At 35.6% G+C, this 144,179-nt stretch overlaps 1 protein-coding gene across 1 annotated transcript; it reads right to left on the bottom strand.

The window, feature by feature from the left end:
• Nucleotides 1-40,374: 40,374 nt before the first annotated feature.
• Nucleotides 40,375-119,187, bottom strand: MSR1 (macrophage scavenger receptor 1; the record flags this gene model as incomplete). The annotated part of the gene is made up of 9 exons (XM_080709879.1): nucleotides 40,375-40,508; nucleotides 62,522-62,710; nucleotides 91,849-91,902; nucleotides 96,175-96,264; nucleotides 103,125-103,205; nucleotides 107,959-108,145; nucleotides 111,439-111,851; nucleotides 118,347-118,460; nucleotides 119,085-119,187. The coding sequence occupies 9 exons, from the start codon at nucleotides 119,185-119,187 to the stop codon at nucleotides 40,375-40,377; spliced, it is 1,365 nt and encodes a 454-aa protein (XP_080566005.1).
• Nucleotides 119,188-144,179: the final 24,992 nt, after the last annotated feature.

The raw sequence follows: 144,179 nt of genomic DNA, 5'->3' as shown, positions 1-144,179 counted from the left end.
TCATAGTATATTTTCATAAAAATGTTTGAGAACCTCTTTTACAAAGAGTAGAATATTAAATCTGAAGACAGTCACAGAAGCTGTATGAAGGTATTTAAGGTAATGCTTAGCTTAGTCTCTGAGAATTCGTTTGGAACTGCCATCAATGCTCTGCTATTAGTGATTCCAAAGACAGTCATAAGTGATTGCCATTTCCACAATCAGTGCTTAGCTACTGGATTCTCTAAAAGAAGGTAGCTATTTGAAAATGCTCCCTAAATATGTTTCTAAATGAAAGTTTGTATTGGCCAGGCAGAAAATTGCAGTAAGGTGTTTTGGAAGTAATTTACCAGTATAATTTAGATGCCTGTGAAGGATTTATCTCTTTTCCAGCTGGCTTAGTCTTTCCTGTTCTCAATCCAACATATTGAAAGACTGAAGAAAAAGAGGAACATGGAAATAAAATAGGCTCATTACTCCTTTTTCTTAATTTTTCCCCTCTTAAGTACAACTGCAATTGAGCAATTTATCGTAACATTTGATATAAGTGGGCAAACATGACCCACTCCAATGGGATAGACTGAGACAGCTCATTAATCACACACACAGAAAGTTAAATATAGATGCGCACATATTGCATAATCAAGCTCTGTGAAGTATGTCACCTTGATATATTAGGCAAATACTGAAAAGGAAGCTGCAGATTAAGGAAAAATTAAAAACAAAAACAAAAAAAAATACAAAAATTTAGGCCTTTTTAACACAAGCCAGAAGCATTCACATATATTTTGTAGTACTAGGGACTGAAACTGGGGCACTATAATCCAGAGCTGCATCCCCAGCCTGTTTTATTTTGAGACAGGATCTTGCTAAGTTGACCAGGCTGGCCTTGAACTTGTGACTCAGGAAGCCTCAGCCTTCAACTCACTAGGATTAAAGGTATGCACCATCATACCCAGAAGGCCTATATATTTTAATAGAAATACATTTCTTCTTTTAATCTGACATAATAAAGTACCGAGCCCAAAGCAATGATATTTAAAGTTACCCTATGCAAGAGAAATTAAGGATTTACCACAGCAACTCAGATTGTTTGCATTTCACCAAAGTTGTTCTCCTTGACATGATTTTCATTCCTGATCTGGGTCAATGCGGGTGTGAGACAAGGTGTTTTAAGTAAACTTAATGATGTGCACTCAAAGCATATTTGCCTTTCTTCTTCCCACCCTCTTTATTTAACCTTGTATTTATTTATCTTATTATTTCCATCATCATTCTTCTACTTTTGTCAGTAAAGTCTAAAGAATAACTAGCTTAAAAAGTGCTATTAGTCCTTACACCATAGTCAGAGATGCGACTCATTTTAGGATTATAAATAGATGTCTTCACCTCTAAATGATGACAACCTTTTATTCTAAGGAACATCAATGTTGACAAAAAATTAACTTGGTTAACAATGTTAAGTCCTTTGATTTCAGGACTCTGGAATGCAGTTAAACATAGTTACTGTCATATTTAGTGGCTAGGTTAACATACCCTGATATTCATTAAATGTATTTATTAATTACTTTCTGATTTCTTTACTTCATAATAAATGAATTTTAATTTTTATTGTTTATTTTTGATGAACAATGGTATTTTGATTTTATACACACTGTTGGAGACTTATTTCTAATTATGTGATCCTTTATCTCCCTTTCCTTTTCCTTTTTATCCTTTTCCTACCTCCTTTTCCTTCTCTTCTCCTTCAATTAATCATTTTTTTCCTTCATATCTTTTTTTTTTAGGTACTTGGTATGGAACCCAGGGGCATTCTACCTCAGAGTGACACTCTAGCTCTAATTTTTTATTCTATATTTTTGAATCAGGGTCTCACTGAGTTGCAAGAAGCCTCACTAAGTAGCTGAGACTGTCTGCAAACTGTGATCCTCCATTCTCTGCCTCCCAGATGTTGGGATTACAAGCCTGCACCACCATGCCTGACCTCTCATTTCTTTTTTCTATCTATCCTTTCTTCTTTCTCATTGATTGTTTTCTCTGGAAATATTTGATGCATTTCTACTATGTGTCAGTCACTATACTCTCTTCTAGTAGTATAAGTATAGTACCTGTTCTGAGGGAAACAAACTAAATCATATCAATATTTTAAGGCATCAACAGCACCTATAAGTACTGTGGGAGAATCTCAAGGAGGGAAGAGGTGGTTCTTGAAGGGGTTAAGGGTACAATTAAAGAAATAAGAACTTTTAATGCTTAATTTTTATGAAATTTCTAAGACAAAGAAAACATTCTAAAAGAGAGAAAAATAGAACACATTCCTAAAGGTAGAAAAATGCATGGAGTGGTGTGAGCAGTCAGTGAAAAGCAGGAAGAGTCAGAGAAAACATGAGGTGCAGGGAAAGATTTTGAAGGGCCTCCTACTTTGTGAAAGTGCATTTTACACTGCACTTTACCTTATAGACAGTGTCGTTCTCCTTCAAGGGCCTTCAAGATAATATACAGAGTGACTTATTCTCCTTTAAAAAGTCATTTCTAAAACAAGTTGATTAAAATATTCCAAGGAAATTCAACACACACACACACACACACACATTTATGATCCCCTCACAATTGTACAGGCAGATAGACTAACACTATTCCAGATGCACCTCCTGCCTGGAGCATGCTGGGCACATCACTGGCTACAAACTTAAATGTCAGGCTGTGTGTACCAAGCACTGTTGAAAGAGGAAGAACACAGTCTATACCGATTCACTCACAGCTGTTCCTTGGTGTTTCCCAAAGCTGAAGCCTATTCCCTTCGGCCTATATTTTGAGTGCATCCAATCTGTGCTATCAAACTCTAAAATGGCAGAGGAGAGGGAATCCAAAATAATATCAGAACAAAGGTTCCCATTCAATGCATTCTTCCTTTTACTCAAAATGCCTAATGGCAGCTCATTGCTCCTTGAGGAAAATTTCAGTTATTTGCTGTGATCATGATCTATTTTCAAGTGAGTGTGGGGCATCCCAGAATATTGCCCTTGAGTTTTAATCAATGACATGGAAAAATTGAGGAACATCTCTTCACCAAAATTGCAGTGATTGTGTTTGATAGCTTAGCAGAAAAAGTGGAAAATTGTAAGAATATAAAGTTAAAGTAGTATACAGTTACTGATGATCTCTGTCAAACCTGCCATTTAATGATGTACTTGATGCAAACTGTAACCTTAGCTATTAGTTTAAGTTTCTCTTTCAATATTGTTTCCTTATGTTAAGATTACCTGGACCCTAATCTGATATCCCAGCAGCAAACATCTCAGTTTCTGACTACCAAACACCTTGATATTTATACATAAATATCTGCAGCACCAAATGGTGATAACTTTTAGTAAATATGACCATTTTATGCAATTTATGTAATTATTGTCTTCAATTAAATTTCAAACATTAATTCTTTTGTTGTTGGTATTTGAAATTTTCTTTTAATGAACTGTAGATGATTAGTTTCTAGCAATCAATAAGCAATTAGCTTTAAAAAGACATAAAATGTATTTATCAGTGAGCATTATCATTTTGTAGAGAGGTATTTTTAAAGAGCAACACAATAATACCAAGGCAATAATCTCCAGTAATGAGGCTTCTTTCTTTTCTTTGAATTTAAAGTTGTGATGGTTTATTCCACTAATTTGCTTCAATATCAACTCAGCTTTATATTAACTCTTATTTTTTGTGGAGTTATTTGTGATATAGATTTTCTCACCAAAAGTAAACTGTAAACTCCAAAAAAGCATGAAGTACATCTCATTATTTTATAGCTCCTGAAACCCCCTGTATAATTATACATGCTGTATTTCAACAATAAGAAAGTATGTTGGGAGATAAGTTATAGTCTCAAATGCATAAAGGGTGATGATTTGGCCCAGAGAGGAGGCTACCTCTATATTTGAAATAATTACTGTGATGTAATATAGGAAACCAGGCAGAAACTGAGGAAAGTTAAAGAAGATATAAAAACTACCACTGATAACTTGATAGAAAAACTTAGAAAGAGAGAGTAGCAAAAGAGAAAGAAAAACAAGTAGTTCTGAGAAGAAATTTGAAAGATTTCAGGTTGACTTGTAGAAAAGGAATAACTTTGAAACAGAAAATATAAAAGTGAGCTGGGATCATATGGAAACTAGAACACATGAATTTATTATACTAAGAAAAATATTCTCTTTAACCTCAGAAATAAAAATAAATAAATAAAATCCCTAAAACTCATAGAATATAAATAAATCCTTATAAATAAGGCAAGAATGCTAAAAAAAAGTATGGTAAGCATATGCTCTAGAAAATAGAAAAATATAAATGCATACAAAACAAAAAGAGGCTAATATAAATTCTGAGAGAAAAAAATCTTATAAAAAGACATTTTAAGTAATGAGAGTATTTTTTAATTGTAAGAGTTAAAAAAATATTTTCCAACATATAGCAGAAGGAGGAAGTTGATTCAATACCATTTCAACCAGTCAGGAATTCATTAGTTCTTTTAAAAGATATAGAAAAGTTAAACCAGCCAATAGCAATCAAAAAGAGTAAAGCAGCAATAAAGAGCCTTCCATCAAAGAAAAGTCCAGGACCAGATAGTTTCCCAAGTGAATCTTATAAAACCTTTATAGAAGAGACGATGTTGAATGTTAATGAACAAATCAATAAATCTGTCTTTTATTTTTAATCTAGTATCAAAAACGGGTGGAAAATGGTCTTCCCCTTTACAATTTCTAGAAAGGCTTTATGATTATTTATTTTGTCATAATTTTGAATGCTTTTAAACCACAAGATCTGTTTTCTTATGACCATTACATCAAAAACTCGGGAAATTCCTTGTCAGATGTGAAAAATTAACATCATTGTGAACACTATTGTAAAAATCAGATAAGGCCAGGCGTGGTGGTGCACGCTTGTAATCCCTGTGCTTGGGAGGCAGAGACAGGAGGATTGCACTGTTTCAAAGCCAGCCCTGCTGGCTTAAGAGACCCTGTTTCCAAAAATAAAAAAAGTATAAAATAGGTCTGGGAGTGTAGCCTGGAGGTAGAAGGGCTTCCAGGAACCCCAGTACCACACACACACAAAAAATAATAATCATCAGATAAAAAGTATCCACAAGTACAAAAATGTTTTAATAAACAGTAGTTAAAGACAGAAAGATGTTGAAAGTTATATTAGCAAGAGCAAAGGTAAAATGCTTGTTGTAAGAGATATAATTTGTATGCTTAGAATATTTCAACATGTAGAAACAATATTTTGCTATGTTGTTTGCTATGTTGTAACAGAGGAGAGTTCATTAAGAGCATCAATAATTTCAAAGTTTTTAGCTATAAATTGCATCTTGGAAAGAATCGAATACAAGGTACTTTTAAATAGTACCATGTTCTCTTGCCCTAGAACAGAGATCTTGTAGCCATTTAAAAAGTAACATGATTCCCACCCTTATCATGAAGAACTAGCAAAATTTATAATTCTCATGTAAGCACTCCTGTGGAAGCCACCCCACTCAGCTTTATTCTTAATGCTTGTGAGCACCTGGAATACAATTTAGGGAGCTTCCACCTAACCATTCATTAGAATGACTACAAAGAAAACCTTTTTTTTAACCATGTTTCGCAGCTTCACATTTGTTTTGTAGTTCATAGTGTAAGCTGTGTACTGTGCCTTTTTAAAAAAACAAATTCTGAAACTCAAATATTTGACTTTTCTTTGATTGACATTTGTACTAAATTTGATTTCTTATACTTATTTAATTTTCTTTCAAAACTGGATAATTTTGTGCTCACATTTTCCTAGAAATGAAAGTAAAATGCAGAGTCATTATATAGAGCTACCATTTGCTCTATTTCCTCCTTTACATCAATTTTGATATGAAATAGAAAAAGACAATCTTTAAAGGTAGAAGAAGAAACAAATGGATTTAGATTGCTTTGGGTTGATGAAAGATATGTCCCTATATGGACTGCACACTGGATCTGAGCATTTTATTGACTCTCTGGCAGATGGGAGACTATATGAGGTTTTCTTAGGAAATACTGAGGTGGAAATGGTCAGAAACGCTGCTTTTTCTTGAGTGTCCTCATTAAAGCTTTTTTCATTCATGTTAAAACTATAACAAATGATGTGATTGTTTGCCAGATATGTGGCATGTCTGTCCCAGCCATCAAATGTGTTTGCCTCTAAATCTCTTGGAGGAGTATCCCTGCTCATCTTCTCAGCACTATGGGCCCCACACCATAACAAATGGCTCTAATACAGTATTAATATAATTTTTTTTTTTTTTTTTTGCGGGTCGGTAGATGTAACCCAGAGGCATTTGACCTCCGAGTTACACCCCCTGCCCAAGTTTTTATTCTTTTTTTTTTTTTTTTGGTGGTACTGGGGTTCCTGGAAGCCCTTCTACCTCCGGGCTACACTCCCAGACCTATTTTCACATTTTTATTTGGAAACAGGGTCTCCTAAGCCAGCACGCGCGGCTGGCTTCGAACCTGCATGATCCTCCTGTCTCCGCCTCCCAAGCGTGGGGATTACAAGCGTGCGCCACCACGCCCGGCCAGTATTAATATAATTAATACTATCATTACTTATTTATCCCTGATCTTAGCTATAACTATTTTATTTTATTCATTTTTATTACTATCATCTTCTAAGATGATATTCATTTTATAAAGATGAACTTATGCTATATATATGTATGTGTTTAACTTTTTATTTGCAAAAAAATATGCTGTACTTAAAGATTTTTATTTATTTACTATAGTTTTAGACATTCTATATAGATTAAGTTATGCTATATGCATTTAACTTTTATTATTTTAATTTACAAAATATATGCTGTACTTAAAATGCTTTTATTTTCCATCATCTTATATACATTTTGTAGAGATTAACTTATATATGTGTGTATGTATGTGTATGTTTAACTTTTACTTTATAATTTTCATTTGCAAAAAATATAGGTTGTACTTGAAAGTTTTTTATTTCCTTATTTCCCATCATCCTGGACATTTTATAGAAGTGAACTTATGTTACACACACACACACACACACACACACACACACACACACACAGATATGCATATATATATATATGCATGTTTAACTTTTATTTTATAGTTTTCATTTACAAAACTATATAATGTTTTAAAAAGCTTTATAGAACTTCTTTGCTAGAGGTAGAAACATTATGAATTCTAAAAGAAGATAGAACAAGATACAGGGACAAAATTCTATAGAGCATAATGGCCATTCTCTGTTTTTGGCAAATGGAATAGGAAAGATGTTTTTGGAAGGAGACAGATGGAAAGAATAGAATGTACTGAAACCAAGGTAAAACAATAATGGTATTTCAAACACAGGTTAAAATAGTGGAATAATTATACAGAAGAAATGTGATTCAATTCAGAGAAGTGGGACATCTGTAGACATCAAAATAATGTCAGTTGGAGTAGGAGAAGAAGACTCAAAAGACATATACAATGGGACTTTTGCTTCATATTTTAAGCTAAATAATATAATGGTGGACTTTACAGATTACTGATTTGGGAAAGTCATAAAATTAATAGAAAAACTGAGCTAATTTCTGAGAATTTCTGAAATATCTTTACCATAACCTAGTTAAGATGGGGCAACCCTATTATTAGAAACTTATTACACAATACAGGAAAACAAGACAATGGGTTAAAACAAATTAAATAGTAAGAAAATAAGATAGAAATCCTCCAAAAGCCCAAATGAGAAGTTAGGACAAAAGATACAAGATAACCATAACAAATGAGACTATTCTGCCTCTTAAACTGTCCAGTGACCCTCAAGGTGAGAGTGTGCGATCCTGAACTCGGTACCAATCCATCCACCTACTTGGTAGGCATGACTATAACCCACATCATGAACTAGGTCAGTGGAAAAATCAGGTGTGCAGACACCAGTGCTCTCCTCAAAACCTTTGAGTCCTCAGGGCGAGGTGGCGCATACATGTAATCCCTGCTCTTGGGAGGCGGGGACAGGGGGATCGTGCAGGTTTGAAGCCAGCTGCACTGGCTTAAGAGACCCTGTTTCCAAATAAAAATATAAAAAGTAGGTCTGGGAGTGTAGCCCGGAGGTAGAAGGGTTTCCAGGAACCAAAATTAATTAATTAATTAATTAAATTAAAAAAAAAACCTTAGAAGCCAAGAAAACTCTTCTGGAGCTAAGGAAGCTTGAAGTGCTTGGTATCAGAAAGATCAGAATCACAAGACCTATAAGAGTTGTAAACAATAGCTGCATGATATTCTACTTACACTTAACTTTGTGTATAAAATAAAATTCTTCATTTTGTAGTAACAGTGCTAAGTAGCTATAGAATTTGTAAAAAAAAAAAATAAAGCACCATAAAATACTGTACAGAAGGTTTTAAACTTGGATTCAGTTACCTACATTTTGTGTTTTAGTTCTTCTGTATTCTACATGACTCAAACACATACATAGTTTTAATACTTTTCACTAGAAAAAAGGGATACTAACATAGGTTTTACCAAAATGTAGGATTGAAAGCCTCAGATGAAGTTAAGGTGCTAGTTCAGTGGAAGAGCTATTTTTTAATGTGTGTGTGTGTGTGTGTGTGTGTGTGTGTGTGTGTGTGTGTGTGTGATTTTGGGGACCAAACCCAGGACCATTCTACCTCTGATCTATACCCTCAGCTCTTTTTATTTACTGTATTTGTTGTTGTTGGAAAAATGGTCTCACAGGGTTGCTGGAAGCCTAGCTATATTGCAGTGGCTGTCCTCAAACCAGTGATTCTCCTGTCTAAGTTTCCCAAAAAGTGGGATTACAGGCATGTTTGCCTGGCTTCAGTGGTAGAGCTCTTGACCAGTATGAGCAATGCCCTAGCTTCTTCAACCCAGCACTAAAATAAATAAATAAATAAATAAATAAATAAATAAATAAAGTTTCAGATGAAATGTTTTAAAGTGTCAATTAATTAGGAACTTGACATGAAAATTCGAAAATTTAATATAAACAATTGATATTTCTGTGTTGTAAAAAATAAAATACATTTCTAAAACAAAAGAACTCTTTAGGTAAACAAGAAGATTGCTTTCTTCAACAGTTTTATTATATTATATAGATGTCTTTCTCTCTTTTTATTTCCCGGTTACATTTTTTATTAACAAGTAATATGTTTCTCAAAGTTTAGTAAACATGATATCCAAAAAGTTTGTCATTTTTTGAAGTCCATATATTACTTGTTGGCATTTATATCTGTTTACTGGTCTACTACTATTCAGACTTTTGACTTTAGCTTTCAGGTAATATGCAATATGTTTTCAGATTTTAGGAATCCAGAAGATTGGGATCACATTCTTAATTTTTAGTAGTTTTGCTTTTCTGGATATTTTCCTAGGGTCCTAAAACCAATGTCAAGTTTCAGTGGGAGAGTGATACAGGAGACTTGACACAGAATGATGAGGAAGTTGTAGATGTCACATTGACTTGACCACCACTTGAAGGTTGTAGCTCCCTGAAGCTGGAAGGCTACAGATTGGCACACATTTAGTGGACCACAACAGCACAGATAGAATCAGAAGTCCAACATGGGTGTCACTCAATCCTAATCCAAGTGTCAGCAGGGATTCTTCTCTTTTAGGAATCTTTATAGACAAATCCATTTTTTATGCCTATTATAGCTTTTAGAGCAGCCTGCATTCCCTGGCTTGTACCTTCTTTCTCCATCCTCAAATCCAGCCATGGTGGATTGAGTCCTATTCACAAAGCATCCCTCTGACCTCCTCCTTTGCCTCCTATTTTTACATTTAAGAGCCCTGTAATTGCCTTGGGCCCACAAGGACAATCTGGGATTATTTTAAGATCAGTTGATTAGCAACTTAATTCCATTTGCAATGTTAATTTCTCTTTGCCATGTAACATATTCACATATTCTGGGAATAAGGACTTGGGGGTCTGTGGTCATCTTTACTTCTGTCAGAACATTTCAAAATTCTTAATTATTTTTAGCTTTATGGGGGGAGGGTGCTAGAGATGGAACCTAGGACCTCATGGGCGCTAAGTATTCGCTCTACCATTAAGCTATGTTCCTAGGACCTTAGTTTTAGGTTCTGAATCACATGAGTAGGTGTGAGATATGATCACATCCCTCAGGAATCTTTTTTCCTACTCCCTGGTTTCAGTGGGTATTTTTCATAAGTATTAATGCCCATAAGCCCTGTACATATCATACTGGGTTTAGCCAGTCCTGGGTACTTTCTAATACCTGGAAATATTTATCTTCTATAATTATTAAATATTAAACTCTTTCAGAAAACTGTTCCATAGAGATTCCATTTGCCTCTTTTTATTTCCATAAGTCCCGTGGCTGAAACACTTATTTTTACTTTTTCTCTTTAATCTCTGACACTTAGCTCTTGTATAACTGTTGGCGCAGATATATGAGTTTAATATTCTTGACCTTGGGGTTCATACATAGGTATTACTGTTTACCTTTATTACACATTATTTCTTTAAGGCATAAGGATTTCTAAGTGGTTGTTTCAGATAGGGTTGCCAGACTGCTCAGATTATAGTTGAAGGCCCCCTTCCTGGTATACAGACGGTCATCTTCTTTCTGTGTCCTCGTTTGATCAAGAGCTTTATAATATATTACTAATCCTATTCACAAGGGCTCCACCTTCATGATCTAATTATTTCCCAAAGGCATCACATCATATCTCCTAACAGTATCACATCAAGGTAAGAATTTTAACATACAGCCGGGCGTGGTGGCGCACGCTTGTAATCCCCGCTCGGGATGCTGAGAAAGGAGGATCACACGGGTTTGAAGCCAGCCTCAGCTACTTAGTGAGGTTCTCAGCAACTTAGTGAGACCCTGTTTCCAAATAAAATATAAAATGGGTCTGGGAGTGTAGCCGGAGGTAGAAAGCCCCTGGGTTCCACCCCCAGTACCACAAAAAAAATAATAATTTTAACATACAAATCATATGGTATATAAGATATTCATTCAGCCCTCAATGCTGACAGTTTCTGTTTTGTCCTGTTTCATTTCTACTACTAAGGATTGAGCCAGAAAGCTCTTGATGCTTGTTTTATGTGACATCATCTGGACTTTGAAGGATTAGGTGTTTATTTTAGTCTTCCTAATCTGGCTTTTATTTTGCCTTTTTTCCCAGAAATTCTAAGCAGACTGCTTATTACCTTTGAGTATACTGTTGGTATGTTGTCACTGTTTTAGTACTAGAGGACAATTCAAGTCCAGGCTTTCCCCAAACATATCATGGATATACTATTCATAAATAAGCAGGAGGATATATAGAAAGAGAGGTTTTTCCCCACAGTCCTCTTTTTGGGGCTAGGATAGACCCAGATGCTTCATCAGCTACCAGCCCATGGTCAGACATTGCAGAGTGCAGGATTCTGTATGACTGTGGGTAGATTTAGTGGCTCAGCCTCAGGCTCCTGTGTCACACTAGTGGCCACTCATGCTGCCAAGCTATCACAAGCCAAGGCCACAACCTAACACCAGCCCAACACTGACATAGGACCAAGGCCCACACATGTATAGATACTCTGTTGCTAAGTTGGACTCATGGTCCAAGACTACTGCAACTAGTCATCAATGGTTCTGGCTGAAAAAGAAGCCTGATAGACTGTGGCTGTGTACCTTCCCCTGTCACAATGTTCCAGAGGCTCCATTTGCAGGAAAGTCTGGGGATGCAGGCCATTAGGTTCTTCCTAGTGTTGGGTTTCAACAGCTCAGCTCCAAGAAAGTCCTAGGGAAAAGTCTTGGGCTTTCCTGCTCTTAAAAAATGGGATCTCCTGCATGTTATGCTGCCTGAATTTGGTGTAAATGTTGGTGAACACAGCATCTTAGCCACCTGGACTGATGTTAAGTTTGGTCATGTTTGAGTCTTAAAGTTATAAGGATCTGCACAGCCTTAGGGGTATGCTGGGACCCATGTAATCACTGGCAATGACGTATATTAAAACTCAGGTCCCTCCTGCTAGGTCTCACTCTGCCTGGTGCAAAGGCAATTCTAAGGCCCTCTCTGTGAGCACTTGCTTGCAAATATCTATGCTTTCCCAGGCCGGCTAATGGATAATGGAGATGGTTCCTTGACCAATGAGGCTGACTCTAAACTGAGTATCATTTGAGTCTTTCAGCTATAAGGGATTTTACAGTCTAGGGAGGAGGGTAGGTGTGCCCCTGACACACTCCAAGACTAGAATGATGTAGACATATATGTCTCCAAAGCACAAGTCTCTGCTTGATGCCAGGGCCAGTCTGGAGTGCCTGTCTATGAGCTCTGGCCTATATACAGGGACTTCAGTTTCTACTGCATACTTGACTTCACCATGATGAGTTTCTGATTCTTGTAATATGCTTCTTGGAGAATGTAAACAGAGGAAGAGGAGGAAGAAGAGCAGGAGGAGGAGAAGGAGGAGGAAGAGAAGGAGAAGGAGGAGGAGGAGGAGGAAGGAGAAAAAGAGGAAGAAGATGACAACAGAGGAAACAATTTAATGGATGAAAGCTATGATTTCTGTATATAATTTTCCCCACTTTCCATTAGTTGGTACTTGATAGCATGGCCATACCTATCTTCAACTCCATTTCTAGGGGGAAGACACAGGCATGGCAAATGCTATTTTTGTTTGCTACAAAGGAAAAGATGAGTCTAATCTTATACTCACACTTGAGTTAAGAATAATTTACTAGATAAATTCTGAGAGGTAAAATTTTCAAGAAACCACTGAAAAGAGTTTGAAGATACATATTTTCTAGAAATGAAGAGGTAATATGCTACTAATAAAAAAATTTCCCATCCTTCTCTTATTTATCATGGAAAACAGCATAAAGTTTTTGTTCAGGTGGGACAGAGGAAGAGGGTGGCAAGATAGAAAAGGAGGACTGGAAGGCTTCCTGACAACATTTTGTTCCTACTTGCAGAGTATTCTCTTTTCCAGAGGGAAGGTATAAAGAGTCTCAAATGGTTGTTTATGTCCATGTGGTAAACATCAATGTTTCATAAATGGGGCACAACCAAATTTAAGATCTCCCACTCATAAGTGTTCCTGGAAGCTCTTGGAATGAACTAGCTATTATTGTAGTGCTTTTACTTTCATTAGTGTTTTTAATTTTTACAACAACTTTATGAGGCAGCTCCAATTCTATCACTTTTACAAAACTAAACATTGAAATTTGCAGTTTAAGTGACTTATAGAATATCACATAGCAGAAACTAGTACAGCTAGGACTAAGTTTCATGTGAATTTTACTACTATTGGTAAGGTTGAAAGCATCATATTTCAATGATCAGTAACATGGATAGCCACTTCCTTTGGAAAACAATAAAATAACTTTTAAGAAAGTTATTTGATGGGAATGAGTATGTACTCCTGTAATCCCAGTACTTAGGAGGCTGAGACAGGAGGATGCCAGGTTTGAGACCAGCTTTAGTGACTTAGTGAGACTGTCAGCAACTTCATAGGACCCTGTTTCAAAATAAAAAATAAAACAAAAAAAAATCCACCAAATTTATTTACCCTAAGAAAGAAGCTTTAAAATGCCAATAGACTGTATTCAGTAAGAACTGAGGAATAAATAATTTATTTCATATGGGCAATTTCTATGAAAGTGAAGAAATTAAATGTAACACAAAAGCAAGAAAAGTTTTAGGAAAAGCTAATGTATTAAAATATTTTCTGCACATAATGTAGAAAAAGTTAACATACTTAAAATTTATTAAGAGAAGCTGGGCATGGTGGCGTACACTTGTAATCCCCATGCTTGGGAGGCTGAGACAGGAGGATCGCACGGGTTCAAAGCCAGCCTCAGCTACTTAGTGAGGCTTTCAGCAACTTAGTGAGACCCTGTTTCCAAATAAAATATAAAAAAGGTCTGTATAGCCTGGAGGTAGGAAGCCTCTGGGTTCCACCCCAAGTACCACCAAAAAAAAAAAAAATTATTAAGAGAAATATATTACTCCGAAAGAAATAATTTTTATCTGATATGTATATTCTGAGGTAATGCTAAGTGATGAAATTCATATTGTTTTTGAGGAGTTTACAAAATAACTACCTTGACTGTTTTACGCTACCTTGAATTGCAAAAATAACGAGTTGATGAAAATCAGTGCATGGTTCTCTATGAGCCACTCTTGAAAAATTAATTCATATTGACATGTCTATTCCTCAGAATAGATTGCAGGATAATTCTTTTAATTTTTCAAAATTGCTTATTCCTGTGTTGAAGAAAAATTATCTCTGACACATATTAAAAAGATAATAAAGAACACTTTATTCCAGAGAGGCTTTTATTATGGGGTTTTGTAATTGGGAGAAATCTGGCTACATTCTGAATAAAAAGAAAAGTGAAAAGTTATAGCCAAGGATCAGGGCCAGAATGGGGGTGGAGGAAGAGTGGACTGATAATTACTAGGGAGACATCAGGGGTCATGGAGGATTTTGCTAAATTTGCCTAAAAAGATTCTTACTGAATGCAAGGCAGGAGGATCATCTGATGGGATGGGGAAAGATGGAAAACCCAATTAGACAAGGAGGGGTGGGGATTTTTGCTCAACCGATTTAATAGGATTCTTGCTAAAATTGGACAATACAGACATAAATCTCAAAATCAGCTACTAGTGGAGAACCAATGTTCAGATATGCTTGAGTGATATTTGGTCAAGGAAAGAATCTTTGTAATTTATTAATATGATGGCAAGAATTATTTCTTCCATAACAAAAAGAATAGTGGTATTACTGTAGAGTATGTTTCAAGTAAATTTATTGAAAAGCCAAAACTCAGACATAAAACTCAGACCACGTCTTCTGAACAAAATTTATTTTGAGGAGAAATGGAATACTAATGAACTTTGTTGCCAGAAATACATCAACCAAAGCATGATTAGTAAATGTAGACAAGGTAAAGTTCACCCAAACACATCTATGTGAAGGATCCTGTAGACTCTTTTGACCTTGACTGATTAGAACATCCTGATTGCAGAGATGGGATGTTATAGATTAAGAGTCAAAATTATGTTGGGCTCTCATCAGTCCCTTCAATAGTCACTAACGTTCAACCTCTGTGTCTGACCTACCATTCTCATGACTGCTAGGAAAAATTCTTGGAATGTATCACTAAGCTTAGTAGACTTTTATTTTCCAGAAACCCTAAAAATAAGAATGTTATGAGACAACATCTGAAACCAATAAAATAAATTTTTCTGCTTTGCCCCTGATGGGCCCCTGCCAATGGATTTGGTAAGTGTATTGATGCATGACTTTTTTTTTTGTCCTGTTACTATAAAAGCTCCTGTAACATTCCATGCCAGAATATATTGTTCAGGGGACCTGTGTCTTTGTTCCCAGGCTTTAGTCACTTATATGTGGATCTGAATTTCTCCTTTTATTATTTTTTTTGGAGAAAGAGCTATGTTTTACATTGACAAAAACAATTAGTCTAATTAAATCTTATTCAGTTTGTTAATCCTCAGAATGATGTATATTATAGGGAAAAGAGACAGAAAAGTTAAAAATGAAATGGAGTGAGAAACAGACCATAAACATTTAATTTAGAATGAAAGACCCATGAGAGAGCCTAAGGACTAGGATTGCCAGGTAAATACAAAATGCTCAATTAAAATAAAAGTTCATGTAAATGACAATTTGAGATTTTAACATAAATGTGTCCTAAATGTTGAGTGGAATTTAATAATAATATAAAAATATTTGCCTTTTATTGTAAGTTCAAAGCTAATGGTTGTCTCACGTTATTATTGTCCCAATTTAGACAAGATTCCAGACAACTTTTTAGCCTTATTAAGAAACAATTTATTGATTATGTCTCATTTTAATTACTGCTATTAAAATCTTTTCTCTCATTTTTACATTTTAGTATGATGTTATGATTTAACCTTCGTTTGTGACAATTTATTTTCAAATTCACTTGGTATACAGATTTTTCTGAACATTGTTGCCTTGCCACAGGATTAACATTTTTGTAAGCATTTAGTTAAATACTTGAGCTTGGCTGCTTCCAGAAGAGAGCACATCCTTTTTACAATGTGTTACGCATAGATAATGCATTTTTAATTGTGAATGTATTTATTGAAAGCAAAGGAAGTATTAAATGTGTTCTCATGGGTCAGTAATTGCAAATTGAGGAATGCTTTTTCTAATCCTTACTCCTCATACTATTTTACTTCTCCTGTTTTTCTATTGTTTCTTCCTGATTTGGGGGTCTATTACTCTCCACCTTTCCTTTTTCTCTCGTTTCCTTACACTGGGCCAACAATTGCAAACTCTCTCCATTCTTCATTCTTAGGTAAATTTGCCCCAAGGTACCTGCCCTGTTGGTCTCTTTTTGCTAGTCTCATTTATGAAAAGTGACCTACAGTCAAAGCAATCAAAGGCTCTAACAATGCAAAATGCATAACTACAACTACTTGAGGTGCCATTGCTGCTTCCCAGTAGAGGAACAGATTACAGTGTTAAGGTGTCTTTTAGCTTCAAGTGTAGCCAGAGTACACCTTGAGTAAAAGAAGAGTAAAAGTGTATATGATAAACCTCTTATTGCTAGTATTTATTTATTTATTTATTTATTCATTGTGTGTGTGTATGTGTGTGTGTGTGTGTGTGTGTGTGTGTGTGTGTGTGTTACACTGGGGATAGAACCCAGGAGCCTTTTATCTCCAGGTTACACCCCCAGTCCAATTTTATTTTTTATTTGGAAAAAAAGTCTTACTAAGTTGCTGAAAGCCTTACTAAGCTGCTGAGGCTAGCTTCAAACCCGTGATCTTCCTGTCTCAGCATCCCAAGTATTGAGATTACAAGTGTGCGCCATCACAGCAGGCCTAGGTTTACTCTGAAATAGTGTGCAGACCATTTTATAAGAGAGTTTGCTCATTGTATATTTATCTTTGAGAAATGTTGTTTATACTCCTGTTTCTTCTTTACAATTCAATCCCTTTATAACTGTCATTCCTATCATTCCACTAAAGCTACTGCCACCAAGAGTACGAGCATAGGGCTGAGGGTGTAGCTCAGCAGTACTAGTCCCTGGTTTTGATCCAGCCCATGCTGCCACCAGCAACACCAACAGCTTCATACCACTGAGACTATATCAAGTTCTTGAATCCAAAGAACACTATCAACTTCTTGTGAGGGAACCCTCTTCAGAATCTGACTGTATTGACAATTCCTCTTTCTGGAAACAACCACCTTCAATTGTCATACCCTCAAATACTTATTCCTTTAAAAATTCTTTTGTTTTTTGCGGGTTTTGGGGATGGAACCCAGGGACATTTGACATCCGAGCTATACCCCCTGCCCTATTTTTTATTCTTTATTTTGAAACAGGATCTCACTAAGTTGCAGAGGGTCTCAGTAAGTAGCTGAGGCTGTCCACGAACCGAGATCCTCCGGTCTCAGCCTCCCGAGTGCTGGGATTAAAGTGTGCACCACCACACCCGGCTTCCTTTAAAACGATTTTATAAAACAGATTTGAATAATAATATGAACACACCTAGAAGGCCACCACTATCTTAAGAGTTAAAACATAGCTTTAAGGAGGACAGCCTCAGCTACTTAGTGAGTCACTCTGTAACTTAGTGAGAACCTGTTTCAAAATAAATAATAAAAAATAGGGCAGGGGTGTAGCTTGAAGGTCGAATGCCCCTGGGTTCCATCCCCAGGCCAGCAAAAAAAAAAAAAAAAAAAAAAGTTAAAACATTATAATTATAAGCCGGCGTGGTGGTGCACGCTTGTAATCCCCGCGCTTGGGAGGCGGAGACAGGAGGATCATGAGGGTTCGAAGCCAGCCTTGCTGGCTTAAGAGACCCTGTTTCCAAATAAAAATATAAAATAGGTCTGGGAGTATAGCCTGGAGGTAGAAGGGTTTCCAGAAACCCCAGTACCACCAAAAAAAAAAAAATTACAAATATAATTGAAACATCATGACATCATGTACCTCTCCTAATGGTAATCCTTTTTCTCATTTCTGACTCTTTAAATCTTTAATTTGTTGTTGAGAAAGTTCAATAGTGTATATTATCTATCTTTATCCATGTGATATAGTATTTTATTTATTTGACTATTGGTTCTAAAACCAATATTTGTGTGTGTGTGTGTGTGTGTGTGTGTGTGTGTGTGTGTGTGTGTTACTGAGGATTGAACTCAGGGTCATTCTACTTCTGAGCTACACCCCCAGCCCTATTTTTTAATTTTTATTTTGAAACAGAATCTTGCAAGTTTGATGAGAGTGTCACTACTTGCTGAGGCTGTCCTCAGACCTGAGATCCTCCTGTCTCAACCTCCCAAGTACTAAAATTATAAGCATGCACCACCATGCCTGGCTACCACCCTATTTTAATTGGCATCATATTAGGATATTTTGACACTTATAGAAACAAATTTCTTCATCCAGTTCTTTCTTCATCATGGGTGTCTTGTTTTCCATTTTTTCTTTTCTTCTTTCATATAATTTTGGAGAGTGTCAACTTTTACATAAGCAGACATAAACAAATTTAAAAATCCTTTTGACATTTTAATTAGAATTGCATTGATTCTAGACCAATCTTGGAAATATTAAGACATTTTTAGTGTAATTTAATCTTTCTTTTCACAAACATGGGACATCTTGTTACCTGTTCTTAGCTTTCTTAATGCTGTGATGATAATGAGAATGTACTTCCCTGGTCTCCTGTTGAGTACAGTTGATTGCAAGGCTCAGGTTTCTGTACCTCTTGATCTGTCACCATGTCCTGACCTTGTATTTCCCCCAGGTTTCTCCAAGACAGTGATTGGACACAGTGGGGTACTAATGTAGGCCTATTCTTGCTTAATTCAGATCTCCTCTGACAGGTAACTTTGACCCAATGATTGATTACCTATTGGCTTAGACACAACTTTCTTAGAACTGCATTGTAGGCTGAGACTATTTCTACCTAACACTCCTCCCCTCACCCTTTCTTTCTTTAGGTATCAAACTTTCAGAATAGTCTAGAGTTCTCTCATTTTCTTTTCTCCTAGTAAATCAATTGCACTTCTAATTATGCTTTGGTGTCTACCTTTTGTAGCACCTAAATATACACAAAACTTTTCAAGAATTTTATAATAGTCTTCAGAAGGTTTTTCAGATTGTTATGAGATTTAATAAATACTTATGGTTAAATTCATATATCTTGATAACTATTAGGCTAAAGAGACTGAATATGGCACCAGTGTATATATTTGAGTACTTGTTTAACTTTTGCTATTCCATACCCTAAAAGTTGTAGAAAAAAAGTAGAAGGAGGGAGAACCATAATTATGCTAGATTAGATTCTTGCAGACTTATAAAACTGTCTTGGATAACTTCTACCATCCTCATATAGCTAAGACTTAGATTGCAGAAAAACAGAGAAAAATAGCAGGATAAATGTCTTCTGACTATAGAAATTTAGACACCAAGAAGCAAGTTTAGTAGAATTACCTAGCAGGTTAGCTCAAGGTTAGCTAAAAAACTTGGTTCAAACCTGGAATTTAAAAAATGTAGACTTCCAGTGCCTATCTTTTGAATTCTCAACATATTGGCCTTTGATATTTAATTTCATTATAGTTAGAAATATCACATGGATTGTGTCTGTGACATTTTAGAGATGCCTAGCTGAGGGCCATGAAGTCTCAGAGAATCTTTAAGTAACAAAGACAATTTTTTAAGTGCTTGTCATAGTATTTGATGATTTTATTTATAAATTGATGAGATAAGAAAAATAAGTAACTTCCTTTTCTTGTTGACTAAGAGTCTCGTCTTTAGTTTGAATATCAGTCAACTTTGAAACAGGATATTCTGGAACAGCATCTAGGCAGAAGAATAGAACAACCTTTTCTACTAGTTTTAAACTGGGATGTGGCAGTAGTACCAGCTCCTTGTTTGCTGTGTGGTACCGTGCTCAACACCCTCCTCACTGCAGAGCCCAGCAACCACGTCCCAATGCTAAGTGCTAATCCTGCTCACCTGAAATATACCCCATCTTCACAGCTTCTTGGGTGGACCAGAGCTGTATTTTTGTCCAATATTTATCACCAGTATGGATTTTAACATACTCTCATACTCTATTTTTTTTTTTTTTTTTTTTTGCTAGTCCTCTCTCTGCTTTTGTTCGGGTCCAGAACTATCACACCATTATTTGTAAATGATCTTTCCTGATGCTGATCCCTACTCTGTTCTTTCCAGGTCTGTATCAGAATATAGAGTGTATAACTTTTAGTGAAACTTCCAGGGAGCCAGGGAACCAGACTGCCATGGTTCTCTATGATAATTATTATTATACTAATGTTAGAGATATGGCCAGTGAGTCTAAGGATGGTTAAATAATTTGCCTAATGTTATATAAGTAGTAAACTAGTAAAATTCAGTTTTACTGAAATTTTCAGTTATACTGAATTCTGTAATCCTTCCAGTTTTCTTTGTGCATATCATGGTAAGTACTTAAACCTCACATTTCTCTACTTAATACACAGCCTGGGAAATTTTATTGCACTAAGCCAGAGGCCTCAATACAAAGTGTGTCACTAAACTTTGACAGGTCTCTCTCACCTAGTCCTTTCCCTTATGTCCCATTCTGCCCAGGTTGGAAATGGAAGATGTTTGTCACCATCCTTTCCTACCAGCCTGTTTTATTGATAGTACAAATGTTGGGAAAAATTAACATTATTCTTTATTTTACAAACTTTTTTATTTCTAGTTTCTTTTACCTATATCTATTTTTATAAAAGCTACTGATTCTTAAATCCCATCACATTTTTTGGAGAGAATACTCAGTAGTAAAAAAAAAGCTTTATAATTAATTTATTATATTTCCAACCTATCTACTACTTAAGTTATGAATGTTTTACATTAGATTTAATTTATTAAAATATGATGTGAACAGTCAAAAGATATTCAAGAAGCCGAGTTAATATGCCCTGGCACCAATACTCAGGGAAGGTTATGCCTCTTTGGCTAAGCAGATCTTTTAGTCACTTCAAGGCTTATTTTAAAGTTCAAAAATAAAATTATTGCCACATTGAGATATCACACTGTACTTAGATAAAAGGTATGGTAAGAAAACAATGAGTGATTCTTTATATAAATAAATACCTTTTTGCAGTCTATTAAGAATTCTTTGCTTAAAGTCATGGTTAATCATATTATCTTCTAAATGGGGCATTGTTTAAAAGCATTGGACTATAAAATTTTATATTACATTACTAATAGAAAAAAGTGATAAGAGAATTGAACTGTTTTTAAATGACCCTGGAGAGATACTACAGGATTAATGAGTTTGTGTATAAGATGGAGAGAGAGTATGTAACAAGAACTCTGTCCAAATAATAAGTGACATAACCAAAAATCAGGTTAGAGGAGCTGTAGTTTTCATGGCCTTCCTTAATATGAGCAGAGGCACAGTTGGGTTTCTTGCATGAAAGATAAATGCTGTGGGCATAGACAAAATTGGACTTTAAGGACCCATAAAGCTGGACAAGAAGATCTCAAGAGGTCCTCAAGGCTGCCAGAACCCTATTTAAATAGGCACTGGGGCAGATCTCTAGTACTAAGCCAGATAATGTTGCAGAAGTACTGAACAGGCAGCTTCTTGAGCCACAAAACAAGTGTGATTCTCAGAAAATAGAATGAATACCAGGATTACAGGGCACTAGTGATTTCAGGTCACACTTGATTTGTGTCAACTGGGCTTCTAACATGTTTTCAGTCTAATTTCAAGAACTAGCAAGATTAACTCAGTAGTTAAAATTACTTAATTCACTAAATCTTTTCGCAAAATCAGAATAATAAGCTCAGTATTTTTAAAACATTGGTAATTCTTTTTCACCTCTTATTTACTAGTACATCTTATTCACTTTTGTTCCACAGATAAATGCCTGTCTGTTTTCATTTCTTAGTGCATGTGTGGTGATGTTCTGTTTTTGAGAATGACTTGCAGATGGAAGAGAATATTGCTTTAGGAGTACAAACCAATCCCATTCGAGTGCTAAGTAAGTATAGCAAGTAAGTTGTTGGCAGATTTAGAAAAGGAAAGTCAGACACATAGCTAAAAATAAAATCAGGACTTCCGGGAAAATGGCGATGGAGAAAAGCAGTGCTTACAAGTCCTGCTAACAATTGAACTCTATTACTACAAAACCAGCGCCTTTCAGAGCCAGAAAACACCATCAGCAAAGAAATAAAAACTGTAAATACAAGGGACAGAGAAAAAGAGGGCTGGAAAAATGAGACACCAGAAAGAAAGTAGCCCATAGTGCCATGGCTGGAGCCGCGGTGCGGAGCATCTGGAGCCCCATCTACCCTCGCAGCACCAGGCTCCAGAGAGGAGGGAGACTCAGAACAGAGCTCAAATCCAGAGAGGAGGTACGCTGGCCTCACGGCCTAGGATGCAGCAGCAGCGCCTTATTGCTGGTGGCAGTGGCGAGTTCACCGGACGGCTCCAGACCAATGCACTCAACCAGCCACCAGACTCCAGAGAGGAGGGGTGGACAGCGAGCCAAGGTGAGCAGTTGCTGAACAGCCGGGCAGCAGTCAGCAGTTTTTTCAGCACAAGGAGCGTCTAAAGCTCCCAAGGGCCGGGCTCAGCACACCCTGCAGGGACTCAGAGGGGAGCTCAAAACCAGAGAAGAACTATGCCACCCTCACAGCCAAGGATGTGGTAGCAGTGCCTTACGGCCGCTGGCAGCGACAAATTCACCAGACGGCTCCAGAAAAGGCACTCAACCAGCCACCAGGGTCCAGAGAGGAGGGGTGGACAGTGAGCCGGGGTGAGCAGTTGCTGAGTAGCCGGGCGGCAGTCAGCAGTTTTTTCGGCACAAGGAACGTCTAAAGCTCCCAAGGGCCGGGCTCAGCACACCCAGTAGGGACTCAGAGCGGAGCTCAAAACCAGAAAAGAAATATGCTAGCCTCATGGCCGAGGGCGTGGCAGCAGTGCTATATTGCCAGCGGCAGCAGCAGCGAATTCACCGAGTTTACTACAACTCCATCAGCGCACTCAACAACCGTGAGTCAAATTGTGGCCCCTAGAGGAGAAATCCCAGTACTGCACTCCCAGGGCCTTGCGCAGATAATATCCCTGGGTCGGAGATTTTAGCAGTCCAACCCATTGGGGGAGTGGTGGTGGCAGAGATATCACACCATAGTCACAACTCCCCACTGGAGAATGCCCAACCTGGCACCTCCTATTGGTCTAAAGCAGCCTAGATTGACTCCCTGAGTCTGAGACTTTGAGATACAACCCAGTAAAGGAGTAGTAGTGACTGAGATACCACACACTTGAGATCTAGAGCACCTTAAGTGAACTCATAGTGACCCAGGGAAGAACCCAGAGAAGGCACAAACTTCCAAAATCATGGGAAAGAGAAATAACAATGGAGCAGCGAATGCCCACAACCCCACAACATCAGAACCTGATTACCCAGAAATCCAGAGATCTCTAGAAGATCAAATCAGGAAAATAACTTAAGAAATAATAGAGGACTTTCGAAAATAATTCAGAGAGAGTCAAAAAGAGATAAAGGATGCAATCATTGAAACAAAGGCCTCAATTCAAAGTATAAACAACAGATTAGACCACATGGAGAATAGAATCTCGCTTCTTGAAGATGATCATTCCAAAAATGAATGCATAGTTTCTAATTTAGAAAAAAAAAATTCGACAGCAGGAATCTGACATTGAAGAAATAGGGGCCGTTTTAAGAGAGCTAACCTAAGAATAATTGGAATAGAGGAGGGAAAAGAAGGTGAAACCAAAGGGATCAATAATCTCTTCAAGGAAGTAATAGCAGAAAATTTTCCAACATAGAGCAAGAGGTCGATACACAGGTCCAGGAAACTTATAGAACTCCCTTTAGACAGGATCAGAGAAGTGGATCCCCACCCCACATAATTGTCAAAATGACTAATGTGGAAGCCAAGCAGAGAATCTTAAAGGCAACAAAAACAAAGGCCACGTGACATTCAGAGGCAAACCAATTAGAATCACTCCAGACTTCCCAAACCAAGTTCTGAAAGCCAGAAGGGCATGGAGTAACATATTCCAAACTCTGAAAGAAAACAACTTCCAGTCAAAAATTTCCTACCCAGAAAAACTATCCATCAAATTAGATTGGGAAATAAGAAGCTTCCATGACAAACAGGAACTGAAGGAATTTATGTCTTCAAAACCAGCGCTAGAGAAAATACTCAAGGAGATTAACTGCAAAGAGGAAATGGGTAATACACGCCAGAACCAAAGAAACAAGAATTCCCATCCAGAAGACAACTAAGCAAAGAAGAATAAACAGTATCTCAATCAGAAATAAGATTTTAACATGTTGGGAATTAAAAATTATCTCTCTGTAATCACACTGAATGTAAACGGCCTCAACTCCCCAATAAAAAGACAGAAAGTGGCAAAACGGATTAAAAGCCAGAATCCATCCATCTGCTGCTTACAAGAAACACACCTTACAAGTAAAGATAGGAACAAACTCAAGGTAAAGGGCTGGAGCAAGCTAATCCATGCTAATGGTACTCGAAGACAAGCAGGAGTAGCAATTATGATATTAGACAAGTTAGACTTCAGACCCAAACTTATTAGAAGAGACAAAGAAGGTGACATTTTACTGGTAAAAGGAATAGTCCAGCAAGAGTAAATAACAATAATCAACATCTATACCCCAAACATAGGGGCAGCTACTTTCATAAATCAAACTCTTTGTGACATGAAGTCACACATAAATCCCAACACAATAATACTGGGAAACTTCAACACACCTCTCACAATACTAAACCAATCTTCCAGACAAAGGGTCAATAAAGATTCCTCAGAACTAAAGAACACCATTAACCAAATGGACATGTTGGACACATATAGAATATTTCACCCAAATACAGCAGAGTTTACATTTTTCTCAGCTGCTCACAGAACCTTCTCCAAAATAGATCACATCCTGGGACACAAAATGAGCACTAGCAAATTTAAAAAATGTTACATACTTCCACGTGTCATTTCAGACCATAATGGAATGAAACTAGAAATCAACTATAAGAAGATACAGAGAATCAACATAAACATGTGGAGACTGAACACCACACTTCTGAATGAAGAATGGGTCATAGAAGATGTAAGAGGTGAAATCAAGAAATTTCTAGAAACAAATGAAAATAAAGATACAACATATCAAAACCTCTGGGACATTTTGAAGGCAGTTAAGAGGAAAATTTATAGCACTGAGTGGTCACATAAGAAAAACAGAAAATCTTCAAATAAATAGCCTAACGACACACCTCAAAGCCCTTGAAAAGCAGGAACAATTGAACCCCAAAGCCAGCAGAAGATGGGAAATTATTAAAATTAGAGCAGAAATTAACAAAATAGAGAATAAAAAAAACAATACAGAAAATCAACAAAACCAAAAGCTGGTTTCTTGAAAAAATTAACAAGATTGATAAACCACTAGCCAACCTAACTAAAAAAAAGAGAGAATCAACCCAAATTATGAAGATAAGAGATGAAAAAGGAAACATTACTACTGACAGTGTAGAAATCCAGAGGCTTATCATAAACTACTTTGAAAAATTATACTCCAACAAAATGGAAAATCTGGAGGAAATCGACAACTTCCTAGGTAAATACAAACTTCCTAAACTGAGTCAAGAAGATATAGAACACTTAAACCAACCAAAAACAATCAAAGGGATTGAAACAGCAATAAGGAACTTACCATCAAAGAAAAGCCTAGGACCAGATGGTTTCCCACATGAATTCTATAAAACATTTATAGAAGAGCTAACCCCAATACTACTCAAACTATTTCGGGAAATAGAAAAAACTGGGACTCTCCCAAATACGTTCTATGAAGCCAACATCACACCGAATAAAGACAGGTCAAGGAAGGAAAACTACAGGCCTATATCTCTGATGAACTTGGATGCAAAACTATTAAACAAAATACTAGCAACACGCATTCAAAACCACATCAAGAAAATCATTCATCACGACCAGGTAGGGTTCATCCCAGGGATGCGAGGCTGGTTCAATATACAAAAATCAATCCATGTAATTCATCATATAAACAGAATCAAAGACAAAAATTACATGATCATCTCAATAGCCACTGAAAAAGCATTTGATAAAATTCAACATCCATTTATGATAAAAACACTGCAGAGAATTGGAATAGAAGGAACGTATCTCAACATTATTAAGGCAATCTACAACAAGCCCACCGCCAACATCATATTAAATGGGGAAAACTTCAAGAATTCCCCCTAAAAACTGGAACGAGACAAGGATGTCCACTATCACCACTTCTCTTCAATATAGTACTAGAGACTCTAGCCAGAGCAATAAGGCAAGAAAAGGAAATCAAAGGAGTACAAATAGAAAAAGAAGAACTTAAGCTTTCACTATTTGTAGATGACATGATACTATATTTTGAAAACCCAACAAACTCAACCAAAAGGCTTATAGAACTGATCAACAAATTCAGCAAAGTATCTAAATACAAAATCAATCTTAAAAAACAGAAGCTTTCCTGTACACCAACCATAAATCCACTGAAAAAGAAATTCAGAAAACACTTCCAATCAGGATCTCCCACAAAAAAATAAAATACCTAGGAATAAACTTGACCAAGGAAGTAAAAGATCTCTACAAAGAAAATTATAAAACACTAAAAAAAGAAATCAAACAAGATCTTAGAAGATAGAAGGATCTTCCATGTTCATGGATTGGCAGAATCAATATCATTAAAATGGCCATCCTTCCAAAAGTGATCTACAGATTTAATTCAATGCCCATTAAACTACCAAGATCATTCCTCACAGACAGAAAAATCAGTCCTTAAATTTATCTGGAATAACAAAAAGCCCAGAATAGCCAAGGTAGTTCTCAGCAACAAAAACCACGCAGGAGGAATCACAATACCTGACTTTAAAATATACTACAAAGCCATTGTAATAAAAACAGCATGGTACTGGCAAAAGAACAGATATATAGACCAATGGAGCAGAATAGAAGACCCAGAAACAAGTCCACACACTTTCAGCCAATTGATTTTTGACAAAGAGGCCAAAAACATACACTGGAAAAAAGATAGCCTCTTCAACAAATGGTGTTGGCAAAACTGGTTAACCATATGCAGAAAACTGGATATTAATTCCACTTTTTCACCCTGTACAAAAGTCAACTCAAGATAGATCAAAGACTTGGAAATTAAAACAGAGACCTTGAAGCTCCTTGAAGAGGGCATAGGTCCAACACTGCAACACATAGGGACAGATAAACATTTTCTCAATAAGACCCCAAAGGCACAACAAATTTAAAGGAGAATCAATACATGGGATTGCATGAAACTCAAGAGCTTATGTTCAGCAAAGGAAACTATCAATAACCTCAATCAAGAGCCAACAGAATGGGAGAAGATTTTTGCCACCTATACCACCGATAGAGGACTAATATCTAGAATATAAATATACAGAGAACTCAAGAAACTCAATACTAAGAAAACAAAGCATCCAATAACAAAATGGGCAAATGAACTAAATAGACACTTCACAAAAGAAGAAATTCAAATGGCCAATAAATGCATGAAAAAATGCTCAACATCACTGGCAATCAGAGAGATGCAAATCAAAACTACCCTGAGATTTCACCTAACTCCAACTAGAATGGCCATCATTCAAAACACAAACAACAACAGATGCTGGCAAGGATGTGGAGAAGTGGGAACTCTAAGACATTGTTGGTGGGATTGCATATTAGTGCAACCACTTTGGAAAACAGTATGGAGAATCCTCAGAAGAATGGGAACAAATCTACCATTTGATCTAGCAATACCACTTCTGGGTTTCTACCCAAAAGATAGGAAGCCAAACTACCAAACTAATGTATGTATATCTATGTTCATAGATGCACAATTCACCATAGACAAACTATGGAACCAGCCAAGATGTCCATCAACAGATGAATGGATTACAAAACTGTAGGATATGTACACAATGGAATTTTACTCAGCCATCAAAAAAAAAAAAAAAACCTCAACTACATCATTTTCAGGGAAATGGATGGAACTGGAGGACATTATGCTAAATGATATTAGTCAGTCACAGTAAATAAGAAATAAGATGCTTCCCCTAATATGTGAGCGTTAGGGAGAAATGGGTCATAGGAGGAACTCTTGAAAAAGGAAATCCTATAGAGGAGCAAACAAGACAACCTAAAGGAGGAGAAAGGAGGGGGGGAAGAGGAAAATCTTTAAAACAGTAAGCCAGGGAAGGAGGGACAGGGAGGGAAAGGGGTGGGAATTGGGTAAGGGTTAAATCAGCGATGTGTACATGTTTGTACACAAAAGTTTTTTTTAACCCAATAAGATGTTTGCATATGATGCACCAATAAAAAAATAAATAAAATAAAATTTCTGTGCAATAAATAAATAAATAAAATGAAAAAGTTAAATCATTTCAAATACAAGAAAATGATATTTTAATTAGGTGAGACATGAACAAAGTTACCTGCAATAGCTTTTGTTGCAACATTGCTTTAAAAAAGGTATATGAATTTACAGCTAAGAGAAGAAGGAAGAATTACAAAGAGAAAATCCTAATTAAGTTTTATGAGTGGAATGAAGAGTCAGAATATCTACACAATGTTTAAGAATCAGTGAATGGGAACAAAGTTATCATATGATCCAGCAATATAACTTCTGAGTATCTACCCAAAATAATGGAAACCAAAGTATCAAACTAATGCATGCATACTTATGTTTATAGTTGCAAAATTCACAATTGCCAAACTATGGAAACAGCCAAGATGTCCATCAATAGATAAATGGATTACAAAACTATGTAATTCCAATATGAGATATGTACACAATGGAATTTTACTCAGCCATAGAGAAAAACACAATTACGTCATTTACAGGGAAATGGATGGAACTGGAGAACATTATGCTCAGTGAGATTACTCAGTCACAAAAATAAAAAATTGGATGTTGTCCCTAATATGTGAAAGCTAGGGAGAAAATTGGTCAGAGGAGGAACTCTAGATGAAGAAAGAGATACTATAGACCAACAAATAAGGCAACCTAACTGAGGGGATGGGAGGGGAGAAGAGGGAAATTCTCTAATGTTCATAATGTATTTAAACATATCAAAATCAATCACTAAGCTGATCAAGATGAGGGAGGGGAAGGGAGGGAGAGGGAATTGGATAAGGACTAACTGGATGATGTGTGCATGTAAGCCTCCAACATCTTGTACTCCATTAAAATGTATGCATCAATAAAAAGTTAAACAAAAAATAAAAATAAAAATAAAAATAAAAAAATAAAATCAACTGAAGGTTCATGATTGTATTAGTCTATTTTGTGTTTCTACAACAGAATAGGTAAGACTGGGTAGCTTATAAAGTACAGCAACATATTTCTTACAGTTCTGGGGACAGGGAAGTCCATGTCTGGTGCGAGAATTTTGGCTGCATCATAATATGGCAGAAAACATCACCTGGTGACAGAGTGTGAATGTGTAAACACAGCTCTTCCTTCATCTTTTTATAAAGCCACTCATGCCATCATGGAATCATGGAGGTATCACTCTCATGATCTCACATAACCCTGACTCATTCCAAGTGCCTACCTCCAATAGCCATCAATACTTAAATTTGGAGAATAAATTTTCAACACATGAACTTTGGGGGGACACAACAGGCATTTGGGTGCAATGTGAGAGCTATGTCAGGAAGAGAAGAATGGAGAGAAGGAGCAGATGGGAAGCAAAGGGAAGGGAAGGTAGATCATTGGCACATTGCCAAAGGTGGGGCCCTCAGTTTTGCTTTTTTACTTTATAATTCAATATGGAGCTGGCATTTAGAAAGAAATCTGGATCTAGGCTGGAAGTATAGCTCAGTGGCAAGGAGCTCTTTGCTAGCATGCCCAGCATGAACAAGGCTGTGGATTCCAACTTAAGCACCAGAATAAAATAATCTGTATAATAGAGAATTTTTAATCACTATAAAAACAAATTTATAATCATTCAAAATGATGGCTTCCTTAAATTAACACCTTACAGAATACTTCAATGTCTCAGAAGTATGTTTTTATTTATTTATTTTTATTTTTTTATTTTTTTATTGGTGCACTGTATTCATACATCATAATGGGATTAAAATAATACTTTTATAGACATACATGCACACATCACCCAGTTAGCCCCTACCCGATCCCCACCCCATTCCCTCCCCATCCCTCCTTCCCATGCTAGGCTTAGTGGTTGACATCTAGTATTATAGCAATTTATCCAATATTAACAATGATAATCTCACATAACAGTTTCATTTGTCTGATACCAAGCTTTTGATGACTTAAAGATAACATTTCAATATTTCTTTTTGCTTTCTTTCTTACCAGAGAATATTTATTTCTTTTTCTTTTTTAAGGTGAAACTATCATATATTTATTTATTTATTTTTCACAAAAAATATATCCTAATATGAAATATGGGCTCTAGATACCCAAAACGATCTCGAAAAAGAATAAAGCTAGAAGATGTATATTTTCTGATTTCAAACCATATAAAGCTACAATAATTGAAACAGTGTAGTACTGTTCTAAAGGCAGATATATAAACCATTGGAGTTAAATAAAAGCCTAGAGATAAATTCTTCCATATATTGTCAAGTTATTTTTGATAAGGTTTCCATGAATATTTGGTGGAGGAAATAATTATCTTTTAACTTAATATTGTTGAAAAATAATAATTACATAAAAAAGAATAAAATTGGACCCTTACCTAACACATATACAAATATTAACTCAAAATAGATAAAAGACCTAAATATAAATCTTAGGACTATAAACTTTTAGAAGAAAATCTGGGTCGTAAAACCTCACAACATTGAAATTGGCAGTGATTTCTTGGATATGATTTCAATGGCACAGGCAACATTAGGGTAAAGAAACTCACTAAAAAATAAAAACATATTGTATATCCAAAGACAATGTAAACAGAGTTAAAAGTTACTGATAGAATGAGATAAAATAATTCCAAATGCTATATCTGAAGGTATATTAATATTCCAACTAGAAATCCTAAAAATTAGCAACAATAAAGGCAAACAATACCCTTTAGAGATAGGTAAAAGACTAACATAAGTAATGAATCTCCACAGATAACCAATCTTAGTTGGCTGTTGGATGGAAACTTGTTTCTCTGGTTCTGGTGTGTGTTACCTATTTCTTCTTTGTAGTTAATCTCTTTGAGTATTTTCTCTAGTGCTGGTTTTGAAGACATAAATTCCTTCAGTTTCTGTTTGTCATGGAAGCTTCTTATTTCTCCATCTAATTTGATAGAAAGTTTTGCTGGGTAGGAAATTTTTGGCTGGAAGTTGTTTTCTTTCAGAGTTTGGAATATGTTACTCCAAGCCCTTCTGGCTTTCATGACTTGGTTTGGGAAGTCTGGAGTGATTCTAATTGGTTTGCCTCTGAATGTCACTTGGCCCTTTGTTTTTGTTGCCTTTAAGATTCTCTGCTTGGCTTCCACATTAGTCATTTTGACAATTATGTGGCGTGGGGATCCTCTTCTCTGATCCTGTCTAAAGGGAGTTCTATAAGTTTCCTGTACCTGTGTATCGACCTCTTGCTCTATGTTTGGAAAATTTTCTGCTATTATTTCTTTCAAGATATTACTTATCCCTTTGGTTTCACCTTCTTTTCCCTCCTCTATTCCTATTATTCTTAGGTTATCTCTCTTAAAATGGGCCCCTATTTCTTCAATGTCAGATTCCTGCTGTCGGATATTTTTTTTTCTAAATTAGAAACTATGCGTTCATTTTTTGAATGATCTTCTAAGATCAAGATTCTATTCTCCATGTGGTCTAGTTGGTTGTTTGTACTTTGAATTGAGGCCTTTACTTCATTAATTGCATCCTTTATCTCTCTTTGGCTCTCTCTGAATTCTTTTCGAAACACCTCTATTATTTCTACAGTTATTTTCCTGATTTGATCTTCTAGAAATCTCTGAATTTCTGTTTTATCAGGTTCTGATGTTGTGGGGTTGTGGGCATTCATTGCTCCATTGTTATTCCTCTTTCCCATGATTTTGGAAGTTTGTGCCTTCTCTGGGTTCTTCCCTTGGATCACTACGACTTCACTTAAGGTGCTCTGGATCTCGAGTCTGTGGTATCTCGGTCCCCACTACTCCTTTACTGGGTTGTATCACAGAGTCTCAGACCCAGGGAGTCAATCGAGGCTGCTTTAGACCATGGGGGTTGCCAGGTTGGGCATTCTCCTATGGTGTGATATCTCTGCCACTGCCACTCCCCCACTGGGTCAAGTCCCTGGGAGTACAATATTGGGATTCCTCCTCCAGGGCTCGCAATTGGACTCACTGTTGTTGAGTTCGCAGATGGAGCTGTAGTGGACTCAGTGAATTCGCTGCTGCTGCAGCCGGTGGCAATATAGCACCACTGCCATGCCCTCGGCTGTGAGGCTGGCGTATTTCTTCTCTGTTTTTGAACTCTGCTTTGAGTCCCTGCAAGGTGTGCTGAGCCCAGCCTCTGGGAGCTTTAGATGCTCCCTGCGCCGAGAAATCTGCCGAATTCCTCCTAGCTGATCTGCAGTGGCTCACCTCAGCTTGCTGTCCGTTGCTCCTCTCTGGAGCCTGGTGGGCTGTTGAGTGGGTTGGTCTGGTTCTGTCCGGTGAGCTCGCCGCTGCCATCGGCAGTATGGTGCTGCTGCCACGTCCTCGGGCGTGAGGCCAGCATATCTCCTCTGTGGCTCTGGGCTCCGTTCTGAGTCCCCCTCCTCTCTGGGGCCTGGTGCTGCAAGAAAAGATGGTGCCCACGCCATTCTGCGCCGCAGCTCTGGCTGCAGCACTGCGGTCTGGTTTCTTTCTGGTGCCTTGTTTTTCCAGCCCTCTTTTTCTCTGTCCCTTGTAATTACATTTTTTGTTTCTCTGCTGATGGTGTTTTCTGGCTATGAAAGGCACTGATTTTGTGGTAATAGAGATTGGTTGTTAGCGGGGCTCGTAAGCCCTGCTTTCCTCTGTTGCCATCTTCCCAGAAGTCACCACTGTCCCAGAAGTATGTTTTTAAAGACTTAAGGGACATGATATAAAGTATCTATAATCCAAGTACCATGTAAGGCTGAGAAAGGAGAATCAGAAGGTGTGAGGACAGCTTTAGCAGTGTAGCAAGACTCTCAACAACCTAGCAAGACCCTGTTTCAAAACAGCAACAAAAATAAAAATGAAAGGGCCAGCAGTATAGCATGGAGGTAGAATGCCCCTGGGTTTGTTTCTAGTCCAAGAGATAAAATATTCTAGGGGTTAAGAGCTAGAATTTCAACATGCAACAATGAAAATAAATGTACAGATTTTTTTCATTATCTCTGTTGTTAAAGCTTTTACAAAAATATCAGTCAGTATTGCCTTTTGTTGTTGAGATATTGTTTCCAAATGACTTCTTATAAAATATCAATATTTCAAAATTACACTGAATTGGTCTTAAATTGCTTTATTAATTCTACACATACACACACACACACACACACACACATTCGATACAACAGATACTCATGGGTTGAAGTTATGGGGTTTCAACGTATATGTGGTGAACTGAGCACATCTTCTTAACATAAGACTAAAATAACAGGTGATACTGTAAGTGAGAGATCTGTCCAATTGTTGAGACCTGTACCAATAACTCTTTCCCTAAGTTTTTTTTTTTTTTTTTTTTTTTTTTGGTGGTACTGGGGGATGGAACCCTTTGACTTCTGGGCTACACTCCCAGACCTATTTTATATTTTATTTGTAAACAGGGTCTCTTAAGCCAGCAAGGCTGGCTTTGAACCTGCGTGATCCTCCTGTGTCCACCTCCCAAGTGCGGGGATTACAAGCCTGCTCCACCATGGCTGGCACTCTTTCCTTAATTCTTTTTTACACAATGACAGTGTGCTTTTTATATACTAAGGTGGACTTTGCTTAAGCCCTTTAAAAAATATGGAAAATAAAGCAGTCTCTATTACTAACAGTGCTGGCACCTGGTAGTGTCATAACATGAATTATACAGTATAGCAAGATCATTATACCAAAATGATTAATCTGAACTACTAAGAAACTTACAGTATTTTTATATATTAAAAATTCAATCTACATACATAAAATTCTGAGGGTAGAATTATACCAAGATTCACTTTTTTACCTGAAAAATAAAGTTTTCTGCTTTTTTTCATTTTTTTCTTCCTAGATAGCAGTAACAACAACAACAACAACAACAACAACAACAACAACAACAATAATAATAGCTTGTATAACTTGTACAGATTTTCATAGTTGAATCTCATTTTATCACAACAGTGACACTGTGGGACAGAGTGTAAAAGTATTAATAATTTATTTTAAACATGAAAAAAGGTAAAGCATAGAGAATGACTTGTGTGTTTAATTTCACAGGGTCAGGGGCCCTACTGAGGCACCAATCTATATTCTGTGGCCATCTCTCAATGGCTATGAGCAACAAAGAGGAGTATAGCTTTATCTAAACCAGCCTTCAGCTTTTACAAACTGGTCTTATGTCCAACTAGTCCCTCAAGCCTGTCGACAGCCAGCTTATCCTCTAAGCATTTCACTTAAAGTACTTTCTTTTGCACCACTTTATAGTACTTTGCAGATGCCTCTTCAATTCAATGAAAAACTCCCGAGTTGAATTGTATTTTCATTCTTGGTTTGTTATCCACTCTCAGGGTTCTGTCGTTAAGTCTTATCCTGTGATGGCACAGCTTATAAAGATGTCTTCTGCCAGGCCACATTCTTCTGTAGAATATAAGACCTCTAGAGAAAAGATCAAGTTTCTTCCTTTGTTTTCTGTAATTTCCTGCATCTTGGCTGGGACCACCTTGTGCTGTGTCAGATTCTGGAGGACTGACTTAATGAGAAAGTGCTGTGGTGAAGCCCTGGCAGGCATTCTCTAGGACCGGCCAGTTTCTGTTTAACAGCCAACAGCCTTAAAACTGAACCTGTGACCTTTTTTTGGAGTGAGAAGGGAAAGAAACAGTGAAGATAGGAGACAACTAAAATGAAGAGGAATAACTAAAGGGGCCGAAGTGCTGTTAGGCAGGGAGAAGGAGAGTAACCTGGGGAACAGAGATATCTGTGTGGGCTCTATTTAGGATCAGGCTATGTGAAAATTCTCTTCTCTCCTTCTTTTTCTGAACCTTTATGGAGGCATTGAGCTGGCTGTGTACCTTGTGCAGGCCAAGAATCCCTAGGCAGCCTTGGGAATGTTTCCCTTATTGTTTTTTTATGGTGTATTTTTTTTTTTTCAGTTTACAAGGCTCCCCTTCACTCAGACTAAGCTGATTCCTCCCCCAAAGATCTGGGTTAAGTTCTTTCTACACAACCCATTTTCTATTTAAATCAGAACTATGCCACATTTTTAACCTTAATGAATCTATGACATAGGGGAGTTTTTGTGTCATGTTAAAATGAAAAGTACACAGTCTGGAAAACAAAAGAAACTTCAAAATAATTCATTTTATTCACTTGCGTTAACGCCATTCAGTGTGGGAGGACGTGCAAACACAGGGCACTTGAAAATTATTAACTTTTGTTCTGCTGGTAATTGATGTTTACTTCGGGACCTTATAATCACCCTGAGTTAGGTAGGTCACATATAATCATTCCATTTTCTATATTAGGAGGCTGATAATTATAAGCTAAAAGACTGCCCTAAAAACATGCAGTCAGCAAGAGGGACAGCCAGTACAGAGATACAGGTTGAGCTTTCCTAGTCTGAAAAGTCAAAGTCAGAATTTCTTCAATATTTAAAACTTGTGTGTCTGTGGTACTGAAGATTAAACTGAGGGGCAATCTGCCTCTGAGCTACACCCTCAACCCTGTCACTTATGTATTTATTTACTTTTTATTTTTAATTTTGAAAGAGGGTTTTGCTGAGTTACTGCATACTGCTGGCCTCATTGAAATCCTTCTGTCTTAGCCTCAAAGATACTGAGGTCACAGGCATGCATCACTACACCTAGGTAAAATTCAAAAGATTTTGAGCACTAACACAACACAAGTAGAACAAGTCACACCTGACCTCATGTGATGGTTTGTAATCAAAATGCAGGTAAACTAAGAATATAGAGTAAAATTTTCTGCAGGCTATGTAGATGAAGTGTATATAACACAGCAATAATTTCATGTGAGACTTGATTTCCATTCCCAAGATATCTCATTAAGTATGTGTATGTGTTCCAAATGCAAAAGAATCAGAAACCTTAAACACTTCTGGTCCCATGTATTTCAGATTAGTGACACACAAACTATGTTTTTTTTTTTTTTTTTTTTTTTTTTTTGGTGGTGGTACTGGGGTTCCTGGAAGCCCTTCTACCTCCGGGCTACACTCCCAGACCTATTTTTATATATTTTTTTTATTTTGGAAACAGGGTCTCTTAAGCCAGCAAGGCTGGCTTCAAACCAGCGCGATCCTCCTGTCTCTGCCTCCCAAGCGCGGGGATTACAAGCGTGTGCCACCACGCCCGGCCTCAAGCTATGTATTTTATCCCCCTCCTATCTGATACACTAACCACATTGCATGGCTTTCTGATAAATATGTCAGCCTTTTTCTGACATTTTTTTTAATCATGAACAAGGCATTTATCAAATATTAATGTGCTGTTTGTTTTTATTCTCTATTAAAATAGCATAGTTCACACATACAGAATATCATGCATTTCTGCTTTATCTCAATCTCAACGATTAAGAAATAGTTAATTTTATCATTTCATTTTAAAATGCCATAGCAAATGATATTCTAGCCTAAGAAATGCTGGTTCTTCGGTTTATCTGTGCAAACAAGTCAAGTTCTACATTGGATATTTCCCCCAAATATAATCTGAGTACACAGACATTGGAAGGAAATTTTTATATAAACATTTTCCTTAAATGCCTTTATCTCCCCACTACCCAAAAATGTGAAATGAGACTTTGTATTGAATAGGGAATAAACTTTAGAATTTAAGTATTATGGTCGGGTGTGATGGCACATGCTTGTAAACCCAGCATTCGGAGGGCAGAGACCAAAAGATCAGCGATTTGCAGACAGCCTCAGCTACTTAGGCCCTTCACAACTCAGTGGGATCTTGTTTCAAAAAATAAAAATACTAAAAAATAGGACTAGGGGTGTAGCTCAGAGGTACAATACCACTGGGTTCCATTCCTGGTACTACAAAAAAAAATTAAGTATTATAATTAAAATAATTGTTGAATGTTATGTCCAAAAGCTTTTTACATTCAATTAATCTGTACCTTATTTATTCAGCATAAGAAATTTTAAAACATTACAAAGTGATTTATCTTCTTGTTCAAAAATTTGGTATAGCCAGGCGTGGTGGTGTACGCTTGTAATCCTCGCACTTGGGAGGCGGAGACAGGAGGATCATCCAGGTTTGAAGTCAGCCTCGCTGGCTTAGAGACCCTGTTTCCAAATAAAAAAGGATAAAGTAGGTCTGAGAGTATAACCCAGAGGTAAAAGGGTTTCCAGGAACCCCAGTCCCCCCCCCACAAAATTGGGCATATAATGAAGAGATGATTAGTCAATTTTCTATTTCTTGGCCTGTCCTCCCTCCCTCCCTCCCTTTCTCTCTCCCTCCCTCCTTTTCTTCCTTCCTCCCTTCCTTCCTTCCTTCCTTCCTTCCTTCCTTCCTTCCTTCCTTCCCTCCTTTCTTCCTTCCTTCCTTCCATTCCTCTCTTCCTTCCTCCCTTTCTCTTTTCCTTCTGTCCTTAATATACATTTTGTACTTGTTTTGATAATAGATAGCTAGACAAGAAGAATGAATTCATTCTGATGAGCTGTTCCTTTTTAACAATTAAAACCAAATCCCTCCTTTTGAAGAAATTAATGCAATTCATTTTCCAATTATATATTGGAACAATATATTGGCATTATTAAGTTCTTTTATACATTGATCTGAGTTTAGTAGATTATTACAAAAAAATGAGAATACTTTTTAAAGCTACTACTACATATGTGGGAATTCAGTATTCATATACCTTTTTTTCAGTATAATATCCACAACCCATAGGCACTAATTGCAAGCATCATATGCAGCATGATAATGCAAATGATTACATTTTAAATCATCTTATTTACCTTATGAAGAAAATCTACTGATAGTAGAACTGATCAGAGAATTTAAATATAGCAGGGGGTAGCACCAGGACTTCCCATAGTCAGTCTAGATTCAGATTTATTTATTTATTTATTTAGTACTGAGGATTGATCCTGGGTAATTATACCTGTGAGCTACAACCTCAGCCCTATTTTATTATTATTATTTTTTAATTTTGAAACTGAGTATCACTAAGTTGCTAGGGTCCTAGCTAAGTTGTTAAAGGTGGCCTCGAACCTTCAATCTTCCTTTCTCAGCTTTCCAAGTACTGGATTACAGGCATGCAACTCCATGTTTGGCAGAATCCATTATCAAAATTGCAGTGACAGAGAAAACCACCTATGGTCAATGAATAGAAGATTCCAACATGCATTTTCAGTGGGCTTTTTTCATACTTGCAATTTTAAGATAACATTTTTCTTTTTTCATGTAATTGGGTATGGTCTTCTACTTGGTTACTGTCTATTGGTTGAGACCTCAGGATATGAAAACAATGCATAAGCATGTGCTTTAGCTTATCACCAATAAAAAAAGAATATGGAAATTTCACAATTGTATTTTTTTATAATCACATGTTCCTATGAGTTGGGCATAGGACACTTGAGAATTAAGTTCCTTTTAGGGATGAAATTGTATTCAGTTAGCTGGGTGTGGTGGCTCATACTTTTAATCCTAGCATTTGGGAGGCTGAGACTGAAGGATTGTGGTTCAGGACAGCCTTAGTTACTTAGTGAGCCCCTTTGCAACTCAGTAAGACCCAGTTTCAAAATAGAGAATAAAAAATACAGCTGGGGGTGTAGCACAGAGGTAGAATGTCCCTGGTCTCCATCCCCAGTACCACACACACACACACACACAAAAATCATATTCACTTGAGGTTTAATGACAACTACTGGTCGTTCTGTCTCAAATAGAGATAGCCTCTGTCCATGCACAGAACTAGGTTCTAGTTAGAGTAGCTTCTTATGCTCTAGAATATGGCTCTGGGGATAAGCTGACTATTGCTAAAGGATGTTTTATTTCAGGGTGCCATCTCTTTAGGGTTGAAGATGCCTCTCTCTCACTCTTTGTGGTTATAAGTATTGACTGAGGTTGTGTGTGTGTGTGTGTGTGTGTGTGTGTGTGTGGTACTGAGGGTGGAACCCAGGGGCTTTTCTACCTCCAGGCTGTGCTCCCAGACCTATTTTTACACTTTATTTGTAAACATGGTCTCACTAAGTTGCTGAGAGCCTCACTAAGTAGCTGAAGCTGGCTTTGAACCTGTGCGATCCTCCTGTCTTAGCCTCCCAAGCACGGGGATCACACACATGCGCCACCATGTCTGGCTTGACTGAGGTCTTGAAAGGCTCCAAAGAGGGAGAACTGAAGTTTCTTTTCCTTTTTCACTCAAGACATTTACCTATTGTGAGTTGAAATGGAGTAGTTAGATTTATTTACATTTTAAGCATGGTGCCTGGGAATGATAAGTTAATTATTCAACTTAATAAAAACACATAACAAACTGAACTCTATTTTGCCAAGTGACATTGCTGACCTACTGGGCATCTGAACATGCAGTGGTGGAGTGTTTTCTCATATGTTCTGCTCTCAAGTAAGTTCCTGGTTCAGCCAAACAACTGTGAGCACATTTCCATGAGAAGAAGCTCCTTGGGCCGCCTTGGCCAGGACAGCACTGACAATGCCACCTAATATCCAAGTCACAGACATTAATTCTCATTGTTACTATATGTTATCATGATGTATGAGAACAATAGAATAAAATATTGATTAAAATACCCAGATAAAGTTCTTGACTTAAATATATTTATGGTATGGAAATTTTGAAAGGCAGACAAAAAAGATAACTTCTCAATCCATTTTTTATTCAGAAAGTAACTAAAACCAACTAAATAAATTACAATGAAGACAAAAATAGCAAAAAAATATAATTTTGTGGTGACTACATCACAAATTAGCCTCAAACTTTAAGAGACTTATTTAAATATATAAATCATATTAGGAAATCCCATTAAAAACTGGGAGAGGTTAACAATTTTTAAATATAGATATATAGTAAGTATCGCAGTGTCCAGTATATTTACCCAGCAATTTAGAAATATTCCTCTTTTTTGAACAATATTCTTAAACCTTGAATATTCATAAAAATTGCATTTAATTGAACAAGGTAATAAAATTATTTTACTGTAATGACTTCATAAATGAAGGTATGATGCATTATAAAGTGCAGGTGACTCCAGCATCTTCAGAGTGTGTACAGGCTCTCACGCCCCATTGCTTGATTTTACACTCTTCAATAGATGATTCTCTCCCAAAGCAATATACTGCATCCAGCCATATTGGACCAGTACCTGCAAAGATCATATATAACTATATTAGTAAGTATGGCTAAGTATTTATGTTTGAGTGGAACAAAGTCATTAACTTATTCACTAAGTAAATACAAGCATAGCAGTCCTTATCTACATGTGAGTTCTTAGCTCTCTCAGAGAAAGATTCATAAATGAATCCCTAATTTAGGAAACTATATACTTAGGCCAACATACAAACTACTAAAATTTTAAAGTAATAAGAGCTATAATAAAGAAATCTACATAATTTTGTGAAATCATAGATTAAAGAATAGATATTTTTTTCCCTAAGGACATAATGAGTTTTGTTGTTAATCTAAAAATAAGGAAATAAGCTTTAATTACAATGGATATATGTAATTACCTGATCATCTAAGGGTACTTGGATTTTAAAAAGTCTTGTGGGAATATCTGAACTGTAATGACTACAGGCAAAAGGATTTTATAAGAAGCATCTTTATTCCTTTCTTATCTTCCAGTATATTTCAATGTACGTGTGCCCATTTTACCAAACATGCCATCTAATTTTAATTAAACAGACACTAACCCAATCAGTAAATGATTTATAAACTGTCCTGTAAAGAAACTATGGATTGAGAAAATTAATAACTGCATATATAAGCAAACAACAACAACAGAAAGTGGCAGAGCTAATACACACTCTCTTTGAGCTCTTTCTTGGGTACTTTATAGGAAAAATAATGGTTGTTTGCATTTAGCTATCTAATAGAAATGTAACAAAATAAATGAACAAGCTTGATTGCTACTAGGGAAGTTAAAACACCATTTTATCAATAAGAAAACAATTTTTTTTGCATAACTGGGGATTGAGCTCAGGGGTATTCTACCTCCTAGCAACACTCCCAGCCCCATTTTTATTTTTTATTTAAAACAGGATCTCACTAAATTGCAGAGGACCTCAAAAGTAGATGAGGCTGCCTGAGAAACTGTGATCCTCCTGTCTCAGCTTCCCAAGTACTGGGATTACAAGGGTGTTCCACAACACCCAGCTGACAATGTTTTATTTAAAAAAAAACAACAAACAAACAAACAAACAAAAAACACTTGTTATGGTTAGATAGAAAATGTTCCCTGAAAAGCTCATATATCAATGTCCAGAATTGATATAATGAAGTCATAAGAATTGTCATCATCTCATCAATGAATAAATCCATTATAATGGATTTACTAGGTGGTAATCTTAGGCAGGTGTAGTGAAAGATGGTCCCTAACTGTATTCTTCTCTTTGAATCCCCTTCCTTTCTTGCTGTCTTGCTTCTGGCCTCCATGATATGAGAACAGAGGTTTTCTCTCTCCCTCTCTCTGCTTCCTGCTATCAAATCCTCAGATCTGCAGATCTCAGCCTCACATGGACTAAACTCCAAATCTCCAAAATCTATGAGTAAATAATTCTTCTTTTATCTAAGTTTGTGGTTAGTTCTTTGGAATTAAAGCAGTGAGATTGTTGACCTAGACATACTAGGAAAAGATAATTTAAAAAATAAATGTTTGGAAATGTTTTTCTGATACTCTCTAGAGATGTTTTAAGCATATTATTTTCCTTTAAGCTTAAGATATTTTGAAACAACCTTTGAAAAACTTTGAAATAAATGGCTTCATTAGGTTTTGCTGTGTGTGTGTGTGTGTGTGTGTGTGTGTGTGTGTGTGTATAGCCACTCATTATATAAAAAATGAAGCTATTCATTTAAAGCTATTTAGTGCATTTATTTAAAATCACTTTATATATATAATATATACATATATACATATATATGTGTGTATATGTGGGTTTCTAAATACACTGCGTGTATTTTGCTAAGTATATAAAATTGTAAAGTTTCAAACCTCCTGATGAGTTTTCAAGAGCAGTTAATGCCACCAAAAACTGATGATCAGCTGCATCTGTGAGTGTGTGTTTGTGTGAGTGGTGTGTGTATATATTTCCATCTAAGTATATAAAATCTTATAAAAACATTTTAGAAAGTTCTAAAGGGTTCCTATAAATATAAGTGAACAATAACATTTGTATATACACAGTAAGGCTTCTTCCAAGCTGATCTAGAAGGGAGTCGGTGGAACATTTAAAAAATTGTCCAGCCATAGTGGTGCACACCTGCTATCTCAGTACTTGGGAGGCTGAGACATTAGACAGGTCACAGATTTGCAGTCAGCCTTGGCAACTTAGTGAGACCCACCCCCCAACTTATTTAGAACATGTTACAAAATAAAAATAAAATAGGGTGGAGAGTATAGCCTAGAGTGAGAATATACCTGGTTTCAATACCCAGTAACATACACAAAAACACATGTATGTGTTACATGTATAGACGATTTACTGTATAAATAAACAGAAGGGAAAATTAGTAAAAGTCATGATTCTGTCATTCCTCTGAGATTATGAGAATGAATTCGTCCCATGGCCTCTGTCCCCAGGCTAGTGTGAGGTTTTTGCTCTATATTTTGTAGATCCTAATCATTGGATTCTGATCTCAGCCATGCAGAATGTTTACAATTCGAGAAAAGGGAATTGAAAAGGAACATCTTCCCATTTGCTGAAGCATTCGTCCAGCAGTGACAACATGTGAAAGAGATTGCTAAGTCAATTCATGAACTGACACAGAACACACATGTTTAGAAACTGTAGTAAAGCAATTAATGAATGCTAAAATATCAAGAGCATTTTGTTAGCAATGAAAATTTAAGCTCAGACTTCTGGGAAGATGGCAATCAAGAAAAGCACCGTTTACAAGTCCTGCTAACACTCGTTGTCTATTGCCACAAAATCAATGTTTTACATAGCCAGAAAACACTATCAGTAGAGAAATAAACCTATAAATACAAGAGACAGAGAAAAATAAGACTAGAAGAACAACCAGAGATCAGGAAAGAAACCTGCCCGCCTTGTGGCAGGTGGGTGCTGTGCCGGTGCCATCTTGCAGTACCAGGCTCCAGAGAGGAAAAGGTAAACAAGGAGCTGAAGTGAGCACCAGTGGATCAGTTGATTGTAATTTAGCAGTTCTTTCAGCACAAAGACCATCTAAAACTTCCAGTGGCCAAGCTCATCTTGCCCTACAGGGATTCAGAACAGAGCACGAAAGCAGAAAAGAAAGAAACCAGCCTCACAGCAGAGAGCCTGGTAGTAGCACCATATTACCAGCAGCTGAGGTGAGTTCACCATGCCCTTGAGAGCTTCAGACCAGCATGCAACAAAAACATAAGTGAAATTGCAGCCCATACAGGAAAAATCCCAGCGCTGCACCCACAGGGACTAGCACAGCTTTGATAAACTCCCTGGGTCTGAGAACTTGCAGTTCAACTTAATGAAGAAGTAGGGGTGGCAGGGATACCATGCCCTGGACATAGCTCCCCGTGGGAAAATGCCCAGCCCGGTGCCCCCAGTGTCTCGTGCAGACTCGGCTAACTCCCTAGGTCTGAGACTTAACGATACAAGCCAGTAAAGGCCCTGGAGATTACCACAAACTCCAGGGATCCAGAGCACCGTAAGTGAAGTCCTGGTGACCTGGAGAAGAATCCATAAAAGGCACAAATTTCTGAAATCATGGGAAGGAGGAACAACAATGGAGCAATGAGCTCCCACAACCCCACAATATCAAAACCTGATAACACAGAAATGCAGAGATCTCCAGAAGATCAAATCAGGAATGTAATTGTAGAAATAATACAGGACTTTTGAAAGAAATTTAGAGAGAGTCTGAAAGAAATAAAGGATATAATCATTGAAGTAAAAGCATTAATACAATCTATAAACAATTGATTAGACCACATGGAGAATAGAATCTTGCTCTTAGAAGATGATTACCCAAAAAATAAACATATAGTTTATAACTTAGAAAAAAAATCAACAGCAGGAATTGGACATTGAAGAAATATGGGCCCATTTTAAGAGAGCTAACCTAAGAATAATCGAAATAGAGGAGGGAAAAGAAGGTGAAACCAAAGGAATCAATAATCTCTTCAAAGAAGTAATAGCGGAAAAAATTCCAAACAGAGCAAAAGGTCAATACACAGGTTCAGGAAACTTATAGAACTCCCTTTTGACAAGATCAGAGAAAAGGTTCCCATGCCACATAATAGTAAAAATGACTAAGGTAGAAGCCAAGGAGAGAATCGTAAAGACAACAAAAATAAAAGGTCAAGTGACATTCAGAGGGAGACCAATTAGAATCAGTCCAGACTTCCCAAACCAAGTCATGAAAGCCAGAGGGCTTGGAGTAACATATTCCAAACTCTGAACAAAAACAACTTCCAGCCAAAAATTTCCTACCCAGCAAAGCCCTTGAAAAACAGGAACAATCTAACCCCAAAGACAATAGAAGACAGAAAATTATTAAAAATAAGAGCAGAAATTAACAAAGTAGAATTAAAGTATTTTTAATTAAAAAAAATAGAGAAAATCAACAAAACCAAATCCAGTTTCTTGAAAAAATTAACAAAATAGATAAAGCACTAGCCAACCTAACTAAACAAAAGAGAATCAAACCAAATTTTGAAGTTAAGAGATGAAAAAGGAGACATTACTACCGACAGTGTAGAAATCAAAGGATTATCAGAAACTACTTCGAAAAACTATACTCCAACAAAATGGAAAATCTGGAGGAAACTGACAACTTTCTGGATAAATACAACCTTCCCAAACTGAGTCAAGAAGATATAGAATATTTAAGCCAACCAATAGCAATCAAAGAGATTGAAACAGCAAGTAAGAGTTTACCATCAAAGAAAAGCCCAAGATAAGATGTTTTTCTAACTGAATTCTATAAATCCTTTATAGGAAAGCTAACCCCAATACTCCTCAAACTATTTCATGAGATAAAAAAGTAGGACTCTCCCAAATATATTCTATGAAGCTAACATCACACTAATACCAATACTGGATTAAGACAGTTCAAGGAAGGAAAACTACAGGCCTATACCTCTGATGAACTTGGATGCAAAACTACTAAACAAAATATGAGCAACACATGTTCAAAACCACATAAAGAAAATCATACACCATTACCAGGTAGGGTTCATCCCAGGGATGCAAGGTTGGCTCAACATATGAAAATCAATCCATGTAATTTATCATATAAACAGAATAAAACACAAAAACAACATGATCATTTCAATAGATGCTGAAAAAGAATTTGATAAAATCTAACACCCATTTATGACAAAAGCACTACAGAGAATTGGAATAGAAGGAACATATCTCAACATCATAAAGGCAATCTACAAAAAGCCCAGAGCCAACATCATATTAAATGCGGAAAATCTTCGAGAATTCCCCCTAAAAACAGAAACAAGACAAAAATGACCATTATCACTTCTCTTCGATATAGTAAAAGAGACACTAGTGAGCAATAAGGCTAGAAAAGGAAATCAAAGGAGTACAAATAGGGAAAAAAAGAACTCAAACTTTCACTATTTTCAGAAGACATGAATCTATATTTAGAAAACCCAACAAACTCTACCAAAATGCTTATAGAACTGATCAACAAATTCAGCAAAGTGTCTGGATACAAAATCAATCTCAAAAAATCAGAAGCTTTTCTGTAAAACAACCATAAATACACTGAAAAATAAATCCATAAAATACTTCCACTCAGGATTTCCCACAAAAAATAAAATACTTAAGAATAAACTTAACCAAGGAGGTAAAGGACCTCTACAAAGAAAATTTGTAACATTTCTGAAAAAAGAAATAGAAGATCTTAGAAGATGGAAAGATATTCCATGTTGATAGGCAGAATAGATATCATTAAAATGTCCATACTTCCAAAAGTGTTCTACAGGTTTAACACAGTGCCCATCAAATTACCAAGATTATTCCTCACAGACAGAAAAATCAGTTCTTAAATTCATTTGGAACAACAAAAAACCCAGAATAGCCAAAGTATTTCTCAGTAACAAAAACCATGCAGGAGGAATCACAATACCCAACTTTAAGCTATACTACAAATCTATTTTAAGAAAAACAGCATGGTACTGGCACAAAAACATATACATAGACCAATGGAGCAGAATAGAAGACCCAGAAACAAGTCCACACACTTACAGCCAATTGATTTATAACAAAGGGGCCAAAAACATACACTGCTAAAAAGATAGCCTGTTCAACAAATGGTGTTGGCAAAACTGGTTAACCACATGCAGAAAATTGGAAATTAATCCCACTTTCTCACCCTGCACAAGAGTCAACTCAAGATGGATCAAAGACATTGGAAATTAGGCCTGAGACGTTGAGGTTCCTTGAAGAAGGCATAGGTCCAACACTGCAACACATAGGCACAGATTAAAAACTTTCTCAACAAGACTCCAAAGGCACAACAAACTAAAAGGTGAGTCAATACATGGAATTGCATGAAATTGAAGAGCTTCTGCACAGCAAAGGAAATTTTCAAGAACATAAATCAAGAGCCAACATAATAGGAGAAGATTTTTGCCACCTACACCTCCGATAGAGGAATAATATCTAGAATATACAGAGAACTTAAGAAATTCAACACAAAAACAAAGTAATTCAATAAAAAATGGGAAAGCAAACTGAGCAGACACTTCACAAAAGAAGAAATCCAAATGGCCAATAAATGCATGAAAAAAAGCTCAACATCATTGGCAATCAGAGAGATGCAAATAAAACTACCCTGAAATTTCACCTAACCCCAAATAGAATGGCAATCATTCAAAACACAAACAACAAGATATGCTGGTGAGGATGCAGAGAAATGGGAACTCTAAAACATTGTTGGTGGGATTGCAAATTAGTCCAACCACTGTGGAAAACAGTATGGAGAATCCTCAGAAAAATGGGAATAAATCTACCATTTGATCCAGCAATGCCTCTTCTGGGTATATACCCAAAAGTAAGGATACCAAACTACCAAACTAATGCATGTCTATCTATGTTCATAGCTGCACAATTCACAATAGCCAAACTATAGAACCAGCCAAGATGTCCATCAACAGATGAATGGATTAAAAAACTATGGGATATGTACACAATGGAATTACTCAGCCATAAAAAACACACAATTACATCATTTTCAGGGAAATGGATGGAACTGGAGGACATTATGTTAAGCGAGAAAAGTCAGTTAAAAATAATCAGATGCTTTCCCTATTATGTGAAAGCTAAGAAGAAATGGGTCACAGAAGGAACTCTAGATGAAAAGGTAATTCTATAGAGGAGCAAACAAGACAACCTAAATGAGAAGATGGTGGAGGGGAAAAGGAAATTCTCTAAAGCACAAGATTTACTTAAACATATTGAAGTCAACCACTAAGCCAAGCATGGGAAGGAGTGATGGGGAGGGAATGGGGTGGGAATTGGGTAGGATCTAATGTCCACACAAGTCTTTTACCCTATTATGTTGTAGAAATACAATGTACCAATGGAAAAAAATAAAAAGTTAAAAATTAAGCTTTCTCTAAAGGATTTACCTCATGGCAGGAAGCAGTCAGTGTACATTTGACCTATTATCTCAATAAATCCTCAAATAATCTTTAAAAATTAAGTGCTATTATTGTACTGATTTGTTCTTACAGTAACTGAAAATCAAATAGAATGAGCAACTTTGCCCAAGGTTACAAAGCATTCCTGCCCTATTCTGTTCAGAGCCAGTGTCCTAAATCAGTGATTTACTGCAACCACCTCCCCTGACTTTTTAGATTCAGTCACAACACAAATCTGCTTTCAGTGCCTAAATGAATGAACTAAACAAAGATCTATTCTCCTTCCTGGGGACTAATGTTCTGGCAGATGAGGTACTAAAAGGCACATGTGGTAAAATTGATATTTGCATCTAGAATCTCGTATTCCTATTCTGCTACTTTTTTCACTGTAGACATATAAATGTAATGTATATTCAGTACTTTGGGTAACTCTATCTCCTGCTACATGGAAAAAATTCAGACATGGAGAATGTGTTTTGAGTGTTTTGTATATGATAACATGCTAGGGATTTTAAAATATAATACTAGCTGGGTGTGGTGGCACACATTTGTAATCCCAGCATTTGAGAGGCGGAGACATGTCATAGGATCAAGGTTTGCAGTTAGCCTCAGCTGCTTAGTGAAGTCCTTTGCAACTTAGTGAGACCCTGTTTCAAAATAAAGAATAAAAAATAGGGCTGGGGGCATACCTTGGAGGTAGAATGCTACTTGGTTCCATACCCAGTACCACAAAATACACACACACACACACACACACACACACACACACACACACGTATCTCTACATTTACATTTTATAATAACCTTGCAAAGTAATGCCAGTTATCTCTATTTCATACATAAATAAACTAAGACTCCGAAAGGGTGTAAGATTTTCTCAAAATACCAGAGAATAGAGCCAAGCATAGTACTACTTAAAACTTAGTGATATTTATTGGCTACACAGATGCCCAAACTGAGTTATAGAAATAATTTCCCAAGATTTGTTTTATTTTTATATTAATATATTCAGGACTATGGAGCCTAAGGGAAATTTTTATTTAATACATGTTTTCCATTGCATTCCAAATTGCTTTTTGCATTAAAAAAATAATGCAAAGGTAACATAAAATTCATAAAATTTTATCCTTGCATAAACCTAAAAATAAAGAAAATTTTGTTATAACAGTTTTCAAGGATTTTTAAATTATTGCTGCTGTCATTGTTGTATTTTTGCCTCATAACTTTTTCAACTCAATAGAAACTTATGTAAAATTGACATGTGTATTTTAGATATTTTTTCCTCTAATATCTATACTTGTCTATTGATCTTATTATCTCATCTATTCCTATGTATGTAGCATTTATCTATGCCATCTATCATCTATCTACTTATGCACCTCTATAATGCTTTACATTTTGGGGCAAGTGGGCTGATTTTGTGTTTCTAAAGAAATATTCAAAGTGCTGTCCATGGCCTCTGGAGTACCATGAACTTGGTATATTTCTCAGATACCACATTTTGAAGATCTTCTCTGAGAAAACACATTCTGTATCGAATCAGAGTTGGAAATGCCATTGAATTCTGAATAAAGATACATGGGTGGACTGAACAATGACTTGGACCCTAGTTTTGTAGAAGCCATTTATTTTCTCTCTATTTTATCATATGCAAAATAAAAGGAATACAATAGTTCTGAGATTTCATTTGCCTTTAGTATTCTAGAACTTCAAGATTCCAAAGAAACAAGCTCTGTAAAAAAAATAAGTGATCAATAGTTTATAAGAATGTTTTGTCTAGTGAAAAAGAATGTGGAATGAGAGACAGGTTAAGACAAAAACTGACACACACTCCCCTTGTCATCCAAATGGTTATGCAAATTTGGGAAGTTTTGTGATCTCTACTAGTCACACTTTATGAAAAATTATAGTGGTGTTGCATTGGGAGTGTATTGGGAGTGGTGGTGTACACCTGTAATTTCAGTACCTGGGAGACTGAGACAGGAAGATCTTGAAGGTTTGAGAACAGCCTTAGCAATTTAGCAAGACTCTGAGAACCTAGCAAGTCCTTATTTCAAAACAAAAGTTTAAAAAGGCTAGGGCTATAGCTTGGTGATATAATGCCCATGGGTTCAACCCCTAGTACTAATGTAAAAAAAAAAAAAAATAGGTGCTACAATATCTCTTTCTCACAAATGCTGTGAACCCTAAAGGAGAACATATAGTAAGCACTTGATAAGTAATGTGATTCCATACTTAGAACTATCTTTATTATCATAATGTGATATTTTGTGGTGTTAAGATAAGACACATGGTCAAAACTTGGTCTACAAGGCAATTTTGCATTTTTTCAAAAGAGGGCACCCATGAATATGGGAGAGAGCTCACCTCATAAAAATCCAGGTGAGTCTTTTATATCCCTGATGCAATGCTCCTCCTGTGCTAAACTCCTATTGGTGGAAGTCACAGCTTCACATTCTTTTTGGTCAGCTACAGAGGAGGTTGGGAGGGGGTCAGCACCTGCATTCTCTTAAGAGATGCTAACTTTACAAAAAAATGTAAATCCCTACCAGATTACAAAATGGTGGTTTAAGTTTAAACAAGTCCTTTAACAAAAAAGACACAAAGACATTCTCATAATAACAAAATAGATATATTACAAATTCTATAGGATAAACATTTTCTTCTATAATAGCCAATATGCAAAGATTTATACTTTAAAACATTTAATGTTGATAAAGCTGTTTGCAAGTTTTGAGTTCTGATCCACTGCTATATTTTATTTATTAATGGGATTATTTTTTACTCCCTTTCACTAAAGAATAGTTCAGAGATCCTCTGTTTATCCTTGCATTTTTTGAAAATTCCACTAGAAAATTGATTATAGAACCTGAAGGTGGTCATATAAAAGCAAAGAATAGTCAATTAGGGTTGAATAAAAGGGGGCACTTAATGTTTAGAATTTTCTTTTGTTTCTATTATTGGGTTTGGAATTCAGCTCTCTAAAATTTAGGAGAAGATGAAAAGCTACTCCTAGCCCAGCTCGTCTCTCCCTCACCAGAATTGAGACAGGCCCGGATATATATCTCAACAAAGTCCTAGAGATAGGAGCTTGTCTGATAGAGCTCAACCAAGTTTGCTACAGAGATACCAGGGAGCAAGACGTGGGGAAAGCCTGCATAGAAAAGAGAAATGACTCCTCTTCCTTCCCTGCTTGCACAAGATAAATACCAGATCCTGCTCAGGGCTTCCTTAATTTAACTGGTTTTTGTCTTCTCAAGAAAAAGAAAGAACATTCTACCTTATGCAAAAGGTGCATCCAAATGAAAGAACCTATTTAAAGGAGCGTGCTTTAAGCTTTATTCCAATAAATCATTTTGCTTGCAGCTGCAAAACTAATTGTTCCTAAAGCTAACAAGGATTATCTCCTGTAAGCCAGGTTTGCTATTTTAAAACAAGAAAAAAAAAGCATGTGTGTATGTGTGGTGGGTGGAGAGGAGAACACTGTGTCCAGAAAAGTGTGTTCTTTATGTAATGGAATAATTCTACAAGTGGGATAATTTAAAATTTTCTCTTTCTGTTGCAATTTTGGAAATTATGTATAGTATAATATTAATCTGATTCTTTTTATTTTATGAGAATAATAAATAATTAAAACTCAAATACGAGTTTTTCTGTTACTCTCCTACCCATTCACTTATATTTCTAAGTATCTTTTTCTGTCTTTATTCTGTATTCAAAATTATTTTTTCCAACTCTCAGGTAAAACCATAAAATGGAAAAATAAGAAATAGTCTAAATAGTTTTCCACAAAAAGGTTGTTCACCATGTCTAATCCCAAAGCAGCTTATGATGTAAGCTTGTCTCTTAAAATATAATATCCAATGAAGCAGATCACAAAATTTATTTTTCAAAAAATATTTTTCTTCACAGTCTTTGGTCTAATTTCTAAGTCTTTGTTCCATCTCTAGTTGATTCCTGTGCATGGTGAGTGGTAAGTATTTAGTTCTATCTTTCTACAAATGGGTAGACAGTTATCCCAGCAGCATTTGTTGAAAAGGCTGTTTTTTGGGTTTTTTTTTTTTGTTTTTTTTTTCTTCCAGTGTATGAGTTTGGCCCCTTTGTCAAAGATCAATTGACTACAGGTGTGTGGGTTTGTTTCTCTATCTTCTATTCTATTTCATTGGTCTGTATGCCTGTTGTTGTGCTAATATCATGTTGTTTTTACTACTATTGCTCTATAGTATAATTTGAAGTCAGCAATTGTCATACCTCCTACATTGTTCTTATTGCTGAAAATTGGTTTGGCTATTCTGAATCTTTTCTTTCTCCATATAAAATTCATGACTGATTTTTCTAGGTCTATGAAGAATGTTGTTGGTATGTTGACAGGAATCGCATTGCATCTGTAGATCACTTTTGGCACAATGGCCATTTTGATGATATTTATCTGCCTATCCATGAGCAAGGGAGATCTTTCTATCATCCAAGGTCTTCAATTTCTTTTATTAAAAAATTTTATGTGAATCATGTGAATCATATTGAAAATGGCATACATTCAGAATGTGCTTGGTGCCCTCTCGTTCTCCCCCTTCCTCTTGCCCTCTCCCAACAATGAGTGTCCAGGTTGACCATGCTACTACATTCATACTTTTACACATATTTGGATGTAGCTCTTCCACTAATCAACCTCAGCCTTCTTCATATCCTACCCTTTCATTTCAGCTTCACTGAAGTTTCCCCTCCATTATCTGGAGTCCCTCTGTTAATTGTAATAGTCCCTAATTTAGGCATATTAGAGAAAACACATGTCATTTCTCTTTCAGTGTTTGGCTGAACTCACTTAACATAATGTTCTCCAAGTCTTTCCATTTTTAATGTTTTATATTTTTCACTGTAGAAGTCTTTTACATCTTTGGTTAGGTTTATTCCTAGATATTTTATTGGTTTTTAGGTTATTGTGAATGGAATTCTTTATTTCTTTCATTGTAGTTCATTGTTGGTATCTGGAAAAGCAACTGATTTCTTTGGATTAATTTTGTATCCTGCAACTAGAGGAGGGCATAGGCTCAACACTCTTTAGGTTCTTGATGGTTTCCTTTGAAACCATCAAGAACCTAAAGAGAAAGCTTACAGAATGAGAGAAGATTTTTACCACCTCCATTCTGATAGAGGGCTAATATCCAGAATATACAAAGAGCTCAAAAGACTCTACACTAGCAAAAGAAATAACCCAATCAAGAAATAGGCAACTGAAGTGAATATACACTTCACAAAAGAAGAGATACAAATGGCCAATAGGTACATGAAAGTATGTTCAACATCATTAGCCATAGGGAGATGCAAATCAAAACTACGCTGAGATTCCATCTAACCCTAATCAGAGTGGCAAGCATAATGAAATCAACAACAAATGCTAATGAGGATGTGGGGAAAGAGGAACTCACTTACACTGTTGGTGGGAGTGTAAACTAGTTCAGCAGCTATGGAGATCAGTGTGAAGATTCCTTAGAAAACTGGGACTGGATCCACATATGATCCAGCTGTACCACTCCTGAGTATCTTTCCAAAGGAGTTGAAATCACAGAAATACAGCAACATAAAAAACCCATGTTCATGGCAACACAACTTATAATAGCCAAAATATGGAACCAACCTAAATCTCCATTAACAGATGCATGGATTGTAAAATTATGGGAAATACACACAATAGAATTCTACTCAGCAATAAAGAAAAAGAAAATCATGCCATTTGCAAGAAGATGGAAAGACCTGGAGAACATTATGTTAAGTGAGATCAGCCAAGCACAGAAAAAGAAGTGACATATGCTTTCTCTAATATGCCCAAACTAGGGAGTATTAGGGACGGATACCAGAGGGACTCCAGATAATATAGGGGAAACCTCAGCAAAGCTAAAATGGAAGGGTAGGAGAGGAAGAAGGCTAAGGTTGATTAATGGAGGAGCTATATCTAAATATGTGTAAAAGTATGAATGTAGCATGGTCAACCTGGACACTCATTGTTAGGAGAGGGGAAGAGAAAGTGGGGGGTAGGCACAAGCACAGTCTGAATGTATGCCATTTTCAATATAATCCACATAAAAATAAAAAATAAAAAGAAGAAAATATATTTTATTTTAGACAAAATAACCTTGGTTCTATTATTTCTTTGTCCCAGAACATCTTGATTTATTATTTAAAATTCTCCCAATGACTCTTTAGTTGTTTTGTATTGATCTCCAGGCAGAGAACTAAAACAAGACCTAGGTCATTATAAATTAGAAGATTATGAGAATTCTGTTCACACCTCTGTACAACAAAGAATCACATTTACCTCTGTGACCCTTGGAACATCATTGATGTTGTCATTATACCATATAATACCTATCTGACTTATCTTCCAAAGAGAATGCCAAATATACTCGTGATTTTACACTGTGCTAGCTGTTATCTGTGATCTCTTGCAGGACTGAGCAATACTGTGAGTTAGGCTTTGTAGTGGGCTCTTTCCATATGCTAGTGCATTTAAGATTCAAAACAAATCTTCCAGGTTGGTATTATTCTCATTCCATTTGAAATGAAATTGAAACTGTGAGACATAAGTGCCAGAGCTGTTTTCAGTTTTTGTATTCTCAGTTAAAAGACCTTTTGAATTTACTTATCTAGGTGCTTGAAAATGTGAAAGGTGAGCCAACATCCTAATAGTCTTTGTTTTTATCAGAAAACTGGGACAATGTATGGAATCACCAAACACCATTAAAACACACAGTTTCATTAAAAATTATATGTACTAGACAAGTAATCAGTTATGTGGAGAAAACCTGAAAGACTTGTCTCTGCATTGCCAAGTAAATGATTTCACATGAGACTCAACCTTATCATTTCATTGTTTGTTGAAATAGAAGATATTTTCTTGCCAGTATTTCAGGAAATATATTTCTATTTTTTTCTTACAAGTGCTTTAAACCAGAAATCCCTACAGATGAAGAAAAGCTTTGAGAGAAAGAGTATTTTGCTTAAAAGTGGACCTTAAACTTGTCTTAAAATGATAGCCTCTAACTTTGTGTTTCCCACCTAGATTGGAACTCCAATGAAAAAACAAGAAATCAAGATTTCATGCTTAGAGAAGAAATAAAGCTAAGGTACCATACGTATTTTGTAAAAGCTCAAGAATTTCCCCTGAATTAAAGCATATTCACTATTATTGCTCAGAATTTGGCTTCCTCTGTAACGTATGAAAAGTTCACTTGAAGATAGAAGAGGTTAATAAATGTAGTATTGAACTTGTTTCTTACAGAAGCAAAGCTAAATGCAGAACTGTCAACTTTGGATGATGTAAACAGGAAAATAATGCACTTGAATTAAGTGTATTTTAGGATCTTTTTATTTGGGGGGTTAAGCTGGACCATATTGGTTAATTTTTAGGTAATTGATGAACTCTATTTAACTTAGCAAGAAAGTACATCCCAAGAATCCAAATCATTTACACATTGTTATTTCTAAAACTGAACAAGTTTTAGCTATTTTTCAGATGAGTAAGACACTGTGGATGACTGCATATCAAGTCAGAACTACAAATGCCTACTCCATAGATACTGAGAGATATTTAAAATTTAAACAATGATGTATTTATGATAAGCAGCTTTTCACTCCATGCACCTTGGTTATCATACAAATAAATTCTCTCCCCATACCACATTGAGGAAATTTGGATTGGCAGCTTAGTATTAGTAAAGTGATTGACTGCATTATTGGATGCTTTAGTGACCAGGAGTTGGGGGATGTGTTTTTCTCCTCTTAAAAAAAATTAACATAAAACATTTCAGTTTGGCAGGTAAATGTCATAGGTACAAAAATTATTTGGGGGTCTACAGTTCTAAACCTGAGAAAAAAGTTCTGCAAATATGTTAGGATTCTGAAAATCTGGAAACTCCAAAGATCAATCTGGTTGTGGCAACCAGATTGTTTATAGTTCCTTTGTTTCTTCTTTTCAGATTAAGTCATAATTTAAAATCTGGTGGCCAAAGGCTGAGTCTCTTTTAGAAATTAAATTATCCTCCTGGCCCCTGAACACTTTAGAACCTAGGATCCTTGCTGACATCTATATCTTAGATTTGATAAGAGAATTCATTCACGTAAAGAGTTAAAGGATGTAACTGTGTGATATTATCAACATTATTGAGGCACTTAGCACAATTCCTGGCCTATAGTTATTACTAAAGAAATGGTAACATAATATCACTTAATAGCTTTAAGCATTTAAAAATTCTATCTTATCTTGTTCTAGTCTTCTAAAAGGATGATTTGACATACTCTCCTATTTTATCACTATAGATAAGATTATCTGGAAATGCTGCTATTTTACTTATAATTTTGAATAAAATTTCCTCTCTATTTTACCAGATTGCCTACATATATCTAGAATAATAACACATATGAAATTAAGAAAGTTAAATCTTATCTTTAAGTCAACATTAATTTCAGAGAAACTATCAGTTTGAAGTACAAAAATTTGATTAAAATGCTCTTATGTGTTGGGCATGGTGGCACATGCTTGTTATCCCAGTATTCAGGAGGTGGAGACTGGAGGATAATGGTTTGCAGACAGCCTCAGCTACTTAGTGAGACCCTGTTTCAAAATAAAGAATAAGAAAATAGGTACCGCCAAAAAAATAATAATAATAATTTTTTAAAAGACTAAAAAATAGGGCTGGAGGTGTAGCTCAGAGATACAATGCTCCTGAGTTCCATCTCCAGTACTGCAAAAAGAAAAAAAGAAAATAAAGCTCATTTGTATGTGTTTATCTTTTCCTAAATCTTGGTGTCATTCAAAATTGAAACAATTGTGTATGCTTAATAATATATAAAATCTAAAAGCCGGGCATGGTGGCGCACGCTTGTAATCCCAGCATTCGGGAGGCTGAGACCGGAGGATTGTGGTACGTGGACAGCCTCAGCTACTTAGTGAGGCCCTTTGCAACTCAGTGAGACCTGGTTTTAACATAAAAAATTTTTTTAAAAATAGGGCAGGGGGTGTAGCTCAGAGGTAGAATGCCCCTGAGCTACATCCCGTGAGTTCCATCCCCAGACCTGCAAAAAAATAATAATACATAAAATCTATTATAAAATGCCAATGTGAAAAAAAAACTGAGAATAAAACTTTTCTAGGCTTCATTTAAATATTTTGTTTCCTGTAAATTCTCCCCCTAGACATTTTAAGACACTCATGGAAAAGTTCATTGAGTCATTTGGTGAAATAGATAAATGTATATGCAACTAAAACATTATTTAATGTCTTATTAACCTCAAAAAGAGGAAAAATTAATACTTTTCTTCCTTTATTTCTTGTTCTCCTTAAAGGAGGATAAACCCAAAGTGGTAGGAATGGAAAGCCTTCACAGTTGCTTCTTTCTCTTTCAGGTTTTTCACTGTTCTTGGTGAATAGGTACTGCACCCGGGTTTAATAATTTATCTCATTTCATATGCTGCCCATACAACTCTCTATATTTATTATTTATTTATTTATTTATTTATTCATTTATTTTTTTTATGTAGATCATATTGAAAATGTCATACATTCATACTGTGATTGGGCCCTTTCCTCCCCCCCACTTCCCCTTCCCTCATCCCAAGAATGAGTATCCAGTTGTTTTCTTTTTTGACTGCTTTAGTAGGTCTGCTTGCATTTAATATAAATGCTCATACCTTTGGGCTTTAACTTTATTTTCCTTCCAAAACAACTGAAAGCATACTGAAAAATTATTTTCTGTGAAAAATAACCAAATAACTATCCAAAAGAAATAAATGTTTAGGACAAGATCCCAAGGAATATAGAAATCTAGAAAGATGAGCTTGGATTTCTGACTATTTTATCCCCAAATTATTTAACCACTCTCCAGTCTCCCTCTTCTAAGAAAATTATGGTTCTCAAATAACATGAGTATCATTAGAATCCTGTTTTTTTTTATTTTTTAATTTTATTTTCGGTGGTACTGGGAATGTAACCCAGGGACCTTCTACCTACAGGCTATACTCCCAGACCTATTTTATATTTCATTTGGAAACAGGGTCTCTTAAGCCAGCAAGGCTGGCATCGAACCTGTGCTATCCTCCTGTCTTAGCCTCGCAAGCACTGGGATTACAAGGGTGCACTACCACTCCCGGCAATCCTGTTTTTTTTTGTTTTTTTTTGTTTTTTTTTTTTAATTGGTGCACTGTATTCATACATCATAGTGGGATACAAACTTTTGTAGACATACATGCACACATCGCCCAGTCAGCCCCCACCCGATCCCCACCCCATTCTCTCCCCATCCCTCCCTCCCATGCTTGGCTTAGTGGTTGACATCTAGTATTATAGCAATTTATCCAGAATTAAAAATGATAATCTCACATAACAGTTTCATTTGTCTGATACCAAGCTTTTTATGACTTAAAGATAACATTTCAATATTTCTTTTTACTTTCTTTCTTACCAGAGAATATTTTTTTTTCTATATTTTTTTAGGTGAAACTATCATATATTTATATATTTATTTTTCAGAAAAAAAATCTATCCTAATATGGAATATGGACTCTAGATACCCAAAACGATCTTGAAAAAGAACAAAGCTAGAAGATATATATTTTCTGATTTCAAACCGTATAAAGCTACAATAATTGAAACAGTGTAGTACTATTCTAAAGGCAGATATATAAACCATTGGAGTTAAATAAAAGCCTAGAGCTAAATTCTTCCCTATATTGTCAAGTTATTTTTGACAAGGTTTCCGCGAACATTTGATGGTGGAAATAATAATCTTTTAACTAAATATTGTTGAAACATAATAATTACATGGAAAAGAATAAAGTTGGATCCTTACCTAATTCCATATACAAATATTAACTCAAAATAGATAAAAGACCTAAATATAAATCTTAAGACTATAAACTTTTAGGAGAAAATCTGGGTCATAAAACCTCACAACATTGAAATTGGCAGTGATTTCTTGGATATGATTTCAATGGCACAGGCAACAGAAGAGTATACAAACTCCCTAAAAAATAAAAAAAAATATTGTATATCCAAAGACAATGTAAACAGAGTTAAAAGTTACTGATAGAATGAGATAAAATATTTCCAAATGCTATATCTGAAGGTATATTAATATTCCAACTAGAAATCCTAAAAATTAACAACAATAAAGGCAAACAATACCATTTAGAGATAGGTGAAAGACTAACATAAATAATGAATCTCCACAGATAACCAATCTTAGTTGACTGTTGGATGGAAACTCTTGTTTCTCTGGTTCTGGTGTGTGTTACCTATTTCTTCTTTGTAGTTAATCTCTTTGAGTATTTTCTGTAGCGCTGGTTCTGAAGACATAAATTCCTTCAGTTTCTGTTTGTCATGGAAGCTTCTTATTTCTCCATCTAATTTGATAGAAAGTTTTGCTGGTAGGAAATTTTTGGCTGGAAGTTGTTTTCTTTCAGAGTTTGGAATATGTTACTCCAAGCCCTTCTGGCTCTCATGACTTGGTTTGGGAAGTCTGGAGTGATTCTAATTGGTTTGCCTCTGAATGTCACTTGGCCCTTTGTTTTGGTTGCCTTTAAGATTCTCTGCTTGGCTTCCACATTGGCCATTTTGACAATTATGTGGCGTGGGGATCCTCTTCTCCTATCCTGTCTAAAGGGAGTTCTATAAGTTTCCTGGACCTGTGTATCAACCTCTTGCTCTATGTTTGGAAAATTTTCTGCTATTACTTCCTTGAAGAGATTGTTGATCCCTTTGGTTTCACTTTCTTTTCCCTCCTCTATTCCAATTATTTTTAGGTTAGCTCTCCTCAAATGGGCCCATATTTCTTCAATATCAGATTCCTGCTGTTGGATATTTTTTCCTAGATTAGAAACTATGCGTTCATTTTTGGAATGATCATCTTCTAAGAGCGAGATTCTGTTTTCCATGTGGTCTAATTGGTTGTTTGTGCTTTGAATTGAGGCCTTTACTTCATTAATTGCATCCTTTATCTCTTTTTGGCTCTCTCTGAGTTCTTTTCTAAGCACCTCTATTATTTCTACAGTTATTTTCCTGATTTGATCTTCTAGAAATATCTGATTTTCTGTTTTATCAAGTTCTGATGTTGTGGGGTTGTAGGCATTAATTGCTCCAGTATTATTCCTCTTTCCCATGATTTAGGAAGTTTGTGCCTTCTCTGCTTTTTTCTCTTGGGTCACTATGACTTCACTTAAGGTGTTCTGGATCTCGAGTCAGTAGTATCTCAGACCCCACTACTCCTTTACTGGGTTGTATCACAGAGTCTCCGACCCAGAGAGTTGATAGAGGCTGCTTTAGACTGTGGGGGGTGCCAGGTTGCACGTTCTCCTATGGTGTAATATCTCTGCCACCGCCACTCCCCCACTGGGTCAAGTCCCAGGGAGTACAGTACTGGGATTTCTCCTCTGTGGCCTGCAATTTGACTCACTGTTCTTGAGTACGCAGATGTAGCTGTACTGGATTTAGTGAATTCTCTGCTGCTGCCGCCGGTGGCAATATGGCACCGCTGCTATGCCCTCGGCCGTGGGGCTGGCGTATTTCTTCTTGGTTTTGATTTCCACCCTGAATCCCTGCGGCGTGTGCTGAGCTCAGCCACTGGGAGCTTTAGATTTTACCTGCGGTGAGAAATCCCACCTGGCTGTTCCGCAGCGGCTCACCTTGGCTTGCTGTAGCCGTCCGGTGAATTTGCCGCTGCTGCCGGCAGTATGGCGCTGCTGCCGCATCCTCAGGCGTGAGGCGGGTGTATCTCCTCTGTGGCTCTGAGCTCTGTTCTCAGTCAGCTTTCTCTCTGGAGCCTGGTGATTTTTTTGTTTCTCTGGTGATGGTGTTTTCTGGCTATGAAAGGCGCTGATTTTGTGGTAATGGAGATTGGTTGTTAGCGGGGCTCTTAAGCCCCGCTTTTCTCAGTCGCCATCTTCCCGGAAGTCCCGAGAAGCCTGTTTTTGTTTTTGAACATCAAAAGATTTATTAAATAGTTAAAGACCTGAGTTTCTAGATTTACTGTTTCCAAAAATTAAACACTGTTCAGAGTCTTAAATATAAATCAAAATTAAGTTATTGTAGAGAAGCCAATTAGTGAATTCTGTAATAAAAGAAACCATAATTTTTTCCTGCCACAGTATAACACCTGATGGTAAAAGGCTCTTAAGGCAATGGTTGGCTTTGAAACAATAAAAAGTCTTATTTTAAAAAGACAAAAATAAGCCAGGCGTGGTGGCGCACGCTTGTAATCCTAGCATTCAGGAGGCTGAGACTGGAGGATCGTGGTTCGTGGACAGCCTCAGCTACTTAGTCACCCTCTGCAACTCAGTGAGATCCTGTTTCAAAATAAAGAATAAAAAATAGGGCAGGGGGTATAGCTCTGAGGTCAAATGCCTCTGGGTTCCATCTCCAGACCCGCTAAATAAATAAATAAATAAATAAATAAATAAATAAATAAATAAATAGACAAAAATAGCTGGGCATAGTAGCGCACGCTTGTAATCCCTGCTCGGGAGGCTGAGACAAGAGAATCATGCAGGTTCAAAGTCAACCTCAGCTGGCTTAAGAGCCCCTGTTTCCAAATAAAATATAAAATAGGTCTGTGAGTATAGGCCAGAGGTAGAAGACCCCTGGGTTCCATCCCCAGCACCACCACCAAAAATAAAGACAAAACTATATTGTATGATATTATAATTACTTTGTTTTTTATATTCCAAAGACTGATGTATGAAAGGACAGATATTTTTTTAGAAACACAAAACTTTACAAATGTAACTATAGAATCTTTTCTAGACTGGAAGACTTTAGAGTTTATCTTTGTATTTATCCAATAAAACACGAAACAAAAAATAAAATTTATCTCATTTCTCTGGGACCTCCTGGGGGGATAAAAGAAGAAGCTGGCACTGTCCAGTTCCACAAGAGTGAGGATATTAGTCAGCACATATGTTGTCCAGGAGTCTCTCAGCCTCAGCTGTGTAAACTGAGGTGCCCTGAATGCACCATGCCTTGCTAATAATTTATTCACACCTATTGCTCTTCATCTGCTCTACCAATCACTCTATTTTTCGCTAGAGCAATATTCTCCAACTAACCAACTAAATATAAATGAAATTTCAACATTACAGTTTGTGAACAAGCATATGCCATTTATTTGTAACATCTTTCTTATTTCTACTTTCTGGGAATGAACATTTTTTTAAAAATACACAGAATTATTTTTCTCATAATCTGTATTCTCCAGTTTTTGACTGGTTCCACACTGTTAGAGAATGTTTACATTTTCATTTTGCATTAAATGTTCAAGATCCTTAAATTACCTTGTACAAGATCCCAGAGTGGTGTTGCAAGCTTGTAATCTCAGCATTTCGGAGGCTGAAACCGGAGGATCACGGTTCGTGGACAGCCTCAGCTACTTCCTGAGGCCCTTTGCAACTCAGTGAGACTGTGTTTCAAAATAAAAAATACAAGATAGGGCTGGGGGATGTAGATCAGACGTGCAATGCCCCTGGGTTCCATCCCCAGTACCAAAAAAAAAAAAAAAAAAAAAAAAAAAAATTACCTTGTCCAAAATAAGCTTTCTTGTGCACAGTTTGAACTCCTTGGTATCCCAAACTCCGACAGATGACGTATCCTACACGTATTTCCCAGTGATCATCACAAACCGTCCCCCACTGGCCATCGTGGAAGATCTCCACTCTACCCTGGTGGGGCCCTCTACCATTTACCAGCCGAACTGTCTTAGACAGAGCTGTAAAATAAATAAACAAATAAATAAATAAATAAATAATAAATAAATAAATAACAAGGGTTAATTATGATCATATTGTTTTTAAAAGTTTTTTCTTTAAAAAAGGATTTTAGCACTTTTTTTTAACAGGTTGACTATTTTAATATTAAACTTTTTAGCACCACCTATCGGTAAAGAGTTTAAATGCAAGTGTTTCATTTGTAAAGTCTGAAGAGCAAAATCTATTCTAATGTGTATGTTCTAGGTGTGAGAACACTTTGAAGATTATGTCTCTATAACTTTAAAATTCAACAGCTACAATCTTATTAAAGTTATATAAATTGTTCATGCTATTAAAAATTTATAACCAAGCAAGTCATTATTTTCCTGACATAGTAATACACAAACACACAAACCAGGGGCTTTCAATGGTAGAGGATATCAAGGAACAGATTATTTTCTAATATAATAAACAACAATATTGGTGACAAAACTTCATATCTTTTTCTAAGAGAGACAGGGTAACTCTGGTGGCAACATTCCTGAAGAAATAGCAGAGCAGTTCTCGCTCTGACGCTTTCCTTGTTCTGGATTTTTCCTTAAAGATGTATGTGTACATGTATGGGTATTTGAAAAAAAAATTGATGAGATAATTAGAAAGTTTTTGTGTATTTTTGAGAAATGATTAAAGCAATATGTTTTTCAAAGAAATAAATTGTTTGTAATTATTAAAGTAATTTTATTCTGTAATATCTAACTAAGCAAAATCCCATGTAGATGATAAACATTTATAAAATTTATATGATACTACAGAGAAATTTTCATAAATGTAAATTAATTCTTTTCTACTTTTAAAAACTGTTACATATATTTCAAAAGTATGTACAGGTAATTAAAAGTGTACAATTAAGATTATAAAAGCAATTTATTTGAAGAAACAAACTTCCTTAACACATACAATCCCAGTGAGTGCTTGTTTAAAAATCATCTGGATATCCCAGTTTGGTGGCACACAGCTGTAATCACAGTTCTTGAGAGGCTGAGACAGATCACAGGTTCTTTGCCAGCCTAACAACTTACAACCTCAGCAACTTAGGGAAACCCCATTTCAAAACAAGCAAACAACAACAACAACAAAGAAATAAAAAGGTCTGGGATAGAAAGCCCCTGAGTTCAATCTCCATTACAAAAAAAAATTATATGGGTGAAGAAAGAAAGAAAGGCAGAGAAAAAGATAGTTTATAACATTTAGAAAATTGCTAAATAAAATAATTAATACAATTTTCTAATAACCTTAAAAACTAATGAATAAATATAGTTCTATTTAAATATGTTTACTTAAGTATAAGCCTAAGATATGCTATACTGTAAAAATATGAGATAATTATCTCAAGAAAATACCTGTAAAAACAGAGTTTTAGGGTATGAGTTTTTAAAGCTCAACTAATTGAATTCAATAACTTTTTTTTCCCAATTTGAATAAATTTTGATGAACCAGTGATTCAGTTATATGTAAGGAATATTCACAATTTTCTATAATAAAACTAATTGTGCCACTCAAAAATAGAAAGTGGCATATGAACTATTTTCTTCATCTAAAATGTAATTCAGTGCTAAATACCGAATTAATTTAATCATGCTGAAGTGCATAAGCTGTTCCTCACTCAATAAGCATAAGTTAAAAACATTTTTGAAATAGAAATAATTTGCTATTACAGTATTCAAACTTTCCACTACTGACTAAAATACCTGGGTGACCCAATCATTCAGTTTCATTGCCTATGAATATGAGAAATAATAACCTATGAATGAATTCTGCAGTTTTCCAAAATTAGTGTCACATTATATTAAATAGTGTCATATCCAAATGCTTATTTTTACATAAATCAAATATATCTAAGCATAATTTTATGGTGCAGTTATGAAAAAGGGCAGATGGAAACATTTAATGATGTGAATCTGATTGTCTTACTGCCCAAATAAATGCACACCCTATTCTTTATGCTTTATTTTGAAACAGAATCTAAGTTGCAGAGTCACTAAGTAGCTGAGGCTGGCCACAAACCTGCTATTCTCCTGTCTCAGTCTCCCAAGTTCCGAGATCACAAGTGTGCACCAAACCTGGATTTTCTTTGCCTTCTATTCCTCCCAAAATGTTATTAATGAGCTTTGCTTGTGCTAAAGTTGTTACTCTTAAACTATAATATGAGCAGAATCACAAATTGCTGGCTCCCCACTCAGAATTAGTGAGTCCTGAGTGGTGCCTGATAATTGTTACTTTTGACAAGCTTGGAGGTAATGCTGATGTTGTCAGTCTACACTTGAGAAACACTAACTAGAAGATCACATTATTTATTTGGGAGGGCTCATGTTATATAAGGAACAGAGAGTGATGTTTACATAATCCTTCTGGTTCACTGATTGCAAAGAGAATGGCTGCAAAAGTCTTCCAAAACCATGGGATTCTGAGAAGGAGGAAGTCCCTCTCTTCAGACTTTTTAGGGCCAACCATGTTTGAGTGAGCCTGTGCATATCTTCACCTGGGATAGTTTTCAATTACAAATCACCTGTTGACAGGCGATCATGTTTTCCTAATCTTTAATAATCTCTGAATTAATAAAGAGGAGGGAGTCAAGTCAAATGACTGAGTAGAGAACTGGCAGCACACACCACTGAACTGCTATTTTGATGTAAAAAAGTACATTTTGGGGAGATTCAAAATGGCGACTGTGGGACACAGCACTTCTCAGTAGTTGAAATAAATATAGTTCAACTACTGAGAAAGCAGCGTCTTAACCAACAAAATAAACAGATCTCAGAAGCCAAAACAGATCCAGGAACCTCAGCGGAAGGAATCCAGGAACCCTGAACTGGGGGTGGGGGGGGGGTGGGGGTCAAGTATCGGACCTGCTACAGCCACAGCAGGGCTGCCGGTGCCAGCGGGGGCTATTGGCCCAAATCGCAGTCCCTGGACCTGACTTACACCAATGTGGCAACATAACCCAAAAGGAAAAGTTTTTCGGGGACCCAGGGTGCCAGGAAGCCGAGCCACCACCGTGCCAGGCCGCCGCTGCTGGTAAGCCGCCAGGGGCCTGAGGAGGCTCGGGCTCCGCTCCGCCCAGCATCGCCTAGGCTGCTGCCACCTCTGGCCCCAGTACAGACCCAGTCCAAGCACAAACCACGCAGTACCACCTGGGCAATCCGAGGCCCAGCCACGAGAGGGCATGGCCCAGCCCAATTTACGTCCCCAAAGACTCTGGAACTACCACAAAAGTAATCCAGTAATTTTTATCTGTGAGAGTCACTGCAACACACACAAAAGGTGTCATATAAAGCCGCTGGCCCAAAAAGGATTTGGGGGAATGGCAACGCTGGCAGTGTCTGAAAGTGACCATAGAGCTCTAACATCCTAAGCTTTGAGATCACCCGGACACCTGAGCAGCACCATTGGCGCACCAGAAGAGGCACCCACAGAGACACTGGGAAACCTGCAGGGTCCCTGACACGGACCTGCCATACCCCTGGAGAACCAGATATGGAAGAGCTTCCAGCCCTTCAGAGCCCCTGACTGGGCCGCCAGGTATCAGCGTGAGCTCAGAAGAGCCACGGGAGCCAGTGGGCACACAGTGAGTGTCACTAGACACTGCGATAACTGAGGGTGCCAGTGTCCACACAAGGGAACACCTTCAACACCATTGACACAGCAAGGGCGCTTAAGGTGTGATACTTGCACTGGGCCACAAGGGGTTGCTCCAAGCAAATACAAGACATTGGCATATACATCATATATTAGTAAAATAGTAGGACTATTTCCTTTTTTCTTTTTTCTTTTTTCTTCTTTTTTTTTGCCAATTTTTGTTTTATTATGGTTTTCACAAAAGTAGTGGCTCTACCACTCCTGGGTATTTTTCCAAAGCGGTTGAAATAAGAGAACTACGTTAACATATGCATACATATGTTCATAGACGCACAATTCATAAGAGCCAAAATATAGAACCAACCCAGAACCCCAACAACAGATGAATGAATTGAAAATTCATGGGAAATACACACAATGGAATTCTATTCAGCTATAAAGAAAAACAAAATCATATCATTTGCAAGAACATGGAAAGTCCTGGAGAGTATTGTGTTAAGTGAGATCAGTCAAGCACAGAAGGAAAAAGGGCATATGTTTCCTCTAATATGCCCAAACTAGGGAACATATAGGATACCAGAGGTACTCCAGATAATGGAGGGGAAATCTCAGCAAAGTCTGAATGGAAAGACAGATTAATGAGGGTCTACATCCGAATATGTGTAAAACTATGGATATGGCATGGTTACCCCGGACAATCATTGGTGGGGGGAGGGAAAACAGGAGCCGGGGAAGAGGGCACTAAGTATAGTTTAAATGTATACCATTTATTTTCAATAAAAATGTGTATAAAAAAGTACATTTTGTCATCAGCTTCAATCATAGCATATCACACAACCACAGAACATTTCTCTGTAATACTGCAGACCAGATTTTCTTCTGAATTTAGGTAACTCAACATTATATGCAATGAAATCTACATTTCTTTGCCATCAAGCTAACATTTAGACAGATTTTTCATTTGAAAATTGTAATGTTTTAACTATAATATAATAAAAATAATATTATATATAATATGTTGCATATATGTATAAATTATATACAATATATGATATATAATATATTATGTACATAATATATCATAGAATAATATTATTTATTATATATACTACATCTATAAAATGAGTAGATAGCTATCATAATTTCTTTTTTTATTGAAACACAAACATATCTATAGGTTTATTTATTGTCTATAGATATTTTTAGGCTACAATAGCAAAGTTGAATAGTTGTGTTTAATGCTTTGTCTGGATTGTCAACCTGACTGGATCATGAAACATCTAAGATTGTGTGGTTTGGGGTATGTTGATGAGATGATTGGTTCATGTAATGACAGATTGAAGGGAAAATCTTGTCCTCAATGTCAGCAACATGGTTCTGACAGGTGCAGGACCTGGAGAAAAAGCCCCTGAAGGCCACGTGATTCTTTCTGAAGAAAGCGTATCTGCTCACATCTGAGATGTTGGCCTCCAGATCTTTGAACTGGACCTTCACCATTGTTTCTCCAGAGAGTATCCTGGCCTTCCTATCCTGGAGTGAGACTGAATTAGTGGTCACTCCAATTCTGAGACTATAGCTCCTGGACTACTCCACAAGCTGCTGGTTCTTCCAACTCTCCACATGCAGTCAGAAACTTGGGGCTGCAGAACTGTGGACTGTAGGCTGATTTGATAAATCTCATTTTGTCAAATATGTGTTCTGAGTTTTGTTACTCTAGTGAGTCCTGATCAATACATTGTGACAGAGATCATATAGCATGCCAAAGAAACATTTTCTATCTGGTCCTTTAGAAAAACAGTTTTTAAAAAAGCAGTTAAAAATGCAATAGAGGAGAGTAATAGATTTCTGTAGAGACATTTCTGCCAAGTGACTCCTAGAATAAATAAGATCGTGAATGATCTCTGCTCACTCTCAAGTCCTTTGAGGAATTCTCCACCTCTGCATTCCTTGGTCTTTGTACACCAGTTATGTGATGACTTACATTTTCTAGATAATCTTCACTCTTCTATTTCTGGGGATTTGGTCCCTGTCTGGAATACTCTTTTCTTATCTTCCTTACTCATCCCCCTGGCCCAGCCCCAGGTGTGGGTAGTTTACCTGTGGAACCATGAGCCTGTATGAAAGTACTATGGACTTGTTTACTTTCCCTACTAGACTGGGATCCTTATCATTGTTTTTATTTTTCAGCAACCAATAGACTTCATGTTGTCACTTAGTGATCACTTGATAAAGAATGAATGGATGTATGTATGGATGGGAGCTCTTGATTTGAGTATTAACCTTATCTGAGTAAATCAAACTGACAAGCATTTAAAAGATCAAACCATACAAGAAATAGAATTTGATATTTATCAAGTCTCTAGAGGAAATATGGTTTCCATATATAGAACTGGAGATAAAACATGAAAGAAATTTGGTTTAATTTGCATAGACTTGAGGCTTATTATAGAAAAAATCTACATTGCTGGCTTCTAAGAATATCCCAAGGTGGGAGGGCCTAGTGGGACTATCTAAGAATCCTGATTTTTGTCAGCTTGGAGAGAGGATTTATCTCATAGTGGCAAAGTAATGTTAAACAGAATAGTAGACCCAGACATGCTGACACATATCTGTAATCCCAGTACTTGGGGGACAGAGACAGAAGGATCACAGGTTTGAGGATAGCTTTAGCAACTTAGCAAGATCTTGTTTCAAAGTAAAATAATAATAAAAAAAAAAGAGCTCAAGGTGTATCTTGGAGGTAGAAAGCCCCTGTGTTCAATCTCTAGTTAAAAACAAACACACAAACAAACAATGACAATAAAAAGTCAGAATATTGGGACTAAATGTCAGTTCAATCTCTAAGAGAAAATGTAATTGCCTTAAAAAGTGGAATATTTGAATCTGTATTACAAGGACATTGTTTCCCCATGGGCAAACTGCATGGGAAACCAAATTATAACCAGTGGGTTATTCATTTAATTAATTTATTAATTTACAGTGAGACACACAAGTGAGATTTTTGCCTGTAGGGATGGTCAGTACTGCCTCTTCATCTGTGTTAATGCATTCCATTATGCGAAGTGATTTGACGTATTTCTGCTCTGATTCACCCTATAATCAGTCTGTAGTTCAACTTTCTAAAGGTAAACTCATCTTCACTATTCTCATTTCCTAGTTTTTGAGAGACTATAGTACTTATAAGTTGTATATTGTTTCTAAAGTTCATTTATAAAATAAAAACACATATGAAGTAATCACACAGATAACTCATTCTTATTTTTATGACCATAGACACCAAAATAAAAACAAATAAAAAGACACATGAGTTTATAAAGGAAGTGGTTTTGTGATCTAATTTGAGAAAATTACTCCAAATAAAATAAAAGTTAACAACCTCAGTGGCTATTTTTGTTTTATTTATAAAGGTTTATATTTTATTTTTGTTTATTTTGTGGTACTGGGGGTGAAATCCAGGGGCATTATAACTCTGAGCTACACTCCCAGCCTTATTTTGTATTTTATTTTATTTTTTGAAACAGTCTCATTAAGTTGGAAAGGGCCTTGCTAAGTAGCTGAGGCTGGCTGTGAACCGTTATCCTCTCATCTCAGCCTCCCAAAAGCTGAGATTACAAGTGTGTACCACCACACCCGGCCTACACATGGGTTTGATAAATAGTTTGAGGCATTAGGCATAACTATCAAAATGAGTACATAGAAAATAGGGAAGTAAGCCAGAATCATACATGTTTTTATATGATCAATTTATCTAAAATAAGTGGTAGACTGAATATGCACCAATGTCTTTAATGCTGAAAAGAGCCCATGAGGCGAGCATGGTGGTTGCACACCTGTAATCCCAGTATTTGGGAGGCTGAAACAGGAAGGTCTCAGATTTGAGATCAGCCTTAGCAGTTTAGTGAGACTCTCAGAATCCTAGAAAGACCTTCTTTCAAATCAAGAAATAAAATAGAGGTAGAATGCCACTGAATTTAGTCCCTGATTTATGATTCAAAAATGTTGAAATTCACAAAATCAAAAAGAAATAACAAGGTCAAAGTGAGGTGCAGCATACTGTTATTTATATAAAATAACACAGCCGGGTGTGGTGGCACACGCTTGTAATCCCCGTGATTGGAAGGCAGAGACAGGAGGATCGTGCAGGTTCAAAGGCAGCTGCATGCGCTGGCTTACGAGACCCTGTTTCCAAATAAAAATGTAAAAATAGGTCTGGGAGTGTAGCCCGGAGGTAGAAGGGCTTCCAGGAACCCCAGTACCACCAAAAAATAAAAAAATAAAATAAATATAATAAAATAACACAAAATACTTCTATTTATTGTTTATGAAAACATTCATAATGGAGTAAATTCATAAAAGCATGAAGGAAAGGAAATGTAAAAACCCAAAGACAATGGTTAACTTTTTTTTCCTTTTCAAAAAATTTTTTTTCTTGTTGTTGTTGTTCTTTATAATTGGAACATATTGAGAGTGGTGTACATTTACATTGTGCTTCATGCCCTTCCCTCTCCAATTCCCTTCCCCCCTCCCAATAGAGAGTGTCCAGGTTAATCATGTTGTATTTATGCTATTACACATATTTGTATGTAGCTCCTCCATTGAATAACCTCAGCTTTCTTCCTCTCCTATCTTTCTATTCAAGCTTTGCTGAGGTTTCCCCTCCATCATCTGGAGTCCCTCTGGTATTACCACTACTCCCTAGCTTGGACATATTAGAGAAAACATATGTCCCTTCTCTTTCTGTGCTTGACTAATCTCACTTAACATAATGTTCTCTAGTCCTTCCATCTTCTTCAAAATCTATTATTTTATTTTTCTTTATAGCTGAATAGAATTCCATTGTGTGTTTTTCCCATAATTTTGCAATCCATTCATCTGTTGATGGAGACCTAGGTTGGTTCCATATGTTGGCTATTACAAACTGTGATGCTATGAACATGGGTATGCATATGTTAACGTAGTTCTCTGATTTCAACCCCTTTGGAAACATACCCAGGAATGGTATAGCCGGATCAAATGGTGGATCTATTCGCAGTTTTCTAAGGAATCTCCGTACTGATCTCCATAGTGGCTGAACTAGTTTGCACTCCCACCAACAGTGTTAAAGAGTTCCTCTTTCCACACATTCTCGCCAGCAATTGTTGTTTTATTTCTTTATGTTTGCCACTCTGATTAGGGTTAGATGGAATCGCAGCGTAGTTTTGATTTGCATCTCCCTGATGGCTAGTGATGTTGAACATATTTTCATGTATCTATTGGCCATTTGTATCTCTTCTTTTGTGAAATGTCTATCCATTTCAGTTGCCCATTTCTTGATTGGGTTGTTTGTTTTGCTAGTGTAGAGTCTTTTGAGCTCTTTGTATATTCTGGATATTAGCCCCCTATCAGAGTGGTGGCTGGTAAAGATCTTCTCCCTTTCTGTAGGCTTCCTCTTTAGGTTGTTGATGGTTCCCTTTGCTGAGAAGAAGCTTCTTAGTTTGAAGAGATCCCACTTATTATTTCTTGCTTTAATTTCCTGCGGTTTGGAAGTCTTACTGAGAAAGTTACTTCCTGTTCCTATATGTTGAGTATAGATCCTATGCCTTTCTCTAATAACTTCACAGTCTCTGGTCTAATTTCGAAGTCTTTGATCCATCTTGAGTTGATTCCTGTGCATGGTGAGAAGTAAGGATTCAGATCCAACTTTCTACAAATGGATAGTCAGTTCTCCCAGCACCATTTGTTGAAAAGGCTGTCTTTTCTCCAGCATATGAGTTTGGCCCCTTTGTCAAAGATCAGTTGACTCTAGATGTGTGGATTTGTTTCTGTATCTTCTATTCTGTTCCACTGGTCAGTCTGCCTATTGTTGTGCCAATACCATGCTGTTTTTACTACTATTGCTCTATAGTATAATTTGAAGTCCAGGATTGTGATGCCTCCTGCCTGGTTCTTGTTGCTGAGAATTGCTTTGGCTATTCTGGGTCTTTTCTTTCTCCATATAAAGTTCATGATTGATTTTTCCAGGTCTATGAGAAATGTTGTTGGTATTTTAATGGGGATTGCATTGAATCTATAGATCACTTTTGGAAGAATAGCCATTCTGATGATATTAATCCTGCCTATCCATGAGCAAGGGAGATCTTTCCATCTTCCAAGGTCTTCTTCAATTTCTTTCTTTAATGTTTTGTAGTTTTCTCTGTAGAGGTCTTTTACATCTTGGGTTAGGTTTATTCCTAGGTATTTTATTGGTTTAGATAGAGGTTATGGTAAATGGAATTTTTTTCTTTGTTTCTTTCATTGTGCATTCATTGTTGCCATAAAGAAAAGCCACTGATTTCTTTAGTTTGATTTTGTGTCCTGCAACTTTGCTGCATTTGTCAATCAGCTCCAGAAATCTTTTGGTTAAGTTCATTGGATCTTCTAGATAAAGAATCATATCATCTACAAATAAGGATAGTTTTAGCTCCTCTCTTCCAATTTGAATTCCTTTGATTTTCTTCTCTTGTCTTATTGCTGTGGCAAGAGTCTCGAGGACTATATTGAACAGGAGAGGTGATAATGGGCATCCTTGTATTGTGCCTGATTTTAAAGGGAATTCTTGCAGTTTTTCTCCATTCAATATGATGTTGGCTTTGGGTTTATTGTATATAGCCTTAATGATGTTGAAATATCTGCCTTCTATTCCAGTTTTCTGCAGTGTTTTTAACATGAATGGGTGTTGGATTTTGTCAAATGCTTTTTCAGCATCTATTGATATGATCATGTGGTTTTTGTTCTTAGTTCTATTTATGTGGTGAATAACATGTATTGCTTTGCATATGTTGAACCAGCCTTGCTTTTCTGGGATGAAACCAACTTGCTTATGGTGTACAATTCTCTTGATATGGTTTTGAATGTGTATAGCTAGTATTTTGTTTAGAATTTTTGCATCTATGTTCATTAAGGATATTGGTCTTTAATTTTCCTTTCTTGAAGTATCTTTATTTGGTTTGGGGATTAATGTGATACTGGCCTCATAGAAGGAATTAGGGAGAATTCCATCTCTTTCAATTTCCTGGAACAAGTTGTGAAGTATTGGTATTAGTTCTTCACTGAAAGTTTTGTAGAATTCATCTGGGAACCCATCGGGGCCTGGGCTTTTCTTTGCTAGCAGAATTTTGATTGCTGTTTCTATTTCTTTATTTGCTATTGGTTGGTTTAGGCTTGCTATGTCCTCTTGGTTCAGTTTAGGTAGGTTATATGTGCTTAGAAATCTATCAGTTTCTTCCACGTTTTCCAGTGTGTTGGAGTATAAATTCTCAAAATAGTTTCTGATAGTCCTTTGAATTTCCCCTTTGTCTGTGGTGAAGTCTCCTTTTTCACTTCTGATTTTAATAATTTGAGTTGATTCTCTCTTTCTTTTGATTAGGTTGGCGAGGGTTTTGTCAATCCTATTAATCTTCTCAATGAACCAGCTTTTTGTTTTGTTGATTTTTTGAATTTTTTTTTGTTCTCTATTTCATTTATTTCTGCTCTGATTTTAATAATTTCTTGCCTTCTGCTGGCTTTGGTATTATACTGTTGCAGTCTTTCTAGGTCCTTGAGTTGTGTCATTAGGTTGTTTGCTTGGTGGCTTTCTGTTTTTTTATGTGGGCACTCAATGCTATGAACTTTCCTCTCAACACTGCCTTCAAAGTGTCCCATAGATTTTTGTAAGTTGTTTCTCTATTTTTATTTAATTCCATAAATTTCTTTATTTCTCCCCTAATTACCGATCTTACCCACTCATCATTCAATAGTGTATCATTCAATCTCCATGAATTTAAATAGTCTATTTTTGGGTTTCCTGTTGTTAATTTCTACTTTCATTCCATTATGATCTGAAAAGATGCAGGGAATTATATTACATCTTTTTAATTTGCTGGTGCTTTCTTTGTGCTCCAGAATGTGATCAATTTGGAGAAGGTGCCATGAGCTGCTGAGAAGAATGTGTATTCTGTTTTTCCTGGTTGAAATATTCTGTATATGTCTATTAAGTCCATTTGGTTTATAGTTTTCATCAGTTCTGAAGAGTGTTTACTCATCTTTTGCCTTGAAGGTCTATCTAGTGGCGTGGGAGCTGTATTGAAGTCTCCCACTATTATTGTATTTGGTTTTCTTGAGATCTTATGTCCAAGAGGGTTTGTTTTACAAATGTAGCTACACCGACATTCGGGGCATAAACATTTACTATCATTATATCTTCTTGGTGGATTGTTCCTTTTAATAAAAGGAAGTGCCCTTCTTTGTATCTTCTGATGTGTTTTACCTTAAAGTCTCTTTTGTTGGATATCATTGTTGCTACTCCTCCCTTTTTTGGTCCCCATTGGCATATGTCTTTTTCTATCCTTTCACTTTCAGTCTGTTAATGTCTTTTGCTGTAAGGTGTGTTTCTTGCAAACATCATGTATTTGGATTATATATTTTTTATCCACATTGCCAGTCTGTGTATTTTGATTTGAGAGTTAAGTCCTTTGACATTCAGTGTTATTATTGAAATGTGTTGTTTGTTTTCTGTCATTTTGTATTCTATCTTCTGTTGGATATAGTATTATTTCTTCATACTTAGATGCCTTGCTGACCAACTTCATCTCTTCTCTGGTTCTGGAGTCTGCTACTTTTTTATTCTTTATGATTTATTTCTTTAAGTATTTTCTCTAGTGTTTGCATAGAATTCATGAATTTTTTGAGTTCTGCTTATCTTGAAACACTTGTTTCTCCACTAATGTTAAACAATAGTTTTGCTGGATATAGCAGTTTTGGTTGCAGTTTTCTTCCAGAGTCTGGATCACATCATACCAGTCTCTCCTGGCATTCATGACTTGGGATGTGTAGTCTGAAGTGATTCTTATTGTTTTGCCTCCATATGATACTTGTCCTTTTGTTCTCATTGCTTTTAAGATTCTTTCCTTGACATCTATATTGGTCATTTTGACTATTATATGACATGGGGATGTTCTTCTTTGATCCTGTCTTAGTGGTGTTCTGTATGTCTCCTGAACGAGAAGATCCAAGTCTCTTTCCATGTTTGGAAAATTCTCTGAAATTATTTCTTTGAAGAGATTATGGATTCCCTTGGTCTGTAATTCTATCTCTTCTTCAATGCCTTTTATCCATAAGTTAGGATGCTTCATATTGTCCCATAGTTGCTGGATGCTTAGGTTTTGTTGCTGTACTGACTTCTGTATGCTGTTAAATGTGTTTTCGGTTTTGAATGAACTGTCTTCTAACAGTGATATTCTACTTTCCATTTCATCTAATCTTCCAGAATTTCTTTCTATTGTTGTCTTCATTTCATTTATTGACTCTTTCATTTCATTCCAGACCTCCTTCTGATTTTCTTAGTGATTCAATTTCCTCTTTCATTTTCTGTAGACTTGCTTTAAAGCCTTTCATTATATTGTAGATCAAGATTCTGAACTCCCCTTCTTGCATTTCTTGTAGGTAAGTATTCATGATTTCTGTTGTCTCTTCATTATTTCTGGTTCTTGTATTTTCAGCATTCTCAGTCCTGTTTTTCTGATTTCTACCCATCATTTTTGAGTATTATGTTTAATCCAATTTTAGTATTAGGAGTTTAGAGGTATCAGCAGGTCAGTAGTGCTTTTCCAATGTTGAGGGTTGAGTGATGGGGGAGGAGCTGGAGTGATGGGTATAGGAGAGTAGGGATGGGTATTAGGTAGAGGATATGTTTAGGTTGAGAAAGACTTTAAGTATGATAAGGTAATATCTTGCTGAGAATGAGAGAGAGTTAATTAGTATGACTCTTGTAGTTAGTAGAGTAAGTATGGAGATATGAAATACTTTGAGTATTAAACAAGGAGGTATATTACAGGAAAAAGTTTTTTGGGAAAAGAGTAGATGGGTTAGTGTGGGGAAGTTTGTAAGAGGGGTAGGGGGAAGAGCAAACAAACATAAATAAAGTATCAACACAAGATACCAAGACTAACTATTATGTAATCAAAGAAAAAAACAACCAAAAGAGGAAAAAGAAAAAAGAAAAGAAAGAGGAAGAAAGAGAAAAAAAGGACAAGAATAAAATAAAAAAGAACTAGCAACTGTGTGAAATCAGAAAACAAAGCAAACTCAAATATATATAAAAAAACAAGTAAAAGTAAAAGAAAGTTGGGGGAAAAAAACAAAACAGCAACAACAATAACCAAACAAAAGCAATAAATAACCAAACAAAACAAAACATCAACAGCAAAAAAAAAAACCAGTCCTACTTATTTATGAATATGGGGTCAGGTCCATATAATATTTCAATATCTCATTGCTGTGGTAGCTTTCAGAATATAATCCAATGTCTCTTAATTTCCTCTGTACTCTATTTTCAGCTTCTTAAGTTACTCTCTGGGTGTTTGGACACCTTTCTTTTCTTTGTCAGCTTTGGGTTTAGGTGTCAGGATGTCTGGTGTCACTGTTAATAAATTCTGTACTATTCCCAGGTTCTGTGTATTTCCAACCTATAGTCAGCGCCTCTGCCCTCACCACCCTAGACTCAGGCCTGTGCTTCCCTACAGCAGGGTTGGAGGATGTCCAAAGTAGACTTGCAACCTCCCCCTGAGGCCCTGTGCAGGTATTGTGTCTTGATGACTTTTCCTGTGTCTCTGGAAATTCTAACTGGGCTAGCCTGTGTGGTCCCAAGATGCACCCTGGGCAAAGGGTTGCTGTAGGGTCCCTGGACACACACAATTACTGCCAGAGTGCTGCCAGTTCCCAGGGTGCAGGCTGGGTTCACGGCTATTACTGGACCCTGGCATGAGGGGGCAGAGACACCTAGTGCCTAGTCCTGGGCTTGGCCAGTGTGCACAGGGCTGCACTCTAGACTAGAACTGAGTCTCCAGCTGTGGGGCAGGCACAGCCAGCCAGCGGTGGGTCAGGGGTACGGGGCAGGCGCACATGGGTCTGGGGGCGCAGGTATAGCGCAGAGTCCAGCACTGTTCCCTGGCTCCAGCAGGGCACATGACAGGAGCTCTAGGGTCCAGGGCGTGCACAATGGTTAACTTTGAAAAGCAAGGGAGGTGGGCATAATTGGGTCTCAGTATTACTAATTGCATTATGTTTCTTAGAAAACAAATATTTGTAACCAATGTGGTAAATGTCAACATCTTTAAAATCCAGATAGTGTGTACATGACTATTTGAGCTTTTTTCTATGTTTTCTTTTCTTTATGTATGAAACATACTTTATTTACATAATTAAATAACACATTCACAACAATGTTGATGGAGTCATACCTGAGCCCTTACTAAATCATAAGCAAGGTTATATACAAGTGTTTCCTTAAAAGGTATTATGTGTCTACTAACCTCAAATACACATTTTAACATCCTAATGTGTGTGTGTGTGTGTGTGTGTGTGTGTGTGTGTGTGTGTATGTGTGATGTAGTGCTGGGGATTAGACTCAGGGGCATTGTACCTCCAAGCTACACCCTTGGACAGATTTTATTTTTTATTTGGAGACTGATCTCATTAAGTTGCTGAGAACCTGGCTAAGGTACTGGGGCTGGCTGGTTGGCTTTCAGCCTTTGATCCTCCTGTGTCAGCATCCCATGTACTGGGATTACAGGCATGAGCCACCACGCGTGATCACGGCATTATAACTTAAGAGAGAAGCAAAAGAGGATGTGAACCCTAGGAATTTCTTTGCCTGTGACCATCACTGTTTCCTAATAGAAGCAAAGAGCTGAAGTTACAAATGACTTTTGAAGAGTATATCTATCTCAATTTAATTAAAGATGATCCTTAACTTATGATGCCTCAACTTGATTTTTCAACTTTACTATGGCATGAAAGACATATGCATTCAGTAGAAACTGAATTTTTTTCAGAACTGTGGATTGAACCCAGGGACATTCTACCTCCAAGCTACACTCCTAGTCCTATTTTTTATTCTTTATTTTGAAACAGGGTCTCACTAAGTTGTGGAGAGCCTCACCAAGTAGCTGAGGCTGCCCAAAAACCTATAATTCTCCTGTCTCAGCCTCCCAAGTACTGAGATTATAAGCATTGGCTCTTTTCTTGGCCAGTGGTACTCCATTAGATGCCCTCTTGAGATGCCTGTAGTAGGAGTGAGCTGCAGTTTCCCAGTTGCCCTGCCATCACCTAGGGAAACAAATGACACTATGCTGTGTGTGGTAGGTTAGGTGTGTTACATGCATTTTCTACTTAGCATATTTTTAATTTAAAATGGGTTTATCAGGACATATATTTTTTTATAAACCTGGAAGCATATAGATTGTTATATTTTTTTACCTCAGGGTTATTTTTATACCACTTATTGGAATTATGTCTTAGGGTTAAATTTATTTCAATAGCAATTATTACATTTGCATTTCAAACGTAATACAAAAATTAAATGTATATATGTATATGATTGAAGCTTGACCTGCTAATATTCACAATATTCATATTTCTCTGGAAAGGGAAATGATTCTTTAAGATAATAACCTTAGTGAGGTATGTAGCTATGGACTGCACACCCCAGATATCATTTGTCTGAAGAAACAAAGTTAGATTTCTCTGGAATAATAATAACAAATTTCACATCTTACTTCAGAAGTCAGAGAAAACAGGAATTTTGGAGCTCTCAGGAGAGATTAAAGGGAAGAAATCCACAGAAAGAGAATTTCAGTAGAGAAAAATGTGTAAGAATATTCACAACTCAGTGAGACCCTATTTCAAAAAAATAAAAAAAGACTAAAAAATAGGGTTGAGGGTGTAGCTCAGAGGTACAATGCCCCCTGGGTTTTATCCCAGTACTGCAAAAAAAAAAAAAAAATTTATGATGGCCACAGAGAGACTGAGCAGAGGGACCAGTGGGGAATTTCACAACAGTGCAGTTTAAGACCCAATGAGAAGTTGTAGACTCTTTTGCTTACACTTTCTTCTTAATGCCTACCTTACTTAGTAAAATTATCTAGCACTTCAAGTGGAGCTAAGGTAGTTCCTCAAATGAAGATAGAGAGAGAGATGTGGTGCGTATTGCTGAAATGAAGTGTGTGGAAAAGAGATAGCAACCAAGAATGTCTTTGTGTATTAGTTTCCAAGGGCTGCCACAACAAATGATCACAAACCATGCAACTTAAAAGATAAATTTATTCCCACAGGATTAGAGGCCAGAAGGCTGAAGTCAAGAAGTCAACAAGGCCATCCCTCCTCTGAAAGCTCCCAGGAGTTCTTCCTTGCCTCTTTCTGTTGCCACCCAGCATTTCTAGGCATCCTTGGCTTGTACCTGGATCACTCCAATCTCTGTCTCCATCTTGACATTTCTTCTTCCCTGTGTCTTGCTGAGCAAACTTCTTATGACGTACTTATTGAATTAAGATCCAACTTAATAAAATGGAAACACGGCTTCATTATATCTTCAAAGAGCCCACTTCCAAATATGGTCTCATTCTGAGGCTTCAGGTAGACATAGCTTTTTAGAAATAAAATTAAGTTCATGATAATAGAGGTAGAAGAGACTTAATAAAACATAAAAATCAATTTTATATATTTTCATCAAACCATTACAGACAAGAAGCTCTGGAATTGCCTCAGGACATGATTTCATGATTTAGTACTTAAACAATCTTATTTCAATATTAAAGAACATACTGATCCTCAAAATTTTTAAGGTTTTTATAATGGGGTACAGGATGGTGAAGGCATGTATGCACACATCACTCAATTAGCCCTCACCCACTTCCTACAGAAAAACTAGGTATTATATACTTCCATCATACTGAAAATTAATGAGCTAGCATGGTCAAATATTATCATTCTATACACGTGTAGTTCAACTATTTACTAACTAAAAGATTAAAAATTTGCTTTGAAATCAAATTGTACTAAACCAGATGATATTTTTCAAGTATAAATTATGAGTAATTTATGTGAATAAAAATTAAAACAAGGCTTTTGCATATAAAATTTGTCAAAATTTTAATTGAATCATCAGATAAGAATTTGTAATAATCTTTGTAAAATGGTAGATCTTTAAGAGAAAAATAACTTGGAGCTTAAAATTGCCAATTAACTAAAATATCTGTATTTCAAGAAGTATATTGTTATCTTGGAGGGATGGCATTTATTTATCAGTATATTTCCCACCATTGTAGAACAATTTTATTATTAGTGTTACATTTATAAATTAATCTTAGTTTCTAGAGTTACTTAGAGAACTTTAAAATTTTGTAAAAAAATAATTTAACTATGTGTGGGTTTCATTTATTTATTTATTTATTTATTTATTTATTTATTTATTTACTGGTCTGGGGATGGAACCCAGGGGCATTTGACCTCCTAGCTACACCTCTGCCCTATTTTTTATTCTTTATTTTGAAACCGGGTCTCACTGAGTTGCAGAGGGTCTCAGTAAATAGCTGAGGCTGTCTGCGAACCGTGATTCTCCAGGTCTCAGCCTCACGAATGCTGGGATTACAAGCGTGTGCCACCATGCCCTTAAAGCGCTGCTCTTAAAACCCTGGGATACTGCCCAGCGTGGTGGCGCACGCTTGTAATCCCTGCGCTTGGGAGGCAGAGACAGGAGGATCGCGCAGGTTCGAAGCCAGCAGATCCTGTTTCCAAATAGAAAAGTATAAAAAAATAAGTCTGGGATTATAGCCCGGAGTTAGAAGGGTTTCCAAGAACCACAGTACAACAACAACAAACACAATTAAAAAAATAAAATAAATAAAACCCCGGAGAGCAAAAATAATCAAATTATCCATTAAGATATTGAACAAGCCAGGAGTGGTGGCACATGCCTGTAATTCTTGTACTTGAGAAGCTGAGACAGGTTTGAAGGTAGCTTCAGTAACTTAGTAAAGATCTCATAAAATTAGCAAGAACTTGTTTCCAAATTAAAAAAATAAAATAAAATAGGTTTAGAGCAGCACAATTCATAATAGACAAACTATGGAACCAGCTTAGGTGTCTGTCAACAGAGAAATGTATTACAAAGTTATGGAATATTGCGGGGCGTGGTGGCGCACACTTGTAATCCCCGCGCTTGGGAGGCAGAGACAGGAGGATCGTGCTGTTTCGGAGCCAGCCTCGCTGGTTTAAGAGACCCTGTTTCCAAATAAAAAAAAATATATAAAATAGGTCTGGGAGTGTAGCCCGGAGGTAAAAGGGCTTCCAGGAACCCAGTACCACCAAAAATAAGTAAGTAAATAAATAAATAAATAAATAAATAAATAAATAAAATTATGGAATATGCACAAAATGGAATTCTATCCAGCCATAATGAAGAACAAATTTATGTCATTTGCAGGGAAATAAAGAGAACTAGAGAAAATTACGCTAAGTGAGATTAGTCAGTCTCAAAAAGTGAAAGGTCAGATGTTTTCCCTTTATGTAGAATCTACGGTGAAATTGGGATACAGGAGGGACTCCAGACAAGGGAGGAAAAAAACACTAGTGCCGTGCTGGAAGGGGCCTAAAGATGGAGGCAAGTGAGAGGAAGGAGAGAGAGACTAGACGAAGACAGTACCTCAGTGGACATGATGTACATACACAGATTTATCAAAGATGAAGGTGAAGAAGCCGGGTGGGAACTGGGGCAAGGCTCATCAAGCCTATATAGGGCATTAAATGTCGCTCTCACCCTGACATTCATCACGATGATTACAATGCAACGATAAAAAAGAAAACAAATATACTTAGGTCCTCTGCAACTTAGTGAGATTCTGTTTCAAAATAAAGAAATAAAAATAGAACTGAGGGTGTAGGTCAAAGGTACAATGCCCCTGGGGTCCATCTCCAGTACCACAAAAAAAAAACCCTAATACAATTCAAAAATATAAAAAAACAAATAATATATTACTAAATAACCTGGTTTAAAATAAAATAATAAGGGAAATTAAGAAATAGAAAAAATTCAATATAGCTGGGAAGGTAGCTCAGAGGTACAATGTTTCTGGATCATTGCCTAGTATCACCCCTTACAAAATAAATAAATAAATTAATTAATTAATTAATTGAATAAGGCTTACTTAGAAAAAGTCCCCATCATAAAATAGGATAAATTGTGTTACCATGGCTTCTGATTTCTGGAAATGGAGATTTCGGGCAGACCTTGTAAAAGTTTTCATGTCTCTCCTTTCTAAGGAATTGTGATATTGATAAGTGATCTAAGTTCTTTGATCTCTCATTTGTAATTTGAAAGATAAATACAATAACACCCATCTCCTAGGACTGAGATTTCTAATGTGATAATATGTGAAAACTGGGCTAAATAAATATATGAAAAATTGTATTTAAAACTGTAAAATACTGTCTAAAAGTAGTGGTAGATTTTTAAATTATATTTTATTCTGAAAGTTATTCTGGGAGCATATAAGGATATAGCTTGTAAGGGATTTGAGATGTGGTAGTGTGGAGAAAAATATCCTAAATTTGGCCCATTAAAGTTTAATGCATCTAGTTATTGGCAGATGTGACAATTCAGTACGTAATTTTTTAATTTTTTTATGAAGAAAAAATAACTTTCCAAAATAACTGAGTGTTTGTAGCTTGAATTAGAGTTGGAGGCAATCTATAGCCTCCTTGATGTTATGTGCTGTGTTGTGTTTATGCTCATGACTGGTCAAGTCTCTACAAATTTTAATCAACTGAGTTAATGGAACTGATAGAAAAAATAGGTAGTGGGGTGGTCTTCATTTCCCCTTGCACCTGACAGGAGCGGCCATCATTCATGCACAACAGCTGTGTCCAGAAATAGACGTCGGCAGATTACTCAAGTATCCAAGAATTCAGCAAAAGTTGTTTTCCTCCTCAAGAAAACTGTTGCTTCCATTTGCTTAACCATATAAGCATAGGTTTATATGTTTGACATGGTTATGGATTAACATACTTTGTTTGAGTAATAACAGTTAAGGACAGGAAAAAATACCTGTAGCAAAGGTGGACCTTAATATGTGGGCTCTCAGATAGGTCAAAGTACTAAATACTTTATTTCAAAAGGATCTCAGTTCTTATTCATCAGATAAGGGGCAGGTCCATTATCTTGAAATGGGTGCTCCTCTAGACTGGAAACTGGGAGTTTGGGCTGTAATACCAATTATGCTATAAACTTGGGTTATCATTGTAGACTTACACCTTGCTTGTTTGCACTTTAATTTCTGCATGTTATGATGTCTTTTGTAATGACCTTACAGGACTATTGTAAATATCAGTTGAGTTCACAAATGTATTATGAAGATTGTGAAGAGGAAAGTCAGGTTAAGGTGTATTATAATGTTGTGGTAAGATTTAGAATCATATAAATCAAGATTCAACCTGCAGACCTAGGACCCATGGACTAGTTTGTGTGGTTTTGCACAGGTTTTTAAGGGTTCTAAATCCTCATGGGAAGAGCAGTAGAGAAATATATTCCTTGCAATGACTCAGTGAAGGTGGTGCAGTGTACAGTGTGCACTGCAGAGTGTTTGACACAGGGGGTGCTACTATTATTATTTTTATAAAATAATGTATTGCTTATTTATAATAAATAATAACTTATTATTTGTTATTATAAAATATTAATTATTATAAAAATACTATTATTATTTTTTAAATAACAGATTTCTGGTTGGGTGGTTGGGTGTGGTGGCCATGCTTGTAATCCCAGCATTCGGGAGGCAGAGACTGAAGGATCATGGTTCATGGACAGCCTCAGCTACTTAGTGAGGCCCTTTGCAAATCAGTGATACCCTGTTTCAAAAATTAAAAGGAAAGACTAAAAAATAGGGCTGGGGGTGTAGCTCGGAGGTACAGTGCCCCTGGGTTCCATCCCCAGTACTGCAAAAAACAAAAAAAGATTTCTGATTTAATAATAAAACAGTTTCTTAATTACTTTGTACTTTTGAATCCCCCAAAGAGCTCTTATCAAGCATTTAAATCAATCCACAATATAAAACCCATAAAATATGAATTTCTATACGTCAATTCCTGCCATCAGTATATGACAAAAGACTTAGAGGATATTCTGATGTCCCCCATATATTACTAATGACTTCTAGAACAATATGTGGCATAACTACTTATTTAAAAGTCTTTCACATTATTGTAGAATTGAACTTGTGTTTTGCTGCTCAATAAGCAACCAAGAGGAATATTTCTAAATATTCTTGAACAATACTTTTCCACTTTTCCAGTGTCCTGTACCCTGTACTTTGTGATTCTGAAGGGACAATTCTATCTTACCAACGATTCAGTATTCAGTATTCATTTGTTGGGCAGAGGATACCCTCTCTCCAGAAAAGCTCGGTAGTCAAGGAGGGAGCTCCGGATCCAAGCAAAGACAAAAAAAACTATTTCAAAGAAGATGGCACTCTAAGAAAAAACTAGATGTAAAGCTAAGGCAACACAGTAAGAGTCTACTTGACATTACTGAGATATCTAGAGTCAGAGAGGAAAGATGGGAACTTTGGTGCATTCCATCTGCAGCCCTGCATATACTGGATGCATTTCAAATTAGCTGGTGCAAAAGACCTGGAGGGAACTGCATTGATTTTTTTCCTTCTAATTGATTCTGGTGAAACTCAGTCTGCAAGATCCATTTGGGGAAGGAAGGGACTAAACAGGACAAGTACTAATTGTTTTATCTATTGCTGCTTTAACTCTTTTTCAATTCCCAAGACATATTAATTATACACACTATAAATAAATACTTTTATTGTGTTAACAGGATGCTGTGTGTTTTTAGTAATAATTTATGGAATTACAGGAAGCTTTAAACATCACATAGCTGTTAAGAACGAGCAGCATTTTTATAATTTACCTAGAGAGATCCCTGCTCATGTATACTGTACTCTGCTAACTCAAAATCAATGCTATGGAGAAAAGTACACTATGGGGTTAAAAAAGAGACACAATAAAACAAGAGAGAGACATCATCCCAGCCAAATGATACTGAAAAAATGTTCAAACAGCCAGTTACTGAAATAGAGACAGAATATTAACAGGCAGCTCTTCCCCAGGTGCACATGAGCAGCTCTCATTAGTGAGAATGTAAGTTTTATGAGTATTCAAGGAAGTCTATGCTTCTGAGTAATGTTCTTGGGGAAGCGACTGTAGGCAATGTCTAGAGTAGTTATGAAGATGGAAACATAAACAAAGATTGATCGAGAATGCTTTCTTAAAAGTTTACCTACTGTAAGTAAGACTTTTTACTTTCTGAGAGTCTTCAAAGTTTAGGCTCATTCTAAAAACCAAACTTCTTATTACAAATTTTGTTCTCTGTTACCTTACCACACCCAACTCTACACACTTAAACTAAATATTTGTTATATATATATATATATATATATATATATATATAATATTTGTAGATATGTATAAAATATTTGTATATGTATAAAATATTTGTAATATATATAAAATATTTGTAGTATATATAAAACATAGGGTATTTAATGAAATTATAGGAATTTTGGAGAATGATAGACATAGCTTTGAGTTTATGTTCTTCCATTTATTAGCTGTAAGCCTGTTTCTGATCCATTAAGTGGGGATGCTAATAATACTTACCCCAGTGGCTCTTCTAAGATATGATATATCAAAAGCACCCATGCATGATTATTTAGTTATCTGTAAATGAAATCTTTACTTTGATCAATTGAATCCTTTGAGAAACACCAGAATTCATTTAAGATTAAGCTGAGTTTTCAGTAGAAATCAACTCAAAAGAAGATACAGTTTTCATATCATTTTGTGAGTTTTGAAATAAGATACTCAAAATTTATATCCTACTTATCTTATTGGGGCTGAGCAAGGCTCAGTAAAACTTACTAACAAACCACACATAAGTAATGTGATCATTTAGGACAGACCATCCCAAGTGTAGGAATTCTTCTCATTTAATTTGAGAATATAATGAACAATTCCTTGTGACTAACATTAAGTTTGGTGCAGACTTTTCATTATACACTATTAAAGTTAGTACATTTGTGCATTTGAACTGGTTAGTCAGCATCTCTTTTTATCTAAAGAGAGAAGCAAAGTCTTTCTCCCCTAACTTGGAAAGTTCAAGTTAATATTTCATACATAACAATCCATTTTTACTCTGAGAAGATGACTTGTGAACTGAATCCCCTGGAATTGCCTCCCAGGATCCCTGGAATCAGGGCCATTCTGTAACCAAGGCTAGCATGAGAAGAGAGCTCCCATGCATTACCTGGCCTCCAGCATAGAGTGACAATCACATCAAATTAAACCACAGAGAGAGTTCCAATTTATCTCTAGATGTTTGCACTAACTAGCTACTTACTGTCACTTGTTTGCTAATAATGAGGAATATCTGGACAACTAGCCAATCCTCCCTCCCTTTCTTTTCTGAAGATTTTGGTATCAGTCAGACAGATCCTATCCAGTACCACTGAGAACTCTAATTTGCTTCAACCTTTCTTGCCACTTTCCCACAGAAGAATCTTGGGCTTAGGCTTTGTCCTTCAGATCCTGGACCCTTGTTTTATTCTCCTGACATTTTGTTCTGACCTCTGTCGACAGCTTCTGGCCTCCAATGGACACTCTCTTTAGTCCTTTCTTTTATTTATGACTATGCTCTTCTGCTCACTTCAGACAAACTCATTGATTTGTGAGCTGGCCACACTTGCTTTGCTCTATCTAATATAAAATCTTGTCTTATTCTCTAGCATTTCTCTTTTTGCTCATGATGTTTATTGGGCTCCTAGCACTTACACTTTGCTTTCTCATCTCTTGTGACTGCAGATTTATTTGATTTGATCAGTGCACTGTAATCATACATCTTGATGAAGTTCAAGGTGATAGGGGCATACATGCACACAGCACCCACTGAGCCCTCCCCCGGGTCCCATCAGTTCCCTCCCTCTCCCCTCCTTCCATGCTCAGCACAGTGATTGACTTTGATAAGACTGCGTATGTCATGTCCACTGAGCCGTTTCTCTCTTCCCCCTTCCATCTCCCTCAGTTAGTTTACCCTCTTCACTCCTCTAAAGTTTCTTTTCCTCGTTTCCACCCTAGCTTTCACATATTAGGGCGAACATCTCATTTGCCTAAAAATTTTGTCAATAAAACTCCAAAGGAACAAAAAATTATAAAGATAATCAATATGAAGGATTGCATTAAACTGAAGAGCTTTTGTATAGCAAAGGAAAATATCAGGAAACTTAACAGAGAACCAACAGAATGTGAGAAGACTTCTCCTCTGATAGAGGAGTAATATCTAGAATATACAAAGAACTCAAGAAACTCTCCACTAAAAATATAAGCCAATTAAAAAATGGGCAAGTGAACTAAATAGACACTCCACAAAGTAAGAAGTACAAATGGTCAATAAGTACATAAAACAATGTTTAACATCATTATCAATCAGAAAGATGCAAATTAAAATTACTCTGAGATTTCACCTAACCCCAATTAGAAAGACAGTCATTAAAAACACAACAAATGATGACAAGGGTAGAGAGAAGTGGGAACTCTAATACATTGTTGGTGGAATTGCAAATTAGTGCAAACACTTTGGAGGATCCTAAAAAAAAAAAAATGGGAATGAACCTACCATATGATCCAGCTATACCACTCCAGGGTATCTACCCAAAAGAATGTATATCCGACTACCAGAATAATGCTGCATATCTATGTTTATAGCTGCACAATTCACAACTGACAAACTATGAAACCAGCCAAGATGACTATTAACAGATAAATGAATCACAAAACTATAAGCTATGTGTACAGTAGAATTTTACTCGGCTATAAAGATAACAAAATTATGTCATTTTCAGAGAAATGGATGGAACTGGAGAACATATACTAAGTGCGATTAATCAGTCACAAAAGTGACTGCAGCCAGGCTTGGTGGTGCACGCTTCTAATCCCCGTGCTTGGGAGGGGGAGACAGGAGGATCGAGCAGGTTGGAAGCCAGCCTCGCTGGCTTAAAAGACCCTGTTTTCAAATAAAAAGTATAAAATAGGTCTGGGAGTGTAGCCCAGAGGTAGAAGGGCTTCCAGAAACCCCAGTACCATCAAAACCAAAAATCCAAAAAAACACATAAACAAAACAAAACAAAACAACACCAAACAAACAAAAGTGATTGCAGATTTAAACTATGTTACAACAGCAAGAAACAGTAGCTTCAGTTCAACAAGACCACTGGAACCCATACTTTAAAACTTTAAAGCACTTTAAGATTTTACAGAGCATCTTTATACACACAGTATCTTATTTGGTCCTCACAACAACCTATGAGGTAGGTGTCAACATGTTTATTTAACAGGGCAGGGAATGGCATGTTGAGAGACATAGGTATATTATTAAGAATCATTAAAACTCCAGTGGCATGAGTCTTGGAGCTATGTGCTTGAAGGAAAGGAGAGCTGTGAAAATGTAGTCACAAACTTCTCTGTAGAGACTAACACAAAACCCTTCACTTTTCCTATTCTCTTTTTGTCTGCCTTTTCTGACCTTTCCTGAGTTTTCATTTTCTTCCCTTTTTTATCTACACAAAATATCTCCAGTTCTACTGAAATGTTCTTTTTTTTCTAGGATCTATGAACACTTAAAGCATAAATTGCAATGAGATCATTGGAATAAAAATGTCATCAGAATTATTTTTCATGCTCAAAATATTTTTGTTTGAAATGTACAGAAAATTTAAAGAAACAAGTCTTTATTTGGGGTCAAATGGGCAGAATAAATTATCCAAGCTCTCTTTTACTTCATTTTAAAACTTGAAAAAAAATGCTATAATCTGAAGGATAATAAGACTGGAAGGCAAACTAAGCAAGTCAAAATAAGAAATAATTTTTAATATCATAAGGAATTAAAATTCTTTATCTCCTCTGACAACCTATATAGCCCTATTCTTTCTCCAGTATAGCTATTGTTGGAATTGCTTGTGTATTTGTTTGTATATCTCAGGCACAATTATCGCCATAAGGCCAAAGACAATGTCTGTCTCACTAGCTCTTATGTCCAACTCCTGGAAGCATACAATAAACATGTGCTAAATGAATGAGTGGATTTTCTTCCATGTCATCCATAGCCCTAGTTCAGAATAATGCTTTGATTTAAATAATTCATACATAGTCAGCACTCATGTGATTTTTCCCAGAATCCACTGGATTAAATTGGGTTCAACAAAAATAGGTGAGTGGGCAACAGAAGATGCTTGCTCTGGTACCTGAGCATCCCATTAATCAGCACATGGGGATATCCAGGTTAGGAGGGTGGGAGTGGTGGTACACACTTGTAATCCAAGCATTTGGGAGGCTGAGAGAGTAGGACTGCAATTTTTGGAAAGCCTCAGCTACTTAGCGATGCCACCTGCAACTCAGTGAGACCCTGTTTCAAAATAAAAAATAAAAATAGGTCTAGAGGGTGTTGCTTGGAGGTATGCAATGCCTCTGGGTTCCATCTCCAGTACCACACACACAAAAAAGATGGGGAGTGGGGGAGTAGTGAGTAGTATGATCATGACATCAGAGGCCCAAACATCATGAAGGATGAGGAGAGAAAGCTATGTAGAATCCTAGCTTGACACAGGAACCAAGGCTATTTGGAGAAATCACAGAAGGATCTTGGAAATCAGGAGTAACTGATTAATCATCAAGAGGTGAAGGGCCTTTTAATGAGATGGTGCCAGAGGGTGTCCTGCCCAATTCACCTAATATTAAAAGGGCCCTACCCTAATATGATCCAGGAGTTGTATTGGTTCTTACACATATATAAAAGAGGACATCAATGATTATTTTTATTACCTTTAAATCATGTCTAAAACACACAAAAATGTACATTAAAATAACTCAAACAAGGAGCAATGGCACAAGCCTATAATCCTATAATCCCAAATATTTGGGAGATTGAGACAAAGATTGCAGGTTCAAGGTCATAAGATGGTAATTTAGTAAGGCCCTGTTTCAAAATTAAAAATAAATAAATAAATAAACAAACAAATAAAACAAGGCTAGGATTGCAGTTCAGTGGTATATTACCCCTGGGTTTATCCCCTAGTACCACGGAACACAATTCAATATAATTTTTCATAAATTATATTTATTTAAAGATGTGGGAATCAGGTATTTTCTTATAGAACATGTAAATACAGTCTTTTGGGGCCATTTTCAAGAATTAATCAAATTGTAAAATGCATATAAACTTTGAAATGTTGGTTCTACTTCTAGTAATTCATCTATTAAAATTTATTCTCACAAGATCATGTATGGCAATGTTACCATGGCTTATTAAAGCCAAACCAAAGCAAACACAAGTCATTATGTACTCAAGACTAGGGAATTGAATAACCATGTTGTGGTATATATGGCATAGCTATATATCTGAATAAAGTGTAGTCTTTGAGAGAAGAGGTAGAAACATATAATGATAGAAACAGATGACTGGCACATTAACTTCAACACAAAAATGCAGACAAATCATATTAGGTGTGCATATACATGCTTCTCTCTTTTTAAAAACATTGTGGAGTTGTTTCAGATACTTCTTGGAGAAGGCGTGGAGAGGAATTCTGAGCTATGTACATGAGTATCAGATATAAATAGCTCTCTTATTGCTTTTTCAAGGCAAGTATGCACATAAATTCCAAAACAACTCTGAAAAAATCTGTAACTGACAACATTTCTAAACATAGCTGAAAAAATGTTCTGAGCATTTGATAACCTCAGGTAACAGAAGACAGTGTGACTGCTCGGTTTTACAGATTAAAGAATAAAGAAGTTTTTTTTATTTTCAAAACTCAGCTACCGTCAATGTTTAGAAGCTTAGAGAAAGCCTCAGGGAAAGGAAATAAAGAAAAACGGATAAAATAAAGATAGAGGTAAAGCTCCACACAAGCTAGGAAAGAGACACACAAGAGCTCAATTGAGATTAAATGGAGAGAAAGGAGAAAGGAAAGAAGGGGAATAAAAAGTAGACAGCAAACAAAAGCGATCTTAAAAAACTAGATGCAAAAGAAAAGAGGAAAATCATCCTCATGTTCCTATTATCTTAATATAGTGATAATAATACTCATTAAGTAATATTAAAGTACTCTGAGAAGACACACAGCACTGTTAGATTTAAGAGCATCATGGTTACATTATACTCTATAGTCTGTGTAGGTCTGAAAGTCTACAATATAGAATACAACTTTTTCAAGGTTTTAATAAAACAAAAACCTCAAACATCAGATAATTTTCAGGGTTCTCAGGCTGTCCAAATTCCTAACTATAGGGTTTCTGTTGGCTCAGTTTGTGTATAAAGAGGTTGTAATCATTTCTATTCATAAATTTGACTTTCCTTCATTGGATAGAAATTGACTTGAGAATTGAATAACTTTCTATGTTGATTTTTTAGAAAATACTAGAAAACAGAATACAAATGGGTAACAAGGCTGGAAGTTATATAAGTTAATTTATTTGTTTTACTCTAATTAGCATGTTTTATTTGTAGAAAACTGTGGGCTGGCTTCCACAGAATCTCTATGGATTAGTGTTGAATTTCTCATTTGTTTTAATCCCAAACCACTAATATCACAATCTTATTTTTCACAAAAATGAACACAGAAAACAAAAAACTTACTTGATATGCTTCCACTCCCTTTTTCCCCCTTTTGGCCTTTTTGTCCAGTAATTCCTTGACAAAAAAAAGAAAATAAAATAGAAAAATGTAATCAAGGTAAGTCACACTGCTTTTCTTTTTAGGGAATTGAACTCAGGGGCATTCTATCTCAGAACAAAAACCTCAAACCTTGTATTTCTTATTTGGAAACAGGTTCTCACTAAGTTATTGAGGATCTTGATAAATTATTGAGGCTAGTCTTGAACCTGTGAACCTCCCATCTCAGCCTCCCAAGTACTGGGATTATAGGCATGCACCATCACACTTGGAACAATGCTTCCTTCTTTCCTTTCTTTCTTCCTTTCATTTTCTATCTTCTTTTTCTTTATTTTTGTGCCAAGCACACACTCTACCATTATCCCCACATTACTTAAAGATAGAGCATCACAGGATAGTCTAAAATATCAAAGTATAGCAAGGAATAGATATTGAGATACAGTAATAATGTGGATGATGATGATGATAATAATAATAATAATTATAATAATAATAATAATAATTATTATTATTATTATTACTATCACTTTTAAAACCTTATTAGGAACCTGGTATTATCTCAAATTATTTACAAGGATGTTACGTCTTCCCTTCTGTAAAACAGGCAGGGTTGAAGTGTAAATAGATTGTTTTGTGCTTATTCATTCTGGTTTTCTTCTCTTCACTTGACTGTGCCTCCCTCTTGCCCCAGGAAGCCCAGGATCTTCCACTTTATCCTCAACTTTGTTCAATTTATTGAACAATGTTTCAGTGTCATTTTCCATACATTTAAGGTAGAGTGACCCAAGCACTGGGTTGTGAATGAATTTCCAGGAGTGGTGAGATTCTGGTGACCTCATCCCTGGAAGAAGGTAAAAAGGTTCACAGGGCACCTACATCTCCAGACTAGCCACATTGGGCTTTAAAAAAAATCCTTGGTAAGAGAAAGTGCTCCTTGCTGATTTTATGGTTGCAGTATGGCTTAAAAGCTGTTAAGTCGGTACCCAAGAATATCTGGGTTCTAGTTCTACCTCTGCTACTGACTTGGGCCAGTGCCTTCTGCTTTCTGGGCTTGAGTTTCCATATCCAGAACTAGTGACCTATGCTTTTATTTTCTTTTAATGAACCTTGGTCAATGAAATAAAAAAAATAGTTGAATTGCAAAACAAACCAGCAAACAAATCCCCATCCATTTACACAGTGGTGTGGTACATGTACTAAATTTTATGAGGGACAGGGCTTCAAATAGATGTAAAGATATTGCTGGATCTTGATTTTTGCCAATGTTTTGCTCAGGTGACACGGTCTAATAGGCTAATAGTTTATTTTTGTCTTCATTTGTGCTTTTTTTGAATATTTGTCCTTATGTATCTCTTAGAGAACATTACTAAATTACTAAATTAAAAAAATGTAAGCCAGTCGTGGTGGTGCACACTTGTAATCCCTGCGCTTGGGAGGTAGAGACAGGAGGATCACGCAGGTTCGAAGCCAGCTGTGCTGGTTTAAGAAATCCTGTTTCCAAATAAAAAAGTATAAAAATAGGTCTTGGAGTATAGCCCAGAGGTAAAAGGGTTTCCAGGAACCCCAGTACCACCAAAAAAAAAAAAAAAAAAAAAAAAAAAATGTAATGTGGGCTAGTTTGCATGCATTCCGGAGGCGGAGACCATAGGATCTTGGTTTACAAATAGCCTCAGCTGCTTATTTAGACCCTTTGCAACTCAGTGAGACCCTGTTTCAAAAAATAAAAAGACTTAAAAATAGAGCTGAGGGTGTAGCTCGGTAGCTCGGAGGTACAATGCCCCTGGTTTCCATCTTTAGGTACCACAAAAAGAAAGAAAAAAAGTAATGTGTACTATTGTGTAGCAGGAGAATTGAAGCACTTCAAAAAATACAGATTATTCCCAATTGAAATTTTATTCTGTAGATTTAATGAAAGCCCAACCATTCTATTTCAGAGTACTATGAAGAGAATTTCTTATTCTCAAATTGCATGGCATAATGTGATTTTATTTTATACCATTAATTTCATGTCTTAATTGTGATTGAGTTATTTCAGGTACTATTGGGAAAAAATCATTAAGTAGTACAAAGTACCACAAACCCTTTTAATCCTTTTTAAAATAGTATCTATATAAATGGAATTCTTACCTAAATTTGGTATAGTAACAAATTTTCAGATTATTCAAAAGAAATAGCCTAAATAATTAAAAACAATTGGAACTGGGGGGCTAAATAAGATATAATTGATCAATCTTAACTTTTTATGGAGAGGAAATATAATATTCATCTTAACTGCTTCATTTAAGTATTTATTTTGCAATTAGAAAAGAGAAAGAACTTGCGTGATTCTTGGATGTCCTTCTATACTGCAATGTCTTGAATATTTGAGAAAAGAAATGCTTGATCCAGAGCAGTGACTCACTTGTTATCTAATGTTAACTTATAGCTTAATGCAACTAATAATAAAATCAGTCCAAAACAAAATATTTGATTTTGCCAGCAATACTAAATGGCCCTATTTGAGATAGATCACAGACTAGCACATCATTTTTACTTTAAACTTACAAGTACAGGTAAAATGCTTCTTTTATTTCACAGAATTATTTTGGCATCTATTAATTGCATTGCAATTGTGTCTAATTTAAGGTTCTACATATATATGTCTATTGAATTAAAGTTGTTCATATAGGTAATTCAGTAATCCATGAGTAATTTAGGTAATTTCAAGCAGAATAATAAACAAACAAACACTTCTCCTATTTCCAAAAGAGCTTGATTAAAGCTACATGATTTGGAGGTGGCTGGCGCATAAATACACTACTTATTTCAGGTAATCAAGTCTCCAGTGGAGACTAATTACAAGTTTCTTATTTGTGGCTATCAAATACATTGAGATTATAGTAATACTGCAATACATTTATTAGAATTGCTAAAATCCCAAACACTACAACACTAAATACTAGTGAACATGGGAAACAACAGGAATTCTTACTTGTTGCTGGTGTGAATGCAAAATAGTAGAGTCACTCTAGAAAGCAGCTTAGCAGTGTCTTACAAAGCTAAACACAAATTTGCTATGTGATCCAGCAACATATACTTAGGTAAACTCTTGTTCGCATAAATAAATGCTCAAAGAGGCTTATATTAGCTTTATTCATAATTGTGAAAACTTGAAAGTAACCAATATTTACTTCAATGCGTGAATGGGTGAACAAGTTTTGACAATCAATCAAGTGGAATATTATTGAATAATAAGGAGAAATGAAGAATCTGATAATGAAAAGATATAAAGAAACTTAAATGAAAGAAGTTAGTTTGAAAGGATTGCTTACTGTGTGGTTACAACTGTATGACATTCTGAAAAAGGCAAAGCTGTGGACATAGTAAAAGATCAATGGATACCAGGTATTTGGCAGAGGCAGAGAAACAGTGATGAGCGGGCGAAGCATTGAGTTCTTTAGGGCAGTGAAACTAGTCTATAGAATGCTCTAGTGATGGATACATGACATTAAACATTAGTCAGACCCCATACAAGGTAAAACACAAACAGTGAGCCCTAATGTAAACTATGGACTTTGATCAATAATAATGTATTGCTATTAGTTTATTAATTGTAACCAGTTTACCGTAGCAATACAAGATGTTAATAGGGGGAAATGTGTGTGAATGAGTAGAACTCTACCTTCTCTGCAAATTTTCTATAAATATCAAACTACTCTAAAAATCTATTTAAATTACCCCAACAATAGAGACCTTATTTTTTATAGTAATTTACTTTGAAATTGAGAAAATAAGGTAAAATTGCTATGCAAAGTATATAATCAGTGGAGATAGTATCATCATACATGTAAATATTAAAGTGCTGAACAATGTTGATTATTAAGCACGAATAATAGCAAGCAGTTTATTGTGCATAAAACAGGATTTCAGGGTTATCTATATTTGCCAACTATAACTTAACAAGGTTTGACCAGTTGTGAGCTAAGGGGCATTTATATTTTGCTTTTTTTTCCCTTTGCCAGTCTTCCCACTCTGTCCCAGGGTACATACCATTCTTCAAGTGAATTACAATTGTGTACCGTGTATAAATCCTATAAGTGTACATGTTTTTAAACTATTTTCTTCAGGACACAAATATTTTCAAGTGGACATAAATCAGTTTCCAAATGCTTCAGACCACAGAAAATACTTTATATGAATATTACTATTTACATTGTGATGAATAATTTTTATCTAAGAAACTGAAATGAAATATATATGACCTTGTGTTTATTTGCACATTCTGTAACAGAATACATAGTATTATAATACCTGGCCTTCCTGGCCTTCCTGGTGGTCCTGAGAACCCTCTACTTCCAGGCAATCCAGCTGCTCCCTTATCACCTTTAGGACCTGGAGGACCTAAATGGGAAATGAAGAAAAAATACTAGCAACACACATTCAAAACCACATCAAGAAAATCATGCACCATGACTAGCTAGGGTTTATCTGTGGGATGCAAGGCTGGTTTAACATACAAAAATCAATCCATGTAATTCATCATATAAACAGAACCAAAGACAAAATCACATGATCATATCAATAGATGTTGAAAAAACATTTGACAAAATCCCAATATGCAGAAGCTAGGGAGAAAATGGGTCATAGGCGAAACTCTAGGTTCTAGGTGTCAGCTGTTATATCAAGAGTAAGTTGTATTGTATTCAACAGTGAAGGTTGAGTGAGGAGGGATGTGATATAATAAATGCAAGAATAGTGTAAGGCCTCATATAGTATCGAATAGAATAAGATTATGAGTTTGGTAAAGTAGTATATATTAGAGAGTAGAGATAGTGAATATGTAGTAGTATTCTATTGACCAATTAAAGTTTCCTGTATAGTGATATAAAGTGGATTTAATACAAGACAAGGAAGATTGAAGATGAGAGAAAAAGGAAAGTAAAGGATTAGAGAGAAGAGAGTAGCTATGTACAAGGGAAGAAGCTTGTGAGAGGGCTTGGGAAGAGGGTAAAATAAAGCAGGCATACACATTAACACACAAAAAAGAACAAAAACAAACAAAAAAAAACAACACCAAAATAAATTAATGTAACCCTACAAATAAATGAATATTCAGCAGATTGGGCCTCTTCAGTCTTTCTCTGTGCAGACACCAAGTGCCACTGGCACCTTTTCTGCTGCAAGCCTGGTTCTCTGAGTCTTTCTCAGTCTAGGCAGATAACTAGTATCAGTGGGGATGGATATACTGTTAAGTGCAGGTCACCCTCCACACTTTCCACAGATGTGGAGTCTTAGTCTCTTCTTGCCTCCATAGGTGGTGTATATCTCTGAGATCAAACTCAATGTAAGAGTCTCTGTTCTCCACAGCTAATGCTGGTCTGATCTGACTTCTCCCTACTCATGATTAGGTGGTCTGTGGTGATCCTGGATATTCTACTAGTTGGATTTAGTGTTGAACATAGGTCTCACCTCACACTTTCCTCTGATGCAGAGCCTGAGTCTATCTGAGCTTCTGCTATGTCCAACAGTAGACCCCTTCCTCACCTTCTCTGGGTTGAATCACAAAGTCTCAGACCCAGGGTGTTTATCATTGCTGTGCCAATCCCTGGGGGCATTGCACTGGGCATTCTCTTGCACAGACCACAGCTTCACTTATGGTGTTGTTGAGTACTGCTCTGGATCTCTGGAGATGTGTTGAGTTTGGCCATCACTGCTGCAACTTGTAGACTCCATCCGTACCTTTGGCAGGTTGAACTGTAAAGTCTCAGACCCAGGAAGTTTATTGTGCTGTGGAAATCTCTGGCAGCCCTATGCTGGGTGTTTTCCCATGGGGACAGCGACTTCACTTGCAGTGTTGTTGAGCACTGGTCTGGATATCTGAAGGGCGTGGTGAGCTCAGCCACCACTACAATTTGTAGCTGGTGTTTACATGGGATGAACTGATGACTTACAAGTCCAATGATCTGCAGCTGCTTACTTCAGGTCTTTGGATATTCTCCTGATTGTCCCTGGAGTTAGATGCAGTGAGGCAAGATAGTGTCCTTGTGGCATCTAAAACTGCAAGGCAGGAAGGTTTCTTTTCTGCTCTCTGATTGGTCTTCTAACCTTTTTTATCCCTGCCATCTTGTAGCTATCATTTTATTCCCCTACTGATAGTATTTTTTGGTTTTTAGAATACTTTTTAATGCAATGGAGATGGAATGTCAGCAGGACTGGTTTGTGCTGATTCCCTTGGTTGCCATCTTCCTGGAAGTTGGCCATTTGTATTTCTTCTTTTGTTAAGTGTGTATTTAGCTCATTTGCCCACTTTTTGATTGGGTTGTTTTCTTAGCAGTGAGTTTTTGAGTTCTCTATATATTCTACATATTTAGTTTTCTATTGGAGGAATAGTTGGCAAAAGTGTTCTCCCATTCTGTTGGCTCTTTGTTGAGGTTCTTGATAGTTTCCTTTGCTGCACAAAAGCTCTTCATTTTAATATAATTCCACATATTGATCCACCTTTTAATTTATTGTGCCTTTGGGGTCTTGTTGAGAAAGTTTTTACCTGTGCCTATATGTTAAAGTGTTAGACCTGTGCAAGGTCTCAGTTCTAATTTTCAGGTTTTTTTTTTTTTTTTTTTTTTGCAGGTCTGGGGATCAAACTCAGGGACATTCGACCTCGGAGCTACATCCCCTGCCCTATTTTTTATTCTTTATTTTGAAACAGGGTCTCACTGAGTTGCAGAAGGCCTCACTAAGTAGTTGAGGCTGTCCGCAAACTGCAATCCTCCAGTCTCAGCCTCCCAAATGCTGGGATTACAAGCGTGTGCCACCACCCTGGCTATTTTCAGGGTTTTGATCCATTTTGAACTGACTCTTGTACAAGATGAGAAAGTGAAGTTTAATTCCATTTTTTTTCTGCATATGTTTAACCAGTTTTGCAAGCACCATTTGTTAAATAGGCAATCTTTTTTTCAATGTATGTTTTTAGCTTCTTTGTTAAAAATCAATTGGTTATGTGTTGATTTACTTCTGAGTCTTCTAATCTGCTCCATTGATTTATGTGTATGTTTTTGTGCCAATACCATACTGTTTTTATTACTGTGGTTTTGTAGTATAGTTTGAGGTCAGGTATTATGTTGCCTCCTGCATAATCTGCATGGTTCTTATTGCTGAGACCAATTTATAAGAAACTGATTTCATCGTTTTCTTCAATGTCAATTTTTTAGCATATTGTCTTTAGTTTACAAGATCCAGGAGGCAGAATATATATAATTTAAATTATATATTACATTATATTTCAGATTTCAGTCTTCTTGAGGTTCATTCTTGTAGATTCCTATGATTGAGAAGCCTGTTTTCTAAGATATGTTTAGCTTAAGTTTATTATTATAAATAATTAAGAAATATTATGTAACTCAATATGAAACTTTGATTCTAAAAGAAATTAAGCATTTATCTGAAGAAATGACAAATAAAGCAAAAAGTATGCTTAGAAACTTTAGCAAAGCCATAGAATTTTAATTAAATTACTCACTATATACTACATTATATATCTTCTATACTATATATGACATATATACTATATACTTTGTATAAAATACTGGGTAGATTTTTAATATAAAATCTATAAATGCTTAACATCTAATCTCAAGACAAGCTGATGCATATTTATACTTTTCCTTATATATTCTGACTTCTGAACTCTTATTAAAATCTACCACTCAAATTTACAAAAAAGTAACACTAAATTCTTTCATTTCAAAAAATTTAAAATATTCTCTCATTTCGTTGAGAGTGGTACTCATCAGAAACTCTCATTTCTTCTATTTTCTCCATTAAGTCACAAATATCTGTTGAGCACACATACTGTACTGTGCCAGTCTCTGTACTTTTCCAGAGTCTAAAATATTCTTATCCAAACAGATGTTTCAGTTTGGAGTCATAGTAAGAAAAAACAAAATAATTTTGAAGGTTATAACTCTGGAAAACCTAGAGAATATAACAGAGAAGGGGACCAGAAAGGGCCCCTCTGGGAATCGCTTAGTACAGAAGGCAGCTGTTAAATTATGAATTACATTCAACAGGTGAACTAATATATTAACAAATGAAGCACATGGGATACTTTCATAGAAATGATTAAATCTTTAGACTGTGATGGGAGAAGTTTAAATGGATTTAATATGGTGTATAAAGTAGAGTATGTTCCTTCTATTCCAGATCTTTCCAGTGCTTTTAGCATAAGTGACTGTTGGATTTAATGGAATGCTTTTTCAGCATCTATTGAAGTGGTCATGTGGTTTTTGTCTTTGGTTCTGTTTATGTGACAAATTACCTGAATTGTTTTAACTATGTTGAACCAGCCTCATATTCCTAGAATGAACCCTACTTGGTCATGGTGTATTATTTTCTTGATGTAGTTTCGAATGTGTATTGCTAGTATTTTGTTTAGCAGTTTTGAGTCCAAGGTTATCAGTTCTATAGGCATATAGTTTTCTTTTCTTGAGCTGTCTTTATTTGGTTTTGGTATTAATGTGATATTGGTTTTATAGAACATATTTGAGAGAGTTCTGTTTCTATTTTATGAAATAGAATGAGGAGTATTAGTATTAGCTTTTCTATAAAGGTTCTATAAACTTGTGAAACCATCTGGTCCTGAGCTTTTGTTTTATGGTAGGCTCTTTATTGCTGCTTCAATCTCTTTGATTGCTATTGATAGGTTTAGATTTTCTATATCTTCTTGACTCATTTTAGGTAGGTTATATATATTTAGAAATTTGTCAAATTTTTCTAAATTTTTCATTTTTTGGAGTATAGTTTTTCAAAGTAATTTCTCATAATCTTCTGGATTTCCACATTATCAGTAGTATCAGTGTATCAGTGGTAATATCTCCTTTTTCATCTCATACTTTAGTAATTTAGGCAGCTTCTTTCTTTTGGCTAAGATGGCTAGTGGTTTATCTATCTTGTTTTTTTTTTGTTTTTGTTTTTTTTTTTTGAGAAACCAGCTTTTAGTTTTGTTGATTTTCTGTATTTTTTATTCTCCACCTCACTGATTTCTTTTTTTTTTATAATTTCCTGTTTTATACTGGCTTTGTGGTTAGACTATAGAAAGATTTTTGTTTAATGATGTTTTTAATGTGGCTCCTAGGTATAAGGGCCACTGTAAAATTTCATTTCAGAAGACTAGCTTCTCTGAGTCTTCCAGGTGGCATTTATTTAATTTTGAAGAGTAAAATGGGCCAAGATAAAGGAATCGGCATCTTCTTATAACTCACAGGCAACTAAAGCACAGTCAAACAGAACCTCTTAGAGGTTCTCTTTGTTGAGTTCTGAGGTAGAAGACATCCTGGGCCACTGGTTGGGCAGAGTGGTAAAGGTGGAGGTAAAAAATACATTAATATAAAAATAAGTTCCTGTCTTCCAGTATCCATACTCAAGCTGTACTTTATTCTCTCCTCCAGAGGCATTATTCTTAGGGTAAAAAAAAATGTCCATCAACAGATGAACGGATTACAAAACTATGAGATATAGGCACCATGTAATTTTACTCAGCTATAAAGTAGAATAAAATTACATCATTTGCAGGAAAATGGATGAAACTGGAGAACATTATGCTAAGTAAGATTAGTCAGTTACAAAAAGTAAAAAAATTGGATGTTCCCCTAACATACAGAAGCTAGGGAGAAAAAGAATCATATAGGAGACTCTAAACAAAGAAGGAGAAACCATAGATGAGCAAATAAGGCAACCTAGCTGAGGGGGATAGGAGGGGGAGAGTAAAATTTTCTAATGTACATGATGTACATTCACAAACATTTCAAAGTCAATCAGCAAGATAAACATAAGGAGGGAGGTGTGAGGGAATGAGGTGGGAATTAGGGAAGGGCTAAATGAGTGATGTGTGCTTGTATGCCTCTACCATCGTGTGCCTCATTAAAATGTATGAATACAATGCACAAATAAAAAATTAAAAAGAAAAAATGCATAGTACTGGCTGATCATTAAAAATTTGTAAATTTGTATGATCCCCTGAGAGGTTTTAGCTCTCTCAGGGGATCGTATAGAGGTAGTTCCCTTACAGTGTCTATAGTGTCTAAAAGTCAGGCTACTTGTTTTTTATTCCACTGAGCATAAACAGCCTTTTAGAAGGCCCATGAAAATTTCTTTTAGACAAAGGAGGTGTTCTTTCCTTGAATTTCTTTGAAGTTTGCATATAAATATGAACTCTATATATTGCTTTTAAGGAAAAGTGATATAAAGGTTAGGCAAAGGTAAGCTCATTTCTAAAAATTATTTTTCTGATATAATAAGTCAAGTTAAAGGACAGAAAAGTAGGATAAATTAGAAGGTAGTTAGATATTTTTTTTGGCAGCAGAAATCATTTTGATTATAATTAGACCATGGATATGCTTTCTACTTTCAAACAGCATGCAATGTATTTTATTTCTAGCCAAGTCTGGAATAACAATCATGTTAGTGGTACTGTCTTTTTCATTTTTTAAGAGCAAATAAAATTCACGCTTTCTCCCTTTTTTCATTTCTTCTAAAATATTGTTTTCAAGCACAGATGGAAATAATTTACAACAATTTTGCTCTAAGTAAAATACAGAGTGGCTGACAGCAAAGGTAAAAGTCATCTCTATATTCCAGCCAATATTTACTTTCAGACTTTGTAGTTTAAGCAGATATTGACCAGTTAAGGACAGTATAGGAAATACATTACAGTTTCCTTGGCCAAAAATTAATATATTTTTTATCTTAAAAAACAGATCTTGCAAATTTATTCAATGCAAAGATGATTTTTCATGTTCATCATGTGTAATCTATCGTTTGGTCTACTACATACTGTTTGTAGTCTGATACAGATGACATAGAGATGACACCCCTTAGATGTATGAACAACTCCATGTGGCAACTCGAACTAAAATGCTTCATTTCTTCAAAACTCAAAAGCTAGTGCTTAACATTCAGTTTATGATGATGTGCACGCTGGTGTGTGTGTGTGTGTGTGTGTGTGTGTGTGTGTGTGTGAGAGAGAGAGAGAGAGAGAGAGAGAGAGAGAGAGAGAGAGATTTGGCTGCTATAACACTTAGCATCTCCCCCAAAACATGTCCACATATGTGAGTATGCATGTACATGCATGTGCACGCACACACACACACAGACACACACCCCATAGGAAACAAATTTTAAAATAACTATTCTCCATTGAACACATGCATAGATATATGTTAATTACAAAGTCTCAGAATATATGACTACAGTTACTATGACCATACCTATTAGACCTGGAATGCCTGGTAAACCAATTTCTCCAAAGGAACCTCTGTCTCCTTTTTCACCTGGGGGTCCAGGAGGACCTAAAAAAAATTACAATTACTGACAATAGTTGTAAAGAATAGGTAAAATAGATTTGTCATTTTTCAAGACAGTTATATAAGGAAATCAAAGTCTGTTGTAGTTGTTGTTGTTGTTGTTGTTGTTGTTGTGCAATCGTATATCCTGAATTGGGATATATTTTGCTACTATAACAACCTGTACTGATAAGGATGAATACCTTTCACATAAGGCATTTAAATATGTATTAAATATTTGTGTGTAGCTAACACTTTTCTAGGTTCTAAAAACCTGGTGACAGAGAAAAGACACCAACATTGCACAAAAAAACATAGTATTATATGCATATAAGCAGATTTTATTATATTGAGTTAAATACTGTTTTTATTTTTTTAATTGTCTTTCTGATTTAATATGGGCTAGTTAATTTGATATATTGTGAAATTAAATCTGTAAGTAAGGATTAATAAGGCATTTGTGATACTCTGAAGGGAAACAAAAATATATGCATTGCAATCAACCAAAACCCATATTGTTGCCAGGCCTGTTGGTGCAGACCTATAATCCCAGTACTAGGGAGGCTGAGACAAGAGAAATGCAGGTTCAAGGCCAGCCTGAGAAACTTAGTCAGTCACAACTAATATTTATCATCTCTGATTACAAAGCCGCTTTTAAGCTTGGCAGTACCCATTTTAATATAAAAAGTGCTGGGGGTAGGGTAACATGGAGATAGAATACCTTTGGGTTCAATCCCCAGTACAAAAACCAAACCAAAAGAAGAAGAAGAAGAAGAAGAAGAAGAAGAAGAAGAAGAAGAAGAAGAAGAAGGAGGAGGAGGAGGAGGAGGAGGAGGAGGAGGAGGAGGAGGAGGAGGAGGAGGAGGAGGAGGAGGAGGAGGAGGGATAATAAAAGAAAAGAAGAGAAAAAGAAAAGAATACTACAGAAACTGACCATAACCTTATATCTGTCAGAGAGATGGAAATCCAAATGAATGACAATGGATAGAAGAGAATTGATTAAGGGAGTGGAGTTTGAGGGTTTCTTTCAAGAAGAATTAGAATGAGAAGGGAAAGAATGCTGAAGAAGTGAGAGAGAGATAAGGGAAAAGAAGCAGGAGAAATAAGTAGAGAAATACTTCTTTGTGTAAAGTTTGTAAATTGAAGCTCTAAGTTGATCTAGATATTACAAATTAGAATGGAGAGATTGCACAGAAAAGTGTTTGGCTTCAGTTTCCCAGGTGACTCCTGAATGCTGAGGATGGATATTGACTTAGTCACTAGAATGTTCTCTATCCAGCAAAACAGCAGATGATTACCACTTTACACGAACTTCAGGGAGTATGTCTTTAGAACTCTTGATAAAGAAAACAGTAAAATAATGCTATGTTCACATATGAAGGTATCACTACCAATCTCACTAAGATGTACAGGGACAGGGAGGAAAGGGTAGGGGTCAAACAAAAAGCACACCAAGTCCTGTGCACATGTATGTTTGTATTGTGTCACACTGATCTTCACTATGATGTATACTACTTATAATGCAACAATGGAATTAGAAACCCCCCTCCCAAAGAAAACACCTTAAATTACTTTTCCAGCTGAATATATAGGACAAGTATTCCTTGCTTAATTTAAAGCAGAACACTTAATTTTCTCTACAACTCCAAAATGAAGAAACAAACATAGACATACCATACTACAATGAAACAGTAATTTTAAAGGAGGCATTTCAATTGCTGCAGTTTGGTCAAATATAAAATGCAGAGACAATACACACTATATTTAAGATTTCTGCTCAGAGAACACTTGTTAAAAATTTAATTGGATGGGGAGATGCAATACATTCGCAATGCTAAGTGGAGGACACATAAAGATGGTCTCATTAAGTATTTTCTGTCTACATTTTTGCCTTTTGACATGCTTATCCCTTGTCATTTTATTTGTTTCATTTTACAAGATACAACTAGGGCTAAGAATATTATTGATCTTCTCAATGGAATATTGTTCTTTTCTCTTGATAGTCAACATTGGACAGTAATATTTAATCATATTTTATTATAGAAGGTAACTCTCATAATTATAGGTTATAGATAGCCTAGAAAATAGTATGAAGAAAAATATAAATCATACTTATATCATTTTAAGAAAATAACTAAGATTTTTCCTATATGTGTGTGTTTGGGTTTATATTTTTTCTTCACATAGTCATGATGCAAACTACACAGCATTGGGTAGGAAGCAAGTGACTATTGTTTCTAATCTATAGCTTAGTCATTGAGAGACAAATATGTAGGAATTGCACAGAAATGTCATAATTCTATATCGATGAAAATCTTCATGAATCTTTTAGTCTATGCAGAAGAAATCAGTTATTCCCAAGAAAGGGTGCTTAATATCACAGCTCTGAGCAGACTGCAGAACAAGACTCCACAGCATCAACTGAGGCGGCAAGCATGAAAGTAAGATTGAATTTGCAGCCAGAATTTCATCGAGCAAATTAAAAGAAGATAAACCCAAAGTTTCCAAGCACAGTGTTTTGAAAAGAAGTATACAAGAAATGATTTTTACCTAGTAATTAGGAATCCCCTTTAATAGATGTTACAGAGACAACTAGAATATTCAACACAAGAGACAAGACCCATATAGACCAAATCTAAGTTCTTACCCTCTGAGAGTAAGATTTTATTTTTGTTTGTGTGATCCTGGGGATTAAACCAAGGGACTCTCTACCACTGAGCTGTGCCATGGTACTGCAGCCCTATCTACCTAGCATCTATTTATCTACGTATCATCTATCTATCCATCCATCTTTTACAAGCCTTCGCTAAATTGTCCAGGCCGGCCTTGATCTTGGATTGCTTCTGCTTCAGCCTCCAGGGTTCCTTGAACTATAAACCTGGGCTGCGTATAGGCTGAGATTAACTTTTTATGGTTTATGGTAAGAAATAATAGTCTTTCCTAATTACTATTTTTTCAATTAGGGAAATTGTGCAATAACCCTCATTTTGAAATTAGCTCAGTCATGACAAGGATATCTGAATCATTTTATAAATTTCAGAGTTAAAGATACTTCTCTGTGTGTTCATGAATAAAAATATTGATATATGGTATCTAAATTCTAAGTTAAATATACCAGGTAAAGATTTTTCTTAAATACTTTTGATTAAGTATGCTGGATGCTATTTTTCACTGCTACTCTATTTGTCATATAACCTTAATCTCACCTATGTTACATTTTTATGTATTGTCATATCTCTTCCACTGCCTCCAACAAAATGTAGGACGTATTTAAGTAAGTCTCTTTTAGACATTTGGGAGGATGGAGCTAAAATAGTCATCCGCCACTTTACTCCTAGCTTTCTGGGTGGAAATTCTGAGAATACTGTCAACATAAAATTTCCTGCAACCTTCCCATCTGCTGTCCTCTCTATCCCTGGTCCAGCTCACATCTTCATGGATGAGTGCAAGAGGCTCCTATCTGATCTGACTTTATTGTGTCTATTTTACTCTCATATTTATTTACTGTTTGTTTCTTTAAAAAAAAATAGGACTTTGTTTTACTATGTCTCCATCAGCTATAAATAAATGTAGTTTATTCTTCCATGTTATGGAGAAAAAAAAATGAAAAGCTTTAAGTCAGATGTCATTTTAAGTCAGAATCTGTTGGAGTTACCTTCTTTGTTCTTCGTTATTTAACCTTTTCAAAATTCTGTCCCATGATGGCATCAATAAATGCCTCTCTGCATCAATAAATGGACATAATGCCACATGTCAGCTCCCTTGTTTACATATGTCAAAGAAATGAGGATTAAATTATTCTAAAATGTATTATTTGCTCAAAAAGCCATAAGAATTCAAACTATTTTAATCCATTTTAACAGTTACATCTGTAAAACACACACATAAAAAAATCTTATTTACTCTCCCATGATTGTTTTTACAAAAGACAAACTAAGAATTCTATATAGCCATAAGAAATGAATCAATTTGGAATTGGCAATCATAAATATCACAGATAAAAACTATCCAAATTATTACAAAATCAAACTCAAACATATCACATAATTTTAAATTCTCAGAAGATAGCATAGCACTAATATCTGCCTAGATTTGCGGAGCAGTATTTCTCTGTGTCCTATTAATAAATATCACTAATTTTCTACTTTATCCTCAATCTTGCCTCACATTCACATCCTCATAAAATCTGCCACATGTTCTAGGCTGTCTCTGCTTGAATTTATACATCTGTCTGGCACTTTCTGGTTTTCATGCTCATGTATTCATATGTCTATCTCGTGAGGGCTGACTGGGCAATGTGTGCATGTATGTCTACAAAAGTTTTTTTTGTATCCCACTATGATGTATGAATACAGTGCACCAATAAAAAAATTAAAAAAATAAATAAAATAAAATGAAAAAAAAGAAAATACTTTAAAGATTGCTTATTAAAATATTTTAAAAGGTCAGAGAAAGAGAGTGAACTGCACAAGCTCTTAAACCTCGTTGGGTAAAAGGAGAAATAAACTATATTCATAAATGGAAAGAACCAAGAAGGGAATCATCAGAAAAAATATTTGATGTTTCTTGTAAATTTTAGGATGAAGTGTTAATGTGCTGATTGACTTTAGCAACAATCAAGAAAATAGGAATATACTATAAAATTTCCAAATTCTTTTTGGTAACTTTGACAGAAAAAAAATCAATAAAAGAAAAATCTCATTCAATTTACAAGCAGACAAGAAACTAACATTTTAAGAGAAACGGCAAGACACTCTACCTTGAATTAAAGTGATATTTCTCAGTGTCTGAGAATGTTCCCAGTCTTTCAGCCTGAGATCATTGGTGATGTTATTCAATACTTTCACTTCTCTTTTTATTTCTTGCTCCACATGAATTTGTTCTTCTTTCACAGACTTAATTTCTGCTGATGCGTTATGTACACGCTCTTCTAACTTACTGATTTCCTGTGAAACAGTGAACATTCACAACTTTGGTTACACACATAATTATCAGTACATAAGTTCAAGAAGTCTTCGAAGTTCAGATTTTTAGAATACATCATAAGACAGGATGTTACATATAAAGTATGGAAATCAGAATTTTTAAAAAATAGTACTTTGGTTGTGAAACACCTTTTCTTTGGATTAAGTGATTAAGTGGCTATATTTCCACACCTCAGCTCAAACAAACAAAAAAATCAATTGAATATATGTCAAAGGAGACATGCTTCTATTCCCAAATATGCGGATTTCGGAATGCTAAAAAAATCTTAAAGTCTTAATTTATCTAAAGTGAAATAGATAAAATGAGAGTATTATTTTTAGATTATAGTAGTTATGCCCCCAGTCTTATTTTTTTTTAAATTGGGAAACAGGGCCTCACCAGCTTGCTGAGAATGGCTTGAAACCTGTGATGCTTCTGACTCAACCTCTCAAGAACTAGGATTACAGGCATGTGCCACCATGCCTTACTAAGAGTGTTTTTAAAGTGGCAAAATATTTCAATTTTATTAATTTGCTAGATTTCTGTATAAAATTTTTACAAAAATAACCAGAGTTGTCATTTTGATAACCAGTATTGTTATTGTTAATGTCAATGAAAAGTGAGGATTGGTTTTTAATATTTAAAAAGAAGCACATTGACAGTATTTCAGTTTGCTTTTTATTGTCTTTAATATTGAGGCTCTATTCTTATTTTGTGTTATACAACACATAGATATTTTGTGTGTATTTATGTACATGCATGCATATACATATAGAGTATGATAATATGAGAAAAGAACATACAAATTCTAGAATATACATTATTCTTTCCTCAGTAATACACTAAGAATGTTTATGCATTAAATACTTACAGAAGATTTATTTTCAGTTTTTGAGTGGAACCATATTGCACATATATTTCGAATTTTAATTAAAAATTTTATTTATAGAGTTCTAAACTATGCACTCTTTACAGGTTTAAACAGTGTTTCAATGAACATATTTCAAATACTTTTCATACAAGTGCTTTTGTAGAACGGCTTCCTGGAAATAGACTTGATCAAAGGGACTAAACACTAACATTTTTTAAATGTTGTCACACTACCCTCTAAAATTATGTTGCCATTTTGGTTCTCTCACTCACTTTGTGTCAGTGTCTACTTTTTTGTACACAAATGCTAGGTATTTCCATCAATATATTTAAGTTTGAAGAGTAAAAGTTGGAAATAATTGTGACAATTTGTTTTCCAATTATGAGGCAGTTAAAGTATCCACCAGTCATCACATTTGTTTTTTGCCTTTTGTACATTTCAATTTTCATTTTTGGCATTAGGCTTTCTTTTTTTGGTGCACTAAGCCTTCTAACTTATTATGTGAACATTTTCTTTCTCTCTGATCTTCTTTTATCCTATCTCTGTCTTCATGGTATGCTTTAGACTTTTATAAGTATTTCCATGGTTGACTGCTGATAGTTTATCATATCCTCCTTTGCACATAGAAATAAGTCAGTAGTATATTATTCTTAATCCAGGTATTAGGGTAAAATTATACTTTCTTAGGTTTGTACTGCTTTGTACTGGACTGGAGAAATAGAGGCGAGAAGCAAGACAGTCTGGATGTGTGCTAGTGACTAGCTCCATGGTAGAATGCTCACTTAGCACTCACAGGCTCTGGGTTCAATCCCCAGCACTATAAAAAGGAAGGAAAGGAGAAGGAAAGGAATGGAAAGGAAAGGAAAGGAAAGGAAAGGAAAGGAAAGGAAAGGAAAGGGAAGGGAAGGAAAGGAAGGAAAAGGACATTCTTGGTTAAAACCTTTGAAAGGAATGGACATACATCCAGATCCGGCTCATCAATGACACTATACTCAAGCAGAGAGGGATATCAATTTTCAGCTCTTATGTGCCTTCTCTCATCCAGAATCTTGTTCTATATTAGAGTATCTCTGCCCTTCACCTCTTTCTTCCCTGACAATTTAGCATTTTCCATACAAAATGATATACATTGTAATGCTATAATGGTGAGATATTTGTAGGATATTGTAACATGATAACATAAACTTGACTTTATTTAAGTGGCTAAAAATTGATGTCAATAGGCTATGTCGTTTCAGATATCACAGATCAAAGGTCAGGAAACTAGCAAGTTATTGTGCTGCCTAGAAACCTGAAATGGCCTATGTTTTTTATGCCCAAAGATGAGGCTACGTTTTTATTTCTTTCTTTCGTGTTCATATTTTCATATTTCTTTCATGTTCATAAACATGTTCATATTTACCAAATTTCACTTGGAATTATTTTATTGGAAGAAGGTAAAATGAATTTGATTTTTTAAAAAATTTATACAGCATCCATGCATACTTTCTGCATCCTACCAAAAATGGTTCTACTGAAAACAAGCATTTCATTTTGCAGTCATAATCATTTCTATGAAAACTGGAGATTATCAATCCCACTACTCTCTTCCATATGGTACTAGTGTTTTCCCTTTTTCTTTCAACTTAATGTTTGGCCTATTCTTGATAGGCAGTATGCTGGTATTAGCTATAAGTCTCTTCAGCAAACAAAGGATCAATGAATGCTGTTTGATGAAGAGACCATGATGATTAAATATACATTATGTAAAATTAATTATTTATAGTTATCTGTAGAAATACAAAGTATACCTCTTTTTATTCTAAAATTATAAAAACAATTTTAAAATTTAATTTTGAAAGATATTCATGAAAATAAGGTTTCTGGCCCGGCGTGGTGGCCCTGCACTTGGGAGGCAGAGACAGGAGGATCACGCAAGTTTGAAGCCAGCTGTGCTGGCTTAAGAGACCCTGTTTCCAAAAAAAAAAAGTATAAAATAGGTCTGGGAGTGTAGTCCAGAGGTAGAAGGGTTTCCAGGAACCCCAGTACCACACACAAAAAATAGTTTCTTTTTCATTGAGAAATATTGGGGCTCTTGTGAAATTCACAAAGTATCTATCTACTTCTCAAGATCTGCTGAGATCATATGAAAATTACAATTGGTTTAGACAGTATAACGGTACACTATAATAGCATTTATAAAATTGAAATACCTTAATAGAGTCTAATCCAATGAAAATACCCCTTTTTCTGGGATTTTAGAAAAGGCATCAGGCAAATCCACTTAAAAACTTTTGGTACTACTGTCAGAGTAGGATGTAACTGAAACAGGGTTTGCAACTTTTCCTTCCTACACTGCCTGAGAAGACAGGATCTAGATACATTTAATTCTAGAAAGTGACATTCTAATACAAAAACTCTCACCTCTTGTTGTTTCCATGCAGTCTCTTGGACATTGACTTTCAATTTTTCTATACTGAGATGCAAATCAAGCAATGTGCTATTCAAATTTATTAAAGTCTTGGAGATTTTGTCTATGGCAATTCCATGTTCCTGGAGTGAGGAAACCAAGGTACTTAGCTGGAGAAGAACATCATTAAATCTTTCATCAGTTGTCACACTGAAATTTTGGAAGTGTTCTAAATCTATGAGACTGGCTTCTGAATCCGAAATAGACTGGACTCTCTTCTCCAGGATGCTCATGTGTTCCATAACACCTTCTTGAAATCTCACTTCATCTTCACTGCCATTCGTCTTTCCCAGACTGTGACATGCATCAACACTTGCACCGACTGAGCCAACTGTGCAATTCTTTGTTTCCCACTTCAGGAGTTGAGCTGCATGTTTAAACAAATAAAATCCAAGTTATAATCTGTGTCTTTAATGCATATGCCATTCCATTCTATGTTATTCCATTTCATTTGTTCCATTCCTTTCTACTACAAAGTGCTGAATGCTAGTATAAATCAAGTATTTATTTTAAATATATAACCTATTAATAACATTCAGTACATTACTGAGAAGCACACAGCCAACCTTTCCCACTTCACATAAGAATTTATCCCGGGATTATGTCATTTTTTCTGAGTTACTGCTTATCTGAATCTTCCTGGTTCTTAGATTTGGTTTCACTAGTTAGAAAAAAATTTATAAATTGTGTAGAAATGCATTGCATTCTACTCTATAGACTATTGTTGGGATAAAATGAGAAAATACTCAACACATTTTCTGAAGTAAGCACGCTGAAGATGTTAACTATGATGAAGATGATGTTAACCAAACAACGTGTAGTAAAAGTAGAAGGAGTAATGCCATCTACTGCATGAATAAATTATTTGTTATACTTTCCTGTCCTATCAAAGTGACAGCGTATTATTTTATCCAGTCCTACAACAGTTGGTAGGAAGAAAATTGGACAAATTTTCTACTTTAAATATGTATTGTTTTCATAAAACTGCCTACTATAACATGTGTGTGTATATATACTCATGGCAGAAAAACTAGAAAATTTGGATAATAGAAAAAATAATTTAGGACAAATCTTACTTATCTTGGGTTAAACTATACATTTTGTTGTATGTATATCAAATCTGGTTTTATTCTTCACTGTCATATTATTATAAAAGAAATATATTTTATATGTAATATGAAAACTACTTTTAATTTAGTGATGTATCATAAATGCTTTTAAATATTATTAATGTTATTTAAAAATAATGTAGTAATTACATTGACTTCTAAGTATGAATCTACCAGATTTAGCTAATAAAACTCCTACATTAATTTTGCTTCTGGTTTCAGTAATATGTTTGATGAGCAATCCTGTGATAAGTTATTTGCTGAGGAAAAAATTTTCTATTAAGTGGCATTTGGGGAACATACTGAGCTGCTGATACATATTTCCAAATAGACATATGTTCTCTAAACAAGCTAATTATCATTCCAAAATGATCTAGAGCAATATGCTTTATAGTTTCCAAAAAGAAAGAAAGTAAAAAAAGCACAAGCATTAACTTTGCATATAAAAATGATACATAATTATACATAATGAGGAAAATCTTAAAAACAATTCTATCACTAATGTGTAATGGTTAAGATTTTGTTATTTTTCACTATGAAGCTCTATATATGTACAAATTGTCATCTATATAAACGTTAATTACATTCTTATTAGTTTGAATATATGAGATTTTCCAAAAAATAATTATGGAATTAAAAGAGTAACTTCATATAGTTTAAAAATGTATCTATACACATATCCAGGTGTGTGACACATACCTCTAATCTTAGTGTTTGGGACCACAAGTTCTAAGCTAGCCTACGCAAGTTAGCAAGACCTTTTTTTTCAAGAATAAAAAATAAAATAGGACTGAGGTTGTAGTTTAGTGTTAGTGTGTTGGATTTAATCTCTTGTATTTCAATTCTCCCTAAAAAAACAGAAAGAAGGATGAAAGAAGGAAAGAGAGAGAGAAAGAGAGAGAGAGAGAGAGAGAGAGAGAGAGAGAGAGGGAGAGAGAGAGAGAGAGAGAGAGAGAGAGAGAGAGAGAGAGAGAGAGAGAGAGGGATGCAAGCTAAACTTGAATTGGTCAGGTTTTTGTAGGTACATAGATGATAGATTGATAGCTAAACTTGAATCTATGATGGGACGTGGTGGTATAGATTTTGTGAATTAAATGAGACAACACAAGAAAGACATTAAGTTGACATTAAGTTCTATCCCCAACTCAGGATATATGTTACATAATTGAGAGAGGGGTGTCTATGCAGAATCAAACTTTCTGATTCTGAAATCCAGCTCCATTTCTCACTTACCAGCTGGGTTATTTTGGTCAAGTTACTTAAGTTCTCCTTCCTCAGATATACTCAAAGATGCAAAATAACACCTCAAGAATGGCTTTGAGTCTAGTGAAATAAATCATGTAAATCCCCTAGCAGACAGATTGGCACATATAACAATTAGATGCAATTGCAAAGTGCCTTATACATGAAAGATACTATTATAGATTCCACTGTAGCTACTCACGTTGGTTAAAGAATTTATGATGGTGGTTGGTACTGTAGCTCTTATTAAATTGTAAATTAATGTTTTATACACACATATATGTATATATAAAGTTGTATATATACTTAAATTGCAATTTTTTAAAATGTGTTATATTTTTCTGGTTGCATCCTTTTAATATTAACTTCTTTGAATTAATAAACTACATGTGACAATATCTTAATGCTATTCACAACAGAACTTTATTAATATGTGTTATTTTTATTTCTTAATTTATCAATTAAATTTAAAAAAGTGCATTTCTCTATCACATCACGCTTATTAAGTTTGGCTGGGGAGCAAGTTTTAGATTAACAGTCTCATTCACGTGTTCATCAGTCCTAGAGTTTATTTATTAAGCACCTACTGCATGTAAAACATCATTGAAGTAACTCTGGGAATCAAAAATGACTTGGAATGAATTTTGGCTTTAGTACTAGGAAAACCAAATTAATCATTTTTATAAAATTATTTCAAATTTGTTGAAAATTTTTCTTATTGCTTTTCAGGTAGAAGTTGACTGATAATTATGAACTAGAATTGCCTGAGTTAGAAATCATGGCTCTGTCCTTTATAAGCTGGGATATTAGAGAAGCATTGAACAAGTTACTTAATCTGTCAATATTTTTATTTCACCATGTATGTAAATGGAATGCTAATAGAGTAAATGAAACATATATATAAAGTGTTTGGATCATTTCCTGGCACATAAGTATCCAATGTTTTAGGGGATTTTGTTATTATTTTTTTGGGTTAAACATTAGTAACCCAAGCATGTATATGCTCAGCACTAACTATGGGGAACTAATATTGTGTAATATAATAATTTTTCTATCTCTGGTGGTATGTTTCCACGAGCACAGTAATCCCTGTGCTTTATTTTACCAGCTGTATTGCTCTAATTGCTCAAGCATATAATTTTACTTTCACCAATAACAAGTTTTATTTCATACAGGTAAAGGAAATCTTTTTCACCATGTGGAAAGAGAAGACCTAATTTGAGAAAAGGTCATGGGAACAGTGGTTTTTAATTTGGTGACAAGTTAAGCATGGGTTTACAGTAAAAGCTACATTTTGCTTGTAGATTTAAAATCACACCATAGCTTTGTACCTTATTCCTGAGTTAAAATAACTTAAACTTTGCTTTCTTTAAAAATGTTTAACTCTTCATTATATAGTGAGGTAAAGAAAGTCAAAGCTCCTTCCTTTTGTGACTCTCCTGTTCGATATACGGAAGGAGACAAACTTCTATGGCCTCAGGAGAGGTTTATATTTTATTTTACAGAGCATGCTCACTCTTTCATGTTGGTAATACCTTATCCTAACCAAAATTTATATTGTCTTGAGTAAAGAATTTTAGTTTTTCAGTAGCAGTTCATATGCTTCAGTTCTATTACTGTATCTTACTATCCTGGAATAGAATTACACTGGTATTCTCTTACTGATTCAGCAACTTTTTGAAGAAAAAAACATATGGAGTAAACTGTATAATGAAGAAAGCATATTTAAATATATGATGAACTTTAAATTTAAATAGTTTTTATGTGCAATGTTTTATTTTGTCTATCAATTCGTATTTTCCAAAAACAGAATAATTTTTTCTTTTCTTTTTTTTTTTTTTTTTTGGTGGTACTGGCGTTCCTGGAAACCCTTCTCCAGGATACACTCACAGACCTATTTTTTTTTTTTTTAATTTGGAAATAGGGTCTCCTAGCCAGCGCGGCTGGCTTTGAACCTGCGCTATCTTCCTGTCTCCGCCTCCCAAGCTCGGGGATTACAAGCGTGCAACCAACACGCACAGCTCCAAAACCAGAATAATCTCTATCGTTTTAAGGGATATATTTTTATCTACATTTTTTTTTTTTTTTTTGGTGGTACTGGGGTCCCTGGAAGCCCTCCTTCCTCCGGGCTACACTCCCAGACCTATTTTATATTTTTGAAACAGGGTCTCTTACGCCAGCACGGCTGGCTTCGAACCTGCGCGATCCTCCTGTCTCCGCCTCCCAAGCGCGGGGATTACAAGCGTGCGCCACCACGCCCGGTGCTATCTACATTTTAATTTTTATATCTTGTAGAGATATGTACTGCATTATACTTCCTTTTTAAAAAACTATTTTGATATACAACTTATAAATTGATTGCCAATTGTTCATTATAAATGCATGACAAACAGAAATCTGTTCAGATTCTGGTGAATTTGCTTCTGACATTAATTCATAAAATTGGACATTTTTAGTTTCTACTTAATCTTAGTAGGTACTTATGGTAGTTTTAGGAAACAAACAACTTCAGGTCAACCATTATCATCTGTAAAACAAATGTTTTGACTTGATAGTGCCTACAAATAGGCCAGGGATTTTGGACTTAATTAGAACCCTGAATTCTTTTTAGACTTTTGTCTGTGCTAAACATGGACCTATAAGAAGCTGCAGTTCCTGAGTTTGAATTTTTAGGTTATGGTTTGTATGAAAAAGTTGCAACTTATCCAAAATTTTACTACTAATAATAGTGAGTAATCCCAATCAATGATTTATCTTTTAGTTATGCATTTCAAACTATAGATAAAAATCTATTGCCGGGCGTAGTGGCACACGCTTGTAGTCCCCATGCTTGGGAGGCTGAGACAGGAGGATCGCATGGGTTCGAATCCAGCCTCAGCTACTTAGTGAGGCTTTCAGCAACCTAGTGAGACCCTATTTCCAAATAAAATATAAAAAAGGTCTGGGAGTAAAGCCCGGAGGCAGAAAGCCTCTGGGTTCCACCCCCAGTACCACCAAAAAAAAAAAAAAAAAAAATCTATACATACACATACAGATAACCTCAGTGCATCAGGAATTTGTTCAATGCTAGGCATATCGGGTCCTTTAATTTAGATGGCTATAGTTTATTAACTTATTGACTGGTTGTTATATTTGGATTTTTATTTTCATTTGTTTTAGCGATTAAAATAGGAGATAGTTTTTCTACGGATAATATCTTCTTGGCTAAAATTAGGACAACCCTATTTTTGTTGTTATTGTTATTATTTTCATTTTTACAGGCCAACCATATCTTTTTATAAAAACCTACTTACACAAGGAGATATTAGACCACAGAGATTAGAATTCAGAAGTTATAGATGGGGACTTTCTTCATTACTGAGGAGTCAGGTTTTTTTTGTGTGTGTACAGATAATGACGAAACTATAGTGTCTGTTCAAATTGTAATTGTAAGGGTATACTGAGATAATCTGCCAAAAGTACCTAAACATAGTCAATGCTCAACAATGGTACTTAATATTAAGATTTTTTTTTCATCACCATTTTTTTCTGAGTGGAATTTTGGCCCTATCTTGGACACTCCATCAGATTTCTCATTAACAGAGGAAGTTTAGACTTGTATTTAGGAGTGTTCTTGTTAGGCTGATTAATATGCACATAAAATGCATTTATTCCAAGACCATCTTTTGATACAACATATGGTCAGACATTTTACCAGTCATAGAAAAGAGGAGAGTGACAAGGCATTTAAATCCAAATGCCAATCAAACTTTATCAAATCCATCAGAAATTTTACATAGAAGAATAACATTTATATCTATGCATGCGATACATGCAAGATATTCATGTGGGAATCCTCCAATCAAAGAAATATATAACAAAAGCATATGTAACTAGAGAATATATAACTAGAGAATATATTGAGCTCAAGTAACATGATTTTTTTTTTTTTTTGCTTTGCAATGATGCCATCATGTTATTATTAAGGTTGTTTTAAATAATAGCCCATAAAACATGAGCTATGTAAATGGTAAGAATTAAACCTAATGAGGTGTAGGTCATTATTTTACAATAGGAATATTTCTTCCTGTTCTCAGTACTAGGCATAGGAGATCTGAACAACAGCCTTGTTTGTAGTGTTTGCATTATTTATGTAAATGATCATATTTGTCTTCACATTGGCATCTAGAATACTTATCATGAAATTTGTGGCCTATCACCAGAAGTAAATGGGACTTTAGAGGATAATATATTTTGAAAAAGTCTAAATCTTCCCACATTACCTTTACATATTTACATTTTTACCCAACTCTTTTCTATTCTATTGTTCTAACTTAAAAAAAGCTATTTGGTTTTATTTAACATTGCAGAATCTATTTTTAATTTTAAAGATTTGAGTAAACAATTGTATATGAAGTTTTCCTTATGAATCTACCATATGAAAAGTTGAATGCTGTTTGTTTTTCTTTTTATAGTCAGCAATCAGCAATTCACAAAAAAATCGTTAAGTTTCAAAATTCTAGAATACGTACCTGCCACTATCCCAATGATAGGGATGAGAACCGCAAACACAAGAACATAAAGAGCAATTAGTGCAGCTTTGAAGGGCTTCAGTCTGTCTTGAAGGGAAGGGCCATTTTTAGGATCTACCAAAACAAAAACACAAACATACAAACACAGCCCAATCCACAGTAGAACATTTCCTCTTCTTACCTAATTAAGATGTTTATAATTTCTAGTTATATTATTACAACCAAATCTACTGGAAAAAGGGGGTAAAATAGATCCTTATTACTCATGGATTGAGTTGTGTGCTCCAAAAATATTTTTTAAAACCCCAAGCCCAGATACCTCGAGAGGTAATTTTAATTGGAAATAGGGTCTTTATAAATGTACTCCAGTTAAAATGAGGTCATACTGAATTAGCATGGCCTTTATAAGAAGAAAAAACAACACAGGTATACACAGTAGGGGTGGGAAATAACATACAAAGAAAGAGGTAGAGATTACATTGATGTAGCTACAAGCCAGGGAACCGAAAATTTTCCAGATTGCACTAGAAGCTAGGAAGAGACTCAGAAGATTCTTCTCTATAGCCTTTGAAAGGCAACATGGACCTCCAAGGACCTTGATTTCAGACTTCTGGACTTCAGATCTCTGAGAAAAAAAATCTATTGTTTTAAGCAACTGAATTTGTAGCAATTTGCTAGAATGGCTGTAGACAAGAAAGCACTTGCCACTGAAGGGTACCCCATCCCCCTTTCACTTACTGGGCTGAAGCAATGCTGTCATTGAGTGAGCATCAAATCTCACAGATTCTGAACAGCCATCAGTGTCCTCCTGAGGATCAAGAAAGCTATCCTGCTGCCCCATAATTCTGTCAAACACATGAAAGTATTAATATATTAAATTAATATTTATAAAAAGACTACATATAAAACATATTAATATATTTCACATGAAATGATGAGGGCCTTTTTGCATCAATTGAAATTTATAATTGAAATTCAATTTTTACAAAAAATGTAATTAATAAAATTTATACATATGTCATATATAGAAATATTTAAATTTATAATCTTTACATAGAACAGATTTACATGTAACCTATTAATGTAGCTTTCTATACACAAATGTATGTCTGTGCTTTTGTGTGATTTGAGGAGAGATAGTTTAACTAAAAGAAAAAAAAAAGACTTTTTTTTCTTCCAAGTGACAGATCAAAAGTTTAATTGAAAAAAATCTCCCTTAGAAGAAATAGCTCTGCATATTTGGTACAAATATTTCCTGTGTATTTTATCAGAAATTCTAAATTGAATTTATTAAACAGAGCTTTGTGAGCCAGTTTTGCCTTGCCAGTGCATCTGTTTATCACTTTACAAAGATAAAACAAAGTACAATCACTAGATTGGGAACCACAAGAACACTAGAAAAAACTCAATTTTTATTTTATTTATTTTCCTCTATGTCTCTCCATTCCTTATTCATCTTTTTCTTATATATTGGTATCTATACAAATATATTCTTATATCTTTTTAGTCCCAATTGATAGTCTATGGCACAATCTTTGCCTTGATCTACCAGAATCACTTGAAAAGCTTGATAAAAAGGGATCCATGGCTTTCAGCCCCAGAGTTTCTGATATTTTGGCTGAGGGGTTAAGAATTTGCAATTCTAGGTCAATGAGTTCTAAATTGCAGTTGGACAGGAGCAAGAAGTTTAGGTGGGCTATTGCACAGTAGGGTGATTGTAGGGAACAATACTGTACTGTACATTTCAAAAATCTAGGAAAACAAGATCTTGAAAGTTTTCATCACAAATAAATGATAACTATTTGGGGAGACATATATTTAAATTGATTTTAACATTGCAAAATATATACATATATTAAAATATCGTATGGTACCCATGAATATATACAATTTTTTTTTTTTTTTTTGGTGGTGGTACAAGGGTTCCTGGAAACCCTTTTACCTCTGGGCTACACTTCCAGACACCTATTTTTTATATTTTTCTTTGGAAACAGGGTCTCTTAAGCCAGCGAGGCTGGCTTTGAACCTGCATGATCTTCCTGTCTCTGCCTCCAAAGCATGAGGATTACAAGCGTGTGCCACCACGCCTGGTGCTACAATTTTTATTTTTGATATTCAGTTAAATATAATTTGATTAGGGCCGGATTGATAATATATGCTTTTAATCCCATCATTTGAGAGGCAGAGAGAATAAGAATGAGGTTTGCGGCCTACCTCAACTACTACTTAATGAGGCCCTTTGCAACTCACTGAGACCCTGTTTCAAAATAAAAAATAAAAAATAGAAGGTTGTAGCTTGGAGGTAGAATGCCCCTGAATTCCATCCTCAATATCACACACACACACACACACAAATACACATACACACACTATATATGTGTGCATATATATATATATACACACATATATAGCATATATATACATAAATATACACACATATGTATATTCACAAATACACATATGCATATATACATATAATTTAATTAAGGATAGGTATGTGGCTCAGTTAGAGAGTATACTAGCTTATCATGGGCAAGGCCTTGGGTTTGATTCTCTACACTGCAAAAATAAATAAAGGCACATTGATTAATTAATTTAAAATAAATAAATATGTTTATTTTAAATCAAATTTTTTTCCTTCATTTTTTTAGTGGTACTTCTTCCAATAGAGAAATTCTTTACAAATAGATTTTATCTGTAACTCAGATTTCCTGGATATTTTCTATTTTACATTCTTATTCTTTGGATAGCTTCTTTGGGCCTGAAACAAATCTACATTTGTTTGCAATTTGTCATTCCCATTTGGCCACTGACTTCAAACACATCTCATTGCAATTCTCTCAAGGAAATATTACTTGTCTTTTGGTTAGGATAATTCTTTATTTGAGACTGTCTTAGTTGTGTGGGATGTTTATTAATTTTGGTTCACCTTCTAAATGTCAGCAAAAGCTCTTAAATCATTATATCACTGATCCTCTTACAAACATTTTCCTCAAACCTCATCTGTGCATTTTTAAACTCACAGTTCTCTTTGAGAAGTGTTGTTTCACACGCATCCTGAATGAGGATGGAAAGACATGGAAGTGCCACTCTGCTAGCAGTATATGTATTACCTCTGACTGCTAAAATGCCTTTAATAAAAAGTCATAAAAAATCTTCAGCAGCAATATAGATTTACCTAATGATTTTGGGAAAGATATCTCTCAAATCATTCCCCATGTTTTTTTAACACACACACACACACACACACACACACACACACACATCCACAAACACACAACAAAACTTTATTAAGCCTGTGTGAATAGTTCTTATATAAGAAAAACCTTCTTTTATTTTTTTAAAAAAGAGAAATGGCAGTTTTCAGAATTATAATGCAGTGGTCTAATCTTGGCTTCAATACAGCAGCATAAATGTTGTTTTTATGCACATATGTACTCAGTCATTATGTCAAGTCATTTATCAGATCCTTATAACAAGCTCTGTTCAGGTGAGCAAGAGGCCAAGATAAACATGCACAGGATATTTTCAACCACCCAAAGATCTTATGCGCTAATAGGGAAGACTAAAATCTACAAATAATCACCTGGCACTGTGACATATATATATATACAGAAAGCATAGGCATAGTACAAAAGGGAGTGGTTAGCACCTGGGGTACGGGGGAATCAGAGTAGAAACAAGAAAAAGATGACATTTTATTAGGGTTTTGAAAAATAAGCAGAAATTTGCAGAGAGATAACTGCAGGATAGGAAATAACATGCTAAAATGCATGAAATCATGAAGGGCATGAGGACTTTAAGTGGACCAGCAACAGGAAACAGGAGTTCAGGGCTCAGGGCCCGGAAAGCAGCTGCAGAAGCTGGTAGCTGGCAGGATTCTACTCATTGATTTCTTCATTGTCCTGATTGCATCAATCGATGAGGCTTTCCAAAATGTAAAATTGAATTTACTATACAAAGTAAGTAAAAAAATTTTTCTTTGTTTTGGATTAATACCACTAGTGACAAATAAAGATATTGTTTATTAAGGATTTTTGCTTTTTTTTTCTATTTTTCCCTGAAATAGAGATGAAACTCAGTTCTTTTTTTTTTTCTTTAAGCCTCTAAGCTTTTTATTTTTTTATTATTATTTTTTTGGGGGTAGTACTGGTGTTCCTGGAAGCCCTTCTACCTCCGGGCTACATTCCCAGACCTATTTGTACATTTTTATTTGGAAACAGGGTCTCCTAAGCCAGTGCGCGCGGCTGGCTTTGAACCTTTGCGATCCTCCTGTCTCTGCCTCCCAAGCGCGGGGATTACAAGTGTGCGCCACCACGCCCCGCTAGCCTCTAAGCTTTTATCTTTCTTTTTTCAGTTTACAGGAATATGATACATATTTTGCAGGCTGGACATGGTGGCACATACGTGTAATCTCAGTACTTCGGAGACTGAGACAGGAGGATTGCAGGTTCAAGGACAGTTTCAGCAAGTAGTGAGACTTAGCAACAGTGAGATCCTGTTTCAAAAATAAGAAAAAAATAAGGCTGGGGTGGAGGTGACTCAGAGGTAGAAGGCCCCTGGGGTCAATCCCCAGTCCCACACACATCCAAAAAAAATTTGCCTATTTCTGTATTGTAAATTATGGGTTTTTAGGTAGACTTATTTTAGAAGGAAAACTCCCTAACCAATGTCTATGTTTTTTAGCCTAATTGACCAAATCTGGCCTATTTGTCACACTTGTATAGATCAACTGAGTAGATGACGAATGAAAAATATTTCCTTCTGCCTCTCTCAGACCATAAATTCTGTCTGTCTTCTGGGGTAATGTACAGCTGGGGTGGGTTCATTGTGAACTGCATGGTATACTGGCATATTTTTGTCAGAAAAGAAATTTGGCATTAACTCAGCAGAGAGAGTACTGTTAGGATTGCTGACATATTTTTATTACTCTTGTTACTTTCCTTACTTATTTCATACTCTTTCTGGGATCTCATCTATTTCAATGGTTTAACTTATTTTCTGTGTGCCAGCAAAATCAATATATCCAGGTTGGATTTCATGTTTCAGAATTAGATTCTTTAAAAATAAAGCAACTCAAACCAGTGGTGCATTTTTCATAGTAACCTAACTTTTCTTTTTCTTTTTCTTTTTTTTTTTTGGTGGTACTGGGGTTCCTGGAAGCCCTTCTACCTCTGGGCTACACTCCCAGACCTATTTTTTATACTTTTTTTAAATTTGGAAACAGGGTCTCCTAAGCCAGCACGCGGGGCTGGCTTCGAACCTGCGCGATCCTCCTGTCTCTGCCTCCCAAGCGCGGGGATTACAAGTGTGCGCCACCATGCCCGGCGTAACCTAACTTTTCTTTGTTTAGGATTTTCAGTGTTGGGAAATCATCTATTTCTGCCATCTATTATTTAACCATTTATTATCATCATCTTATTCTGTATTGGGGAGTACATGAGACTGTCAGATATATGGCAAGACAAGGTAGACATTAGCAGAACATCCACTCAAACCAGAATATGGGGCTATTTACAGATTACTCTCACCTACAATACTCATATGAAGCTGCATGACAACTCCTGGCTTCCTTGTTTCCATTATTTACACAATATTATAATTTTTGTATTTTAGCTCATTTTTACATACATCGGCCTCTTAAGTGGTAGCAAAGTAATTAGCAATTAAGGGGAAAATCAAAAAGCCTTAAAAAGGAAAGGAAAAATAATTGATGAACAAATCAAAACATAACACTTTAGCGAATAGTAAGAAAAATTTCAGGCAGTAGAAAATACTTTTAAGGAAAAAAAAATACATGAAAAAGAAAAGCTTGAAGTCAGGCTGGGTGGCGCACACTTGTAATCCCAGCATTCAGGAGGCTGAGACAGGAGGATCACGGTTCGCAGACAGTCTCAGCTACTTAGTGAGGCCCTTTGCAACTCAGTGAGACCTTGTTTCAAAATAAAGAATAAAAAATAGGGCTGGGGGTGTTGCTGGAAGGTAGAATGCCCCTGGGTTCCATCCCCAGTACCCCCCCAAAAATAAAAATAAGCTTGAGAATAAGCATACTTATTGGGTAAATAAAGGCTCAGCACTAACAAGTTGAAAGAACCTTTGGGCACAGGAGAACAAGAAGTAAACAGGATCATGAAGAAGAAAAGAAATTTCAATGTGAACTAGGATATTCATAATATGATATGTGGAATTTGGACTGTTCCACCTCTCTGCTAGAGAGGCAAGCAGGCCCTCAGGAAATTGGTAAGTTGCAAATGCACAAAAATGAAAGGACTGGAACGACACCAGAAACCTGGTCACGTTCATGCTTCCTGTTGAGAAGAGATACTGATGATTGCTCTGAGATAGTACATTGAGGAGAGTTTTATTTTTCCTGGGTTTTTCTCTCTTTCCCCACTTCTTAATATCAGGGTATCCCAGGGCTCAGTTCTTGAACTCTTTCCTCTCCTTAGTTATTGCCTTAATGATCTCACTAGACTCATTTCTTTAAATGCAGTCTATAAGGTTTATGACTTTCACATTTGTATCTTTTGCCTAGACTACTCCTCTTAACCAGCCCTCTAAAACGTCTACTCAGAAATTATATATATATAGTATTGAGGATTGAACCCAGGGGCATTCTACCTCTGAGCTGCAGCCCCAGCCCTTTAAGTGTGTGTGTCTGTGTGTGTCTGTGTGTTATTGGGGATTAAACTCAGAGGGATTCCTGAGTCCTTTGTATCTTTTGTTATAAAACAGGGTCTCCCTAGGTTCCAGGGAATCTCACTAAATTGCTGAGGCTGACCTGGAACCAGCAGTCCTCCTGTCTCAGCCTCCCAAGTATTGGGATTACAGGAATTCACCACCACACCAGGTTTTGTTAATTTGAAATAATGTCTCGTTAAGTTGCACAAGGGTTTATTAAATTGCTGCAGTTGGCCTGGAAACTGTGATCCTCCTGTTTCAGCCTCTCAAACTAGATTACAGGTGTGCACCACCATGCCCAACCTACTCAAATTTCTAATGTGGTCCCAAATTAGGGGTCTTTCTCTGTCACCTCTCATTCTCCACATCCAATCCCTCTTTCTTAGATCCTGTTTGTTTTCAAAACCCCATGCAGAAGCTGAGTGCTTCATCATGACCAACCTATCAAAACCTCATCTTCTCCTACTGACTGTTTTAAAGCTCTCTAATCTCCTAGTTAACTCTTCACTCTCCACTTCCCTCAGAACTCAGCTTCTATGATGGTTCTCTTCCAAAATCTGATCATGTTACTCCCCTGCTCAGCAGCCTGCGTGGCTTTCCTTTTCACTCAGGTTCTTGTTAAAATCTCATCCTCAAGAAATCTGGCCCTTTGGGAGCACTGGACTTAGAATTGCAATTTACTCATTTTCCTTCCTAAAGATACTGAAGGATAATTTACCAATTCCAACACAGACTCATTTGCTCCTACTGTACAAAACACAAATCACTTCTGTGACCCCAAAAGGTATGGAGACCACTATCTCCAACCACTATGCAAGCAATTCTGTAGTAGTAGGTGCCAGCTGAATGTCCTCTCATCCAATTCAGTCCTGACACTGTCTACCTGAAGATAGCATCAGATCACACAAGGTGAAAGCTGAGTGCTAATGACTGCCCCACATCTTGCCTTGCCTTTAGGTGCCAGTCCCAAGACGTAGGCATTTTAGCTGTAGTTCTGGCTTACCAGCTTCTTTCTCAGGTTTGATTAACTTGCTTGAGTAGCTCATGGATCTCAGGGAAACACGTATGTTCACTACCTTATCAAAAAAGTGTGGTATAAAGATCCCAAATAAACAGCCAGTTGGAGAGATGCAAAGGGGGAGGTAAAAGAGAAGAAATATGAGGCTGCCCTGACCTTTCAGGAATTCTACCCTTCAGAATCTTCTACCTGTTCAGCTATCTGGAAGCTCTCCAAAACCTGACTTTCAGGGGTTTTATGGAGATTTCACCAGTTAGACTGGGGAAACCCAGAAAGGCCTTGTCCAAATACTTCTTGTCCTCTTTATGCATTCACCCACCAAGGTGGAGGGCAGAAGCTCTCTGGAATGAAGGTCTTATGATGGGCTATCAAGGATAAGTCAGAGTTTCCAGGGTATGCACTGGATATGGAGATATGATCCCAGAACCACTATATAAAAAAGTAAAAAATATATATCATAATATTATACATCTTTTCTTCCGTCCTTGCTCAATCCCCTCAAATTATTCTCATCTAATACAAAATACATTTATTGTATTTGTTTAATCTGCTGTCTGTCTTCTATCACCCAAGTTATGGGTTCTCATGATATGAGTTTTCATCTCTTCAGTCCAGGGACCAGAGTTACTGATATTTAGAAGGTGCTCACTACAGACATAATACATTATTTTTAGAATTACATATTTTTTTCAAGATGACTGTATTTTATATTTTGCTGTAATCCTCAAGAAAAGTCCACATTTCAATAATGAAAAAATTCAAAAAATTTCGTGTTACATGATGGAAAATAAAATGTTTTCTCTGAATTACATGTAAGTAGCAAACTTAAAGCTGTTTAACCCCAATGTCTTCATTTTGGCCCAAAGGCATTTACTGTTAGAATCACCAAATTCTTTCAGCTCTATTGTGGTTATTATAGTTTTATTTTTAAAAATAATGTTAGCTAACATACACAGGTGAGGCCTTGTTAGTAGACAGTAAGCAATGTATACCACTCAAGCAAAGTGTGCCTTTAAATGTTATTTTCAAAATTAAGAGAAAAGTCACTTCACAGAAAGTTACTTTTCCAACCAAATGTCAATATACCTATGAAGAATTGTGAAATCTTGTGAGTTTGTGTAATCTACTAAAAGTATGTTCTCAAGAGAAGTGAAACACAATTCCGCAATATCAGCTTTTTATAAAGTGGGTGAAAAGTTTGTGGAAGCAAAAACAAGAAAATTATAATTTAAAAATTTTCAGGTTTACATGTTTAGAGCTATATTCTTTATTTCCTTTTATTTTTATTTGAAAACGATTGTACCAATACTAAAGTAAGGTAAAATAAATGTTCTACCATCCTATTATCCTAATATAAGAAAAAATATATTATTTTTATATGACACTGGAGCTTTAAATATACATATTTATGATAATGTCTGTTTACATATCATTTAGTTTTATGCATTCCTTTTAAAACCATAAAAATTGCCAGGCGTTGTGGCGCATGCTTGTAATCCCAGCATTCGGGAGGCTGAGACCAGAGGAACACAGTTCACGGACAGACTCAGCTATATAGTGAGGCCCTTTGCAACTCAGTGAGACCTGGTTTCCAAATAAAGAATAATAAAAAAAAAATAGGGTCGGGGGTGTAGCTTGGAGGTCAAATGTCCCTGGGCTCCATCCCCAGAACCGCAAAAAAAAAAAAAACCAACATAAAAATTCACATAATTTTTAAAAATCTAACATGAGCTATTTAATAGTTCATAAAATATATATTACATTTATATAGCCACTTTCCTATAATAAAATTTCTATTAATCCCCCTCTTTATTTTTGAAGGGAAACATTTTACATATATAAGTAATAATGTAAATATTTTTATTATTTCCCTTATTGTTTTGAAATCCTTTATTATGATAATTTGCCATGTGCTGAACTACCAGGCAAAAAGGAAAACCACTTTGAACCTCTTGGTACATACTGACTGACTGCCATTTTTTTAAAAAGTTCAAATTTATAAATATTTCTGTCATATTGCATATGGGAATATGAAAACAAATTCACCATCATTAGGTAATAATGATTATTTTATAATCATTTAAATTTTGTGAAGAGGTAACCAATACTTTATTGTGGTTTTTATTTTCATTTTTTAGTGCTAAAGAGGTATTTCCATGTAACATTTGTTATTTATTTTATTTTGGGGATTAGTGTCTGTTCATAACCATTACTTATAAATACCTAGGAGAAAGTTTATCTTTGTTTATATGTGTGTGTGTGTGTGTGTGTGTGTGTGTGTGTGTGTGTGTGAAAGAGACAGAGAGAGAGAAAGAGAGAGAGATGATCTGTGAATGTATACATTTGCTGTTTATCTTTTCATATTTAGTATGTGTTCTTTATTCTAAGACTGTTCCAAATTTTGATATGTTAACATTTTCTTAACATCAATTTTATCTTAAGATTTAGAGTAGATACCTTGTAATCTTCCTTATTTAAAAATAAAAAAATGTTTGTGTAAGGATAATTGAAAATATATTTACATTTTTGTGAATTAAATATTTATTCAACCAACAATTTTACATTTAAGAATTATGTCTGTAAAAATGATTCTAGTCATCCATAGAAACATCTAAATTGTCCCTGATGCCAGTGATACTCACTCTTGGTAGTAGGGAGAATGAGCATTAATTCTTAAACCTGAAACTAGACTTCAATATTGATTGTGCCATTATCTAGCACTATGACATTAGGTAAATATTTTTAAATTAATTATTTTAAATTAATAATTTATATATGCAAATTATGATTACAATATTAATTTAAGTAATTACTAACTTAAATACTTACTATTAATTATTATTAATAATTTTATTATTATTACTATTAATTGGTACACAGAAAGCTGTCAATAAACGAATCACCATTATTTTCTAATTTCAGTTTTTTAAATATTTTATCCTCATGCAGATTCATGAGATATACAGCAGCATTTTCTCCACGTTACAACTTAGGAAAACAAGACCTAAAAGTTTTAAGTAGCTAGTTAATGAATGTTACACAACTAGAAATGAGGGTGCTGAGATAAAGTGAACTGACAGCCACTTCCAGAAAATCAGCTCCTAACTACTGCAAAAACTTCTAACCACTGCATAAAACATTCAGAATCTCATCTCTGTGACTTTTCTACGACTATTTTCACATAGCCAATGACAATGCCAATTTCCACTTTATGCTGTGTAAACCTTACCCATTTTCAAGATGAACCTAAATTCTCACGTTTCCATGAAGTGTTTTTTATAGTCACTTCTCTTTTTGAAGTCATTTTGGCGTCTCTTATACTCCCACAGCAATTATCTTTAGCACTTTTATACTAAGTAGAGTATTCAAATTACATTATGCCTATTTGGATATATGCTTTAGATCATGAACTCCCTTCAGAAAGAAAATATATTTTATTATTTATATCCCTTCTTCATCTCTGGTTCAGTGAAGGGCATAGAGTAAATATCCAGCTGACTTTTCCTAAGAGCAATTTAAAATAATAAAAGCCATTAAATTAAACTCAAAAGTGTCATGTGAAAAGGAAAGGAAAATAACTAAATTTGTTAAATTACACTTGAAATAAAGCCAAGATTTTTAACAAAACATGCATAATTATACAACAACAATCTTTTGCTAGTTCAAACTTCAAAATACTTACTGTATTTTGTGTATATTTATGCACACATTTATTTTTCCACTTATGGAAACCTAAGCAGAAATCTATATATTTTATCATTTAAACCACCAAACAAAATTATTAATAATAACATAAAAGACTGTACTAGAAATTATTGATCATAAGTAGTATCAGATCTCTCTCACACACAGAGTAGACACAAACAATCAATAGAACAATTTGGGGGAAAAACGTTAAAAGAAACATCTTTTACCGTTGATTGTAAAGAAGGCAGCACTGATTTGTCCACTTCCCTCTCTTTAGGATTGAGACCTAAAATCTTTATCTCATAGTATTTCAGCATCTGGTTCATGAAGAAAGGAAATGACACATTTGTGTGTTGAAAATTTTTCTTAGCATCATGTTTCAGTAGCATTCTCATTAATGCACAAGTTTGCAAAATCTAAATTTGTCAGATAACACATTCCTTTTTGCATATGAGACATTAAAAAAAGAGAGAAGTAAAAAATAAGGTTATTGGAAGAGACACATAATTTACAAAAGGTTGCAAATCCTTCCCATTTAATAAGTTGTGTACGCACTCTAGTAACATTCATTAATTCTGATTATCTCTTCTTTCTCATTCTTGCTTTGTTTTTCCCTTCATCCTTTTTCCTCTACCCATTGTCCCTAGCTTAAAACACAAAACACATGAATATTAAAAGTAATAATCAAATAATGCTCACTTTGGCTCTCTGTGTACCAAATTTAGCATTATTTATCTTTGAGCACCTAACAAGTTATTTGTTTCCCCCCTGGAACAGAGAAGACTAAAATGGTTTCAATCATGGGATGGGAGGAAATGAAAGTCCTTTCCCTTCTACCACCCTGTCGGGATTGTAAACATTTCATAGCATTTACTTGCTCACATTCAATGAGTTTGTGAATAATACACACACAAATCATTTGACTTTACACTAATAAGCTAACTTTTACAACTAACATCTCTGAGGAGAATGTGTTTAATTTATATTCCATGCAAAGTTTTTGGTGTGCTAAACAAAAGGGATCATCCTTCCTAACAAATGTTGGTCAACACTGGCAATCCCACAGGCACCATGTCTCAGGAGACAGTATGTCTGGTAAGAATAATGTAAGAAAGAAAGAATGTAAGAATAGTCCATGGCATTGCCGAACCACTCTTAAGTAACTGACAGGGTAATAGGGAGCAGGTAATATAGCTTTGAGTTAGAGTACTTGCCTTGCATATATGTACCCAGCCCTGGATATAATTCCCAGCCCTCCAAAAATAACTTAAGATAAATTAATAAATAAAAGGTTAAGAGTAATAGAGGCATTAAAGAAAGAGGCACAATTTTTTTTTTTAGCCAGACAGCTTGGGACAAGAAATAGGATCACAAGTTGATCTAGGCATAAAAGGCCTTTAGACTATTTTTTAGTCATAGTAGTTTAAGGTAATCATGAAATTCTTGGTGAAGAGGGATTAGGCGCTCACATCAAAACTCACTCTATTTCCCTTATAATATTTTGTATATGCATCACATTTTAGATTATGGTCCTTTTGGGGTTTACAGAATCTTGAATTAAAGAATCTTTGCTTGTATTGGTAAATTTGGACACCCTATAAACAGTACAGGATGAGAAAAGTCAGATTCTGGGAATAGCAAGATGAAGATACTAACTTTTCAAATTCTATGCTAATGAGGAGTTCTTTCTTTTCTGTCAGAGTGGCAGAGTGGGCTCTATTTCTAGCAAGTTCTTGTCCTGCTAAATTTTTAAATATATAGCTTTACTTATACAATGCTAACCACTTCCCTACTTGATTACTTCCACATTCTTTGTCCAACAGAATTGTTCATTTTTAAAATTTCGCCCTCTTTACATATATTTGTACTATCGATAGGAATTTATTTATAGATATATGAACCAATGTGTATATATTGTATAACACATGATATTATCCATTAAATATTACTGTCTTTAAAAAATCCTTAACAAGAAACTATGTAGAAAATTTTCAGTTCAAGATAAGGATTAATTGGCAGAACAGAGAGAGAATGTCTAAGGAGTCGAGACTGTATATTGTTTCACTTAATTTCACAGCAGCATTGCCAAGTCATGTTCTCAGTGAAGAAATTGAGACTGAAAGATATACTTAAGTAAATTTCCCAGGATCATAGAATAAATGAGTTATGAGAGCCAGTGGCCAAACCCATGATGATTTAAAAATTTAATGAAATGTTTTCTTTTAATATGGGGTCAGTAAATGTATTATAAGGGGGACTATGAATAAATAATGGACAATAAAGAAGAAAAAAGAGCCATGAGAGGAAGTTTTAGTTTCTGACAGCTTTATCTGCAGCATACATTAAACACAGCCTAACTCCTAGTCAGATTATTATACAACCTCACACTAAAAGGGAAGTATGTTCCAGACCAAAAGCCACAGACTGGGTAAGCAATGAAGGGAAGTTGCATGAGTAGAGTGTGAAAGCCTGCTATTGACCAATTTCCTTGCAAGCTCAGCTTTCTTCCAGGAGCCACATTTGCCATCAACCTTTCCTCGTGATCCTGTTTTACTAGAACAACGGAAAATTGTAAGAATGAAAGTGAATGTGGGCCAGGGTCTGTGTGCTATTTTTAAAACATGAATGCACACCACTGAGCTTAGGGAAGTATGGCTTCCGAACTGTCATGAAAGACCCATGCAGTTTCAATCAGTTTAAAAGTGTCAATTTAACTTAAGCCTGGGAAAAGTAGATCAAGCCCAGAAGTCTCTGAAATCATTATGGGATATCAGCCTAGGGGTTGGAAAAGAGATGAGGGCCTCTACCAGAGGTAAGTGGATTGTAGCAAGGTGGTACCATTTGCTTTATAACAATTTCATGTTTCATATCCCTGTATTCTCACAGAGAAACCTTTTTGTTTTGAGTGAGAGCACTGAAAGACTCTTCAGTTGTCAGCAGGCCAGAGACAGAGTATGTGCTTGAATGTGCGTTCTATGAGGTTCTTTCCACTAAGCCACATGGGCCACTGAGTCTTCATGAATATTCTGTACATCCTCATTTCCTTCCAGAAACAACTGCTGATCACTTCCAGGAGTACCTCTGAAGCACACATCTGTCCTTTTCCCTTCCATCTGCCTGCCGAGACTGAAGTCTCTTTCTGATTTGCCCTCCAAATTCCGTGAGAGCACTATTTCCTTGCAAATTCTTACCAAGAACCATGCGGGAAAGGTGATGAGAATGGTAAAGACAACTGCAGGACACAAGCCGTTCAGACCTCTGCACTTGAGACTTCACCAAACCTGTGACTTCTGTCACTCTAAAGCCGTTCCCCTGGGACCACCCAGCCCCTTTGTAAGTTCCTGTCTGGGAAAGCTCAGGGCTACCAACAGAATTTACTGTTTATTCTAGTCTCTACCTGACAATAAGCCCCTGAACATTTTTTTTAATCTTTTTTCTTAGAACATCTAGTAAGAAAGGTTTATAACTCTGAATTATTTGTCTTTCTCTTTGTGACATATATCTTCTACAACTCAGGCATATATTTCTCAAAGATGTGAAAGCGAATCTTTTGAAATGTAGTCATCAGGAAAGGAGGCCTTTGGCTTCCTGGTCTCTGTGGGAGGATAGAATTTTTTTGTTTATCACTTTTGATCTGATCTCTAGCTTTCTCCACCCTTTATTTTTCCCTAAGAGGCTGATTTATTACACAGAATATAATCCTCCCCCTATCTTTAGATGCTGACTAGGTTTGACAAAATGGTAATTTAGCAGATTTGTGGAAGGATGGAGAGTTAACTCTACTTATTAATTATTCAAAGATAAACATTTATGGTCTGGGAGTGTTTGGAATGACTTGACCTAGATAAGCAGAAAATGCCTGGGTCTGGTGAGTAGAACCCAACCTTTATCATTCTGAGGATTCATAGTATCTTAGTTTGAGACTGTGCCAGTTCTTGAATGATGGGCCCTTTGAGGAACAACCCAGCAATAGGGATTTTGGTAGACAGAATAATGACCCGCCCCCTCTACAAAGATGTCCACATCCTAATTCTCAGAGTAATGTGACATTATAGGGCAAAGGAAAATTAAGGTTGCATATGCAATTATGGTTACCTTGGACACACACAGTTGACATTATAATATAAAGATTTATTCTGTGTTACCTGAGTGAGTGCAATGAAATCCTAAAGACCTTCAAAAGTTGAAAAGAGATGCAAAGAATGTGAGCGGTCCCTATAACCTAAAATAAAGTCAATAACATAGATTTTTCCCCTGTAGCAGCTGGAAAATAATGTAGCCATGCTGAAATCTTGATTCAGCTCAGTAAGATCCCATTTTCAACATGTAACTTATAGAATGTTAAGGTAATAAATTTGTGTTTTTAAGCCATTGAGTTTTTGGTGACTTGTCATAGCAGCAGTAGAAAGTTAATACAAGATTTTTTTAGTTTTTTTTTTTTTTTTTGAGAGCTATAACAATATGCTACCAAATGGATAGCTGAAAATACACAGGGTTATGCCTTTGCAGTTCTGGAAGCTAGAATGCTCTTGGCAAGGTGTAAGTAGAGTTGACTTCTCCTGAGGCCTCCCTCCTTCAGTTGCAGAGCTGCCTCTTTCTGTGTCTGCCTATAGTTGCCTGCCACAGCATCTCGTGCAAGCCTCGAGCAAAGGCTTGGCCAGGGGACTCACAAAGGCTTAAGTTCCCCACGAGAATGACTAGCCTCTCCTCCTTCAAAAGAATTATTTTGAGCCGGGTGTGGTGGCACACTTGTAATCCCCGCGCTTGGGAGGCGGAGACAGGAGTATCGCACTGGTTCGGAGCCAGTCTTGCTGGCTTAAGAGACCCTGTTTCCACATAGAAAAGTTAAAAAGTAGGTCTGGGAGTGTAGCCCGTGGGAGTGTATCCCGGAGGTAGAAGGGCTTCCAGGAACCCCAGTACCACCAAAAAAAAAAAAAAAGAATTATTTTGGAATAATTTGGATTAATATATATAATTGGAATTTTATGTATAAGCATTATAACTAAAACAGATAGGCAGCAGCGTGTGAGAGACTCAGTCATCAAGGATATTTTTTTCCAAGGACAAAGTCTGGGCCAACATATAAGACTAAGTCCAAGCTGACCTTAGGATATGAGGCAAAACATACTTTCTGTGATTTATTAAATGTCTGGCGCCCTGCCCTGAAGGTTGTTAAAGATTTTTTTTCTATCCTTGAAGTTTTCTGCTTGGTTTTGTCTATCCTGCCAAAAAAGGAAGCATAAAAACTGTAGCAAGTCCTGAATAAAGTTAGAGAAGCTTTCATCTGATCTCGTGTGTCAGTGTCTTCTCTCGCGACCTCGACTCTTCTCTCACCAACCACACAACCCCCGAATCCTGCTAGGGCTGGACTCTGGCAGTTGCCACTTTTTGTATGAGTGTTTGATCTTTTTCATCTCTTTGCATTTCCTCTTTTTATAAGGAGATTTAAGATTGAATTAAGGCTCATCCTAATGGCCTCATTTTTGCTTAATAACCTTTTTAGAGATCCTATCTTCAAATATACTTTTATCCTATGGTCCTAGTAGTTAGGTCTTTAACATTTTGTGAGTGTATGTGTATATGTGATGGGCAGGACAGTTTAGTACCTAACAAGGACTATATATCATAAACCTTCCTTGAAGCCATCTCTAGAGGGTCCTGAGAGAACATAATCAAGTAACTTATTGGAACATTTTAATAGAGGCTCAAATTTCACACCAGTTTGAGTGTTGTACTGGCCCAAACCCACCTCTATAGAAAATGTAGACACACTTTGTGCTTCCCCACAGATATAAAAAAAGTATAATAAAAAGAGTTATAATTAATAATTAGTAGAATATATATTGACTTTTCTGAGCTGTGAAATAAAATCTCTTAAGGTACAAGGGCCAAAGAGAAGCCTCTGAAACTTGTCCTCCTACCAGGACATTTTAATTTAAAAATACACTGAGACTATGCATGATCTTATTTACCATTATGTTTAAAAACTAAAACACATTGATTAAAAATAAAACAGTACAGGTATAGGAGAACACACCTGAAATCCTACTACTTGGGAGGTTTAGACAGGAAGATTGCAAGTTCAAAGACAGCCTCAGAAATTTAGTGAGACTCTCAGCAACTTAGCAAGACCTGTTTAAAAATAAAAAAGAAATAAGTAAATAAAAAGGCCTGGGGGTATATAGTTCACAGGTAGAATACTCTTTAGGTCTATCCCAGTACCAAAATAAAGAAATAATTTTAAAAGTGCTATAATATACATGAAATTTAAGAGAACAGAAAAAAGTAATAGTGAGATAATTCTCTTCTCTTACTTATTTTATTTTGTAAAAAAAAATTTATTGGTGCATTGTAGTCATACATCTTAATGGAATACAAGATGGTAGAGGCATACATGTTCACATCACCCAATTCCCCCTTACCCAAATCCCACCCCATTCCTTCCCCCCTTCCTCCTTCTCATGTTTGTCTTAGTGATTGACTTTAATATATTTGCTAATGTACATCATGTATACTTCTTATTTTGGAGACGTTTCTTCTTCCAATCAAACCACGTGTGTGTGTGTGTGTGTGTGTGTGTGTGTGTGTGTGTGTGTGTGTGTGTAAGAGAGTGAGTGAGACAGAGAGAGAGAGGTATTTGATATTATTACAAAATATACCTTTAGAGAAAAGATATTGGTATAGTGATGAGGAACTTATCAAACTTAAATATTCAGAACTCATTACTGAAGCCTTTAAACTTAGAATCATCTATTAAGCATGCTCTTTGATCAGAAGCAATGTTACAGGGCCTTGTTGAATAAGGAATGCAGTGTTGAAGAATAACTGCAGACAAGAAAGGCAAGTCTACATCTTCACAGGGTTTTGTTGTTGTTTTTGGTTTTTGGTTTTCACTAGTGATGATTTAGCGTGTCCAATTCTTCCATAAAAGAAACCAAGTGTAATCACTGTACCACCAAATAACTGGCTAGGCAATATCTGGTTTCAGTGTTTGCCTCTGCTATTGGCATATATACCTGACCGTACTGTTTTATTTTTAATCAATGTGTTTTAGTTTTTAAACATAATGGTAAATAAGATCATGCATAGTCTCAGTGCATTTTTAAATTAAAATGTCAATAATAATACTTCACATTAATATATTCCTTGGTGCATAAATCAGTACTATTACCATATATTTCAAACTGGTAGGCCCTTAATACATTAAAAACATTTTTTGATCCTAGGATTGAACCCAGGGCCTCCCACATACTAAGAAGGTGCTGTAACACTGTGCTAAACACCCTTAATACATTTTTTGAATGAAGAGATTGAAAGAAATCTTGGACATGTTATCTCAGTCCAAGATTCTACATTTCAAGCAGAATAATATTATTTCCATCTAAAAACTGAGGAATTCAAGGTTTGGAGAAGATAACTTTCATGTGAGTGGATAATGGAGAGTAAAGGACTGGGTTTGATTTAAAATCCAGTTTGCCTGCTAATTGATCCATTCTTTCCAACACTATGGATAAGATAATGATGATTGGAATGGGTCAATGTCTTTTGACTATGAAACATTAAAGACGCTTTAAGTTTTTGACAAATACTCCTTTGTGTCTTTGGTAAGGCAGAGACTATTTTTCTGCCATAAGGCTGAAAGCTTTGGGAGCCCATCTGTGGAGCCCATGATAACCACAGTGTAGGTCACAGGTGAGGCCAATGACTTAATCCCACCTGATTTCTCAGTCTTGAAAAAATAATGCAAGGGTGATAGAATAGGCATGAAGCAATTAATAGCAATGACTCAAAGGCAAATCCAACAGGTTTGTTATCAAGCATCTAGTGTTGGTGTTGCTATTAATGGCATCCTAAAAATAGAAAAAAATGCGCATTTAGTTTTCATTGCTTCATGCATCCCCTTTCCTTAAGCTGGGCTCTCCAACCAATTCTATTACTGGCCAGATAGTTTTCCAATAAATTTTTTTGCTGCTTACATTGCCCACTTTTAGTACTACAACAGCGATGATACTTGATATAATCAAAGATAAACTGATACAGAGAAACCAAAGGGCTGAAAAATACTTATTACTTCTCCCTGGTTATACACCACTATCCAGGACTTTTCCTTTTCTTTCTTTTAACCTTCTCCAGTTGAGTTGTTACAATTCAAAGTTTCATTTCAAACTATTCACTTAACCCTCGGAGCCTTAAAGGAAATCATTCTTAGTTACCAAATATATACTGAAAAGAATAGGACTTTATTAATGAGGCTTAGGCACCTAAATCTAGGATCTGATGGAGATCTGATGGAGTCGTACACCTCTCTGCAGGACAAGGATGCCATGCAAAAAGCACCTGACCAAGGAAGTCATAGCATACGACAATGAGGAAAAAAGAAAGGGGCAACTTATTTATTATTAGCCCCAAAGCAGGAAACTCCACAAAGAAAAGAGGCGACACCACCTTTGTTCAAAGAAAAGGGTGATTTAGAAAAATGAAAAAGTAAAAGTAACAAATTGTTCAAGATTGCATTTGTCTTTGTAATATAAACTATAATTGCAATTCTTAATCCTGAGTCTTCTATTATTTAGTTCTGGATACAAATTATCTTAAAATTTCTTTGCAAGGTAAAAGCTTTTTAAAAAATTTAAATGAGTTCTTCCCCATCTGTCATAATGCTTACACCAAATTCACAGAGCACTTCACATGGCAGAATCTCAACCCAAGGGAACTACCTTCTCGGACTGTTTTCACAACCCATGGAAAGAACTGTTGTTTGTTTATTTATGCATTTTATTTTGGCTTATTCAGGTGGAGACTGGCATATCAAATATTTCAGTCTTTAAAACCTATAAAAACACGCCAGGCGTGGTGGCGCACGCTTGTAATCCCCGCGCTTGGGAGGCCAAGACAGGAGGATCGAATAAACATATAAAAAAAAATAGGTGTCTGAGCCGGGAGTGGTGGCGCACGCTTGTAATCCCAGCATTTGGGAGGCTGAAACTGGAGGATCACGGTTCGTGGACAGCCTCAGCTACTTAGTGAGGCCCTTCGCAACTCAGTGAGACCCTGTTTCAAAAATAAAGAATAAAAAATTGGGCAGGGGGTGTAGCTCGGAGGTCAAATGCCTCTGGGTTCCATCCCCAGACTCACACACACACACACACACACACACACACACACACACACACACAAATAGGTGTCTGGGAGTATAGCCCGGAGGTAGAAGGATTTCCTGGAACCCCAGTACCACCAAATAAATAAGTAAGTAAGTAAGTAAGTAAGTAAGTAAGTAAATAAATAAAACATATAAAAACAGCTGGGCGTGGTGGTGCACACTTGTAATTCCAGCGGTTGAGAGGCTAAGACAGGAGGATCGCACAGGTTCGAAGCCAGCCTCAGCTACTTAGTAAGGCTCTCAGCAATGTAGTGAGACCCTGTTTGCAGAACAAAAAGAAAAAAAAAACTATAAAAACACTATAGTTCTTATATTTTAAAAATATCTCTCACTAATAAATATTAAAGAGAGAAACTCAGAAGTCAGTACTGAAATTACTATATTTACATCTTGAAATAAACTTGTATTCAAAGCACTTGCTACATTCATACAATCAAGGAAAAATTAGTAATGTAGGACCTCTAATGACACAGTATAAATCAGCTAGTTAAAAAAACTATTGCAATAAAGATTTGCAGTTTCATTGTTTAAGAAACTCATTATAGATTATTCAGTGTATTCCAGAAACCAAAAATGGTTATATGTGTATGCTGATTTACTCCTTATTATTATTTGAATGCTGTGAAAGGTACAGTGTAGATGCCAGTATTCAGCTGACAGATTTTCAATCCTGCTTCTGGAAATTGCTTTGTGAGAACAGGCAAGTTACTTAATTTAATCTCAATTTGTCATCAGTGACACGAAATTGTTAAAAAAAAAAAAAAGGACCTAGAATTCAGTACCATTTATTGGGTGCTGATCAGGTAGTAAGTCTGCCTTTTTAAAGCATGTATAACAGTGCTTAGTGTCTTGATGTCTAGCATATATATCCTCTGTGTTTCTTAAACCCATAAATAGTAAATTAAAATGTTAAAATTTGAAAATGTGGAGGGAGATAACCTAATGTACATTTTGTGCATTCACAAACATATCAAAGTCACTCACTAAGCCAAACATGAGAAGGAAGGAGGGGGAAGGCATGGGGTGGAACTTGGGATGTGTGCATATTTGCCTCTACGATCTTGTACCCCATTAAGATGTATAACTACAATGCACCAATAAAAACAAAAACCAATATTGGGTTCTCTTCATTACTGTTAATGTTATTTTCATGAAAGAGAAATTACTTAGGAAATGTTAACTAATCAGCAGTATTTTTCATCTTCAGTAAGTAGTGTTGGCATGCTACTTTACCCAGTAAACTCAATCAAGATTACTTTGATATCAATGAAATGGATAGTCCTATTTTTTGTTTTCTTATCTACTTGTCTCCCAATAGAATTGCTTTCGTGCTTGTAGATTCAGCAATTTAAGTAGACGATGTAAATCTTAGAATGATTGGAAATATTCTTGTTATACATATTATCATCATTGATTTATTTGCTTATGGAATCTAGTATAGTAACATTTGTGATAAAATTTTATACTCTAGAGTCAAGTTATCTGGCTCTGATCTTGTATATACTGTTTATTAGCTATGAGACTTGTACAAGTGATTTAACCTCACTGTGCCTCATATTTCTTTACTATAATTAGGATGAGAGCATGAGCTATCTTATAGATTCTTATAAAACATAAATGAGCTTGTAGGTGTTTTAGTAGGCAATAATAGTAGGCAATAATAAATATTATCACTATTCTAGTAGGCAATAATAAATATTATCACTATTGGCATTAGTATAATAATTCTTATTGTAATGTCGGTATATATTTTTGTTGTCAATTACTGAGCCTTTGAAATGTAATTTAGGTAGATTTCAACTTCTTTGACTTGCTTATATTTCAAAAATATATTTACTGAATTTCTATGACTAGTTAGACATTTTGATATACAAGTGGATGAAATAAATATAAAATAAAACACTTTGTGTTTAGATTTAAAATCTATACAGGACATTACTAAGACTCACTTGTAGCTGATTCTCCTTTTCTTCCTGGGTATTGAAGAGATTACAATTCATGTTACTATTCATGTTACTATTAAGATCATGTGGGTTCATGTTACTATTAAAATCAATAAAATATGGATAGAAGTAATGTGAGTCACTGTTAGGCTAAGGCAAAGAAAAATGCCAATTCACAGAGGAAGACAAATTAAAATCTTGCAACTGTAAACATTATTCAACATTAGATTTATTGCAATGAAAGTGGCATTATATAAAATAAATATCATAACTTGCAAAAGTATAATATTTCTAAATTGGTACAGGGAAAAATAATGCTTTTTAGAGTAATAACTATGTCATTTTAAATAAAATAGAAAACCTAATAATTTTATAGAATTTCACAAAATCTAATTAAGAACAGTTTATAAAATTCCAAATGTGTCCTGTAGAACTTTCAGAAATGTTTTGAAATGTCTTTAAAATGGAATCAACTTAGCTGAGTGTGGTGGTAAATGCCTATAATCTCAGTACTTGGGAGACTAAGGCAGGAAGATCACGGGTTCAAAGCTAATCTCAGAAACTTAATGAGGCTTTCATCAACTTAGAAAGATCCTGTTTCTAAATAAATTTAAAAATAGAACTGGAAGTGTAATGCTTGAAGGGAGAATGCCTCTGGATTCATCTCTTGTATTTATACACACACACACACACACACACACACACACACACAAATAGAATAAATTAGATATTTGTAGATTATATGAAAGAGTGCTTCTTGTTTATAAATCACATGTGCGAAAATCATATTTTCTATTACTTACCAAAATAATAAAAATTGTGAAAATATTACATGTGTGTGTATCTTGAGATTAATAAAATGAATCATATTCTTTTTTTTTCTTTTTTTGTGGTAGTAAGTATGGAACCCAGAGGCATTTTACCTCTTAGGTCTCACTGAGTAGCTGGGGCTGGCCGTGAACCTGCGATCTTAGTTTCTCAGCCTCACAAGTACTGGGATTACAAGTGTGCACCACCACACCCAGCTCAAAATTAATTATATTCTGAAAATACATTAAATATTTCAAAATACTTGAATGAAATATTCATTAAAATCTGAATTACTTTGATAATATACACCAGAAAACTTACCAGTACATCATTTGCCTGTCTGTAGAAATAAAGTTTTATTGTAATGTGAAGATATACTCTTCCCTCTGCTTTATTTTAAACATATCGTCCATGCTGCTTTTACTACATCCGTATTGGGTATTTGTGACAGAGTATATAGCATATAAAGACTAAAATGCTTACTATTGATCTTTACAGGAATAATGTTTTAACTCTGCTTATAGAGTTAAATTTTTTATTATTTTATCAATTTATAAAAATTTTGGATCTCATAATTAATAACATGTAATAGTTCAATAATTATTTGAATCAATAAGCTGATAAACATTAAAGTTAAATGATATTTATATAAAGATAAAATTTTCTATAAATTTTTATAAAATATGGCTGCATATTATTATTACAAATGAAAACTCTCATTTCAGAAGAAAATGTATTTATCTTAGTTTGTTATTGTTGTTTATTTGTTTTGGGGTACTGGGGGTTGAACACAAGAACATTATACTCTGAGCTACATCCTAAGCCCTTTTTATTTATTTATTTTTTTATTTTGAAACAGCATCTAAACTGCTGACGCTGGTTTCAAAACTGGGATTCTCCTATTTCAGCCCCCTTACTACTGGGATTACAGGTGTGTGCCACCATGTTCAGCTATTTTCTTAGTTTTAAGAGCTCTTAAATAATCTTGAATGGGTTTCAATCCTAACCTATTTGTATAATTTTCCCTCTGTATTTGGTATCATAATGTTTTTAAGGGTGGGGAGTGGTCCTTGTAATTTTTGTAATCTTGAGCAGTAATAAACTGTAATAAAATGTCATATGACTTACATTTAAAATAATAGTAATCTAAACAATTAACATGCATCTATTGATTTCTGAATATTAACACTATATATCAGTTGATTTTTTTTTAATCCTGCAGTCATGATTGCCTTCAGCAAGGTGTTGAGGATTAAATCAGAAAAAATATAAAGGTCTTTTGCAAAGTTAAGTAGTATGGAAACATAAATGTTATTATTACATATCCCTGTAAAGTTGGTACATAGGTTACTATTGCCAGGTTAGTTGACACAGGGAATGCTGTGAGGAGTGTCTTCACAAATTGTCACTGACGATTTGGTCAGAGGAATTATTTACTTTTTTTTTTTTTTTTTTTGGTGCTGGGGATTAATCCTAGGGCTTCATACATGCTAAGCATGTTTTCTGACACTGAGTTACAGTTCCAGCTCAGGTTGCAGACTTTTACATAATTAGTTGAATTTCAGATGTGGAAGAGGATGGAATGAAAGCAGGGAAGTACAGTTATAGTCAACCAGTTGGAGAACATTTAGAAATAAGCTTGTGAAGAGAATACAATTGCCAATCTTTGAGAGAGCTGTTATAGGTATTCGGTAAAAGGATCATCAACGTATTAGAAGGGAGATACAAGTTTTCAGAGATGTGGTTTGCAGAAAAGAAATGAAACATCGTGACTTTATGGCAAGCCAGATAACATCAGTCCTATGATATACACTAGAAAAAATTCCAGGACATGACACGTAAAAAGCCATCTACTAGTTTCTTTAATATTTCACCACTATAGGATCCATAGCATACATAAAAACATGCAATAGGTGAAGAGAACTGGGTAAGGGCTAAATGGATGTTGTGTGCATGCATCCTGCATCCCATTAAAATGTATTAATACAATGCACCAATAAAAAATTTTAAAAAATTCTATTTAAAATAATAGGATTAAAAATGTAAAACATTGTATTTATATGTGGAACATATTAAAAATGGTATACATTTAGACTGTGCTTGGTGCCTTCTACCCTCCCCATTCCCCTCCACCCCCTCCCAACAATGAGTGTCCAGGTTAACCATGCTATATTCATACTTTTACACATATTTGGCTGTAGCTCCTCCATTAATCAACCTCAGCATTCTTCCTCTCCTATCTTTCCATTCTAGCTTTGCTGAGATTTCCCCTCCAATATCTGGAGTCCCTTTGGACTCCAGATAAATTGATAGGATTTTAAAATAGACTCTGATTACATAATTACTCATTGATATTTTAATACTAAAATATCAGCTGATGCCTTTAAGTTAAGAGAGAATTTCAGTATTAATAAAGTAGGAGAAAAACGGTGGTCATCACTATTAGGTGACATCTCCGTCCTGTGTTGGAGTTGAACTTAGTGAACAGTGAGTATAACAGAGTATTTTTGCTGTTTTAAATTTCTTTTGAAGCT

The sequence above is a fragment of the Muscardinus avellanarius genome (genome assembly GCF_963383645.1).
Source record: "Muscardinus avellanarius genome assembly, chromosome: 14".
In the NCBI taxonomy this organism is placed as follows: domain Eukaryota; kingdom Metazoa; phylum Chordata; class Mammalia; order Rodentia; family Gliridae; genus Muscardinus; species Muscardinus avellanarius.
Note: the sequence above shows the minus strand (reverse complement) of the source record. Positions and strands in the feature narration are given on the sequence as shown.